We start from the raw sequence: 139,096 nt of genomic DNA, 5'->3' as shown, positions 1-139,096 counted from the left end.
ATCTATCTCCCCACCAGGTCCGAGCAGTCTCCAACCAGATCGTGCGCTTCCCCAGCAAGAGGTTAACCTCCGACCGGGGCCGGTCCCTCATGTTCATGCAGTGGGGCCAGTTCATTGACCACGACTTGGACTTCGTCCCTGAGTCCCCAGCCAGAGTGGCCTTCACTGTGGGCGTCGACTGTGAGAGGACCTGTGCCCAGGTGCCCCCCTGCTTCCCCATCAAGGTACTTACCCCTGACTCCCAGGGCCCTGTTGTGGCCTCCACCTCTGGCCGAGAGCTGGGGCTGGGCATCTGGCACCTAGTGCACCTGCCTTAAGGAGCTGCCTGTGACGCTGGAGTATCAGACAGAGACAAGATGCACAGTCCGGCACAGATGCCTGGTTCTGTGTGTGTTTGGTGGTGGTGGGGCAACCTGCCAGGAGGTCCTGGTGCTGGCCTCACAGAAGGGGAAGAAGTTGAGACTAGCCTTGACCTCTGGGTCCCTTTCCAACAGGGGAAGCCTTCAGGGTCTCTTAGCTCTTGCCCTTCTCTCCCTCCTGGGGTGGTCTGAGGGCCCTGCAGTTCTCACCACTTCCTGGGATCGGGCTGTGAGCACGGTGCTCTCCTTCAGCTGAGAGGCAAGGATGGTGTGGGATGCTAGGGAAGAAAAGACGGGCTCCAGGGAGCACAGCCTTTGCTGGGGACAGAGGGGACCCTCTGCACACACACACACACACACACACACACAGACACACACACACACACACACATTCACTCGCCCCTACTGGGTAGGGCAATGTTCTTGTGACATGACATGCGAGGACCCCTGGCTGGCTCCTTCCTCAAGTTCCTCTGGGGAACTGTCCCCTATCTTCCTATTATACCTTTAGCTCTTGACATTTATTTATTTATTTATTTAATTTTTAACATCTTTATTGGCATATAATTGCTTTACAATGGTGTGTTAGCTTCTGCTGTATAACAAAGTGAATCAGCTATATGTATACATGTATCCCCAGATCTCCTCCCTCTTGCGTCTCCCTCCCACCCTCCCTATCCCACCCCTCTAGGTGGTCACAAAACACCGAGCTGATCTCCCTGTGCTATGCGGCTGCTTCCCACAGGCTATCTGTTTTACATTTGGTAGTGTATATATGTCCCTGCCACTCTCTCACTTCATCCCAGCTTATCCTTCCCCCTTCCTGTGTCCTCAAGTTCATTCTCTATATCTGCATCTTTATTCCTGCCCTGCTGCTAGGTTCCTCAGAACCTTTTTTTTTTTTTTTTTTAGATTCCATATATATGTGTTAGCAGACGGTATTTGTTTTTCTCTTTCTGACTTACTGCACTCTGTATGACAGACTCAGTCCATCCACCTCACTACAAATAACTCAATTTCGTTTCTTTTTATGGCTGAGTAATATTCCATTGTATATATGAGCCACGTCTTCTTTATCCATTCATCTGTTGATGGACACTTAGGTTGCTTCCCTGTCCCGGCTATTGTAAATAGAGCTACAATGAACATTGTGGTACATGACTCCTTTTGAATTATGGTTTTCTCAGGGTATATGCCCCGTAGTGGGATTGTTGGGTTATATGGTAGTTCTGTTTTTAGTTTTTTAAGGAACCTCCATACTGTTCTCCATAGCGGCTGTATCAATTTACATTCCCACCAACAGTGCAAGAGGGTTCCCTTTTCTCCACACCCTCTCCAGTACTTATTGTTTGTAGATTTTTTGATGATGGCCATTTTGACTATTTCCTTACCCATATTAGGGAAGTTTTCAACTGTAATCTCTTCAAATACTTTCTCAGTCCCTTTTTCTTCCTCTTCTTCTTCTGGGACCCCTATAATTCGAATGTTGGTGCGTTTAATGTTGTCCCAGAGCTCTCTGAGACTGTCCTCAATTCTTTTCATTCTTTTTTCTTTATTCTGCTCTGTGGTAGTTATTTCCACTATCTTATCTTCTAAGTCACTTATCCATTCTTCCGCCTCAGTTATTCTGCTATTGATTCCTTCTAGAGGATGTTTAATTTCATTTATCGTGTTGTTCATCATTGTTTGGTTGCTCTTTAGTTCTTCTAGGTCCTTGTTAATTGTTTCTTGTATTTTCTCCATTCTATTTCCAAGATTTTGGATCATCTTTACTATCACTACTCTCAATTCATTTTCAAGTAGACTGCCTATTTCTTCTTCATTTGTTCGGTCTGGTGGGTTTTTACCTTGCTCCTTCATCTGTTGTGTGTTTCTCTGTCTTCTCATTTTGCTTAACTTACAGTGTTTGGGGCCTCCTTTTCGCAGGCTGTAGGTTCGTAGTTCCTGTCGTTTTTGGTGTCTGTCCCCAGTGGCTAAGGTTGGTTCAGTGGGTTGTGTAGGCTTCCTGGTGGAGGGGGCTAGTGCCTGTGTTCTGGTGGATGAGGCTGGATCTTGTCTTTCTGGTGGGCAGGACCACATCCGGTGGTGGGTTTTGGAGTGTCTGTGACCTTATTAAGATTTTAGGTAGACTCTCTGCTAAGGGGTGGGGTTGTGTTCCTGTCTTGCTAGTTGTTTGGCATAGGGTGTGCAGCACTGTAGCTTGCCTATTGTTGAGTGGAGCTGGGTCTTAGCGTTGAGATGAGATCTCTGGAAGAGCTTTCACCATTTGATATTACACGGAGCTGGGAGGTCTCTAGTGGACCAATGTCCTGAACTCGGCTCTCCCACCTCAGAGGCACAGGCCTGACACCCAGTCAGAGCACCAAGACCCTGTCAGCCACATGGCTCAGAAGAAAAGGGAGAAAAAAAGAAAGAAAGAAAAAGAAAGAAAGAAAGAAAGAGAAAGAAAATAAAGTAGGGCTTCCCTGGTGGCACAGTAGTTGAGAGTCTGCCTGCCGATGCGGGGGACACGGGTTCATGCCCCGGTCCGAGAAGATCCCACAGGCCACGGAGCGACTGGGCTCGTAAGCCATGGCCCCTGGGCCTGCATGTCTGGAGCCTGTGCTCCGCAATGGGAGAGGCCACAACAGTGAGAGGCCTGTGTACTGCAAAAAAAAAAAAAAAAGAAAAGAAAAAAAAAGAAAAAGAAAATAAAGTTATTAAAATAAAATTTATTAAAAATTAAAAAGATTCTTAAGTAATAAAAAAAAGAAAGAGGAGAGCAACAAACCAAAAAACAAATCTACCAATGATAACAAGCACTTAAAACTATAGTAAAAACAACAACAAATCAGACAGCACCCTAGGACAAATGGTAAAAGCAAAGCTATACAAACTCACACAAAGAAACATACACATACACACTCACAAATAGAGCAAAAGGAAAAAAAAATATATATATATTTTTAAAAATGGAAGAGAGCAACTAAATCAATAAACAAATCTACCAATGATAATAAACTCTAAATACTAAAGTAAGATAAACATAAAACCAGAAATAAATTAGATGCAAAAAGCAAATCCTCAGTCCACAGTTGTTCCCAAAGTCCACCGCCTCAGTTTTGGGATGATTCGTTGTCTATTCAGGTATTCCACCGATGCAGGGTACATCAGGTTGATTGTGGAGATTTAATCCGCTGCTCCTGAGGCTGCTGGGAGAGATTTCCCTTTCTCTTCTTGGCCCACACAGCTCCTGGGGTTCAGCTTTGGATTTGGCCGCGCCTCTGCGTGTAGGTCGCCTGAGGGCGTCTGTTCTTTGCTCAGACAGAACGGGTTAAAGGAGCAGCTGATTCGGGGGCTCTGGCTCACTCAGGCCGGGGAGAAGGAGGGGCACGGATGTGGGGCGAGCCTGCAGCGGCAGAGGCCGGCGGGACATTGCACCAGCCTGAGGCGCCGTGCGTTCTCCCGGGGAAGTTGTCCCTGGATCACGGGACCCTGGCAGTGGCGGGCTGCACAGGCTCCCGGGAGGGGAGGTGTGGAGAGTGACCTGTGCTCGCACACAGGCTTCTTGGTGGCGGCAGCAGCAGCCTTAGTGTCTCTTGCCCGTCTCTGGAGCTCCTTTAAGTGGCGCTCTTAATCCCCTCTCCTCGCGCCCCAGGAAGCGAAGAGGGAAGAAAAGGTCTCTTGCCTCTTCGGCAGCTCCAGACTTCTCCTGGACTCCCTCCGGGCTAGCTGTGCCGCACCAGCGCCCTTCAGGCTGTGTTCACGCAGCAACCCCAGTCCTCTCCCTGCGATCCGACCTTTGAAGCCCGAGCCTCAGCTCCCAGCCCCCGCCCGCCCCGGCGGGTGAGCAGACAAGCCTCTCGGGCTGGTGAGTGCTGGTCGGCACCGATCCTCTGCGGGAATCTCTCCACTTTGCCCTCCGCACCCCTGTTGCTGCGCTCTCCTCCGTGGCTCTGAAGCTTCCCCCTCGGCCACCCGCAGTCTCTGCCCGCGAAGGGGCTTCTAGTGTGTGGACACCTTTCCTCCTTCACGGCTCCCTCCCACTGGTGCAGGTCCCGTCCCTATTCTTTTTGTCCGTTTCTTCTTTTTTCTTTTGCCCTACCCAGGTACGTGGGGAGTTTCTTGCCTTTTGAAAGGTCTGAGGTCTTCTGCCAGCGTTCAGTAGGTGTTCCGTAGGAGCTGTTCCGCATGTAGGTGCATTTCTGATGTATTTGTGGGGAGGAAGGTGATCTCCACTCTTACTCCTCCGCCATCTTGAAGGTCTCCCTAGCTCTTGACTTTTAAACCAAGCATAGCAAATGCCACCTCAGTTTAGAGTTACATTACTCTATGTGCAGGTCTGCCTTCACTGAATTGCCAGCTTCCTGCAACCTGTCCTGGGTTTCCTTGACCTTCACAGTCTCCGAGGCATCCGGCACAGAAAGGGGCTTAGGAAATGTCTGTTGAATTGAATGGAATGAAAGGAGCACAAGCCTCATGTCAGGAGAACTAGGTTCTAATCCCTCCTCTCTCGCTAACGAGTTGTCACTTCCCCCTCTCTGAGCCTCCGTTTCCCCACCTGTAAAATGAGATCTAAGGCCTCGTCCATTTCTAACCTTTCATGCCTCTACGACACAACGTGCTGAGGATGCTCAGATGACCTGGTGAGCAGCGTGAGTCTGGAGGAGTCAAGGAGGGCTTCCTGGAAAAGGGGGAGTTTTGAGCAAGGTTTGGAAGCGGGTGGGGGAGTGAGCTTGCTCGGGGGGGGGGCCCAGTGTCACTGGCTCCTCTTCCACCTCAGATCCCGCCCAATGACCCCCGCATCACGAACCAGCGTGACTGCATCCCCTTCTTCCGCTCGGCACCCTCGTGCCCCCAAAGCAACAACGAAGCCCGCAACCAGATCAACGCGCTCACCTCCTTCGTGGACGCCAGCATGGTGTACGGCAGCGAGGACTCCTTGGCCATGAAGCTGCGCAACCTGACCAGCCAGCTGGGGCTGCTGGCCGTCAACACCCGCTTCCATGACAACGGCCGGGCCCTGCTGCCCTTTGACAACCTGCACGATGACCCCTGCCTCCTCACCAACCGCACCGCGAGGATCCCCTGCTTCCTGGCAGGTCAGACTGCGGGCACGGAAGGAGGAAACAGCCAGTCCCTGGGTTCCGGGTCGGGAAGGCCCCGCGGGACTCGATGGGGGTGCAGGGCTTCAGACCTCAATATTAGGCACACAGATCTGTCCATAGTCATCCCAGAATCCGTAAAAGCTGGAAGGAGTCGCTTGGTGAACCCGGCGTGTGGCCGGAGGTCACCACTTGACTCTCTTCAGTGACAAGGGGCTCACCCCACCTGCGTTCATCTGGGGCGGCGCTGACTGCAGAAAGCCCCCCACACACACACACACCATTTTGATCCAATGGCCATCTGTTGCTCTTCATCACGCTTCTAGAACCTCGGAGGAAAAGCTCTATCTTTCACACAGTAATAGCCTCTTTAATGACCTGAAAGGAGCTTTCGCTTCCACCGAACATTTTTTTCTTCTCTGGGCTAAATTCCCTTAGGATCTTCAGTTTCCCCCGTGCTCTTGCTAGACACTGTCACCTGGTACCTCCTTCTGGTTGCATAATCTGAACTCTCCTGGGGGTCTTTGCCCCTGACCCCCATGCTGGTTATCATAATGATGGTCATTGCTTCTGGTTATTTAATACATTTAAATGTGCCCTCTCTAATCCTTACAGCAGCCCTGAAAGGAGAGCTTTATTAGCACCCTCGTTTTGCAGATGAGACACTCAGGGAAGATAACGAATGCGCTCCAGAGCAGAATGTCAGATGGCAGAGTCCACAGTGAGGACTTAAGTCAGTGCAGTGGCCAGGTCGGGGCTCTTTGCACTCCGCTCCACCACCTCCCTCGCAGGGAGTCAGCTCCAGCCCCTTTTCTAAGATCGTATGTTTCTTCGCTCCTGGCAAGAGCGGCATGCGCCTTCCCCAGAGGTTTACTTAAGAGTAGATTGAATAAGACCACATACAAGGGCTTAGTTCAAAGCCAGCAAATGACTGTGTGTAAGGCCACCTTCAGGAACGTACTTTCCTTCCCGGCCTCTAGGAGAAGGTCTGGCTACAGGAACTGCTCTGCCCAACCTTCCTTCTTTCTCCTTCCATGGGGCTCCCTGGGGAGAGCAGCATGACGCCAAGCCCAAAGCTGGGGAGAGGTCCAGCCCCTGGAACAAAACGTGCAGAGGGATGCAAACCCACAGGACAGGTTCCTAGAGTCACCCGGGACCCTCCGCCAGCTGTGGATCTGGTGATCCTGCAGAGCAGAATCATTAGGCAAACGGGCTCCTGCCCACGACCAGCAGCTGCCCTGTGCCACCTCACGCAAACTCATTCCAGTAACTTAGGGACCCGAGACTCCACTGTCCCCCCACTCCTGGCCCATTCCGTTTGTCAGTGGAGCCTCACAGCACAGCTGAGGAGACGGAGGTCCGGTGAGGGCCAGGAGTTTGGCCCAGGTCACAAAATCCCACCACCTCTTTCTGGCCCCCAGAGCTCTGTCTGCCTTAGCAGAAAGACACTGCTCTGGGAAGGACTACGGTGACTCTGAACTTGGGATTTTCCAGGTGACACCCGGTCAACTGAAACCCCGAAACTGGCAGCCTTGCACACCCTCTTTGTGCGAGAGCACAACCGGCTGGCAACTGAGCTGAGACGCCTGAATCCTCGGTGGACCAGAGACCAGCTGTACCAGGAGGCTCGGAAGATCGTGGGGGCCATGGTCCAGGTAGGGGGCCCTGGGTCCCAGCAGCCCTTAGAAGGCAATCTGGCGTGAGAAGCCATCCTGGGGGATATGCCTGAAGTCAGCTAGGTCTGGGTGATTGGGAGTGTTCCCTGAGATCTGAGCTGTATCCCCAACACTGCCGCTAACTCTCTCCGTGACCCTGTTCACGTCACCCAGCCTCTCTGGGCCTCAGTATCTCCATCAGACAGTGGGAGATTAACATCGCCGCATTTGACGTACTGCCAATACAGAATATGTCTGAGCAGCCCTTCGAAAAGCAAAAGGTCGGTCCAAAGGCAGGGGAGTGGGGTGGGTGGCCACTAAGGTAACGTTCCTCCTCCATCTTTTCTTCCAGATCATCACCTACCGGGACTTTCTGCCCTTGGTTCTGGGCAAGGCGAGGGCCAGGAAAACCCTGGGGCCCTACAAGGGGTACTGCTCCAAAGTAGACCCCAGGGTGGCCAATGTCTTCACCCTGGCCTTCCGCTTCGGCCACACCATGATCCAGCCTTTCATGTTCCGCCTGGACAGCCAGTACCAGGCCTCAGCACCCCACTCGCAGGTCCCACTCAGCTCCGCCTTCTTCGCCAGCTGGCGAATCGTGCACGAAGGTGACCAGGTTTTCCAGAGGCAGACAGGGTGAGGGGGTGGGGCCCACCTTAGTGCCGGAGGCCAGGCTACTGCTAATCATCTCCCCAAGCGAGTGAAAACAAGGCGGGTGCCGCCAAGACCCTCAGTCACGGGCCTCCCGTCCCCTCCGGGATTAGAGGATTTCTACAAGGGGAGGAGACTGGTGGTTGCGGTCCTGAAAGGAGCTTGCCTTCCACTCCTTCTCAGAGAAGTGGGGGTGATTGCTTTTCTTGCCGGCTCCAGCTCCTTTCACGTCCGCCCAGGCCACTGTTTCCGGATACAAACATTATAGAATGTAAGTGACTGGCTTGTCCAGCTCTGAGCTAGCTTGGCATCATGTGATGACCCTAAGGGCTTCCAAAAGGCTGGTCCAATCTGTGCTGCTAATATTCCCTGCAACCAGGTGGCATCGACCCCATCCTCCGAGGCCTCATGGCCACCCCTGCCAAGCTGAACTGTCAAGATTCCATGTTAGTGGATGAGCTCCGGGACCGGCTGTTTCAGCAAGTGAGAAGGATCGGGCTGGACCTGGCAGCTCTCAACATGCAACGCAGCCGGGACCATGGCCTCCCAGGTGAGGGGGCTGCCTGCCCCTTCCCAGGCTTCCCCAGAGCAGGGATGCTGGTGATGGTTGGTTGGGGGCAGGGTTCAGAGAAGACCCTTGGCGCCTCCTTTCTGACTGGGACCGTCTACAGGATGCGCTGAGGCTGACGCAACAGAGCATCCCTGAGGCCTCCTTGCTGCTGTTCTGCCACATCTTCTCCATCCTCCATAAGGTCTCTAGCTTTAGGGTCACAACAGGACCAGGACTTGGATGCAGGAGCTGAACAAAGGAGATCAGGACTTTCCAAGTAGAGAAAAACAGAGGCTTTAAAAGGCAGCTTGGGCTTCCCTGGTGGCGCAGTGGTTGAGAGTCCGCATGCCGATGCAGGGGACACGGGTTCGTGCCCCGGTCCGGGAAGATCCCACATGCCGCGGAGCGGCTGGGCTCGTGAGCCGTGGCCGCTGAGCCTGCGCGTCCGGAGCCTGTGCTCCGCAACGGGAGAGGCCACAACAGTGAGAGGCCCGCGTACCGCAAAAAAATAGAAAAAGGCAGGGAAGAGCTGCTCCATGCCCCACGACCCTGGCGAGATCCAGGGAGGCAGTTCCAGGGATATAGAAACTGACTCTTGGCTCTAATTGGGCAAAGAGCCTGAGAGGCAGGAAACAGGTGGAGCAAAAGTAAGACTGCCTTGGTTGTTTGGTGAGGCCACAGAAAGACTTTATCCCAGGAAATAAGAAAAATTAGGCACTTTGCTAGGATCTTTAATGGGTATTAGGCACTTTGCTGGGATCTTTAATGGGTATTAACTCTTTTAGTCCTCCCAATGACCTTGAAAAGCAGCCGTGACAGACATTTTTATAAATGAGGAAATAAACTCAGAGACATCTAGTAACTGGCCCAAGCCCACATAACTAGGAAAGAGTAAAATTCGAATCAGTTTCAAAATTTCTCCTTTCGTCCCCCTGTTCAATCCACGATGTTAGGGGAAGGCTTTGGCCACAGCCTCACTCATCTCTCCCTCTCCTCATCTCTCCCTCTCCTCATCTCCTACTTCCCTGTCTAAATACAACCTGAAGCCCCATCTGCCTCTGCTGATTTTCGGCCTTGAATAAGAAAGAGTGGGCAATTTCTACTGCACCTAACACAGCCCCTGGCTGGCACACAGCAGGCACTCAATCAAGAACCTGAGTTTCTTTCCTTCCCTACGCTTGGGCGCTCCTGACAGCTAGTTGTGGGTGCCCCCTGCTGGAGATCTGATATTGCTAGCTGCCCAAGTTGCCACACAGTGAGTTTCTGTACCCTCTAAACTGTCCCAGAAATAGTGTACTGATCCCAGCTCTTGCAGTCTCCTCCAATCCCTTCCCAGATTTGGAATTGGAAGGCCTGGTTCGAACTCCACTTAATGGTGGGGTGACCTTGGAAAAGTCACAGTTGCTCAAGCTCAGCGAATATCCATCAATAACATTACAAAGTACCTCACAAAAATGTGAGGATCCTGAGAGATATCCACACAGCAGTGCTCAGTACTGGTGAAACATTATATGGTTTTCCTTTGTTCAGCTTGGGGCACGGTGTTTGGGAGTTCTGGTTCAATGGGCAACGTTGGGCTGCTGTTTCTTTGAGTCATGGCAAAGCTAGCTTCCTCCTATCTTAATGGTCCCCATCATATCATGGGACTTGTCCTGGTGTGGGATCCTGATGGCTGAGAAATCAGTATGGTCTTTGTTAGTTTCTGAGTAGGTGAAAAAAATTTTTAAATTTTAGTTAAAAATTTTTAATTTTAAATAATATTGAGACATAACATATCACAAAATTTACCAATGTAAAGTATATAATTCAATGATTTTAGTATATTTAGAATTGTGCATCATATCTAATATCAGAACATTTTCATCACTCACAAAAGAAACCTAGTAATAATAGTCACTGCCCATCCCCACTCCAGCCCCTGACAATTACTAATCTTCTATCTCTACATATTTGCCTATTCTGGACCTTTCATATAAATGGAATCATATAGCATGTGGTCCTCTTCTGAGTAGATAAATTTTATCCATGTTCTTCATTTCTTGGTTCATTCACTCATTTATTCATTCGGGCATTCTACCAATCTGAGAGTCTTTTCTGTTCTAGGTAATGTCTTACTTGTGCCCGAGTAATGCCACGATGATATCATTGTGATTGTGTGTTGGGTTACGACAGCTTCTTACATTAGGACACACTCCTCAGTGTGTGCACAGAGCCTGGTTGTCTGCTCGCACTGAAAATTAAGAGGGCAGTGGTTTGGTCTTTGGAAGGTTCAAGGCCTCTTCTGCCAGCAGGGATTTTGTTCTGCGCAATAATGCCTGACCACAGGGCTCCCTCAGGAGAAATGGCGGCGAGCAGAGGTTAATGGGAATCCGCAGGGGTAAGATTAAACTGCTCCTGTCCCCTTTCCCTACAGGGTACAATGCTTGGAGGCGCTTCTGCAGGCTCTCCCAGCCCCGGAATCTGGCACAGCTTAGCCAGGTTCTGAAAAACCAGGGTTTGGCAAGGAAGCTCCTGAATCTCTATGGAACACCTGATAACATTGACATCTGGATTGGGGCCATCGCAGAGCCTCTTTTGCCAGGGGCCCGAGTGGGGCCTCTTCTGGCTTGTCTTTTTGAGAACCAGTTCAGAAGAGCCCGAAGTGGAGACAGGTAAGTGCCCCTGCCCTAAAGGGACCAGCCCCAGAGGCAGGGCAGAAAAGCACGAGAATTTCAAGACTCAGCAATGAGAGAAAGTACTCTTTTTAGCTTCATCTCTTCCAAGTACACAGGATCTGAGACCAGGAGCTCCTGCCTGGAGAGCTTGGTAAGAGGCAGAGAGAGCACTTGGCTGAGTTGGAGGCACCTCTAGCTCAGGAGAGAGACTTCTCAGCCTCACTGTTCCAGGCTTAAGGATCCCAGAAAACATGGGCACAAAAGCTAAATCTGGTTTCCCTCCAATAAGCTTGTGGTTTAAGACTTGACTTTTTATTTGGATTTGGCATTTACCTGGGTTCAGATCCAGTCCTGGCTACTTAAATTACTGTGCAATTAATACCGGGCAATTTACTAGACTGCTGCACTTGTTTCTTCCTTTATAAAATGGGAATCATACCTATTTTGCGGGGATTTGGGAGAATTGAATGAAATAATGTACGTAAAGTACCTCACACACAGCAGGTGCTCATTCCTGTTCATCCCTGCCAAACTTCACCCACATCTCTCCACTGTCTTGGTAGGTTCTGGTGGCAGAAAAAGGGTGTTTTCACCAAGAGACAGCGCACGGCCCTGAGCCACATTTCCTTGTCTCGAATTGTGTGTGACAACACTGGTATCACCACCGTTCCGAGGGACATCTTCAGGGCCAACATCTACCCCCAGGGCTTTGTGCCCTGCATCTGCATCCCCAGCCTGAACCTGTCAGCCTGGAGAGGCAGATGAGGCTTCTGCGGGTAAGGGGGACCTCCCTCCTCCAACAGCCCTGGGCTGGGTCAGGCCCTCACATCCTTCCCTGGACAGGACATCTGAGTCGTCTCAGGCCCCTAAGCAGACACGACAGAACTTGTGTCTAGCAACAGATCACGCTTTCACAGTGGCTTCCCAATATGCTAGCCTCTGGGTTGCTAGTTAATCCCAGGGCCCAGGACTTTGAGGGGCAGTCAGGAAGTCTCCAACTAGCCTCAGCTTGGTCATCAGCACCCTAAGAACAAGCTCAATCTCTGGACATGCAGCAAGTTCCTCACTTGCTCACTTGTGCTGCTTCCGCAGGAGTCCGTCCCAAGCCTCCGACCTTGGAGACCTTGGAGACCAGAAAACCTGGGGAAGACCTCAAGGCTACCCCCTCCCCTGGAGCAACTGCTTCCTGCTGATGCTTTTGCTGGCTATAGCTCAGAGCTGGTTCTCTGGCTGGGAGTGACGGCCAGGGCTCCCAGCAGCAATGAAGCCTCCTGCCGTGCGAGCCTCTTCACGTGTCAGCTCCAGGTGCGAGGGCTCGTGAGCCAAGCAAGGGGGTCCTGAGGCCCAGGCAAGGAGAGTCATCTTCATCTCCAGACACTTTCATCTATTTCCCACCCTGTCCCTGACCCCTGCCTATGACTGGGAGGCCACAGAGTCCCAGCCTCCAGCCACCCCATGGTCTTTCTCTGGAGCCTGCAGGATGCACAGCACACTCTGCTTCTACCAATAAAGCACCCCTGAGGGCAGAAGCTGGTTTCTGTATTGGGCTGGGGCGGGGGGTGCGAGAAGGGCGGGGGCTGGACCTCAGTCCCATGCTTTGCTCCAGACGTTTAAGAGGAGTGCTGCTAAGACACAGCTGGCACTAGCCTTAAAGCCTCTCCTGGGGGCTGAGTTTAGAGCATCGAAAGAAACCCTGTGGAGTAGGAAAAGGCAGGGGAGGGCAGCAGCGTTGGGGGCCCCGACATTAGGAGAACACCTTGGCCATGAAAGCGACCCGAGCAGAAAACCAGCCGACAGAACGTCAGTCAGTATAAAAAGTTTTTATGTACAAAGAACACAATAAAAGATGACAGCTAGCTAGCAGAAAGGACTGGGCACTGCCTTCAGCCTTCATTTACTACAGAAACAAGCCCCCAGCAGGAAGGGGAGGCTACCCTGGGAAGAGGAGGCTGGGTTCCTGGGCCAGGAACGTAAGATCTCTCTTGCCTGCCTTCTTTCTCAGGCCTCCATTGTAAAGCAGGTGTGCAGCAGGAGGTACTGCTGCTCTCTGCCACTGACACCGTGAGACAGGCCGGAAAGGAGGCTGTGTCGAGGACAGAACTAACTTTGGGCTTCCCCCCCAAAACTGGTCTCAAACCCAAAAGCCTGTCTTGTTGCAATGGTCACTTGCGGTGGCTGACATATGAAGACAGGGACCATATGGGGGCCACAGGGTCTTTGGCATTGTTGCCACCCAGCAGCCGAAGACCAGGCAGGGGGGCCAGCCCAGGAGTCTCAGCTCTTCCGGGTCTCAGCAGGTCAGAGAGGTCTCTAATCAGAAAGACGAAGAGGGCCCAGGCCTTGGATATCACTCGTCTTGTCCTCGGGCACGGCAGGCCAGGGCTGCAGCGAGCTAGGAGACCACGGCTCCCGAGGGGCTCACGAGGTCCTGGGGAAGGCTTTCTCGGGCCTCCTGCATGCGGCGCCGGGCTCGACGGAAGGCTTCTGTGAGGGAAGCAGACACAGGAGTCAGCTGCCATGGTGTGGGGGAAATGGGGCCCATGTGGATGCTGGAGGGGGGTGTGGCTGGAATTGGGGAGGGGGGAAGCCTACCCAGCACGTTGTGAATGGAACTTTGCTGGCTGAATCCCTCCAGACGGTCCAACACACACCTCATCCTCTTCCGGAGAGAACTGGACTCCATGAAGGCCCTGCGGGGGAGCCCGCCACATGGCCATGGCCGCTCTTGCAGCCCTCAGGATCAGGAGCCCCAGGGCGGAGGGCCAGGGCCGCTCACCTGGACTGCTGCAGACAGTGCAGGCGGAAGGTGACACTGCCTGTGGTCTCCGTGCGGAGTCCAAAGCGGCTCAGACGCTCCCCCTGCGGCATCCGGTTAACGTCAGGTTTCTGTTGCTTCCTAGACCCCAGGCACCACAGTGGCCTCACTCCCATTCTTACTCCCATTCTTGGGGAGAACGCTTCTGCCGGGGGAACTTCATCCCAGCACCCAGATTCCATCACCTCCCAACTGTAAATCCAGGAACATTCCAACCTCTTTCGAGAATCAGCAGTCTTATAAGCTGCCTGCCAATCCTCTGATTCCTGAGGCTGGAAGGAGGGGCCAGTTATTCCGACAGGGACCAGGGGAAACCTCGAAGTGTACTGTTTTCCAGAGCTCTCCTAGGAGAGCAGTGATGTTCGTGCCTGGTGCAAGACGTGGCCGAGACTTCCCGCTTAAGCCGCAGGAAGGAAGGGACTAAGCAATAATGAAGCAATGAACAATTAAGAGGCCTTAACCCAGATTCCACCTACTCCAGAAGAGATAGGGACGTAAGTTTCCAGCATGAAGTCTCCCCAGAGACAAGAGTCACCTTGAAGGCTCCTGGCATCCGCACGTAGGAGAGGTCCTCCAGTTCCAGAGAGCCACCAATGAAAAACCTCCTCAGCTCAGCCACCGGGCCCAGCTCCAGGGGTCTCCACGTAGAGACTGTCAGGGTGTGTGAGCCTGGGCAGGAAGAGAATGGGGCCGGAAACGGCACGGGGTCCCTTGCTGACTTCCCGGCAATGGCACGGGTCTCGCCACCGCCAAAACACCTGGCCTGGTGACGGCCTGACCTCTGGTGAAGGTCATCAGCGTGGTTTACGGTGCCCACTCGAAAATCAAGCTGATGGAAATTCAGATCTCAGCTCTGCCAGTTATTACCTGGGCACTGGGACAAGTTTCTCAACCTCTCTGAGCCCCATTCTCCTCGCCTCGTAACAACCCCTACGCCTCACAGAGCGGTGGGGAGAATTAAATGAGAGGCACCTAGCACACTGCCTGGCGCACGACAGAAGACAGCGGCTGTTACTTCCAAAGGAACGCTGAGCCACTCAATACACATCCACCGAGAGCCCGTCGTGCCACGTGGCTGCTCCCTCAAGGCCACGAGTCAGATCAGAGGAGCCGGACGCAGAGCCCAGAGCTGCTCAACCTCCCAGTTAGCCATCATTTCACCCAGTTGTCTCTAACAGAGGGGGAAAGTTTCCTCGAAAGGAGCAAGGAATCTTGCAAGGTAAGTGCTTCTAATTCCCAATCATCCCTACTCCTCACAGGAAGTGGTCGAATCTTCTGAAGGGTTAGTCTTGTTTCTAGGAGCGAGGGCACGTGGGCCCCGTGAAGGGCAGGGTTGAGAGGTCACCTGGGGTGGCGGGCAGCACCACGGCCCCGTAGCCTTCCACGCGATACCTCTGCCAGAAGTCCAGCGAGAGGACCTCGCAGTAGAGCACAGGCCACGCCGGGAGAGCGCCTGCAGCAAGGGGGAGAGGCGGCCAGGTCATGGGAGGCCTTCCCCAGGAGAGGGCCTGTCTGAGGAGCCCCAAGGCCGAGCACCTGCCGGGCCACTCACCGGCAGATTCATCCTCGTGCAGGAAGGAGGCCTCAAACGTGAACGGGTAGGAGAAGTAAGCCACACTATCCTAAAAAAGAGGAATGTTATTTTGTACTCAGTGTCATGGGGTGGACAAGGGCTCACTTGGAATTGGCTTTCCCTGTAGCCAATGACAAGGTCACCGTCCCAAGGGAAAAAGAAAAACTGTCACCCCAGGTAGGAAGTAAAAGGCTGAGAGGTGAAGGGACACCCAAACCCGAGCTGCTACCACTCTCAGAAAGGCAGAGAGAACCCTCGGACCAGGCAGCCCTGCACAGCCCACAGCGAGGGGCCGGACCCAGCTCTGGAATCTTCCCCAGGCCGTTAGCCTGATCATCGTCAGATGCCTTCCCCCGAGCAGCCCTGTTCCCTTCTAGGGGCCCCCTCTCATTGCCCTACCATTCCCAGGGACTTGGTGGCACAGGTCTGTGTTATTCCTGAGAGCTGCTGGAATGCTGGGCTTGACCAGCCTGAAAACCAAAGACCACACATAGTAAGTCAACGGGGAGGACGGCAAGCAGTTGAGAAAAAGACAAACTTCCTTTCTCCACTCACTCACTCATTCATGCAATCAGTCATTCACTCCACATTCGCTGTGGGTCTGCTGTGTGCTAGGACCGATCACTGGGGACATCTTGGTGACCAGATAGAAAAGCTTCCTGTCTCTCACGGGGCGGCCATTCTAGTTGGGGGTGGGAGGGGGGAACAGACAACAAAGCAACCAACGAAAGACTATCAAGTAGTAATAAATGCTAAAGTAAAAATAAGACAGGGCGAAGGGACTGAGTGGCTTTTGGAGGCTCATTTAGACGGCGTGGTGAGGGGACACCACGCAGAGGTGACACTGAGGCTGAGACCTAAACTAAAGCAGAACCAGTCGTGCAAAGATAGGACACAAAAGGGCTTCCCTGGTGGCGCAGTGGTTGAGAATCTGCCTGCCAATGCAGGGGACACGGGTTCGTGCCCCGGTCCGGGAAGATCCCACATGCCGTGGAGCAACTAAGCCCGTGAGCCATGGCCGCTGAGCCTGCGCGTCCGGAGCCTGTGCTCCGCAATGGGAGAGGCCACAACAGTGAGAGGCCCGCGTATCACAAAAAAAAAAAAAAAGATAGGACACAAAAACTTTCAGACAAAGGAAATGGCCCTGAAAAAGCCCTAAGGTGGGAATGAACTTGGCCTGTTCAAGAACAGAAATTACAACTGCAATGTTGTAAGGGAGGGATAGGCAGGGGCCAGCTCGTTCAGGGAATGGAGTTTGGATTTTGCTCTAAGTGGGGAGGGAAGCTGTTGGGGCTGTAAGTTCAAAAGAGACACAACTGGTTTACATTTTAAAGGCTCAGTTAGGCTGTGGTGTCCGTGGCAAATGAAACGTAAGAGGGAGTAAGACGGGAAGCGAGAGGATAAATGAGAAACCTAATGCTTTGGCCTAAGCAAGAGATGACGGTGGCCTGGCCCAGGGTCCTCGAGAGAATAGAGGATTCAAGACATCTTTTGAAGACAGAACTGACAAGAACTGCTGATAGAATGGATGGCGGCAGGGAGCTAGAGAAAGAGAGCAATCAAGGATGTCTCTTAGGTTTCTGGAATCAGAAACTAAGTAGATGACACTGCCATTCTGCTAAGATGGGCAAGACCACGAGGGCAGGTTTGAGGCAGGAGGGGGAATCAAGAAGCTTTGGGTCATGTTACACAGGAGCGACAAAGAGATAAGTGGGCATGAGTCTGGAGTTCAGGGCAGAGGCTAAAGCTAGAGAGAGAAATCTGGGAGTCTGAGACATACAAACAGTACTGAAGCCACGGGACGTATGAGGCCATCTAGAAAGACCGTGGAGAGAGAGTAACAGAAGGCCAGGCCCAGCCTTGGATGTACTCTAATAGTTTTAGATCAACAGAAGATGAGGAAACAGCCAAGGAGGCCGCTGAGCTACCAATGAGAGAGAAGAGAGGAGCACAGAGACAGAAGCCAAGAGGAGAGGTTCAGTGAGGAAAGTGAGCTGCGGTGAATGCTTCTGAGAGGCCAAGTAGGGTGAAGGCAGAGATGTCACCACGGGTTTTCACACCTTGGAAGTGATCTATGACCTTGAAAAGAATGGTAACAATTTCAGTGGAGGAGTGCGGAAGGAAGTCTGACCGAATGCCTCTAGAAAACTGTCCGAATGGGTAAAAAGAGAGACTTATGAATATTACTTACTAGTAGTTGGCAATTCCACGAAGAAGTGGACGTAAAGATTGTCAAACTCGTAGCCTTGCGCTGAAACTAAGAAAACAGGAAACTGTTTCAGCTTATCCTCCTATCACCCTTAACGCCCGCCCCAGTCCTAAAGGGCCTACCCACGTGTGGAAGCAAGTCCCTCAAAGGCCAGGAACTCTCTGTGTTTCCAGGAAGGACACATGCCTGAGTCTCCCGAGTGCTGTGGACAACCCGAGGGCTCTACTAGGGCGGGGAGGATTACTCCACAGCTCAATCTGGCACTTGCCAAGCATCAAGGACTTCTGTCCGGTAAGACACTTACCTACCTCTCCATTTACAAAGAGCCGGAGGGCACCTGGTACCGTCTGAGGTAGAGAGAAGTGGGGACAGATCAGGAGGTCTGAGGGAAGCGACACCTCTCCTCCAGCCTGCCCGTAAATCCCCAGAGGACCTGACGCTGGACGTCAGATCCAGGTGTGTGACTAATCCTGCTTCCTCCCCACCTGCCACAAATCTGTTTCCTTCATTTCTAAAAGTGGGCGATGTAAGGGAAAAAGCACCTAATTTAAATGGTGGGGAAGGCAACACAGTGTGGGGAATTTACAAGAATGGCCAAGAGAAGCATCCGCAGCTGCCTGCTGCCGTACAGCAAGAGGCCGGAGACCCCTGCTCCCTCTAGAGGGAGGTCGAGAAACTAGGAATTTTCCTTTTTAAATTATTTGTGTATCTATCTTATCTAACTTTTTTTTTTTTTTTTTTTTTGGGTTTTTTTTTTTTTTTTTTGTGGTACGCGGGCCTCTCACTGTTGTGGCCTCTCCCGTTGCAGAGCACGGGCTCCGGACGCACAGGCTCAGCGGCCACGGCTCACGGGCCCAGCCGCTCCGCGGCATGTGGGATCCTCCCGGACCCCGTGTCCCCTGCATCGGCAGGCGGACTCTCAACCACTGCGCCACCAGGGAAGCCCTTATCTAACTTTTTAACACCGAAAATCTGTTGCTAATACAACACAAAAATCGTGAAAGTTAATTTTTTAGAGAGAGAGAGGGAGACCACCAGGTAACTCTCTCCTTGTTTCCAGATCTAGAAATGGAACTCCTGGAATAAGAGAAGACAAAGAATAGGACCACAGAATTACGGACCTAAACTCTGTTGTTTTAAGAGCCAAACTATTGGACAAACAGAAATGACACCCCTCCCTCTCTATGGGGCATTAGGAAAAATATCTACATGAAGAGTAAGGAAGAAACTTTTCATCTTTATATTTATTTATAAAATTAATTACAAAGTAATACATGAATGCACTCCCACTGATAAAAATTCAAAACCACCTAAGTTGAGAGAATAAAAAGTAAACATTCCTGACGTGTCCCCCTCACCACCCAATAGCCATCTACCATTTCCCAATCCCACCCCCTCCCCAGAGAAAGCCACCCATAGGGTGTGTGCCCTTTGAGACATTTTCCGATACATTAACAGTTCTATAGCAATAGACAATGCTTCTAAAACATTATCAAGGACTATACTCTAAATGTTATTTTTTACTTTTTTCCACCGAAGAGTATGTCTTTGGGACCTTGAGGAGAGAACTGTCAGGCAGCTGCAGTCAGAACGCTCTGGCTACAGAAACCCAGCGGGCAGAGCCGCAGGAAACCCAGCTACTCACCGTCTCAAAGTCAGTGCCCACGAGGCTGCTGAGATACTCCTTGTGCCGGCCATAGAGCTGAGGAAACAAACCACACTGAAACTCAAGGTGCGACCCCAGCCAGACCAGGGCTCAGGTCTGCACGGGAGGGAGAAAAGCAGCAGGAGTGGGAAATGCCACAGAAAGCTGGAGGCCTAAACATCCCAGACACTGACATCTGACAGTGAAGCACAGAGGCTCTGGAGTCCACTGGTCTGGGACCAACCTGGCTCTTGCACTTACGTGACCTTGGGCAGACTGCTTAGCTTCTTTTTTTTTTTTTTTTTTTTTTTTTTTTTTGCAGTACGCGGGCCTCTCACTGTTGTGGCCTCTCCCGTCGCGGAGCACAGGCTCCGGACGCGCAGGCTCAGCGGCCATGGCTCACGGGCCCACTCGCTCCACGGCATGTGGAATCTTCCCAGACCGGGGCACGAACCCGTGTCCCCTGCATCGGCAGGCGGACTCTCAACCACTGCGCCACCAGGGAAGCCCCTGCTTAGCTTCTTGATCTCCATGTCCTCATTTATAAAGTGGTAATAATAAAAATATTCACCTCAAAGGCTTGTGGTACAGTCTAATAAAGTATGTGAAGTGCCTAGCACAGGGCATGGTAAATGCTCAAATAAATGGCCATTATCATTATGATCTTATAATAGGATCGAAACCTCATATCTGATATGTCAGCAGTGCTTCCCAAGTCAGGGGAGGCCACTAAGAGCAAGGCCTTGCCCCTGCTGACCCAACCTCGACCGCGGCCTCAGCTCCCAGCTCTCTGGTTCTTGGAATGAACCAGCACTTACGTCCTTGAACACACGCTGTTCCCGCTCCTCCTCCTCAGGCTGTGCAAGGGAGGACACGTTGTCAATCGTATACTTCCACAGCTCCTGCTTCTCCCCGTCTGTCTCGATTCTGTAAGGTCAAAGCCACAAAGGGACTAACTCAGAAAATAGGAGGTGGGGCCCTCCAGACCCAGCCCAGGGATGAGCCGATTTGCAGCTCTGTTATTCTAAGACGTAAGACGAGGAACAGTCAGCCCGGAGGAGAAGACCTGGCTAGTTCATCTCTCCCAGCTTTGATTAGTCCCTACACGCAGCAGCACAGAGTATTATTTTCACTTAACCACACTGATGAAGGTATCGCTTTCAAATCAGTGGAGGTGCATATTTGCTGAGAACAGGATGCCCAGTGTCCTAAGGGTCTATGACGTGGAACAGAATGTGAACCACTGGTTGGGAATTTAAAAGTTAGAACACGTGAAGGGCTTTCAGAGAATCTCCTCAACTTGGGGCAAGGAGTGAAGCCAAGGAAAGGAATGCCAGTCTCCGCCATCCCTTTCTTCCGCTTCTCACCTGTAGGGTCCTCTGGAGCCAGTGAAGTCAGGTTTTACTGTGATCACACCATTACTGTCCACCTTCAGAGTACAGAGGACATGTTCATACCTCTTATAGCCAAGCCTAGAAACCAGGGAATTAACACCAGGGTTCAAGACTGCTGCCCCACCTCCAGGGAAAGAGGAAGACGTATTCAGGACACATCAGGGGAGAGGACAGAGGCTGGAGTGAGAATCGTCACGGTAAAATACTCTCTTCCAAAGAAAAAGAAGAAGGAAAAAATCCCTCCCTCCCATATACCTGGGAGGACTGTAACAGGAGAGTGACAGGAGAAAAGAATGAAGGTCTGAGCTGGGCAGTAAGAAGCCTCACTCACTTTCCATAGGGCCCCAGGTCTGCCATGATGTACATTGTCTGAAGAGGGGTGTTGATGACATGGTTGTTCCGGATGAACTCTTCTGAGGGTTCCCAGGTGACGATCCGTGACTTAAGGATGCCACCCTCCCTGGGAGACACCACAGGAAGGGTCACTTCCCTGGCACCCCCCCGAACAGCCTGAAGGAGGAGCTCAGCGGAGCACACGAAGGTGGAGGCCCGCTGCAGGGTGGGACGCTCGAGTTGGTGGGCATACCGAGAACACAGGCATGGACGGACCAGAGGCCGCCACGGCCCTGTACACACTTGCACTCACATCCCTCGCCTGTCCTGCCGTCGCCGCCGGACATTTGCCATTCGCTCGACCAAGAAGGAGGGCATTTCGCTGGCTGCGGTGGTCATTTTCTGACAGCGCTGGGACAAGAGAGCAGCCAGTGTAAGCCTGCTCAGGGCCATGCGGGACCAAGGACCTGGAGGGCAGGCTTCCTTCTGAAACTTCACACAGAACCTGAACCTAAGAGCACGGCCACCTCACAATCACACTGACGACAGGCACAGTGGCACAAACAGCCCAGAGAAGAGCCCAACCAAGCCTTGGGTGGCCCGAAGGTTGTAGCAGCACATTACCCTTGAGAAGTGGGTTTATTTATGCTAATCTTACAATGAGCCTGCGACCTCTGAACACAGACCAACAAAAGGCTTGGTGAGTCTGCCCGGTAGGTGTTGACATCACTAGGTGGTTGGAAGATGTGAAGGGTAACACAAATATTCTGTGGAAAACCCTCCCATGGGTAACTGAACACCATCTGTAATTTTCTTTTCTTTACCAAAACAGGCAACCCAAACTCTACATGCTACCAACCCACAGCTTTCCTGATATAAGCATCAACCTTTCAGAAACATTCACTTAACACCTGGCTCCTTGCAGAGGTCTACAAGGTCATAGACAAAAATCAGAAAATATGGGCACTCCCCTCCCTCAAGGAGTTTAAAATCTCACTAAGAAGACAGAATATGCAGAAGCAAATGTAAAGCAAGTCCATGAGGGTATGCTGTCATAGGCAAATTGAGGATATAAGCCATTCCCCATGCAGTACTGAATTCTTCTTCAGACCCATATACTCAGTTTGGGCTGAATCCATGATGAACTTTATCTAGATGGTTCTAGACTCCATCCACCTGTCTGATCTCATGATGCACGGAGGAAGTCAAACCCAGTGGCTGCTTCTCCCAGTTTACAGGCTGCAAGCCTATCATTAGAGACACTGAAGGCTCCCCCAGGCCCTCCAGCAGATGGAGTGGGGAGCAGCAGCCACACCACCTGCAGCTTGTGCCCACCTACTCCAGCGTGGCTGCCAGAAGCTCTGTATCCCCTTAACAGGCTTCTCAGTTAACACACAGAGAGGCCAGAAAGCTAGGGGAGACAAAGGTGAAGGGAGCTACGGTGCTTGAGAAAGAATGCTACCTCCTCCAAATTGGTGTATCTATCAGAGTCAGTGTAGGTAAAGATTCGTCGGTTCTTCCTGCCATCCAAATCCTCCAGCTTCAGAATCTCTTGGCGGTACTGATGATCCAAAGGGCTCTGGCAGGCTGCTTCATTTTGGTACAGATCTACTTCAAACTGAGGTCACAAGGAAACAAAGTTCTACTGAGAATATGTCAAATTTTGTTCCTGTAACAATTTGGTCAAATTAGTTCTATCGCGCTGATGCAATGTGACACGTTCTCATAGCCAACTGTCGTTTATCTAAACTAATGGAGGACAGGAGAGCCAACGAATGTTAGAGCTAAAAGGAACCACAGTGATAGTCTAATTCAATTCTGCTATTACAGAATTGACATACCAAAACAGTAATTCTGCTGTTTTGGTATGTGGCCCAGAGATGAAAAGTGTCTTACCCAGGATTATAAAACTGGGTAGTGGCAGGCACTATATTCCATTGATCCCATAAGCACAACAGTGCAAAGTATAAACCGTTATAAGCTTTCCGGAAATCAGTTTAGCAATATGTATCAATAATCCTTCCCTGTGACTAGTCATGTGGAGGTGGAGCAGGGGGAGGCAGACTGAGCAGATAAGGGGCACTGGCTCACCTGGCTGAAGAGCTTCTCTTGCCACCCAATCACGACCTCCTCCTCTTCATCTGCCTCCGGGCGGTGTCCACCTCCAAAGACACAGAGTGAGTCAAATGTCTGAGCCAAACTAGCACTTCTGGCTCTGTGGTTTGTTATAACCAAAGTCCCTGCCCTTATATTTGCCACAAAACCAGTTGGAGTTCACTGATCTATGAAGCAACTCACTCTAGACTTACTCAATAGAGGCTGTGGATATGTGTAGAAGCGAAGATTAGGACCCAAGAAATCTTAATCCCTACTCTGATTTGAATAAAACGAAGTCATGCCTTCCTGGAATTATTTGACCTAATTCAGTGTCAAGAGCTGAAATTTATTAGACATAGGCTGAATATAGCTCTTCCTCAATCCCAATTGCCTACATTTGCTAGACAGGAACTGTGGCTGCTTTTTTTTTTTTGTGGTACGCGGGCCTCTCATTGCTGTGACCTCTCCCATTGTGGAGCACAGGCTCCGGATGCACAGGCTCAGCGGCCATGGCTCACGGGCCCAGCTGCTCTGTGGCATGTGGGATCTTCCCGGACCGGGAAACGAACCCGTGTCCCCTAGCATTGGCAGGCGGATTCTCAACCACTGCGCCACCAGGGAAGCCCGGAACTGTGGCATTTTTATCTTCACTATTCCTGAGGCCATATATCTAGAATCACAAACAATATAATCTTAAGAGACCAAGTATCAGGAGAGGAAAGGAAAGACATATAACTGATTTTTTTTTAAAGAATCAAGTCTAATACACACACTCCTAGCTGAGTATGCCTTTTTCAAAGACACATGCTTCACAACCTGCCAGCTCACACTCTTGCCCAGGAATATTTTTGAACAGAAACAACAAAAGCAGAGAGACCAGTGAACTAACACAAACACACTGTCCTCTCTTCCTCACTTTTCTGGCTTCCCAGATAAGGAAAACTGCTAGAACACAGATGGTGTTAATATGTACATTTTCCAGACCCCAATTTTTAAGCTGTTTTAAAAAGTGCTTAGTTGTATGTTTCAAGCTTGGAGTGATATTTTCTCTTAGAAAAAAAATGCCACAAATGGTATTTAGGTTGACAGGCAAGTTTATAACATATCTAAAGTATGGTATTTGCTATTTCCCTACATTTGACCACAATTCGGATCAGCATCTTGATGGCAGGAATCAAGTCTTATTCAATTTTACACAACATAATGTAGTAGTTAAAATTGCCTGGGATCAAATCCTGGCTTCAACATTTACCAGCCCTGTGACCTTGGACAATAAACCCAACCTCTCTATACCTTTTCTCAGACTATAGACCTGGGTCTACTCTGTCTTAAGAGGTAACCTCTGCCCTAGGCCCTTCCCCAGATCCCCAAGCGGCCACATCACCATCATTCACCCACTGGTGGATGGGTGAGGCCTAAAAGTGGCCAAGTCTATGAGGTCCTTCCCGGGCTGGGCAGCAGGCTGGTAATGGATGTAGTTGCTTGATGTGATTCTTTGCAGGTGGACTCTGCCAGGAAAAGAGAAGCCCAAAATACTCGTTACAAAACACTCAACCAGGAGATGAACGCAGAGCAAAGATGGGGAAACAAAACTCAGAAGAGCGTATGGCTACCAAGAATGGGGCGGGGTGTAGGCGACAGAGAGGATGTGAGTGGGGCACGGGGCCCTAAGGAGAGTGTACTGGAGACACACGGCCTCGAGAAACTTGGGAGGGGCAGGGTCCTGAAAGGGTGGGTCTGGAAGTTGTGAGTAAGAGGGTGCCGGGTGGTGAGGGAGACGCGGGGAGACGAGGTGACAGCGGTCAGGACTGCAAACGCAAGTGAGGGTCGCAGCAAACAAGAAGTAAAGTTCAGGCTCTAATTATCTGACAGCATAAAAGCACGGGGCTCTGGGGTGATGCGACTACCGGAGGCGGAGGTTGCGCACGGGGTCCCAAGAACGATACACGGCCTCTCCGGTATCAGCGCTCCAGACGGTCTCCGCCATGACAGCTGCGCTGCGCGCGACTGCGCCGGAAAGCGCACCGCCCCAGTTCCCCTGGCAACGGAAACGCTGGGTTAGGGAGGCGGTACGCGGCGAGGCAGAGCTCCACCCGTTGCAGGCGCAGGCCACTTGGTGCCGGCGCAGGCCACTTGGTGCCAGCGCACGCTTCTGTTGGGGCACTTGCAGGGTTGCCGCTGATCCTGAGTGAGAACAAAGGTCACTCACACCCAACGCCAGACTTGATGCACTTTACAAATGAGGAAACTAAAGCAGCGCTATAGGCCCCTTTTATACAGATTCGGACAGAAATGGTGATGGACACCAAACCCAAGCGTCCTGAGTTCTCAACTACTACTTTTTCCACCACACGACACAGCCTTCCACTGAATCCAGGGAAACTTTGGCTTCCTAATCGGTGGACGTGACTCACAGAATGCACCCATTCTTCCCAAAGGAGTCAGGGGAGGTAATGATGGTTACCCAGACATGAAAATATATTCTTGGAAGAAGACAAAAATGTGTCAAGATTTATTAATCCTTGTGTTGGCCTTCGCTGAACCAGAGAAAGAAGAAACAAGGAAGCTAACAAGAAGGAAGGAAAAGATGTCATTATTGCACTGGTTTTTCCCATGCGTGTGTTATTTCCGGATTTTTAAGCCACCTTAGATACCTCACTGGCCTTGGGAAAAGTCAACAAAATGCCATTATGAAGGCGTGCTTCACTGGACTGCCAAAAGGCAGGACACACCATAACCTTGAGTCTAGCTCCCCGACACCTTGGGGATGCCAACAATTTTCAGCCTTTGACATTTGCTGCTTCCTCAACAGCGTAGGCAATTTTCCCCTGAACTCGAGAATCTCATGCCAGTTTCATTATATGGCACTGGGCGCCCTAAGCAACAAAGCTGCTGCTGTGTAACACTAAGGACTCACCGTAACAATAGCCCTATTTATTTAAGATCTGATACAGCCTGGGCGCTTTGTTTGTATTGTCCCTAATCCTCCTAGAAACCCCTTAAGTAGGTATTTGTTATTCTCATTTAATCAATGAAGTTATTGAAGGCCAGAGCTTGAAGGTTGAACTCTAGTAAGTGGTGAAGGAGCTGAGATTCCAGCCCAGGTCTCTCTTTTGAAGCCTGAACACCTTCCACTCTGCTTCACGACCTCTCACCTACCAATTTATTCTATAAAAGCACACATTTGCCAATCTGGGAAATAATTATTTCAACAGGTGAAACCATGGAGGCAGAATATTAGCTTTTAAGAGAAAAGCCACTCTAATTTTTTCTTTCAAAGTTGTGAATAGACAACACTGTGCCACATGAACAACAAATGATAAAGGTGGAGCCTGTACCAACAGTTTAGTTTTATACCAAATCAAACTTATAGCAAAGTCAATCTGACATAATTATAGACAAAGTAGGTACTGTACCACATGGTATGGAAATATAAGTTATTTGTCTAGCCATAGTTGAATTATTTTTATACAGGTAAACTAGATTTTTATTCTCCTTATTTACTGGTATAAGTCAGGATTCTTAAAATTGAGATCCATGAGCAGAGTTCAGGGGGCCTATTGACTCTTTCCTTTACCAGTAGGGGATACCAGTATGAGATTAAGAGATACAAACTACTATGTATAAAATTAATAAGCAGCAGAGATATATTATACAGCACAGGGAAATATTAGTTTGTAATAACTTTAAATGGAGTATCTATAAAAATATTGAATCTCTATGTTGTACACCTGAACTAATATGTTCTAAATCAACTCTATGTCAATAAAAAAAAAACCTCCCTAGATTTCTGTGGGGGCCATTTTCTGGAAAGAATTCATGGCTTTATTAGATTCTGGAAGTTTGCACCCTGATATCAAGAGTAGCCTGATCCCCACTGTATATACTGACATCTTGTTAAACATCAAAAGTTTGGATTATATAGCATAAAGGCCAAAATCCCTTGTACCACCCCCAGCAACCCTTCCTCCCCCATCCCCAGTCAGGAAGGTTCAGAGTTGACATTTAATGTGTTCTCCCTAAAATAGAACCATTATTTGGAGTTTTTTTGTTTTTTTGGCTAGAAAACACACAAACTATCACAAAGGGTAGATATTGCCTCCATTTCACATATTTATAAACCAAGACATTAATTGTATTTCTCAGTCTTATGACCAAGAAGTATAGAGCCTGGACTTATGTTCAGAATGTTTTGACTCAAACCTATGGGCTCTCCTTTGAACTGTGCTGCCTCCTTACATCTACTCCCACCCCCTACCCCAATTTTTTCTTTCTTAAACCAGCCACATCTGAGCTATATCATAACAGTCCAATCGCTCTCTCTTTCCCCTCTCCAGTTGGTACTTTATAACTTACTTGGGCTCTCCCCACTATAAGACTTTAGGAAAGCAGAAGAATATCACTACAGTTCTTCAAAAATTCTTCTGGGTCCCACAGTGTCTATGCTTTATGCCTAATAACTATCCCTTGAACTCACCTTGGTCCAGAGAAGAGATCCTACTGAAATGGAACAATCTTATGAGGAATAATAGACTTGACTCTTGCTTTTCTCTCTCTCTCTCCCTGACTTTGAAGATGGAGGAAGGGGCCATAAACACACCATAAAGCAGAAATTTTCAGATTGGATAAAAAGCAAGATCCAACTATATGCTGTCCACAAGAAGCTCACCTTAAATATAAAGACATTGATACTTTAAAAGTTAAAAAAATGGAATGAAATCTTGCCATTTGTGACAACAGGATGGATATAGAGGGTATTATGCTAAGAGAAAAAAGTCAGAGAAAGACAAATACTTCATGATTTCATTTATATGTGGAATCTAAAAAATAAAACAAGTGAACAAACAACGAAGCAGAGATATAAATACAGAGAACAAATTGGAGGTTGCCAGAGGGGAGGGAGGTGGGGAGAGAAAAGAAATAGATGAGGGAGATTAAGAAGTACAAACTTCTAGTTGCAAAATAAATGTCATGGGTATGAAATGTACTTTGTGGAGAATATAGTAAATAATTTTGTAATATCATCGTATGGTGACAGATCAAAACTAGACTTACCATGGCGATCATTTTGAAATGTATAAAAATATCACATCACTATGTTGTATAACAGAAACTAATGTAATGTTGTAGGTCAGTTATACTCCAAAAACAAACAAACTCAAAGAAAAAAGATCAGATTTGTGGTTACCAGAAGTGGGGGGTGGGGGGAGAGGGAATTGGATGAAGACAGTCAAAAGGTGCAAATTTCCAGTTATAATAAAAATAAGTACTAGGTATGTAAGGTACAACATGATAAATATAATTAACACTGCTGTATGTTAACGTGAAAGTTGTTAAGAAGGTAAATCCTAAGCATTCTCATCGCAAGGAAAAATATTTTTTTCTATTTCTTTAACTTTTTATGTGTATTTTTGTATTCTGTAATTTTGTATGAGATTATGGATGTTCACTAAATTTATTAATCATTTTATGACATATGTAAGTCAAACCATTATGCTATACACTTTAAACTTACACAGTGCTGTATGTCAATTATATCTCAATAAAACTGGAAGAAAACAAAAGTAGAAAAAGAAAAAGCAGGAAAAGAAAAAAAAATGTTTTTAAAAGTTAAAGGATGGAAAAAGATATACCAAACAAACACTAATCAAAAGAAAGCTAGAGTGGCTATATTAATAACAGACAAAATAGACTTCAAAACAAGGGATATTATCAAGAATAAGGAGGTATATTTTGTAATGATAAATGCATCGATTCATCAAGAGGACATAAGAAACCGAAATACTTATGCAGTTAATAACAGAACTTCAAAATACATGAAGCAAAAATTGGTAGAAATGAAAGAAATCCACAATTATAGTTGGAGATATCAACACTTTTTCTTTTTGTTTGTAATACAAGCATTTATTTATTTTCTTTTTAAAAAATAATATTATAATATTATATTAATTTCAGGTGTACAACATAGTGACTCAATATTTTTATAGATTATACACCATACAAAGTTATTACAATATTATTGACCATACTACTTGTGCTGGACATTTATCCCTGTGACTTTTATTTTTTAAGTGGTAGTTTGTACCTCTTAATCCCCTTCACCTATTTTGCCCATCCCTGCACGCTCCTCCCTTCTGTCAGCCACAAGTTTGTTCTCTGTATCTGTGAGTCTGTTTCTGCTTTTTTCTGTTTTATTATACTTTTTTCTTTTTTAGGTCCCACATATAAGTGGAAATGTTCAGTATTTGACTTTCTCTAACTTATTTCACTTAGCGTAATACGCTGTAAGTCCATGCATGCTGTTGCATATGGCAAGATTTCATTCTTTTTATGGCTAATATTCCATTGTGTATAATATGCCACATCTTCTTTATCCATTCATCTATCAATGAACGCTTAGGTTGCTTCCATACCTTGGCTATTGTAAATAATGCTGCAATGAACATTGCAGTGCATATATCTTTTTGAATCAGTGTTTTCATTTTCTTCAGATAAATACCCAGGAGTGGAATTGCTGAATCGTATGGTAGTTCTATATTTAATTTTTTGAGGACCCTCCATATTGTTTTCCACACCTGCTATACCAAATTACATTCCCACCAAAAATGCATTAGGATTCCCTTTTTACCACATCCTCACCAACACTTGTTATTTGTTCTCTTTTTGATAATAGCCATTCTGAAAGGTGTGAGGTGATGTTTCATTGTGGTTTTGATTTGCATTTCCCTGATGATTAGTGATGTTAAGTATCTTTTCATGTGTCTGTTGACCATCTGCATGTTTTCTTTGGAAAACTGCCAATTCAGGTCCTTTGCCCATTTTAAAATCAGATTTTTAAAAATATATTGAGTTGTATGAATTCTTTATATATTTTGGATATTTACTGTTAACCTCTTTTTAGACATATCATTTGCAAATATATTCTCCCATTCAGTATGCTGTCTTTTCATTTTGTTGATGATTTCTTTCACCGTGCAAAAGGTTTTCAGTTTGATGTGGTCTCATTTGTTTATTTTTGCTTTTGTTGCCCTGGCCTGAGAAATCAGATCCAAAAAAATATTGTTAAGACCAATGTCAAAGAATGTACTGCCTACGTTTTCATGGGAGTTTTATGGTTTAAGGTCTTATATTTATGTTTTTAATCCATTTTGAGCTTATTTTTGTATATGGTGTGAGAAAATGGTCTAGTTTCATTCTTTTACATGTAGCTGTTCAGTTTTCCCAACACCACTTATTAGAGAGACTATCTTTTCCCCATTGATTGATTTGTGGATATTGAACCATCCTATTATCCCTGGAATAAATCTCATTTGATCATGATGTATGATTCTTTTAATGTATCATTGAATTTGGTTTGCTAATACTTTGTTGAGAATTTTTGTGACTATGTTCATAAAGGATATTGGCCCATAATTTTTTTTTGGTAGTGTCTTTGGTTTTGATATCAGTGTAATGCTGACTTCATAGAATGCATTTGAAAGCATTCCCTCTTCTTGGAAGATTATATGTTTCCAGAAATGTATCCATTTCTTCTAGGTTGTCCAATTTGTTGGCATATAGTTGTTCATAATATTGTCTTATGATTGTTTGTACTTCTGTGTTATTGATTATAACTTCTTTTTCTTCATTTCTGATTTTACTTGGGCTCTCTATTTTTCTCAATGAGTCTGGCTAAAAGTTTATCAATTTTGCTTATCTTTTCAAAAAAGAGCTCTTAGATTTGCTGAATTTTTCTATTGTTTTGTTTTTTCAGCCTCTTTCATTTATTTCTGCTCTGATCTCTATTACTTCTTTCATTCTACTAACTTTGGGCTTTGTTTGTTCTTTTTCTAATTCCTTTAGGTATAAAGTTGGGTTCTTTATTTGAGATTTTTCTTGTTTCTTGAGGTAGGCCTGAATTGCTATGAACTTCCCTCTTAGAACTGCTTTTGCTGTGTCCCATAGATTTTGGAAAGTTGTGTTTCTATTTTCATTCATCTCACAGAATTTTTTAAATTTCATCTTTAATTTCTTCAGTGATACATTGGCTTTTTAGTAGCATGTGGTTTAGGTTCCATGTGTCTGTATTTTTTCCAGTTTTCTTCCTATAACTGATTTCTAGTTTCATACCATTGTGGTTGGAAAATATGACTGACAGGATTCCAATCTTCTTAAATATATTGAGACTTGTTTTGTGGCCTAGCATGTGATCTATCCTGGAGAATGTTTCATATGCACTTGAAAAGAATGTGTAGTCTGCTGTTTGTGGATGGAATGTTCTATCAATATCTATTAAGTCTATCTGGTTTAATTTATTGTTTAAGGCTAATGTTTCTTATTTATTTTATTTATTTATTTATTATTTATTTATTTATAGCTGTGTTGGGTCTTTGTTGCTGCATGCGGGCTATCTCTTCTTGTGGCAAGTGGGGACTACTCTTCGTGGCAGTGTGCAGGCTTCTCATTGCAGTGGTTTCTCTTGTTGCAGAGCACAGGCTCTAGGCTTGCGGGCTTCAGTAGTTGTGGCACACAGGTTCACTAGTTGTGGCTCCCGGGCTTAGTTGCTCCATGGCATGTGGGATCTTCCTGGACCAGGGATCCAACCCACATCCCTTGCATTGGCAGACAGATTCTTAACGACTGTGCCACCAGGGAAGTCCCAAGGCCAAAATTTCTTTATTGATTTTCTGTCTGCATGATACATCCATTGATGTAAATAGGGCATCAAAGTTCTCTATTATTATTATATTACTGTAATGTCTCCCTTTATACCTGTTAATATTTGCTTAATATATTTAGGTGCCCCTATGTGTATATATGTTTACAAACGTTATATCCTCTTCTTCTGTTGACACCTTATTCAGTATGTAATGCACCTCTTTGTATTTTCTTATAGTCTTTGTTTTAAAGTTTCCAAGTTAAGTGTATTTTTCATTTCAGTTACTGTATTCTTCACCTCTGATTTTGTTCTTTTTTATATTTTCTAATTCTTTGTTGAAGTTCTCACTGTGTTCCTCTGTTCTTTTCCTGAGTTCAGTGAGCATTTTTATGACCATTGCTTTGAACTCTTTATCAGATAAATGACTTACCTCTATTTATTAGGATTTTTTTCCTGGGGTTTTATCTTGTCTTTCCATTTAGAACATATATCTCTGTCTTCTCATTTTGTTTAACTTTCTGTGTTTTTATCTCTATGAATTAGGTGAAACAGTTACCTCTACCAGTCTTGAAGGCATGTCTTTGTGTAGGAGCATCCCTTTGCAGACTGTGTATGACTGGTGGCTTTGGTGGGAGGGCTGGAACTGAAGCAGGTATGGGCAAGGACTTTCTCTGGGGTGTTCTGGAAGCTGCAACCTTGGCAGGGGGCAGAGGGCAGGGGGCTGGGGCCAGAGCCCTGCACAGACTGGGGCTTCTCCTGGTGCATGCCAGGGGCCACTGCCTTGACAGTTGAGGTGGAGATGTTGGAGCTAGAGCCCAGTGCAGGCTGCAGGAGAAGCTGGTGTATTCTTGACAGGCCAGCAGAGAACCAGGTGCTTTTCAATCTGCTGCCTCCATACTGGGACTTGGATTGAGTGAGTTTATATGTGATCCCTTTAAAAGTGGAGTCTTGGTTTCCTACAGCCCTCCAGCTCTCCTGGTCATAAGTTCCACCTGTTTTCAAAACCAGTTAAGGGGGCTCATTTTCCTGGTGCCAGTCCCCATGGCTGGGGTTCCTGAGTGAGGCTCAAACCTTGGGAAGGATCTCTGAGTTTGTGATATCCCCTTCTGCTTTTGGGTCGCCTGGTGTGGGTGTGGGCCTTGATTAGATTGTGTCTCTGTCCCTCTTACCCATTTTGATGTGTTTTTTTTCTCTTTATATCCTTAATTGTAGAAGTGCTGTCCTGTTAGTCTTGAGGTCATTCTCAAAGAGAGTTGTTCTACATGTAGTTGTAGTTTTGGTGTGACTGTGGGAGGAGGTGGGCTCCAGCTCTTCCTACTCTGCCATCTTGATCCCTCTTTCTCTACACTTTTTCTTAATACATGATGAAACACATGGACAGAAAATCAGCAAGTATATAGACCTGAACAACATTATCAACAAATTTTACCAAATTGACATTTGTAGAATATCAACAGACATTCTCTACAACAGAAAGCATATTCTTTTCAAGTGCACAAGGAATACTAAGATAGACCATTTCTGGGCTATAAAACAAATCCTAACAAATTTAAAAGGACTGAAATCCTATGAAACAAATTCCCAGAACACAACAGAATTAAACTAGAAATCAGAAACAGAAAGATACCTGGAAAATTCCTAAGTATTTGGTTTATAACAACATATTTCTAAATAATCCATTTTTTCAAGAAAGAAATTATAACAGAACTTAGGAAATGAGTGAAAATGAAAACACGATATATCAAAATGTTGGGTATGCAGCTAAAGCAGTGCTTGGAGGGAAATTTATAGCATGAAGTGCTTCTGTAAGAAAAAAAGCTCTCAAATCAGTGATCTAAATTTCAATTTTAATAAACTAGGAGGAGAAAATCAAAACTAAGTAAGAAGTAGGGGAAAAATAATAAACATAAGAGCATAAATTTATGAAATACAATTTAAAAACATAATAACTGGGACTTCCCTGGTGGTCCAGTGGTTAGGACTCTGTACTTCCACTGCACAGGGCACAGGTTCGATCTCTGGTTAGGGAACTGGGATTCTGCATGCCGCGTGGCACGGCCAAAAAAACCCCAAATACAAAAACATAAAAACACATTTTTTAAAAAGCCACTTCTGGAGTGGTGAAGGAAGGGTCTTTAAAAATTCACTCTTCCATAAAGCAATGAGAACCCTGGCAAAAATTATCAAACTCAACTTTTTCAAAACTCTACAAATTGACCAAATTCTTGAAACAATTCAAGGAACATCTATCGAAAAAAGAGAGCCAAATTTCAGTAAGAACAGTGAGCTTTGTGGCATTTTAGCTGTCCTATTCCTTCTCTCCTCTCCCCAGCATAAACTCATTGTGACTAGCCTTTTCCCCTGAGGGTAATGTCAAAAGGAATGAGTGGCAATTGTTTAATATTGCAGCTACTTCAGGAGATGATAATACCTGAGATAAACAAGAAACTATCAAAAAAAAAACTTGAAAGGAAAAACTGGGGACTGATAAGCTCATGGGAGTTTTCAAAAGCTCTAATATATTCTTGGGAATCTAGGTCATGCACATGTGTGGGGAGGTGAGTATGCCCAGGAAAGATACGAGATGACTGAATCTCTCATCTCTGGCTGATCTTGAGGCTCTGACAATCATGATGTGAAGACTAAGACAGAGTTATAAACTGTCTGCCAAAAAATTGACAGTGTACCTCAACATGTTCAGAGAGCCTTAGACAAAGGCTGAGAGACTTATTGGTTTAGGGGATTTAAGGAAATCTCTATCCAGTCATTAGCTGACCAACAAGCTAACCAACCAAGCAGACTTCAGTTGGCACACATGACAAAGAATACAGACTTTACAGAATTAGTTCAGAAAAGTCATTTAACAAATAAGCGGCAGCATCACCACCAACAAAGAGCAACAAGAAGCCCTGGAAAGGAAGGAGGGAGTTGCCACTTTATATTATTTTAACTGTCCAGTTTTCAACTAAAACTTACAAGACAAGGAAAGTATTGTCCCTACAGAGGAAGAAAAGCAGTCCATAGAAATAGTCTCTGAGAGAGCACAGATAGTTGGAATATTTATGTGCATCTAGTAATTTTTATATAAATATGTCCAAAGAACTCAAGGAAACTGTATCTAAAGAACTAAAGGAACATATGAGAATGATGTTGCACCAAGTATAGAATATCAGTAAAGAAATATAACTTATTTTTTAACAAGAAACAAATATAAATTCTGGCGTTGGAAAGATTAATAAATGAAATGAAAAATTCACTAGAGAGGCTCAACAGCACATGAACACTGGCAGAAGAAAGAATTAGTAAACTTGAAGACAGGCTGATTTAAATAATTCATTCTGAGGAACAGAGAGACAAATAGAATGAACAAAAATGCACAGAGCCTCACAGACCTATAGGACACAATCAAGTATACCAACAATTAAATAATGGGAGTCCCAAAAGGAGGGGAGAGAAAGGATTAGAAAAAATTTTTGAAGAAATAATGCCTGATATTTTCCCAAATTTTATGTAAAAACTATTAATCTACATTCCCAAAGAGCTTAATGAACTCCAAGTAGTATAAACTCAAATGAGAATCTGGAAAACAGCATGAGAGAAGCAATTTTCATGTACAAGGAATTCTCAATAAGATTAACAGCTGATTTCTCATCAGAAAATATGGAGACTAGAAGGCAGTGGTATGACATATTTCAGGTGCTGAAAGAAAAAGATTGTCAACGAAAAATTCTATACCAGCAAAAACATCCTTTAAAAATGACAGAGAGGGGGTTCCCTGGTGGCGCAGTGGTTGAGAATCTGCCTGCCGATGCAGGGGACATGGGTTCATGCCCCGGTCCGGGAAGATCCCACATGCCACGGAGTGGCTGGGCCCATGAGCCATGGCCGCTGAGCCTGTGTGTCCGGAGCCTGTGCTCCACAACGGGAGAGGCCACAGCAGTGAGAGGCCCGCGTACCACAAAAAAAAAAAAAAAAAAAAAAAAAAAACAACAAAGAAAAAACAGAGAAATTAAGGCATACTCCAAAAAAACACAAAAACTGAGAGAATATGTCACTAGCAAACCTTCCCTAAAAGGGAGACCTTCAGGTTGAAAGAAAAGGACACAAGACTGTAACTCAAAGTCACATGAAAATAAAGAACACCAGTAAAGGTAACTACATAGACAAATATAAGAAAGCGTAATTTTTTGTAAGTCTTTTTTTCTCATATATGATTTAAATGACAATTACTAAAAGTGAGAATTTAAAACTGTGTTAATGATCTTATAATAAATAAAGATGCAATTTGTTTGACTAATAGTATAAAAGAGGGGGCAGAGAAAAGAGCTATATAGGAGCAAGGCTCTTGAAATTAAGCTGGAATTAATATGAATTAGATTAATTTAAGTTGTTAATTGTTAAGATTTTAATAAGTTAATTGTAATCCTTAGGGCAACCACTAAGAAAATAACTCAAAAGAAAAAAAGAAAGAAAGAAAGAGAGAGAGAGAGAGAGAAAGAAAGAAAGAAAGAAAGAAAGAAAGAAAGAAAGAAAGAAAGAAAGAAAGAAAGAAAGAAAGGAAGGAAGGAAGGAAGGAAGGAAGAAAAAGAAAGAAAGAAAGGGAAATGATAAGGGTACACTGGAAAATATCTAACATAAAATCAGGCTGTAATAGAGGAACAGAAAACAAAAAGACAGAATACATATAGAAAACAAATAGCAAAATGGCATATGTACATTCTACCTTGTCTGTAACTATATTAAAAATGAATGGATTAAACACACTGATCAAAGGGCAGAGACCGGCATAATGGGTTGGAAATACATGATCCAATCATATGCTATCAATACTAGACACTTTAGATTCAAAGACGCAAATAGGTTGAAAGTAAATTGATAGGAGAAGATATACCATGCAAGCAGTAACCAAAAGAGAGTGTTTCCTTAATTTCTCTTTCAGATTTTTCATCATTAGTGTATAGGACTGCAAGTGATTTCTGTGTATTAATTTTGTATCCTGCTACTTTACCAAATTCATTGATTAGCTCTAGTAGTTTTCTGGTAGCATCTTTAGGATTCTCTATGTATACCATGTCACCTGCAAACAGTGACAGTTTTCCTTCTTCTTTTCCAATTTGGATTCCTTTTATTCCTTTTTCATCTCTGATTGCTGTGGCTAAAACTTCCAAACCTATGTTGAATAATAGTGGTGAGAGTCGGCGACCTTGTCTTGTTCCTGGTCTTAGTGGACATGGTTTCAATTTTTCACCATTGAGAATGATGTTGGCTGTGGGTTTGCCATGTATGGCCTTTTTTATGTTGAGGTAAGTTCCCTCTATGCTATGCCTACTTTCTGGAGTGGTTTTTTTTTTTTTTTAATCATAAATGGGTGTTGAATTTTGTCGAAAGCTTTTTCTGCATCTATTGAGATGATCATATGGTTTTTCTCCTGCAGTTTGTTAATATGGTGCATCACATTGATTGATTTGCATATATCGAAGAATCCTTGCATTCCTGGGATAAATCCCTTCATCCTTTTAATGCGCTGTTGGATTCTGTTTGCTAGTATTTTGTTGAGGATTCTTGCATCTATGTTCATCAGTGATATTGGCCTGTAGTTTTCTTTCTCTGTGACATCTTTGTCTGGTTTTGGTATCACGGTGATGGTGACCTCGTAGAATGAGTTTGGGAGTGTTCCTCCCTCTGCTATATTTTAGAAGAGTTTGAGAGGGATAGGTGTTAACTCTTTTCTAAAATTTGATAGAATTCACCTGTGAAGCTATCTGGTCCTGGGCTTTTGTTTGTTGGAAGATTTTAAATCAGTTTCAATTTCAGTGCATGTGATTGGTCTGTTTATATTTTCTATTCCTTCCTGGTTCAGTCTCGGAAGGTTGTGCATTTCTAAGAATTTGTCCATTTCTTCCAGGTTGTCCAATTTATTGGCATATAGTTGCTTGTAGTAATCTCTCGTGATCTTTTGTATTTCTGCAGTGTCAGTTGTTACTTCTCCTTTTCCATTTCTAATTCTATTGATGTGAATCTTCTCCCTTTTTTTCCTCAATGAGTCTGGCTAATGGTTTAACAATTTTGTTTATCTTCTCAAATCTTTTAGTTTTATTGATCTTTGCTATCGTTTCCTTCATTTCTTTTTCATTTATTTCTGATCTGATCTTTATGATTTCTTTCCTTCTACTAACTTTGGGGATTTTTTGTTCTTCTTTCTCTAATTGCTTTAGGTGTAAGGTTAGGTTGTTTATATGAGATGTTTCTTGTTTCCTGAGGTAGGATTGTAGTGCTGTAAACTTCCCTCTTAGAACTGTTCTTGCTGCATCCCATAGGTTTTGGGTCATTGTGTTTTAATTGTCACTTGTTTCTAGGTATTTTTTGATTTCCTTTTTGATTTCTTTAGTGATCTCTTGGTTATTTACTAGTGTATTGCTTAGCCTCCATGAGTTTGTATTTTTTTACAGATTATTTTCCTGTAATTGATATCTAGTCTCATAGCGTTGTGGTCGCAAAAGATACTTGATACAATTTCAATTTTCTTAAATTTACCAAGGCTTGACTTGTGACCCAAGATATGATCTATCCTGGAGAATGTTCCATGAGCACTTGAGAAGAAAGTGTAATCTGCTGTTTTTCGATGGAATGTCCTATAAATATCAATTAAGTCCATATTGTTGAATGTATCATTTAAAGCTTGTGTTTCCTTATTTATTTTCATTTTGAATGATCTGTCCATTGGTGAAAGTGGGGTGTTAAAGTCCCCTACTATGATTGTGTTACTGTTGATTTCCCCTTTTATGGCTGTTAGCATTTGCTTTATGTACTGAGGTGCGTCTTTGTTAGGTGCATAAATATTTACAATTGTTATATCTTCTTCTTGGATTGATCCCTTGATCATTATGTAGTGTCCTTCTCTGTCTCTTGTAATAGTCTTTATTTTAAAGTCTATTTTGTCTGATATGAGAATTGCTACTCCAGCTTTCTTTTGATTTCCATTTGCATGGAATACCTTTTTCCATCCCCCCCACTTTCAGTCTGTATGTGTCCCTACATCTGAAGTGGGTCCCTTGTAGACAGCATATATATGGGTTTGCTTTTGTATCCACTCAGCCCGTCTATGTCTTTAGGTTGGAGCATTTAATCCATTTACATTTAAGGTAGTTATCAATATGTATGTTCCTATTACCATTTTCTTAATTGTTTTGGGTTTGTTATTGTAATCTTTTCCTTCTCTATGTTTCCTGCCTAGAGAAGTTCCTTTAGCTCTTTTGGTGTTGCTGAATTCTCTTGGCTTTTGCTTGTCTGTAAAGGTTTTAATTTCTCCATCGAATCTGAATGAGATCCTTGCTGGGCAGAGTAATCTTGGTTGTAGGTTTTTCCCTTTCATCACTTTAAATATGTCCTGCCACTCCCTTCTGGGTTGCAGAGTTTCTGCTGAAAGGTCAGCTGTTAATGTTATGGGGATTCCCTTGTATTTTATTTGTTGCTTTTCCCTTGCTGCTCTTAATATTTTTTCTTTGTGTTTAATTTTTGATAGTTTGATTAGTATGTGTCTTGACATGTTTCTCCTTGGATTTATCCTGTATGGGACTCTGTGCTTCCTGGACTTGATTGACTATTTCCTTACCCATATTAGGGAAGTTTTCAGCCATAATATCTTCAAATACTTTCTCAGTCCCTTTTTTTTCCTCTTCTTCTTCTGGGACCCCTATAATTCGAATGTTGGTTCATTTAATGTTGTCCCAGAGCTTTCTGAGATTGTCCTCAATTCTTTTTTCTTTATTCTGCTCTGTGGTAGTTATTTCCACTATTTATCTTCTAGGTCACTTATCCATTCTTCTGCCTCAGTTATCCTGCTATTGATTCCTTCTAGAGAATTTTAACTTTCATTTATCGTGTTGTTCATCATTGTTTGTTTTCTCTTTAGTCCTTGTTATCTCTTCAATAAATTCTAATAGATGCCAGCACTTTCTGCCAACTACAAGATTCTTTCAAGTTTAATCTCGTTAAAGTCCATTGACTTTCCCCAAATCAGCAATGACCTTTTGAAAGTCTATATCTATATCTACACAATAATTATGAATCAAGTTTTTGGCTATTGCCTCAAAAGAATCATTTGGCTACAGCTATTAGGGTTGAAATTAAGTGGCATAGAAAGTATTTTGAGTAAGGATTCTCAGCAGTCCTGTCTGAGCCCCTACCATACTAAGATATGGTAGTTATGAGTTTGCTCCACAATTTATTAATTATTTTACTTAGTTCAACAAATATTTATTGCTGGTCTTCTTTGTGGGGGCCACTGTGTAAGTCCTGCAGATATGTGATATATACTAAACACTCTCTGACCTCATGAAATTTACATTCTAGGTAGATCGATAGACAGTAAACAAATAAAAAAGTAAAACATGGTACAATATTTGGTGGTCAGTTACATGAAGAAAAATAAAACAAGAAAGGATAATAAGAATTGTGGGAGGAGAAGAGTTTGAATTTTTTTTAAGGGAAATCAGGAAACACTCAATGAGGTTGTGATATTTAAGTAAACACCTGAAGATGATGAGGAAGCAAGGCATGTGGAGATCTGGAGAGTGAGCATTCCAGGCAGAGGATTCAGCCATTACAAAATAGGGTCGTGGGGCATGGGTGTACATTATATTTATTCTCAACTGTATTATAATTTATGTGAATAATTATAGTAATAGATATTGCTAAATTAAAACTAACTCCAAGCTTCCACTCAGCAAAGCTGATGAGATGTCCAGTGTCAGTCATTATTGAGGGTCCTTCCCACTCCCTAGACTCAGGGAAGAGTCCCTGTGCACTGGAAAGGGGCCTCCAGTCCACTGTGGCCATTGCTGGAATGGTCATGGCCTGAGCTCACTGCAGAGTAAGCTGCTCTCTGCTCATCATGTCCATCTTCCTCATGACCAACTTGGCCCTCCAAGACTGTAACCTCAGGGATCAGTCCCCGACATGCATGTGCCACCCCATCAGAGGTCTGCCCCATCTAGGAATGCTACTTGGGAGCTGAAGTTCCCTGCTTCTTGGACCTACATCTCAGAGCAATCCCTCCCTCAACACAGGCTTCAGGAATCAAACTACTAGTCTCCTGTCTTAAGCCCTGGGAACATGTTGTATATGAAATAGTCTCTGACCTCATGAAATTTACTTATTTTTCCGGTGTAAAGATGTTTATTTGTACTAATGCTTAGAATATAAGAACTGAAAAAAGAAAGACACCTCAACTCCAAAGGGACAGTGAATTAGGGCCTGCCTGCAGCCAAGAGGGAGCACACTCCAGGGTGTCCTGGTATGGACTGTCCACCCTACTACTTAGTGTCACCAGGCAGAAAATTGAAGAATCGGGGTGTGAAGATCTTACCAGCTGCTAGCAAGTGTTGAAGGAATGAAAGGGAAGCCAGGATACACAGAGCAGGAGGCAAAGGCTCCCAATTCAGTTCAGGGCAGGAGCTGAATGTCCAGGTCCAAGAAGAACAAAAGGGGATTTTGGAGGTATACTTCCATTCCTCACCCCCCAATAACTCAACGGAGCTCCCCAGCCCCTGTGAGCTAGGTTTGTTTGTCAGTTATGCTGTTGGTGGTGGTGGTGGTAGGCTGGTTGGCTGGTTGGTTGGTTGGTTGGTTGGTTGGTTTATTATTTCTTGGTTGTTTAAAGCAAAGGCTTATTAATTTCCTGGGAGGCAAGGAAAATCCAGCCCTCCAGGACACAAAGCTTTTAACTGCTCTCTTCAGGGAGGGTGGAGGGAAGAGTATTTTTATCCTTTCAACAGAAGAAAATGAGTTAAGATCTCAATCAGGTTAATCTACCACATAAACATCTCTGGAGTCTTCTCCAGGCTCTCCATCTCCAGGACCACCAGTCGCTACCTTGTTCCAGTTTACTGTTATTTCTTACCTAAATGATTGCAACAGGTTCCCTCCTGATCTCTCTGTCTCCAGTCTTGTCCCCTCTAACTGTTCTCCATACTGATACCAAAGTGACCTTTCTAAGGCAATAATCTGATGAGTCTTTAAATTTCTTTGCCAGTTAAGAACTGAGAAAAGATTCACCAGGATTTCTGGGAAAACTCTTCTTTCTCTTCTGCGAGATTCTCTGTCTTCCTACAAAGGTGATTGTGTGCCAACTTGCCTCCAAGGCAGCTTGGAGGAGGCTTGGCGGGGAGAACTACAGGGTAAAGAAATCCAGAACCACTGAATTAAATCAACCCCGAAGTATGCCCTATCTCTGGACTTCTTGTTAGAGTTTTCTTTCTGTTTCTAATATTTCAGATGATCAAAAATATGGAACAGAGATTGCACAACAATGTGAATATACTTAATGCTGAACTGTACACTTAAAATGGTTAAGGTGTTAAATTTTATGTTGTGTATTTTACCACAATTTCTTACAAACATTACAAAACTGACAACAAAAATATGGAGAAATAGTATAACAACCACCTATATTGTATATTTGGATATTTCAGTATCCAACTTGAAAATTTCCCTATTAGTTAAGCCAATTCTAGCTGAGTCCAGCAGCAGAAATCAAAAAAGAAACTTTCCATTACTGCCCCCTCGTCTCCCAGCCTGTGAAATGCAGCCCAGCAAGGAGAACATGGGTCTTAGTTTTAGCTTCTGGCCTCCTCAGTAACTAGAGACTCAGACAAGGCTGAGAGCAGACAGCGTGCTATCTCAAGAACAAGTTCATGCTGAAGTAGCTGCTCACCTCCCATGACTAAGAACTCATCTCCATACTCATCTCTTACCTGTGATTCATGCTTTCCCCCTCTGCATCCAGGACCTCAAGTGGCCCTGACAGAGCCCTGTGATACAGACTGGTGATATTGTTCCCATTGGCCACAAAAGGAAGCCGAGGCTCAGAGACTGAGTGACTGTCTGGGGTCACACAGCTACTGAGCAGGGTTATCCGGACCCAGGGAGATGATCTGACCCCATTCCAAGCTCACTCTCCGCAACTCATGCTGCCCAAGCTGGCTGGACACCTCCCTGCGGCGGGGGGGGGGGGGGGGGGGCAGGAGTAACCCAGAGAACACAGAGCACTGGCTAAACACGGCTCATATTCCTTGGGATGTCCATTTTAGCTTGATGTTAAGTAAATTTAAAATTTTTATTTAGTAAAACACACACAGATGAGTTCTGGAGTAGCACACAAAAGTGTGACTTGTTAACTTAAAATGTGAGATCTCGAACTTTTAGTTGATAATAACGTAACAATATTGGTTCATTAATTGTGACAAACGTACCACAGTGATGTAAGATGGTAACAATAGGGAAAACTGGGGCTGGGTATATGAGAATTCTCTGTACTATCTTAGTAATAATACTGTAAATCTAAAATTGTTCTAAAGGGACTTCCCTGGTGGCTCAGTGTTTATGAATCTGCCTGCCAATGCAGGGGACATGGGTTCGATCCATGGTCTGGGAAGATCCTACACGCCGCGGAGCAACTAAGCCCGTGCACCACAACTACTGAACCTGTGCTCTAGAGCCCGCATGCTGCAACTACTGGAGCCCATGCACCTAGAGCCCGCGCTCCAAAACAAGAGAAGCCACTGCAGTGAGAAGCCTGCGCACTGCAACGAAGACCATCCCCTGCTCACTGCAACTAGAGAAAGCCCGTGCGCAGCAACAAAGACCCAACGCGGTGAAATAAATAAATAAAAATTTTAAAAAATATAGCTGTTCTAACATAAAAATTTTATTTTAAAAAATGTGAGATATCAAAGAAATTGTAGACTCTCAGTCTCCTCCAGGAATACCTGGTCACACTCCCCTTTCATTGAAGGTATATCAGAAGCCATGTTTAAAAAGCATGTAGCCATGTTTAAAAAGCAATAGCCAAGACATGGAAGCAAGCTAAATGGTTATCGACAGATGAATGGATAAAGAAGATGTGGTACACATATACAAAGGAATATTACTCAGTCATTAAAAAGAATGAAATAATGCCATTTGCAGCAACATGGATGGACCTGGAGATTATCATACTAAGTGATGTAAGTCAGACAGACAAATATCATATGATATCGCTTATATGCAGAATCTTATAAAAATGATACAAATTGACTTATTTACAAAACAGAAACAGATCACAGACTTAGAGAACTTATGGTTACCGGAGGGAAGGGTGGGGGGGATAGACTGGGAGTTTGGGATTGGCACATACACACTGCTATATTTAAAATAGATAACCAACAAGGACCCACTGTATACCACAGGGACCTCTGCTGAATACTCTGTAATAACCTAAATGGGAAAAGCATTTGAAAAACAATGGATACATGTACATGTATAACTGAATCACTTTGCTGTACATCTGAAACTAACACAAATTGTTAACCAACTCTATTCCAATGTAAAATAAAAAAATTTTTAATAAAGAGCATTGCCCATGCCCTGTTGTTCGCAGAGTAGAAGGACATTCTACAGCATCTTGAAAACCCCCGCATTTCTTAAGAGAAGAACAAGAAAGCAGGACAATACGGGCTCGTTCACTCTCCTCCCCTGGCCTCTGCCCTCTTCTTAGAGCTATGAGAAGAGAGAGAGGCAAATAATCACTTAGCCCTTCCCAGGTTCCCAGGAGAACAGAAGGGATTCACTTACAGCAAGTCCGCTCCAGCACCTCACCCCATTCCAGCCTCCACCACAATCTTCCAGAGATAATTATGTTTGCACAGCCCCACATTATCTGGGTGGAGCCCCAGGAAGAAGTAGCGAGATCTCAGCCATTTACGGTAAGTCCCAGAGCCTGCACACACTGGCACCTAGTGGGCACCATTCACTAGTTCCAGGGCTAGTCCGCAGGGAAGCAGGGTGCCTTCTCAGGAATGTCCATGCAGAATTCCAGCCTCCATCTGGCAAAGAGACCTAAGGATGGAACTTCACAAGACTAGGGCATGTGGGTTCTGTTGCTTCTGAGAGATTCTTCCACCGTCTGGAAAATAGGCATTGAAGTTCCACCTTCAGGTTGGAAAAGGGGCTCTAGCTGCTGTCTTCACCCAACTGTAAAAGGACCAAGATCCAGACGTTCCTCACAATCTCCTGGCTCTCTCTGCTTCTGTGCAGCTTAAGATGGGCAGTTGGGCTCTAAGTTGGGGAAAACGAAAGAGAAGAGAAAAATTCAGAAATTATACCCTCTAGTTACACTTTGAATAGCCACCGAGTTTTAGTTAAGCCAGAAGAGATTTCCAGAAACAGCTTTAGGACCAGTAGCCAAGACCTTGGACTTGAATGACTGAGTTAAGGCAAGGTCATTTTTACAGCGATATCATCATCTTTATCAACCAAACGAATATCATTGATTGCCCAATACAATCTGGAACTCTTAAGGAATTGATGATCTAATTTGGGTATCAGGAAAGATGCAGAAAGAGATAATAAATAGGAAAAGCAAAGGAGAGAAAAAGAGAAGCAATATCTGATGCTCCCTGGAGGTTGGCAGATAGGGCATTCTCCATGGACAAGAGAGGGCTTGAGATACTGGTCAGACAAGAAGGGAGAGAGCCAGCCAGACATGGAGGACAGCAGTGGGAAAGGCACAGAAGCAGGACAGTGCCTGGCATGTTAGGGAAAAAAGAGTAGGTTAGTTTGACTGGAATAAAGAGATTGGGTAGAGGAGCGAAGTCTGAGGGGGCTGGGAGAGATGGGAGGGTAGGCAGGTTAGAACTTTGGCTACAACTTGAGACTTTGTCCTCTGGGTAGTAGGGAGCTCAGGAGTGAAAACCCTTGGTATAGAGGAGGAAGGCGTGGAGAGGATTGGTGGCAGGGAGACCAATGAGAAGGATGTGATCTTGGAGCAAAACTGAGGTGAGTCAGAGGAGAACCAGAATGTGGGGAAGGCAAGGAAGTGACCAATGCAAGTGACTGATGAAGAACAAATGGGTAGAAATCAGTGACTGAGATGTGGGAGATGGGAGGAAGGCAGAGGAAGAGAAAAGAAGAGAAAAAAGAAGAGCGAGTGACCGAGGGAATGATCACATTCCCAGCAGAATTTTTCTTCCCGTTTCTCAAGAAGATTCCTCTCATTCTTTTATTCTGGTTGTCCCTCAGAACTAAAGGAAACTCCATCCCAGCTGGTCCTAACAGAGAATAACATAGGCTTCTGATGCCCTTTTTGTATAAAGAGAACCTGAGGATACGTAACTCGTACAAGCTTGAACAGGTGGGACAGAAGCAGACAGGTACTAGGACCTCCTAGATCTGATGATTCACAGGAGACTCCTAAACACCAGAGCCTCGGGGAACCACCACGATTATCTAGTGGACCCACTTCTCTTTACAGACAAATTGAGGCCTGCAAATGAAGAATGACTTCCCCAAGGTCACACAGCCAGTAGATAGCAAGGTAAGCCTAGAACCTGGCTTCCTGAATCTTAATCCAGAGTTCCTCGCATTTCCACTTGTTGCTTAGTGTTTTATCTCTGTGTGTGTCTGTGTGTCTGTCTGTCTGTGGTGTGCACGTGCTTGCTGAGTGACAGGGGGTATTTGATTGGAATGATATTTTCTGCATGGATTGACCACAGAACACACCTCACCTGACTTCTCACGTAATAACAGTAATAATTCAAGATTGGCTTTTGTTGTTGAAAATCCTGAGTTTGTGACTTATAAGAGAGTTGGTTTCTCTTCCCGTCTCTACCCCAACCATCTCTGGATCTATTTTAGGTCAAATGGTCTCAGCTGAGCTCCAAGATCTGTCTGTCACCTTTCCCAGTTCTGTCCCTACACAATTCTGCCAGGGCATGGAACAGATATGACATCTTTTTCATTTGAAGCCAACTCTATCAAAATGCATCATTTGTAAGCAAATTGGGAAGAAGGAGGATTGGGGGCAAGAAAAGGAAAAAACAAGAACACATAATACCAGGTGCTCACTGAATATCTAAGAGGGAGATAAAAGAAAGGAAGGAGAGATGGAACACTGATGGAAAATAGGAGAATGGCCTTGACCAAAAAGGATTTTAGATTAATGGAGAGAAGGAAGAACATTCTGCCCACTCCAGCAGAGAGGTTCTCGGTAATTCCCTCCACCTGCCCCACCAGAGTGGTTCCTGGAGGAACCCTGAACAAGACCCAGACCTTCCGCTCCCAACATTCTGTGGCTAATTGGAAAAGCTCATTGATACTTGGTTTACCAGTCAGAACCCTGATGTTATGCCAATCTCAGAAGCCACCAAATACCCAATGAATCCTCCCACTAAAAAATACTTACAGGAGACAGAAGGCCTCTTCTTGCCTGCTGAGGAAGACACACAAACCATATCAGAAACTTTTCTCTTCCTCCTGAACGGGGCGGCCTGGCAATGTTCCCATCCCTCCCAAGGCCCTGTGCTGCCAGAAACACCGTTCAGATAAACTGTTATCTCCACACCTGTCCCAAGTCCAGGATGGCTGACGCCAGAGCACCAGTTCCTTCCTTCTCTGGGGTGAACATTGGATGTGTCCCAAAGAGGTTAAACATTGACTTGTGGGGCCATACTGGGGACAAGAAGTCCGTTTGTCTGGTGTTCTGAGAACCAACAAGAGGAAATGCATTTTAGCCAGGAAAGAAAAAAATTAACGTGTCCAGCTGTGAAGGACAGCCAAGCCAGCGGAAGGTGGGCGAAAACAGACAGCTGAGAAAGGGGCTGGCTGGGCTTCCAAGAAGATATCACCTGAAACGGTGGAGATGGCTGGAAGGCCAGGGCCCAGTGCGAGAGCTACGGTCACCTCATACACAGTGGTCACTTTGTCACTCACTGACCATGAATGTCCCTTGATCAGCATGCAGAATTGTACTTCCAGAAGTAAAGGAGGAAAGCCAACCATGTCTGAGGTCAGCCTTGCTTATAAACTGTGAATTCTTGGAAAGCGTATGTCTGTGTGCGTGTGTGCGCGCGTGCGTGTGCGCGTGCGTGCACTGCCATGTGCCAGTGGCAGACTTCATCTTCATTGGGTATTTCCTGCTGCCGCTATTACGAAAATATCTTGGACTCTCTGTGCTGATATATGAGAAGCTGTTGGCCTTCTTAGCTTTCTACTGGGCTACCTGTCTTCCAGTCTCCATTTCTCAGGCCAGTTCCCTCATCTAACTGTGCTAAACAGATTTAACTAAACTGAGATTAAGTCCATGAATACATGTCATCGCACATCAGCAAAGCTCTGAAAATACAAGTATTCAGAACCAACTAGGTCAAGATCCACCTAAAGACACAGCTTCATTAACTTGTAAAGCACAAAACCCAGAGGTGAGAGCCTTGAGAAGCGTGCTCCAAAGTTCAAGGAGTGGTCAGACAAAGAAAACCTTGGCTGACAATTGGAAATGTCTTTCAAAGAAAACAAGAAGAGCCTATCTTTCACTTACCTCTCCTGGACAGCTGCCTTCTTTTGAGATGCCCAGCCCATTTGCCTGGATTCATCACAAGAGAAGCAAGTTAGAATCACAAGATTCTAACTACCTTCCATCAGCCAGAGAAAAGGAGTATTACATTTTGGAAGGTAAATTCAGGGGGCTGGTTTGGGGATGATGAAGTTCTGACAGTCCCCCAGAGTATTTTCAACCCAAAGTATAATTTTATAAAGAGGCTTATGTTTTAATTTGCCTGTCTGTAAAATACACTCTCATGAAATTTCATTTTCTTTAAACCTTCCTATTTCCTTCCTGTATGGATAACCCCTTGACAACAAGTCCAGGGCTCTTCTCACTTCTCTGGTGGCCAGAAAGGGCCAGTATTTTGAAATTTTGACTCCCCCAAAAGGGAACATTTGAAAACTCTTGCAAATCCCAAAGATGAATCTAGTGGCTTCCACAATGATTGGGTGAAAAGTCAGGGAGGGATCAAAGGGCACTGAATAAACGAATGGGGAAGAAAGCCCTTTAATTGTTCCTATTTTTTTTTATTTTATTTTTTATTTTATTTTTTACATCTTTATTGGAGTATAATTGTTTTACAATAGTGTGTTAGTTTTTCCTTTACAACAAACTGAATCAGTTATACATATGTTCCCATATCTCTTCCCTCTTGCATCACCCTCTCTCCCACCCTCCCTATCCCACCCCTCTAGGTGGTCACAAAGCACAGAGGTGATCTCCCTGTGCTATGCAGCAGCTTCCCACTAGCTATCTAATTTACATTTGATAGTGTATATATGTCCCTGCCACTCTCTCACTTCGTCTCAGCCCACCCTTCCCCCTCCCCATATCCTCAAGTCCATGCTCTAGTAAGTCTGTGTTTTATTCCTGTCCTACCACTAATCTCTTCATGACATTTTTTTCCCTTAGAGTCCATATATATGTGTTAGCATACGGTATTTGTTTTTCTTCTTCTGACTTACTTCACTCTGTATGACAGACTCCAGGTCCATCCACCTCATTATAAATAACTCAGTTTCATTTCTTTTTACGGCTGAGTAATATTCCATTGTATATATGTGCCACATCTTCTTTATCCATTCATCTGTTGATGGACACTTAGGTTGCTTCCATGTCCTGGCTATAGTAAATAGAGCTGCAATGAACATTTTGGTACATGAGTCTTTCTGAATTATGGTTTTCTCAGGGTATATGCCCAGTAGTGGGATTGCTGGGTCGTATGGTAGTTCTATTTGTAGTTTTTTAAGGAATTGTTCCTATTTTTAAGAGCTATTCAGATCCCATTAAGGGCATAAAAGGGACAAGCCCGCTCAAAGATTGGAGTTTTGCCTTCCACGACTGCAGCAGGACCACGCAGTTCACCTGAAAACTATTATGAGGAGGGTTTGCTTCATCCGGGATCAGTGATAGTGTATCAACCAATCCCTGCCATTTGCCCGTTTCCTCATACATCTGCCCAGAGCCACAGGGTATTTCCCACTGAACCTGAGATCCTCCTCCAAGCCACATCATCCCTTCATAATCTTTCTTTATGGGCCTTTCCCTGAAATTAATTCCTGGTAGATGGTATAAAAGACCAGTTCCTCCAAGGAGAGCAACTCCCCGGCTGTCACAGGAGGCCAAGGCACTTGACAGGTAAGACTCATTAACTGGAATCTGCAAAGTTGATGATGAAATTTCCTAAAGGCTTTTTAGAAAGCTTGGTACTGCTTTTGGACTTGTCTTCATCAGACGTTTTCTGGTGCCAGATGTGGCTGCCAACCTGGCAGGTCATCCCTGTTTGGGAGAATGTGATTGAATCCATAAGGGACAATGTGATTGAATCCATAAGGGAGAATGTGATTGAATCCATAAGGGAGAATGTGATTGAATCCATAAGGGAGAATGTGATTGAATCCATAAGGGAGAATGTAATTGAGTTCACTGTGGGGCAAAGAGGCTCTTCTGAGTCTGAACACCGAGCCATAGAATCATAAACTCTTAGGGCTGGAAGGTACCAGCTCACACAGAAAGTTGGGGGAAAATAGTAACAGAATGATGCTCCATGTGGTGTTCTTGAGACTGATGCAGTTGTGATATGAACGCTAATGAAAATTCACTCCAGTGAAAATTTTGCAGTGTTTAAGGGGATCCCTAAGCCAGGGCTCTCAGATCTTCAACCTGCTTCTAGTGTCTCATGCTATGTACAGCAGACCTGAACATCTAGTTAGCCCTGAATGTCTAGTCCCAGGTGTCTCCAATGTCCTGTGAACACTATGTTCTCAATCAGATTGATGAATTGCATCAATATATATATTTTTTTTTTTTTTTTTTTTTTTTTTTTTTTTTGCGGTATGCGGGCCTCTCACTGCTGCGGCCTCTCCCGCTGCGGAGCACAGGCTCCGGACGCGCAGGCCCAGCGGCCATGGCTCACGGGCTTAGTTGCTCCGCGGCATGTGGGATCCTCCCGGACCAGGGCACGAACCCGTGCCCCCTGCATCGGCAGGCGGACCCTCAACCACTGCGCCACCAGGGAAGCCCTGCATCAATATTTAAATGGGTTTCATCGTGGGAAAATTGAGTGATTGAATCATATATATATTTTTATGAAATTGCATATCCCAAACCCTGTGGCTAAGGGGATTTTTTTCTGCTGTAGAGAGCCTGATAAGAGCTTGTCTCTTCTCTATTTTCCTCTTGATACTGGAACTACTCAAAAGATCAAATAGAACATTCTTGGGGGTGATGGTGAGTTCATTGGTTTCCTTTCTGGCTTATCCCATTACCCTCAACAGAGCGTTCACCATTCATGGAAAAGTATCCCACTGATGCCTTCCCTTCTCAGGCGTTCCTGCAGCTCCCTTGGTGACTTCTCAGCAAGTCTGAGAGCCGGACTCTGGGAAATCGTGGTACTCAGAGCGGTCTGTAGACCTGCAGCATCGGCGTCACCTGGAACTTGTTGGAAGTGCAGTCTCTCAGGCCCCTTCTATAACCTTCTGAGTTAGAATCTGCATTTAACAAGGTCCCCCAGTGATTAGTAGCCACATTAAGGTGGGAGAAGCCTGTTAAGGGACCATCACCACCCTCTCCCTATGCACCATCTGGATGCTGAACTTCCCGACTGTGGGAGTTTCATTCATTCAGCATGTACTCAACACCTTTTATGTACCAACACTAGCCTTGGGCAGTGGAAAAAACAAAAATAGGATGTAGCTCTTGAGAAGCTTATGATCTGACGGGGAAACAGACATGAAAACAGTGATACGAGATGTGAGTAAAGTACTGTGGGAAGAGAGAAAAAAGAATGACCTAAATTTGCCTAGATCTGGTACACTTCACAGAGAAGGTGGCATTTGGCCTGGGTTTTAAAGAATGAATAGGAGTTCACTGGGCCAAGAGGGCATTGCATAGGAGAGTGTAAGAGGCAGGGGATTGTGGACCAGACTGGCATTTGAGAGGCAGAGGCTGTGGTTCTGTCTCCAGATACTGCTTCATGTCTCAAGGAAGGCTCCAAGCTTTGATGCAAACCAAAGCGCTTGGGAAAGGGTTTCTGCACTGAGCGTGATGATAAGAATGTGGGTAAATATCCAAACATCCCAGAGCCAAGGGACTTCTGGGATGTTTGGATATTTACCCACACTCTTATCATCACGCTCAGAGATGATAAGATAAGTGTTCCTCCAGGATCTCTCTGAACACCCCTTTCCCAGCATCATGACCCCATGTTTGCTTTTCTCTCCTTTCTGTCCCACATGCTTCCTTCACACCCACCAGGAAAGATGGCCGAGACAAGGAAAGTAATTTACCTTTTGCCTTGATGTTCCCTCCCACTGCTTTTCAGTGATGGGGAGTATTGAGGAGGTTCCAAGGAAAGGAGAGGAGAAATGAGTATCTAAGGACTTTTTCCTGTTCAGATTTCTCAGCTTTTAATTCTTCTGCTGTGATATTTTTCTTCCTCAATCTATTTCAGATGATGCCTATTTTCATAGACTAACATTTCACTTGTTGTTTTTGATTTATCATGAAACACACTAGTCATTGAAAGAAAAATATAATGAATACTTGTGTGCCCATCAGCTCTCTTAAAAATCAATGATATGGTGGTTGTCAGGGGCTGGGAGGAGGGAGGAAGGGGGAGTTGGTGTTTAGTGGGTAGAGAGTTTCAGTCTTGCAAGATGAAATAGTTCTAAAGATCTGTTGTACATCCATGTGAATGTACTTATCACTACTGTACTGTCTGGTTAAAGTGGTTAAGGTAGTAAATTTTATCCTGTGTGTTTTTACCACAACTTAAAATAATATCAGTGATGCTTTTTACTCCAAGACCATCGTATTTGTTTGCTTAGAAGGGCAGATTTCTGCTGGCTCCGTGGTCTCCTCGAAGCACAAAGAGGAGGACTACTTGAGGCCATAGAGGTGTAAGGACAGGAGCCCACTGAGGGGTCAAGCTGTTTTCCTTTTGGGGAAAAAAAAAAGTGCCAGGGATAATCTTGTCCAGAGCGGTATTTATTCACACTTTGCTTTTTTTTTGTTTCTACAGTTAGCTTACAAGAAGTACGTTCAACACGATAAAAATTATTAGGGGGATCATCAAAGGTCAGAGGAAAAGATTGGGGGAGTGCAAGGGAAGCTGAAATTACCTGTCCAGATACACAGTTCTCCTTTTCTGGAGATTATCTGGAGAGTATCTGGAAGACCTCCTGGGTGGTCTCTTGGGCAAAACTCTAGAACCACGATTTCTCTTAGGGAGCTTTGAGTAGACGCAGAGCGGGCAGCCAATCTGAGGACGTTTCTGGGGTCCAACCAGTGAATGCGCGCTATGGGGAGAACCTGTGCCCTCTTGTGAAGAACGTGGTGTAGACACATGATCGTTCCATCTGTACAGCATGGGTGCCTCCTGGGCTGGAACTAGAATCTCCTCAAAAGACATCTTGGGTCTATTCCACCAATCCTAATGAACACTCTGAGCCCCAAAGCCCCTTGTCAGCAAACAAAGCTGCACAATTTTAATCTGATGGTTCAGGTTCAGAGTTAAAGCTCATGATGAAGGCATTGATCTAAGAGCAGGAATCTCTTCGGGCAAGCTGGAACACAGCTGTGAGCTCTGGAGAGCTCTGAGCTTTGCCACGATGTTCATTCATGTTTTCCTATCGTGTCGACTCTTTGAGGGAGGGTGGAGTTCCTTGCCAGTTCCCATAGGAGGAACTAACTGAGTGTCTGCTTCTCAAGCACACTCCCCTGGTGCTGGGCCAGAGGAGGACGGCTTTCAGGGAGCAATACATCCTGAGGGGAAAAAGGAAGAGGAACTCCAAAGTTGTGTTTTGGGTTTGGTAAGAGCATTTGTCACCGGTGACAAGACAGTTACAGGAACTTGGGTCACAGGGTGTCAGCAGAATCAGACATCCTGGATCACTTGGTCCAGCTCTCTCACTCAATCAGGCCAGGGGCCCAGAGGTGTCAAGTAACCTGCTCAATGTCACAGAGCTAGTTAGAGCAAATGCATAACTACAACTCAGGACCTTCTGACCACAAAGCCTGGGTTCTTTCCCTTCCACCACTGCCTCTTTCCATCTCCCAGGACCTACCATGGGCCTGCACGGATGGTAGATGCTTAGTTAGTTACTGTGGTTTCCCCTCCTCTGTTCTAATGTTAGGGTGTCTCGTGTTCTCTGGGCTTTCTCTGCTTTACCACCCCCTTTCTGTGATTCAGTCCTACCCATGGGGCCTCTACAAGGCTCACATACTGATCCTGGTCTCATTTCAGTGATGAGGGTCCTTTTCCATCTCCCAGTGCTTTGGGCTTCCCTGAGCTTGTTCCAGGTTGCAGAATCTGACACAAATGGTAAGTACCACCTTGTATTGGTTTACTGGGGCTGCTGTAACAAAGGACCACAAACTGGGTGGCTTAAGACAACAGAAATTTGTTCTCCTACAGTTCAGGAGGCTGGAAGTCCAAAATCAAGGTGTTGGCTGGGTCATGCTCCTCTGAAGGCTCTAGGGGAGAATCATTCCTTGCCCCTTCCAGCCTCTGGTAGCTCCCAGCAATCCTTGGCTTATATGTGCGTCACTCCAATCTCTACCTCCATCTTCACATGGCCTTCTTGTCTGTGGTGTCCTCTGTGTGTCCTCTCCTCTTGTTATAAGACCACAAGTCATTGGATTTAGAGCCCACCCTAATCCTGTACCTGTATGACTTCTTCCTAATTAGCTACATCTGCAAAGACCCTATTTCCAAATCAGGTCACACTCTCAGGTGCTAGTTGGATAAGTATTTTAGAGGGACACGATTTAAGCCACTACACTCCCCTTGTTCAAAGACTGCATCCTGGTCCCCCCACCATTCCAGACCCCAATTCGAGTAAAACAAGGAACCCCACCTCTACTCTACACCATCCCCTTCCCTACCTCAGGGTCCTTGTGATCAGCTAAGCCCTTTGAGGAACTTGTTTTCAGGTCCACCTCACCAAGAACCAAAAATAATCCCCACAGCCCAGAGCCAAGAGCCAACCTGAGTGGTCACACACCTTCTTAATCCCATCACTGGGTCCAGTCAGGCCTCTGTATCCACAGGTTCTGCATCAGTAGATTCAACAAGCAGTGGATTGAAAATATTTTTTTTAAAGATTCCAGAAAGCTCCCCCCCAACAAAAAAAACCCCACTCTGGCAACTATTTACATGACATTTACATTGCATTAAGTATTATAAGTAATCTGGAGGCGATTCAAAGTATACAGGAAGATGTGCATAGGTTATATACAAATACTATGCCCTTTTACATAGGGGACTTGAGCATCCTGGGGGGTCCTGGAACCAATCCCCTGTGGATACTGAGGGACAAATGTATTCTACTGGACTCCTAAAGAGTGACACTGACACCTTATCGAGGATCAGAGAGTATTCTTCCCATTCTTGGCTTTTCCTCCTGTCAAATGTTTCCTAATCTTGATCTTCTGCCTGCTCAGGTTTGAGTGGTGGGGATAACGGTGGAGAAAGAGGGAGATAGAGCAAAGGGCTTCTCCAAAGAGTGGTGTCTGATACCCTGCTCCTTGCTTCTCCCCCTCCAAGAGCAGGCCACCCACACCTTCACCATCTTTGATGCTGTGAGTCAGGTCAAGATCCGGGTCAACAAGGCCTTCCTGGATTCCCGGACCAGGTAGGTGAGACACACATACCACATGCTTCTCTTCCTAGGCTGACGAGTGCATCTAGGCCAGTCCGGACAAGCCAATGAGCCAAAGCAATTTTACATCCTGCCCTTTTGCCCCCAGCCCCTGCCCACCTGCAAGTATGGGGCAAGTATGAGTAAAAGCCAACTACTCCCCAAATCCTCAGCCTCTAAGTTACCTTGAAGGGGATGTCTCATCTGATCCTATAAGCACTTTCTTCCACATGGCTGAGTCATTCCTTAGGTCATGCATTGCAGAGTTGCAGAAAGCCTGTTGCAAGAAATTCTCCATTCATTCAACATGTCTTAGGTCAGGTCCCCTTGAGGCAGAACCTGAGACCTGGATTCAGACGCGGGTGGCTTACTGGGGAGCGCTCTCAGGAAAGCTGTAGCAGAGTGAGGGAGTGAGGCCAGATAGGTAAAAAGAAGGGGTTAAGCAGGGATGTGGTTTACGGTCTAGCCCCAGCTGACCCCACAGGGATATCCGGAGTATGGGCTGCACCTTAGAGCCTGTCCTACCCCAAGCAAGGGAGCAGAGCTTTCACCTGCCAAAGGGGTCCTTGATGTCAGCCAGACGTGCTGCAAGCTTCGCACTGGGGGGTGGGGGGCGCGGTGTAGCACACTGTGTGACTCCCAGGCACCTCCAGCCAGGAAGCCACCCTGACTCAGAAGCAATTGCCCAAGAAAGTTACGGCGGTGAGCCATCAGCGGCTAGGGGAGGGGCCACGCCAAAGCTATAAATGGGCCCAAAGGAACTTGAGAAACGTGTAGGACACCAGCAGAATCAGCCAGCTCCCGACCACGTGTAGGGCCTGGGTTTCCTGAAATAAGCAATGCAGACTGGGTCCCTTCCCTCAGGAAGCCCATGCTGGAGCTAGAGAGGCAAAAAACAAGAGTAACCACTTCACTGAGCAGAAAATAACGTTGCTCGTTCCTCTTGCTGCCCCTTTACTGGACTTGGGGTTTCATTCCTCCCTGGCCCTTGCATAAACTCTCAAGAGGTTCCCATAACTTTTTTGCTGACTTTTAGATGACAAGATGTGCTCTGATCACTTCTAGTCCTTTCAGGAACTCAAATGTCAGCAGAAGAAGACAAAGCCCAGAGCCTCTCACTTTCCTCCACTCGGAGCTGCTTTAGGCTTTCATAGTGAGAGAACGGTGCGTGGTCCGCACGTCCCTCTTTCCCGAGCTTCTCCTCATCCCCCAGCCCAGGAATGTCACTCTTAGGGGTCAAGCTGGGGGAGGTAGGAGAGATACAGGATGGCAAAGTCTAAGTCACCTGGACAGCTTAGTGCCTGGGTGTCGGGGGTTGGGTCAGAAGCTCCTTCCCTCCTTGGGCGCTTTTCGGCTCTCAGAGATTCTGCTGCCAACTCTGTGACCCAGAAAAGTTTCTGACCACAGCTCCACCCCTCAGCCCTGGAGCTTGCGGCTCCCTCCCTCACCGCCCCCCGCCCCACACCATCTTGAGCCAGGTCCCCTTTAAAGACGCTCCAGAAGACTAAAAGCTTTGCCCTGCTGCTGGAGGATGTGCCGATTTGGGGCGGAGGGCTGCCCTGTCTGGTTTACTCTACTGAGGTGCACAGCACAAGCCACCTCTTCTTTTCTGGTTTTCTTTGGGCTCTTTGGGCAGGGGTCAACCAGCAGCCATAGCTCCAGGACACACAGCAGGGCCCCCCTCTCAAGGCCCTTGTCACTAGACTGAGTGCGAAGAAGAAGCCCCACGGTGGCAGGAGGGAAATGCCTGATATTTCAGCAACTACCTCCAGATGAACATTCTCTCTCCCTCCTTAACATCCATCCTTTTATAGCCCAGGGTCAGGGTGGAATAAAAGCCACACAATCGGTTTTCGTCACCTCCTTCGCAAGTCCTGCTGCACAGGATGACCCAGCCCTGCCTTGGAGCTCATCCCCACGGATTAGTTCTTGGATTTAGGGGTCACATCTTGTTCACAAGCACACAAACAATCCAGCGACTCACAATCGGTGATAAGGACAGTGAAGGAAATAAACAGGGCAGTGGCTGCTACTCTAGGTGCAGGGAGCAGGAGAGGCCTGATGGAGGATGAGAAGGAACCAGCCATGTAGAGAGCCAGGGCGATGGCATTCCAGGGTCTGGGAGCAGCAAAGGCAAAGGTCCTGAGGCAGGAAAGAGCTTAGGGTGCTCAGGAAACAGAAAGAAGGCCCACGCTGGTGGCGGCAGTAGGAAAAGAGGACACACAGGTGGCGCCCGAGGGCCAAAGAGTCAGAGGCACAGCTGTGGCTGACAGGGGCTGGGGGAGAAGGGGATGGGTTGGGCCGGCTGTTCATGGGTGTGGGGTCTCCTTTGAGGGTGATGAAAATGTTTGGGAACTAGATAGAGGCCAAGCTCCCACAACGTCACGAGCACGTACACGGTAAGCCCGTGGATTCATGCATATCACAGGGAGAGCCAAGAAAGTGCTTCAGTCAGAGTGGCCTGGTCTGCTTTTCATTCCAAAAAGCGCCTTCCTGCAGCTGGATGGAGAGCGGATGGGAGAAGGACAGGAGAGGAGGCATGAGTCCCATTCGGGGTCTGCTGTGGCCATCCAGATGGGAGAGGATGGGGCTAGGACAAGGGGGGTAGGCCCGGAGATGGAAAAAGAGTTCCTCCAAGGCCCTGCTTGCTCCCCTGGAGCCCGGCCCTGAGGCAGAGCAGGAGGTTAAGTCCCTGGTGAGTCAAGGTCAGGCAGGAGACCGCGCAGAACTCTAGCCAGGGGAGAAAGGCAGGAACAGGTAGGGCCTTGCATGGGACCTTTGGGTGGAGCCCTGGGAGGTCCAGCAACACACCTTCTCTGTTGGGTGGTTGGGTGGGGGTGCCCTTTGGGACCCATGATGATGGTGATGGTGCTGATGCTGCCACGTGTGGGTGTTTACTCTGTGCCAGAGACAGCTCTCAGCACTTCACATGCCTTCCTCCCCCAAATCCTAGAGAGTGCTAAATGCAACTAGGTGAAATAGCTGTTTTTGAAGTCAAAATGATCAACTAACGTGACTGCGATCATTATCCTCATTTTGTGGGTAAGGAAATTGGGTACAGAGATGTTGAGTAACCTGCTCAAAGGCACACAGCTACTAGGTGGCGGCAGGAGTCAAAGCCAGCCAGCGTGTTCCGAAGGCCCTGATGTGAGTCACACAGTGAGTCCTAGCTCACTCAGAGGCCCACGTCTGTAAACCAGTCCTGGGGGATCCCGGGTTCAAACTCTAGGTCAGTGCTGTCCAATACAGGAGCCACTGACTACATGTGGCTACAGAGCCCTTGAAATGTGGCTCGTGACACTGAGGGACTGAATTTTTAATTGTATTTAATTTTAATGAAATTCCATTTAAACAGCCACACGTGGCTAGCGGTTACCATATGGGACACGCCATGCAGCAATCTGGGCCACTGGGCCATGATGTCTCTTGTAACAGCAACAAAAGGCGGTCTGGCTTATCTTCTCGGGTCCTTTCTGACCGAGGTTGGAGGGAGGTTGGAAGGGGTCAGGCCTGGTGATTACAGCTCAGTCATCGCCCATTGTGGCCCCTCAGGCCAAGCACCAGGTCCCCTCATGCTTGAAGTAGAATCGATAACCTGATCCACAGGGACAGGCCGGGAGTTACAAGCCTGTGACGCATATCCCCAAAGGAGGGTTGCCTTTGTGAGAATTTGAGCTACTTCCAAAATTTCAGTCTTAGAGCCGTAAAGATCATCTCATAGGACCCCTCATCTCACACACACAAGAAACTGAGGCACGGGAAGGGGGAGAGGGTTCTCATGCAGGGACTTTTCTGACACCACCTTGCCCTTGGTCACCCACTTCTTAGTAGTAGAAAGGTTTTTGGCTTCTCTTTTTATAGATAGGTAACTAAGAAAAAGCCCGAACATCTGGCCCAAGAAATGGTCTACAAGGGGCTAGATGCTACAGCCGCAGCTAAACAAACTCCACACTAACTCTAGGGCCAGATGGGGTGAAGGATGCTTTCATGGGCAGAACTGGGGCCCATAGGCATGTTATTTCCAGAATTCTCGGTGCACGAGGCCAGCTCCATGGTCAGGGGTTCCTCGGTCTGAATTGGTACATCCTGGGACTTAGGTGTTTTTTAGGGTTCCCCAACTGATTCGGAAGCAGCCAGCACAGCTGCAACCCTCTGACTCTAATTCAGGAAGGGCTCACGTCCATCTGTCTGCCTTCCTTCAGAACCAGACTTAAAGAAGCTTGTAGACACACTGTAGCTTCCCCCTCCCAGAGATTTCCCAGAGGCATCAGAGGAGAGCTAAGAAAAGATCCCGAGAGCACAGAAGTGGGGGTCTCCTGTGTGCTGCCCACACCCCCATGGCTCCGTTGTACACACACAGCACCTCACACCTCTGCTACAGGGTCGGAGCCGAGGGCCCGGTCATGACTCCCCCGTTGCTCTCCGTTGTAGGCTGAAGACGGCCATGAGCTCTGAGGCGCCCACCACCCGACAGCTCTCCAAATACCTCAAGCACGCCAAGGGCTGGACCCGCATGGCCATCCGCCACGGGCAGGTGTGGGAGGAGTCCTTAAAGAGACTGAGGTGGAAAGCGACCCCGACCAACGTCACAGGTACAGAAAACCCGCCAGCCCTCTGATGGCAGGAAGCGGTCATCTCCCCGCAGGAGAGAACACAAGCCACCAAAAGCCACAGTTCCTACTGGGAGCCATCTCCTCTCTCTCTGTCAGAATCATGGACCTCAGAGCAAGGAGGGGCTGGGAGGACAGCCAGGCCAATGCTCCTTTTGCAGAGAAAGGAACTCGGGCCCAGCGAGGTCACATTGCCAACTCCAAATGAGGGCACATTTGTGCCTTTTGTTATAACACCATCTGTAAGGTCTCTGTCCAGAGGAAGGACTAAAGTTAATAAACACGGGTTCCCTGTCCCTAGACCACAGTGTCACCACTTCCGCCTGTGGAGGGGACATTTCCGCCACCTGTGTCAGGGGGGATTTACTGGGATTATGTCACAGGTGATGAGCTGTCTCTCCTGTTCTGGGTACCGTGGAGCTGAAACAAGGAGCCGATGGATTGATCATGACCTCCTCAACCCCTCCACCCCACCCCCTACCAAATGTCACTGTTCACGGTGGGTCACGGAGGAAGGGGATGGGTCTTGACGGGAGGAAGAGGCTGCAGGTTCTCCCTGGGAAAACATCAAGCGGGGAAGATACCTGGCCTAGGACTTGGGCAAATCCCAAAGTTCCAAAAGGAGGAAACCAGGACAAGGTAGGGAGAAGTAGGGAGCACTTTGGACTCTGAGACTCAAAACGTGCTGGGGCTTGAACCTCGGCCCCTGCCAACTTCTGCACATGAGCCCCCGAAGAAGGCCCCCAGAGCCAGATTCCCTTCAGGCTGCATTAGGATGTTGGCGGCTCTTTCCATTCTGTGCCCACGTGGAGGTCTCTGATGCCTAAAGCTCCCCCACTCTGTTACTCCGGCCGAGACCACGGCACCCCTCACGTAAAAATGCCCTGTTCCTTCCCAACATCTTTCCTATCTAGATTCCTGCGTGCTTGGGACCTTAGACGTCAGTGGAGCTTTAGAAGAAAAGCAATCTTCTCAAACGAACTCATACTAACATGTACCTAACCTCTCAGGGGTATTGTTCTAAAAGAAAGATCTGTTGATTCAAAGGGTCTGATAGACAAAGAACTACTAACAATTCTGGAGACTGTTACTATCTGTGTGGCCTTGGGCAAGTCTCTCTCTCTGTAAAATGAGAATTTAAATTCTTACCTTAATGAGTTGTCAGGATTCAAGGAGAAACCCCCTGAGAAATGCTTACTTAGAACGTAAAATGTATTCCCCAAAAAATCAAGCTCAAAAAATGAACCTTGGGCTTCCCTGGTGGCGCAGTGGTTGAGAGTCCGCCTGCCAGTGCAACGGGAGAGGCCACAACAGTGAATGGCCCGTGTACCGCAAAAAAAAAAAAAAAAGAACCTCCCCTCAGGGCCTCAGAATGGAGAAAGAACTCAGCCCTTTTGGTGTCCCTTCTCTTTCAGATCCTAGCCTGAACTTGACTGTACTCTCTCAGGAGGTGGGCTGTGGTCGCCCAGCTCCTATGGTGAAATGTGATGACAACAGCCCTTACCGCACCATCACGGGAGACTGTAATAACAGGTGAGTGGCCAGTAGGCGGGTTTAGGAGGCAGGTTCTCCCAATCACCACAGCCAGCCCACCTGCCCTGCTCAGCCCAGCCAGGGGCTTTGCCACTTGCGCATTACAGGCTTAACTCCCACCGCCTTACCCTCCTGGACTAGCTCCCCACTGGAATCTGTTCTGTTGGAACCCCGCTAACTCCCCCAACCTTCTAAAGAGACCACTGTATCCCGCTGGAAGGAGCACCTTTCCCCAGGGCAGAGGAGCCCCGCGCCTTCGGAGGTGGCAGTAGTTCCCACACCCCACATTTGAGAGGCCCCTCCTCCGCGCCCCCTTTCCCATGGGCAGAGGCTCCGGGTCCTTGCCCAGGGGATCCCCGTGGGGGTTGCGGAGAAGCGGACCCCGGAGCGAGCCCGCCGCCTAGGCTGAGGGCCGGTCTTGCTGTTCCAGGAGGAACCCCGCCCTGGGCGCGTCCAACAGGGCGCTGGCGCGCTGGCTGCCGGCAGAGTACGAGGACGGGCTCTCCCTGCCCTTCGGCTGGACGCCGGGGAAGACGCGGAACGGCTTCCCTCTCCCGCTGGTGAGGGCGGACACGGGATGGGGGCTAGCCCCGAGCAGGCGGGTGAAAGCTGGGAGTCAGAGGGGAAGGGATGCCCTCCCACAAACACACAAGGAAAGGAAGAAGAAATAGGTGGGAGGACAGACGCGCGCTAGAACCGCATCCGGAGAGAGATGGAGATTTGGACTTCCTCCCTGGTGATGTTCCGGAAAATGCCACTAGAGGGCAGCAGAGCCCAGCCACGTGCTGGACACGTCCCAGCTGCCTTCAGGCCAAGTACCCTGGGGCCTCCCAGGCAGATGGCTTCCCTGCCCCATCCTGCTCGCGCTTGCCCTGCCCCAGCCCCTGGAGTGCATCAGCTGGTGCTTGCCGGGACGTCCTATCTGTTGGCCTCATTTGAGTTGGCGGGCCCTCCCCAGAGGCCCTCTTCTATTCCCAGACACCTGGCACCTCCGTGGCACTTACTTCAGGGACGGCCCTGTCTTTGTCTTCCCTCTTTGAGTGGAAAGAGCACTGGCCTTGAAGCCAGCAAGGCATACAGACCTGGCCCTTTGTAGCTGCAGGACCTTGGTGAGTTGACCTCACCTGTCTAGTCCTCAGTCTCCTCATCTACAAAATGGGGGTAATGCCACCTACCTCACAAGCTTGTCATGAGGATGAAGTATACCTGTTGCATCATAGGTACTCTATAAACTGCAGTTGAATCTGAATCCTCAAAGCGCCTTTTCCTCCCTGTCCTTCTCTCTCCACCTGTAGGCCCGTGAGGTATCCAACAAGATTGTAGGCTACCTAAATGAAGAGGGTGTTCTGGACCAAAACAGGTCCCTGCTCTTCATGCAGTGGGGTCAAGTTGTGGACCACGACCTGGATTTTGCCCCCGACACGGAAATGGAGAGCAGCGAGTACTCCAAAGTACAATGTGATGAGCACTGTGTCCAGGGAGGCAACTGTTTCCCCATCATGGTAGGCCCTGCAGCTGCGGGTCCCTGGCAAACCCCCTGCCTCCCTGATGGGGCAGACATTCCCAGCCTGTCAGCCAGGACCTCCTGGAGATCTTGAATGTTGATTTGGCAGCTTCCCAAGCCTCGCACATCTATTCACTCACTCACCCATTTATTTAGCAAACAGACATTAATCATCTCCTCTGTGGCAGGCCGTACACTAAGCACTTAGAATTCAGAGGTGAACAAGACACCGTCCCTTCCCTCAAGGACAAAGGACCTGTGTGGGAAATGGACAAGTACTCACTAATGGCAACATTGGGAAGCTCTGGGGAGTGTTGTCTTCAACCCTGGCCCAGCAGCACTGATGCCACCTGGGGTCTTATTAGAAACGTAAAATCTCAAACCTCATCCCAGACATTGGGAAGCAGAATCTACATTTTTTTTTTTCGGAATCCCCAGGAGATTCATTTTATAGACGGTGAAATTTGTGGAATGCTACCGTAAGTCATCTCAGCGTCGGGAAGGCTGCTCCCAGAATGGATGAGTGGGAATTTCCAGCAGGAAGGGAAAGGAACTTGCAGTGGTGCACCTTTCTTCTTACTCATGATTTTACAGTTAGAGAATGATTTATTCACTCAAACGAATCGGGGCTATGTGTTGTGGTGTAAAGAACATAAGCTGTGAAGTAAGGTCAGCCTAGATCTGAATCCCACATCTTTCCCTTTCAGTTTGTAAGCTCTTGGGCAAATTACTTACCCTTTCTGAGCCTCCATTTTCTCACGTGTAAAATGCGACAGAATTGTCTACCTTACAGGGTTTTATGAGGACCAAAGTGAGATAAAGTCTGCATAATACCAAGCACATGGTAGGTCCAGAGTAAATAAATGGTAGCTGTTGTTAGTAGTAATTATTAACAAACCCTTTCCTGCCTCATGTCCTGCTTCCTTGTACCGGGATCTCAGGACTCCCTCTCAACAAAAAATGTGGAGCTTTTGCTATGAAAGATTGAATGATTCCCCCTCAGCCCTTTTACCCAGCGAATGTAGTGGCCTTCAGGGCATTGGGGGCCCAGGATTTATCGCATCAGCAGGAGGTATCTGGAGCCATTGTCTGGTCCCAGGGTCCCAGGAGGGCACCATCAGCATCTTTGCCAGCTGCATCCAGACCTACCCTGGGGAGAGGTTGCCAGCTGTACCACCTCTGACCAGTCACCCACCCCGATCTCTCTGCAGTTCCCGTGCAACGACTCCAAGGTGAAGACTCAAGGGAAATGCATGCCTTTCTTCCGAGCCGGGTTTGTCTGCCCCACTGCACCTTACCAGTCATTGGCCCGAGAGCAGATCAATGCTCTGACCTCCTTCCTGGACGCCAGTTTAGTGTACAGCCCTGAGCCCAGCATGGCCAGCCGCCTCCGGAATCTCAGCAGCCCACTGGGCCTCATGGCCATCAACCAGGAGGCCCAGGACCACGGACTGGCCTACCCGCCCTTTGACAACAAGAAGCCGAGCCCCTGTGAGTTCATCAACACCACTGCCCGCGTGCCCTGCTTCCTGACAGGTGAGTCTAGGCTGGCAACAGAGGGGCCAAAGGACAAGGGGATTATCCTGGGGCCTGAGAGCAGAGGAAGGCCAGAAAAACACAAAGAAAATAAGAAAATCCGCAAAATCCCACAGCTCACAGATAATCATTGTTAGCATTTTAATGCCTATGTTTCCAGTTTTCTTCTATCATAGATCTAGTTCTACCTTGTTTTACACGGTTGGGGTCATACTAGAAGTAATTCTCTGTAACCTGATGTCTTCTCTTAATGTATCACATCTTTAAATATTCTTCTACATCATGATCTTTAATGGCTGCCTGGTATTCCATGACATATATTTATCATAATTTATTTTATCAATCTTACTTGGAGACATTTGTGTCATTTCAAGTTTTTCTGTGATTTTTTGTTTGTTCGTTTTTGTTAAGGTCCTGAGCATCCTTGTTGATGAATTCTTGTGCTCATTTTTAATAATTTTACTAAGATAACTTCCTAGAGGAGGACATTGTAGATTAAGAGGAATTTTTTTTTTTTTTTTTTTTTTTTTTTTTTTTTTTTGCGGTACGTGGGCCTCTCACTGTTGTGGCCTCTCCCATTGCGGAGCACAGGCTCCGGACGCGCAGGCTCAGCGGCCATGGCTCACGGGCCCAGCCGCTCTGTGGCATGTGGGATCCTCCCGGACCGGGGCACGAACCCGCATCCCCTGCATCGGCAGGCAGACTCTCAACCACTGCTCCACCAGGGAAGCCTGAGGAATGTATATTTTTAAGGCTTTCTATAAACTTGGCGCAAAGTCCCCTACTCTATGTAGCCTGTATGCAGCCAAAGCCCTCCAATTCTCCTCATTCCCTCCTGGTCTTCTCTGACTTTGGCTTCTGGAGACCTTCTCTCTTCCAAAAATCCACTCTCCCAGGACAAACCCCCAGCCCACCCAGACATGGCAGGAGACCCAGATCTCCTGGTAGAGCTCTTGGATTCTGTATCCATACACAGCTCACATCGGTCCAGACACAAAACTAAGCCCTTCCTGTTTTCCATTAAAATATCCAGTAAGACCATGCATTCATGAATTTCATAGACTTTCCTGAAGATTAGAGGACACAAGGAGAAGTCCCCTTATGAAACAGCTGGTCTTTTACCATCTATAGGACCCTCTCCTCCCAATAGCCCCCATCTCTAGATTCTTCTCCCTTATTACACAGAGGAATTCAACCCTACCCAAGCTCTTACCCTCAAACTTGCATTCCTAAAACCATCCAAATTGCTCCGCACAATAAAAAGCCCCTCGTTTGTTTGTAGGTCCCGTCTTAGAAGGTAGTTGGGATTTAATTAGCAAAATTTTACTTTTTAATGTCACCTATATGTAGTCTTTCTTTACCACAGTCTTGTGGGTTCGAACTTATTATCCCCATTTTCACAGATATGAAGACTGAGGCTTAGAAATGTTAAGTAACTTGTGCAAAGTCACAGAACTAAAAAGTGTGTGTGGAGAGCTGGGATTCAAATCTATGAATCGCAACCCTGATCTCTTTCCACCTTAAACTAACTGGAAGGAGGGGCTTAGGAGAGCATCCCTCTGGGACGCCACATTTATTCTTTGTGCAGCTTACTGGGTTCTGGGGCTGCTCAGGGGGGACCAACCCTTCTGCCTTCTGGGCTTTCAGGAGATTCCCGAGCCTCAGAGCAGAGCCTGCTGGCCATTGCCCACACCCTCCTTCTCCGAGAGCACAACCGGCTAGCCAGAGAACTAAAGAAACTCAACCCTCATTGGGATGGAGAGAAGCTCTACCAGGAAGCCCGGAAAATCCTAGGAGCCTTCATACAGGTAAGAGGCTCAGGAGAACTGCCTCACGTGTCAGCCTGGCTTCTGCTTCTGGTTCTGCCTTCTGCCCGCGGCCACGCGGCCAGTGACCTCCTCGGCCTTCCACGCCTCCATTTCCCCCTTCCTCTCCTCTGCTGCTTCTTTCCCACTGTCTCATTCTTTTAAACCCTCCCTTTTGTTTCTTCAGCTTCTCGGCCCCCAAATGAACCCCTGGATTCAGGGTGTTGGAGAGTCATTCATATGTCAGTCACTCAGTATGCCTGCCCAGGGGCCATCACTGGGACCACAGGCTCCATCACTCCTGGGACTGTCACATCACAGTTATTTTGATTGTTTTGATTGGATTATCTTCTAAAATTTTCCACACCTAAGCCACATGTCACAGGCAGAGTCAATTGCTATTGTTGATTGACTAACTAGAAGAGACTTAGAAAAGTTGATATGTTGATATTAACCATACACTTTGTGTGTGTGTGTGTGTGTGTGTGTGTGTGTGTGTGTGTGTGTGTGTGTGTGTGTGTGCGGTATGCGGGCCTCTCACTGTTGTGGCCTCTCCCGTTGCGGAGCACAGGCCCCGGACGCGCAGGCTCAGCAGCCATGGCTCACGGGCCCAGCTGCTCCACGGCACGTGGGATCCTCCCAGACCGGGGCACGAACCCGCGTCCCCTGCATCGGCAGGCGGACTCTCAACCAATGCACCACCAGGGAAGCCCCATACACATATTTTTTAAACATTTTATTTTAAAATAATGCTCAGGAAGTTGTATTTAAAAAAAAAAAACACATGCACCTAGTCTCCCCCAGTGCTAACAGTTTGCATAACTATGGTACATTATCAAAAGCCAGAAGTTAACATAGATACGAACCATAAAGTTTATTCAGATTTCACCAGTTATAAGTGCAGTCAATTCATGTGGGGTGTGTGTAGCTCCTTGTAAGTGTTATCACATATGTAGTTTCATGTAACCACCACCACAATAACGACACTTACCTCTACCATCACCACAGACTCCCTTGCGCTACCTTTTTATAGCCGCATCCACCCTCCCCCCTTCCCACATCCCTAACCCCCGGCAACCACTAATCTGTTCTCCATCTGTACAGTTATGTTATTTCATGAGTATTATATAAATGAAGTCATGTAGTATGTATTCTTTTGAGACTGGCTTTTTACTTTCAGCATAATTTCCTTGAGGTTCATCCAATTTGTTACATACATCAATTGTTCATTTCTTTTTGTTGTTTAGTAGCATTCCACGTTTTGTTTAACCATTCACCTATTGAATGACATTTGCATAGCTTCCAATTTGGGGCTATTATGAATAAAGCTGCTATGAACATTCGTGGATAAGTTTCTGCATGAAAATAGGTTTTTATTTCTCTGGGATATATGCCCAAGAGCGCAATTGCTGGGTTATATGCTAAGTCCATTTTTAGTTTTAAAAGGAACTGCCAAAGTATTTTTCAGAGTGGCTGTACTGTTATTTACATTCCCACCAGCAATGTATGAATGATCCAGTTTCTCTGCATTCTGGTCATTATTTGGTGTCATCACTCATTTTTTTTTTTTACCCTTTCTGATAGGTATGTAGTGATATTGCATTGTGGTTTTACTTTGCATTTATCTGATAGCTGATCATATTGAACTTCTTTTCGTGTGCTTTTTTGCCATCTGGATATCCTCTTCAATAAAACATCTGTTCATATATTTTGCCCATTTTCAAAATGGATTTTGTCTTTTTGTTGAGTTTTGAGAGTTCTTTATATATTCTAGATATGAATCCTTTGTCAGATATGTGACTGTAAATATTTTCTCCCAGTCTGTACTTTGTCTTTTCATTTTCTTAATAAGGTCTTTTGCAGAGTAAGAGTTTTTAATTTTGATGAGGCCAAATTTATCAGTTTTTTCCTTTCATAGATTGTGTTTTGGTGTCAAGTTTCAATTATTTCCCTAGTCTTAGGTGCCAGAGATTTTTCCCCTGGTTTTATTTTCCTAGACATTTTATAGTTTTATCTTTTACATTTAAGTCCATGATCTATTTGAGGTTAATTTTTGTATAAAGCATAAGGTTTAGGTCAGGGTTCATTTGGGGTGGGGGGTATGGTTGTCTAATTGCTCCAGCACCACTTATTGAAAGGCTATCTTTCTCCTTTTGAATTGCTTTTGCTCTATTGTCAAAAATTATTTGGGCATTATGTGGCAGCCTGGATGGGAGGGAAGTCTGGGGGAGAATGGATACATGTATATGTATGGCTGAGTTGCTTTGCTGTGCACCTGAAACAATCACAACACTGTTAATCAGCTATACTCCAATATAAAATAAAAAGTTTTAAAAAAACTATTTGGGCATATTTATGTCAATCTATTTCTAGGTTGTCCATTCTATTCCACTAATCTATGTGTCTATTCCTACATCAGTACCACAGTGTTTAATAACTGTAGCTCTACAATAAGACAACATTAGGAAGAATCACTCCTCACTTTATTCTATTTCAAAATTATTTTGGCTATTGTAGGGTCTTTACCTTTCCATATATATTTTAAAACATGCTTATCTATGTCTACAAAGAAATTTTGCTGAGATTTTGATAAGAATTGTATTAAAACAATAGATCAATTTAGGGACAATTGACATCTTTACAATGTTGAGTTTTCCACTATATAAACATAGTATGTCTCTCCAAGTATTTAGATTTTCTTTGATTTATTTCATCAGCATTTTATAATTTTAATCATACAGATCCTATACATGCTTAGTACATTTATACCTGAGTATTTCATTTCCTTTAGAGGAATTGTAAGTGGTATTACATCTCTTATTTCAGTTTCCACTTATTCATTATCAGTGTATAAAAATATAATTGATCTTTATATGTTGATTCTGTATCCTATGACCTTGTTGAATGCAATTAGTTCCAGGAGTTCTGTAGATTCCTTGGGATTCTCTACATAGTCATGCCATCTACAAATAATGACAGTTATATTCCTTCTTTTCTAATTTGTATGTTTTTCATTTCTTTTCTTGCCTTATTACAGTGGCTACAACTTCCAGTACTATACTGAATAAGAGTGATGAGAGCAGACATTCTTGTCTTCCCAATAGTAAAAGAAAGGCATTCAAGTTTTCACCATTAAGTATAGTTAGTTGTGATTTTTTTTGTAAATGCTCTATATGAAGTTGAGGACGTTCTGCTCTATTCCTAGCGTACTGAGAGTTTTTTTATCATGAATAGATGTGGAATTTTGTCAAATGGCTTTTCTTCATTGATTTAGATAATCATATGACTTTTCTTCTTTAGTTTATTCTGCTTGATTTAGGTTTACTTTGCTCTTCCTGCTAGGTTATTGAGGTAGGAGCTTAGATTATTAATTTGAGAGCTTTCTTCTTTTCTAACATAAGTATTACAAGTGATATAAATTTCCCTCTTAGCACAGTTAGTTGTATCCCACAAATATTGATAGGTTGTATTTTCATTTTAATTCACTGTGTATGTTTGGTTGTTGTTGTTTCTTCTTTTCAGCCTTTCTCTTTGACCTATGGGTTATTGAGAAGTATATTGTCTTATATCCAAGTGTTTAGAGATTTTTCTGCTGCCTTTTTGTTACTGATTTCTAATTTGATTCCATCATGGTCAGAGAATATACTCTTATGATCTCAATTCTTTCAAATTTGTTAAGGTTTATTTTATAACCCTGGTATGGTTATCTTGTTGAATGTTCCATAGGTCCTTAGAAAGTATTTGTATTCTGCTGTTGATGGGTGTAGCGTTACCCAGTACATCATTCTTCTTTCCTTTCTGGAGGTCACACGTCTTTCTCCTGTGCGTGCATCTCTCTCATCTTATCAGGACACTAGTCTTTTTGGATTAAGGCTCCACCCTTATGACATCATTTAACCTTAATTACCTCTTTACAAGCCCTATCTTCAAATACAGTCAAATGAGAGGGTTAGAGCTTCAACATATGGATTTTCATCCATAATAAGGCGTCTTGGACTACAAGGAAAAGAAACCCACACAAGCTAGTTCAGATGTTCAGTACTGGTTCACCCTATACATGTATCAACAGGAAGCTAGTAAGGGTTTCTCCTGGAACCCCCAGGCAGGGAGTGTAGTTGGGTCTCAACTAGGGTGAGAGCCAGAGACTGGAAACCATCTGGAATTAGGGTAGCTACTCTCACTCTGTCTCTCCCTCCTCTCTGCTCCTCTCTTCACTTCTCCACTCTCTTTCTCTGCAGATGGGTTTTTTCTGCTTTTCTGCACATGATAGAAAATGACAACGCATATCACCCCATCTGTCCCCTCAGATAGACTGCCGCCAGAAACAGTCTTGAATAGCTGCATCTGAAATCTAAGTTCCTGAGAGAGAGGATCTGACTAACCAGCTTAGTCTGGTGCCACAGCTGGGCCCGTCCACTGTGGCCAGAGGTAGGGCTTCTCACACCCTTTTCTCATGACTTGTTTCTCCTTCCAGATTATCACCTTTAGGGACTACCTACCCACTGTGCTAGGTGATGAGATGCAAACGTGGATCCCTCCATACCAAGGCTATAACGAATCCGTGGATCCCCGAATTTCCAACGTCTTCACCTTCGCCTTCCGCTTTGGCCACTTGGAGGTCCCCTCCACTGTCTTCCGCCTGGATGAGAATTATCAGCCATGGGGTCTGGAAGCAGAGCTCCCCCTGCATACCCTTTTCTTCAACACCTGGAGGATAGTCAAAGATGGTATGTCCTTTCAGGGAAGCACTGTCACTAGGCTGTCTCACTCTGTAGCCTGCTTCTAGGGAAACCTGGCTTGGAAGTCAGACTCCAGGCACTTCCTGTGTGACCTTGGGCAAGTGAGTTCACCTCACTGAGCCTCAGTTTATTCATCTGTAAAATGGGGACAGTAATAATACCTGTCTCATAGGATATAAAAAAAATAGAAATATATGTATGAAGCGCCCTACAGTGGTTCCTGACACACAGGAGGTGGTCACTAAATATTAGCTGTTATTCTTTCTTTCTTCCGCTGGCCTTTAAGATGCCGAGTTTTCCCCATTTCCTTTCCCTGCCTCAGGCTTCTCTGATCCCTGCAGAAATAATTCCTGGGTCTGGTAAAAAAAAAAAAAAAAAATTGCTCTTTTCTGCTCTCCTCTACGGCTTTCCACCTACATTAAGTGCCAAAGGTTGAACCCAGCTCCCGTTTATCCCGAGGTGGGCTGTGTTGAAACTGGCTTTACTTAAGGCCTGACAAGTCAGGGCATTTTCCAGAGATCTCTGACATCTCCCCCAGCCGCACAGTTCATTGGGGGAACATATGGAGGAGAAGGAGCCAACTCTCTGAACTGGAGTTTGAAGGAAACCCTAAGCTTATGCTCATGCTGTCACCCCAGGATGGCAGGTGGTCCGGACTGACCCCCAGCCCCCAGCATACCCTGCGGGCTGCACTGTGCTCTTCTCTCCCCACTTCCAGCCCGAGAGGTGAATTTGGCCCTTCTTTCATCTGAGAAAGAGAAAATGTCTAGTGGAGGGAGGAGCCATCGGTGGAAGATGTCCCCAGCTGCCCCCATCCCCAACATGGCCTCTGGGTCTCCCCTGCAGGTGGAATTGACCCTCTGGTGCGGGGCCTGCTGGCCAAGAAGTCCAAATCGATGAATCAGAATAAAATGATGACGGGCGAGCTGCGCAACAAGCTTTTCCAACCCACTCACACGATCCACGGCTTTGACCTGGCTGCCATCAACATACAGCGTTGCCGGGACCATGGGATGCCTGGTGAGTGGGCCTAGGGTCCTGCCAGGCCTGGGGAACTTTTAGCTACCTTCTGGGGTTCCAAGGGACTCTGTCTGTAGCCCTGAGGAGCTGATCACTTCTAAAACAGAAGGCAGAGATGCCTTTTTTTTTTTTTTTTTTTTGACCACACCACACAGCATGTGGGATCTTAGTTCCCCGACCAGGGATAGAACCCGTGCCCCCTGAAGTGGAAGCACAGAGTCTTAGCCACTGGACCGCCATGGAAGTCCAGAGATGCCCATTTTTAAAACTCACTTTGCTCATCTGTGAAATGGAATCTTCCATTCTCCTTAATGCAGAGACCAGAGAACACATCTGGTGTTTTCTTTGAGCTCCTCAAATGAAAGAAATCAACAACTGACTTGTAAAACCAGTTTAAAAGTCCAGAACATATTAAGAAAAGGATAATAGAGGAAAAACAACGACTATAGGATCTTCCTAAATGTAGTACTTAAGAGCCAGACTGCCTGGGTTCAAATTCCAGCTACGCCCTTTCTACTTATGTGACCTTGGGCAAGTTACGTGACATCTCTGTTCTTCAACTTACGTTTGTGTGCGGTGCTTAGAATAGTTCCTGGACCTATAGTAAGCACCATATAACCTACTAGCCCCCTCGAAGCTTAAGTGCCACAGTATAATACAATGGCTCACTGACTCCCCTATCCCAAGTCTGTGAACACAGACTTTCTGGGGCTGATGGAGCTGGAGTGGGCACGTCTGCAAGGGGGATGAGACAGCTCCAGCCTCTCTGCCCTAGGGTACAACTCCTGGAGAGGCTTCTGTGGCCTCTCACAGCCCCAAACGCTGAAGGAGCTGCACGCCGTGCTGAAGAACAAGGTGCTGGCTGAGAAGTTACTGGGTCTCTACGGGACCCCTGACAACATTGACATCTGGATAGGGGCCATCGCTGAGCCCCTGGTAGAGAGGGGCCAGGTGGGGCATCTCCTGGCCTGCCTCCTGGGAAGGCAGTTCCAGAAGATCCGTGACGGAGACAGGCGAGTGAGACCTCAGCGGGGAGGGCGCGGAGGGGCATCCCTTCTCGGAGGTGGGCCGTGGGCGTCCTATAGGAGGACTGACGCCAGACCTTGGCATGTTCCGGTGACCTCCTTCCTTCCCCTCTGGTGGACTGGGGAGGGTCCAACAGCTGGGCTGTATGGAGAGACCCTGCTTCTGTCTCTGCAGGTTCTGGTGGGAGAACCCTGGGGTCTTCACTGAGGAACAGCGGAACTCTCTACAGAAAATGTCCTTGTCACGCCTTGTCTGTGACAACACCCACATCACCAAGGTCCCGCTGCATCCCCTCCAAGCCAACAGCTACCCACGAGGCTTCGTGGACTGCTCAGCCATCGATAAGCTGGACCTCTTACCGTGGGCCTCGAAGAGAATTAGGGGCCTGGGCTCCACGGCCTCCCAAACTGTGCAGTAAAGCTCCCCTTGGTCCACGATGCCATTTCAAGCAAGCTCAGTGACCCGGTCCCTTAGAGCTCCATACCCAGTCCCAGCCCTTCTTTCCAGCCGGGTCTCTCTACACTCCCTGGATGCATGCCTCGCTCATGCCCGAGGCCAGCCCCCTCGGCCTCTCCAGCCCTTCCTCTCGAATCCATCCTCTCTGCCTGCGGAAACCCTCCTTTCTGTCAAGACTCCGAGATACCCTCTGAGATACCTTCCAGTCTAGCTTGCCAGATGTCAGCCATCCTCTCCCCTGAACAAGTCAAGGCCCTTACACCCTTCTCTCTCCTCCCCATGAACGAGATTGTAAACTCCTTGAGCCAGGGACTTCAGCCCACTTCCAAGTGTGTCCCGTGGCCCCCAGCATGGCGCTCGGCACACAGTAAGTGCTCAGTAAACATTTGGTGATTGACTACAGAGGTGCTGGCAATGACCTTGTTCCCCTCCCAAGCCAGGCCTTGGAATCACTGCCAAATGAGTAACTGGATGTTTACAGTTCAGACATGTCTCACCACCAACAGGTCGTGTGCATGAGTCTATGGGGTGAGAGGGCATGGTCTGGTGGGATTTCAAAGTGCTCTCAAAGAAAAAAGAGGAGGCAAGTGGCTCCTGGGAAAAGAAGCCATGGCCGTGGGGTGGCAAGAAAGCACTCAGTGCCACGGGGTCAAAGAGGGAGGAAATCCAAGCCTGGATTCCCCTAGAGCTAAAGTTAATTTCCCTTCGAGGGGCCCTTCAGGGAAATACCCTCTTCTTCTAGGCCAGTCCTTGAAGCCTGCGAGGCCTTTGATGGGCAGCTCCAGAACATTGCTAATGCTGCCGCCCAATACACATTCATGAGTTGTTTTAAAATGACCTTCCTGGGTAAGGTCAGCCCAGCCGGGGCCTCCAGATCCCTTGACTGGTGGGGCAGGGGTGGGAGGCACTTAGCCATCCTGTGGGAAAAGCCCAGGAGCCAGGAGGCCTGGGCTGCAGCCCTGACTCTGGCACCCTCTTCTCTGAGGCCTCAGATGAGGCCCTTCACCTCACTGAACACCCCTCTCGTCATCAGTGAAATGGAGCTGAGCAGTATTTATCCTGCTAGGGTGAAGTGCCGGGGGCTCCTATGGGCATGGGAGCCCCAGCATCCTGCATACTTTCAGCCTCCAGCTGTGGGTGCCCCTCCCCAAATGCGGGAAGAAGGGAGGGAATCCACCAGTCAGAGGGATTAAGGTCCAGGCAAGTTTATTAGGGAGTATGCTCCTTCCCCTCCTTCAGCCCCGCCTGCTGTCCCAGTCTGGGAACCCGGCCCCATGAAGGCAGGAGTGAGAAGGAGTCTACTGTCCTAGGGCCTCCGAACCACTGTGCCAGCTGCAGGGATGCAGGACCAGAGGTGCCTTGTTATCTGGGGAGGGAACTACCTTCTCATCACCCCTCCGCTCTTCCTCTCCTGCAGGAAAAGTGTGTCCCCTCTATTTCCGGGCCTGACACAGAGTGAGCACATAGCAAATACTTCCCAGAGCAATGCACGAACAGAAGGGCTTGGTGACCACAATTCCTGTTCCCTGGGGAAGGTGAGGGAAGAGGGTCTGCTTGGTTTGGCCTGGCCCCTAGGCTTCTAAGAACTGACTGCCTTCCATGTATGAATCAGCCAAAGGAGGACTCCTGGATGTCCTGAGCCCCAGTTCAGAAAGGACCCTGAAGCACTGACTACCCTGGTTCAAGTTCAGAGCCCAGAGCAAGCCTCATGCTGAGGGTCCAGCCCCACTGCAGACAGAGCAAAGATCCCCATCAGTGATGTTTTATTATCATAATCATCAGGTACAAACAAATGGTACAAAAGAGCCAATGGGCCCCAGTCCCTCTCCAGGCAGGCTCCTGTGAAAAAGCAAGAGAAGAGAGTAAGGAAGAAAAAGGGCAGCCAGGGACTGAGCCTGGCTCGCACGGGCCCATAACTCAACCACCACCCACAGCCCAACTGCTACTAGCCACTCCTCTGGGGTCACTGGTTCACCTCTGCTACCTGGACACTCTCGAGGTATAAGCTCCGTGAGAGCAGAAGCGGTGTCTGACTTTTTCTGTATGTTTCCTATGCCTAGCACAGTGCCTGGCAGGTAGTAAGTGCTCAATAAACCGAGTATTAGAGAATGCAAGTGGACCTTCTAAGGAGCCCTGATAGCTGTTATTTACAGAGAAGAAAATTCAGGCTTAGCAAGGTTGAGGAACTTGTTCAAGGTCACATAGCTGGTGAGCTGCAGAGGCAGGGTTTGAACCCAAGCGGTCTAGCTCCTGAGCTCGTGTTCCTCGCCAACCCACTCTGCTGCCTTCCATACTTAGTACATAAACAGCAAACACACATACACAGCACACAAAATACTACCCACGTTCACACACAACACACACACACAATGCAATTTATATTCACTGCGCACGTACGTACACACACACACACACACACACACACACACACACACGAATGAATGTCGAGTCATTGGTTTTTCTGGCTGGCACCCAGAACAGGGATGAGCTCACCTAGGGAAGGGAGATCTCTGTGGTTCCAACTGGCCAGCCCAGGTATGCCCAACCTTCACCTCACCACTGCACCCCCTTACCCAGTCTCTAGTCCCTGTCCCTCCAGGAAGCCAAGTCCAACACAGGGAGTGCACTGCAGTTGACAAAGTCCCGAGGGAACGTGTTGGACATGAAGATGTTGTTCTTGGACACGACGGTGATGCCTGTGTTGTCGCAGATGATGCGAGGCAAGGAGATGCTGGCCAGGGCCTGCTGTTGCTGCGGGCTGAACACGCCCTTGTTCTGCCACCAAAACCTGCACGGGAACACCCCTGGCCACTGTACCAGAGGCCCTCCTGGGCCGGGAGGGCGTCCACTGGCTGGAGCTGCTCCCGGATGACACAGGACCACGGCAGACACCGGCCCCCCAGCACGGGGGAGCTCCAGCCCTTCAGGCAGCCCAGGGGGGTTCAAACAAATAGAGCGCCACTCACAGCTGCCCAGCTGCCTCCCCCCGCCCACGCCCCAGCAGCCTCCGGGCACCGCTGACGACAGACGGGGAGCCAGGCCCACACTCATTCACAACGTAGCCAGGGCTACATCCACGTGGGGGGAAAGGCTCTTGGGGGTGGTTTATAATTTGTCCACCCTGAGTGGGACACCTTTTAAAAATGATCCCAAAGGCGCGATTCAGGCTAGGGTAGAACTGGGTGTGATAGATGTCACCCCAGGGAAATGACAGCAGGAGCAGCCGTGGGAAAGCAAGGATGGGACCTTTCAACGGAGACTGGTGGTGCCGTGGCGGCAGCCCGGGACCCGGAGAAGAAGTGACTACGGGTGGCGTTTTCTCTCTTCCCTCCTTCACAACCAAGGGTCCAGGTCCCTCCTTGCTGCGCCCCCAGCAGATTCAGGGCACGTGAGAGGTGACCCTGAGGCTCCCCACAACGCACTCCTTCTAGCACGAGGAGGCTGGGGCCCCCGAGGGTCAGGGACGGGCCCACCGCCACGCAGCGGGCCTGAGCCCCTCGGCCTCTGTCCTCACCGATCGCCATCGCGGAGCTTCCTGAACTGGGTCCCGATGAGGCAGGCAAGGAGCAGGCCCACGCGGCCTTTGCTGTTCAAGGGCTCGGCCACAGCACCCATCCAGATGTCGATGTTGTTGGGCGTGCCGTACTGGGCCATCAGCTTCCTCGCCAGGTCCAGGTTCTTCAGGACCGTGCCCAGCTCGCCCACCGTGCTGGGCTCCGGAAGCCCGCAGAAGCGCCTCCAGGCATTGTACCCTGTATGGGGGGAGGGGAGAGAGGCCCGTGGGTGGGTCCCAGAAAGGCCACCTTCCCAACACAGCGAGGCCACGTACCGAGGTACCTGAGGGAGGGGAGGACACGGAGGGGCTGCTACCAGGCTCTAAACCCCACAGGGAACCCTCCGGCCTCTCCAGGGGCCTGGGGACAGCTGGGTCTCTCCAGGAGCCTCTCTGTCTTCTCCTTGCCTTCCCACCCTAAGGTAAATCCTAAATTGCCATAACTGCTGCTTGGCTCCAAGAATAGGAGCATCTCCCAGCCCCCTGTGGAGATCTCAGACCCGTGATGGGCGCAGTGTGTCTAGAAGAATCAGCCACACCAGCTGTCCTATAACACAGGCACGGGCGTGGCATGAGGCTGATCTGGGCTCCAATTCCAGCTGTCATGGACTTGGCTGGAGAACCTGAGCAGATTCTGAATTTCTCCAAGCCTCAGTTTCCTCATTAGTAAAACGGAGGTGATAATAATCTCTTACCCTCAGAATTCATGTAAAATGAAGCAAAGTGAAGTGAGATGGAGACGGATTTTCAGACTGTGGGCGGGGGCTGTGGTTATTACGGTGATGCTCTAACTTGGAGGGTTACCGCAACACCAAGGAGGCGGGAGGTGCTGGAAATGGGGCAGATGGGCCCAGGGAGAGGTAGGGGCCTGACCTCAGACCGCATCCTAAGAGCAACGTTCTGGGGGTTCGGGGGAGCCCTGGGCAGCTGGGGGCACTGGGGAGGGCGGGCCCTGGAGTGGGAGGTGGGGAGGGGCGGGGCCGGGGAGACTCCTCCAGCCCCTCACCTGGGAGGCCGTGGTCCCGGCTGCGCTGCATGTTTAGAGCGGGCAGGTCCAGCCCGATCCTCATGACCTGTTCAAACAACCGCTCCCGGATCTCATCCACCGCGATTTGGTTCTGGCGATTCAGCTTGGCAGGGGTGGCCATGAGGCCCCGGAGGATGGGGTCGATGCCACCTGGGACAAGAGGAGCAAGGCTGGGGGAAGGATCTGGCTCAGTATCAGAGCTCAGACCGGAGTCAGGTAGAACCGGGGGAACTGCAGAAGAGGGCTGGGCACATGCGGCTTCTGGTGTCAAGGTGCCCCCAGCGGGCAGGTCCTCACTGAGGCTTTGAGGTCTCCGGGGGTAATGCCATTCAGACAGGCAAGGCTCAGGTGCTCCCAGCCCCTGACCTCCTGGGTCACTGAGAATTATTCAGTACAACACCCAGGAAGGAGCCAGCTCCTTGCAAGCCATCTCCCCCCAACTCTTTGTTATCAGATGTGCAAGGAGAGTCAGGTGAACTGAGGCTGGAAAGTCAGATCAGATGCCCAAAGATGGAAGGAAAGAGGATTTGTTCCACCCTAGCTCCCTGTGACCAAGCCCACCCCCATCCCACCCTCGGCTGCCAGCTAACTCACTCCTGGCCTAGGTCCTGCTCACCTTCCAGCACAACCCTCCAGCTGGCAAAAAAGACCTTGCTGAGCGGAACACGAGGGTTGGGCTGCATAGGCTGGTACTGATTGTTCAGGCGGAACATGAAGGGTTGGATGAGGGTGTGGCCATAGCGGAAGGCGTTGGTGAAGACGTTGGCGATGCGCGGGTCCACCGAGTCATTGTAGGAGCGGTACTGGGGCAGGTACTTCATCATGGCCACCGGCCCCAGCACCAGGGGCAAGTAATCCCGGTAAGTGATGATCTAAAGAAAAGTCACGTAGAGAAATGCAAATCAAAACTACAATGAGATATCATCTCACACCGGTCAGATTGGCCATCATCAAAAACTCTAGAAACAATAAATGCTGGAGAGGGTGTAGAGAAAAGGGAACCCTCTTGCACTGCTGGTGGGAATGTAAATTGATACAGCCACTATAGAGAACAGTATGGAGGTTCCTTAAAAAACTACAAATAGAACTACCATATGACCCCGCAATCCCACTACTGGGCATATACCCTGAGAAAACCATAATTCAAAAAGCGTCATGTACCAAAATGTTTATTGCAGCTCTATTTACGATAGCCAGGACATGGAAGCAACCTAAGTGTCCACCAACAGATGAACGGATAAAGAAGATGTGGCACATATATACAATGGAATATTACTCAACCATAAAAAGAAATGAAATTATTTGTAATGAGGTGGATAGACCTGAAGTCTGTCATACAGAGTGAAGTAAGTCAGAAGGAGAAAAACAAATACCGTATGCTAACACATATATATGGAATCTAAGAAAAAAAAATGTCATGAAGAGATTAGTGGTAGGACGGGAATAAAATACAGACTTACTAGAGCATGGACTTGAGGATATGGGGAGGGGGAAGGGTAGGCTGTGACGAAGTGAGAGAGTGGCAGGGACATAAACACACTACCAAATGTAAATTAGATAGCTAGTGGGAAGCTGCCGCATAGCACAGGGAGTTCAACTCTGTGCTTTGTGACCACCTAGAGGGGTGGGATAGGGAGGGTGGGAGGGAGGGTGACACAAGAGGGAAGAGATATAGGAACATATGTATATGTATAACTGATTCACTTTGTTGTAAAGGAGAAACTAACACACTATTGTAAAACAGTTATACTCAAATAAAGATGTTAAAAAAAAAAAAAGGAAAAAAAGAGAAAAGTCACGCAGAGCAGCCTCTCCACTCACCCCGCCCAGCAGATTCTTCGCCTGCTCCCGAATACGGCCAGGGATTTGCCTCTCACAGCACTGGAGCTGAGTCTCACAGAGTGGCATCGAGTGGCATAAACAGAGCTCTAGTGCTTGCCTGCTGTGTGCCCTTGGGCCAGTTATTAACCTCTCTGAGCCCCAGTTCCTCAAATGTAAATTACAGGTAATTATGCTGCTCTCTGCCCTAAAGTATTACATTTAAAAAGGGCTTTGTTAGTCCTTGCAATAACTCCCTTGCCCTTGTTACCCATGGTCCCATTTCTCCTACAAACTTATTAGCTCCTTGAGGGCAAGGGTTGTATCTCATTGCTCTTGAAATTACTCAGTGCCCAGCAAGTGCCTGGCTCACAGTAGGGTTCAATATATTGCCTGTAGGAGGAGGAGAAGCAAAATGGAAAAGGGCCACCCTAGATGCTTTCTCCCAGTGAAAAGAGAAAAGATGGAACAGTCCCACTCTAGATTCTAGACTCTGGAATTTCCTCTGAGGTTTAAATGAATCTCACTTACTTTCTTAGTGCAAATTGAAAACTCACCCTCAGCACCAGCAACTCTCTCCCCTCCAGGGTCAAGGAGTATTAACAACGAGTGTGCATGTGCATGCGTGTGCGTGTGCGTGCGTGGGTGCGTGTGCGTGCGTGGGTGCGTGTGTGTGTTTATGTCTTGGAGAGACAATGGGGATGCTGGAGAACCAAAAGTTGGGAGAAGGAGGGACTTCCCTGGTGGCGCAGTGGTTGGGAGTCTGCCTGCCGATGCAGGGGACACGGGTTCGTGCCCTGGTCTCGGAAGATCCCACATGCCGCGGAGTGGCTGGGCCCGTGAGCCATGGCCGCTGAGCCTGCGCGTCCGGAGCCTGTGCTCCGCAACGGGAGAGGCCACAACAGTGAGAGGCCCGCGTACCGCAAAAAAAAAAAAAAAAAGAAGAGGGAGTGTGCAAAGGAGCCATGGGTGATGATGAGATGAAGGAAAGGAGAAGCATTTACTGAACAGCCTCTGTGCGCCAGGCACTTTAGAACCACCTGTTTAAACCTCCCAATACCATTCCCGGTGGACAGGAAAGTATCAGTAGAAAGGTCAGCAAGCCTGGGAAAGAGGGGATGGAAGGCAAGTGACCCTTGTCAGGCACTTAGTATGTGCCAGGTGTTTTCATATGTGTCCTTTAATCCTTACAGTATCACGGATGAAGAAACTGAAGCTCATGAGGGTGAATTTGCACTGCTAAGATGTGGCAGAGGCATGTCTGGATCCCGTCTGCCGACCCCTGGCATCACTGATGCGCAGGACTGCCTACCTGGACCATGGCTCCCACGATCTTTCGGGCTTCCTGATAGAGCTTCTCTCCATCCCAGCAGGGGTTCAGGCGCTTGAGCTCTGTGGCCAGCCGGTTGTGCTCCCGCAGCAAGAGTGTGTGCATGGAGGTGAGCTCAGGCATCTCACTTGAGCGGCTGTCCCCTTGGGGAAGCAAAAGCTATGGTCATTCCTAAGACCTCCCTCCCAGAAAGGACTTGCTCCACTGAAACCCTCTCCCAAGCCAAGGCCTCAAATGCCCCTTACCCAGCCCTCCCCTCCACCCATCTTTCCATGCCATGCTCAGTTTACACCTCCTCCAGAAAGCCTGCCTTGATGCCCTGGTGCCCCATAATAGCTCTCCCTCTCTTTAGTGGCACTGCTGGTCAGAGACACTCATTCACTAAGCACCAGATCTGACACAAGACTTGCCACCTTCCCACACCTGAGACTGGTAGCACCTTGAGGACAAGGACCGGGCTTGTGCCTTTTTGTATCTGACCCTCCCATCCAATGTATACATAGACACATGGGGTTTAACACAGTGCCTGGTACAAAATAGGAGATCCATGAATACAGCTTGATTGACTTATTCTCTTGATTCAGGGAAGGCCAAAAAGTAGCACGCACGTTGGCTCTCCCTATTTTCCTGTCCGTGTGAGACACAGTGAATGATCACAGCCCTCTCTCCTGCTAAAATTGGATGCAACCTCAGAATCCTTCTTAACACAGGACTCTAGAAAGCCAGTACCATCTGCTCAGAACTGCCATCCACACCTTACTGCATGCTGATTGGGCAGCCTGCTCAGTGCAGGGAGCCAGGGCACAGGATGTTTGAAGTCCACCCCTGAGACTGTGCAAAGGAACAAAGTGTGACCCTCTGATCCCTCTAGTCTTCCCCTAAACCTGCTCTGGAAGTATCAGAGGGTTAGGGCCAGGCCCATTTCTGCAGGACGCTGGGTTCAGTCCTCCACAGCGCTAAAGTTTGTTGAGGAGGATATCCTCTGAGAGCAGCTTTCCCTTCCCACAACCTGACAGAGGTCATGACCATCCGGGCTGGGAACATGTGGCTCAACACCATGTGGAGGCCAAGGAGTGCTGCTCTTCCCCCACTAGCCCAGAAAAGCCCACACTGGTGCTGACCTTGATTCTCCTCCCCAGGGCCCAGCCATCAGGAGCCACCAGGAGGTGAGGTTGGGAGGCCAGAGAGAAAGGCCTCAGACCCACTGTTGGGTTTAAAGGTAAAAGCGTAAAATTTCTGGGCACTACCACCATCATTGTCCCAACCACATCCCCAGGAATGCCAGTCGTTTAAATCGAAAATCCCACCCTCTCTTATTACAGGGAATCGAGGTGGATAGGTGGTGATGTTCTTGAGCAGCTCTGTCCAATAGAACATGAAGATGGAAGTGTTCTACATTTGAGCTGTCCTATATGGAAGCCACTAGCCTACGCGGCTGTTGAGCACTTGAAATGTAGCTAGTGCAGTGGAGGAATCTTGTTTTAAATTTAAGTTAATTTAAATTAACTTACACGTAAATGAAAATAGCCACATGTGGCAAGTGACTACCATATTGGATACTGTGATTCTAGAGGGTGAGGGTGCCATGCTGCTCTCTGTCCCTTCAGTTCCCTGTTCCTGGAGGACTCAACTTTCCTCTCTCCCAGAGTCCAGAGGGAAAGAGAGCGACAGAGAAAGGGTTGACCAGATGGACAGAGGTTCGCTCCTTTGCCATCCCTGAGTCTCCTTCTTAGGTTTGGGGTTTTGTTTTTGTTTCGCCTCTCTGGCTCCATCCAACTTGTTACCAAGGCAACTGGATTAATATCATGAAGTTGATGAGGACAGTCTCTCAAAATGCAAACCCACAAGGGGCTCTCAAACAGGCCCGCTGTGGCTCCGGTAGGGGGCACCCCTGAGTCAGCCCAGGTCCCTGCCCTGGACCGACCTGCCAGGAAGCAGGGGATCATCGCGGTGCGGTTGGTGAGGAGGCAGGGGTCATCGTGCAGGTTGTCAAAGGGCAGCAGGGCCCGGCCGTTGTCATGGAAGCGGGTGTTGACGGCCAGCAGCCCCAGCTGGTTGGTCAGGTTGCGCAGCTTCATGGCCAAGGGGTCCTCGCTGCCGTACACCATGCTGGCGTCCACGAAGGAGGTGAGCGCGTTGATCTGGTTGCGGAAGGTGATGTTGCTCCCTTTGCAGGCTGGGCTGGAGCGGAAGAAAGGGATGCAGTCACGTTGGTTCTTGATGCGGGGGTCATCGGGCGGGATCTGCGGCACAGAGAGAGGCCCGGCGGGCTCGCTGAGGGCAGGGATAGAGATCAGGAGTGGCTTTCCCCTGTCCACCCTCCTGAAGGCCTTAATTCCCACCTCGGAAGCAGCCTAGAGCCCAGGACCAGAGGGGGCAACCCAGACACTAAAACGGAGCTCCTCGGTCCCCTTGGCTGGCCGGAAGGTGTCTCAAGGCCCCCAGGGGATCAGCCTGAGGTTCCACCAGCGGAGCGCCTCCGAGCTGGAGGGGTGACGAGTAGGACGCTGGCGTGGGGGATGTGGGGCCCCCTGGAGGGGGTGTGGCCAGTCCTCTGACCCCCTCCCCCCCAAACCTCCTTTCTCTCCTCTTTTCTGTCTCTGCTCCTCCCTCCTCTGTTCCCTAGATCTGGTCTCTACACTCTCCGGGGGCCTCCTCTTCCTTTCCCCTTCCTCTCCCGTCTCTGTCTCTTCCCTGTCCCTTTCCTCTCTCTCCCTCTGGCCCCTGTCTCTCCCTCCCTCTCTCTCGGATGCTCCTTCCTTCTTTCTCCCCTCGTCTACCTACTCTGCACGTGTCTCGACCAAGCAGCCCACTCTCAGTCCTGCTCCAACCCCAAAACCCAGCCTCTGTGTGATGTGGGCTTGGGGAGAGGGAGCCCGGGAGTGGGGAGGGAGGAGGACTGAGTCCCCGGCACCTGCGCACAGAGGTTTGAGGGACGGTGGGAAGGTCCCTAGCCCAGAGCGGTGGGGGATGGGGGCTCAGGGCCAGCCTTGCTGGGAGCCAGGGAAGGAAGGCTGGGCACGGAGGGAGGTGTTCCCTTCCGGGAACGCTGCCCCTCCCGCGAGCCGGCAGGCTGGCCGGTGGGGCAGGGAGGGATTACCTTGAGCTGGAAGCAGGGAGGCTGCTGCACGCAGCTGGTCTCGCAGTTGACGCCAGTGAGGAAGGAGACGCGGGCGGCTGGCTCGGGGGTGAAGTCGAGGTCGTGGTCGAGCAGCTGCCCCCACTGCATGAACATGAGCGAGCGCTCCTGGTCCGGGGTCAGGTTCTCCGTGGGGAAGCGCACGATGGCGTTGGAGACGGCGCGAGCCTGCGGGACACGGGGAGTCAGGGGCCCTGGCCCCGGCCGGACCTCTCCCACTCCGCGGGCCAGGGCTCACCAGGGGCACCGGGAAGCCGTTGCGCTTGACCCCGGGCGTCCAGCCGAAGGGCAGGGAGAAGCCATCCTCGTACTCCGCCGGCAGCCAGCGCGCAAAGGCGCGGTTGGAGGCCCCTAGCGTGGGGTTGCGCCTGCAGGGGTGGGGGAACAGGGCGCTGACGCCATGTGGCCGGGACCACCCCCCTCTAGCCACTGCCCGCCCGCCGAGGGGCGGTCCCCAGCGGCCGCACTTGTTGTTGCACTTCCCGGTGATGGTTCGGTACTTGTCCTCCTCTGGGCACCTCACCCCCAGGTCCTGGTAGGCGCAGCCGCTAGTCTTGGACAGCAGATCCAGCTGGGCCGGTGTCAGCACGTCTGCGGGGCCGGGAAAGTAGGGGGCGAGTGGGAGCTGAGACCCTGTTTTCTATCCTCTGCTGGGGAGCCTCGGTTGGGTGGTGTGGTCCGAGGACATGGAGGGGACGCTGGGATGCCCGCTGAGACTCCCTGGAAAGAGGGTTCGGGGGAACCACCGGGATTGAGCGAGGGTCTGGGATGTAGAGGGCATGGCACCTGTGACATTGAAGCGGCCTGGCCACAGGGGCCGCAGCTTCCGCTCCAGCAGGCCTAGGGCCACGTGCAGGTAGTCAGCAGCCCTCACAGCTGTCCTGGTGGCTGCCACTGGCTGCTTGAAGTAGGACAGGAGTTCCATGGGGCTGGCCGAGCCACTGTGAAGCCGCTGCTTGATGCTGCTTGGGGAAGGGAGGAGGGAGGGCCAGAGAAGGGAGGCAGAGAGGCTCAGCAGAGCCCCAGCCCAGGGTTCTGGACACAGAGGACAGTGTAGACAGACCCACAGTTAGGAAGCAGGTTTCTCTTTTTAAACAGGGTTTGGACCTGGGTGCCCAGAGGCCAGGCCATGGGAAGCATGGTTTGGAAGATGTTCTCACACCCAGAGATGAAGAGACTGACAGACAGAGGGCCCCAGCCCCAGCCACGAATTCCCCACTGCCTGTTCCTTCTCTGAAAGGCCTGGGACAGCCTTGCCCAGAGCCAGGCCGTACCCCGATGCCCCACCTTTCCCGCCGCTCCTTGTAGGCTTTGTCCACTAGCCGCTTGGCCTCCTCCATGCAGGTCAGCACCACCGAGGTCTCCACTTCCCCCAGGACAGCTGCCCAGAACAGGGGTCACGAGGTCAGGACTGGACCCAAAGCCTCCATCAGGCCCTAGAGCCCAGGTGGCTTACACTGAGGGGAGGCATCCCGGGGACTTAGAACCTCCCCCAACACAGCAGCTTCTCCCTTCCTTCTGAACCGTTACCTGGAAAAGCACCCTCAGAAGGCTGGGGCGTTGCTAGAATGACCAGGAGTCCTGCTAGGCCCAGGGGCAGCTTCATCTCTGCAGCAAGACCCCAAGCCCAGTAAGTGTCCAAAGCCCGCAGGGCATTTAGGGAGAAGAGAGCCCCACGCCCCTCTCCTCCCAGGCCCCTCACTTCCACCGTCACCCCCCAGTGCCCCCCTCAGCGGGCTCTGCCAGCAGACGGAGTCCAGGACCCCACCTGCAAAGTTCCAGTGCTCCAACTGGCACTGACATCACCTCTTAGCTAAATCTGGGCTTTTATGTCCTCCAAGCTGGGGGAGGGGCAGGGCAGATGAGGCCCGCCCCCCGGAGACTGAACCCTCTCTCCTCCCCACCTGGGCCTGGGGTGCCTAGAAAGAGTTCTCTGAGATGGATGAGACAGGAAGGAGAAGAGGGGACCAGAACTGCCTCCAGCCTTTGAACTTAGCACCCCCAGAGTTTCTCAGCTCCCCATCGTGTGCCTAGACCAGTGCTGTCCCCACGGGGCGCAGACCACTAACCACCCCACCCCCCCTCCAAAATTCTGGTTCAACTGAGTATCCAAGGTTCCTTTGAAAGGGACAAAAGTTAGGAACTGGCACCCTAAGGAATTATGGGAAACAGAAGGTGAAGGGGAGACCTGAAGTGACGATGGCCCCGTCTGCCGTGCCCCACCCCCAACAGCAACCTGACCCCTGTGGCCAACCTTGACGGGCAGCCCTGCATTCTTGGAGAAGGTTAAAGGGACAGGAAATCTGGCTGGGGACGGTTGGGCTTCACAGGAAAGAAGACCCTGGGGGCCGTGGGCTGAGGACCAAGGTTAACTTCCTCTATCCCTCTCTTCATCCCCTTCCCTCTTGGCTTTGGGTAGGGGGCTGTCTCCAACATCCCCACCATCTGCCCCCAGATTTCAGGAACCAGGAGAGAAGCGAGCTGGTTGTGGTTAGTGGTCAGTTGGGTGACACAGCCCAGTGCCTCCCAGGGACAAGATCGGTGTCGTTAGGATTTGCATTAAACTTTTGAAATAGAAGAGGGAGAAGCCCTGGGGAAGAAGGGCCAAAGGACTGCCATTCCGCAGCAGGAAAGGTACCCTACGACCAATGACTGTGTCTGTCCACCTCCCTGTACCCTCGTCAGGCTGGGCACGTGCCAACCGTGGCCCCCATGTCCTATTTGGTCTACCCACACCTCCTACCTTCAGATACCCTCCTGCACGCACTCTCGCCTTCTATGCCCAGACCACATCTTGGCCAAGGAACAAGGGACAGAGACATCTTCCCGATGTACCCAGTGATCCTGTCATCTGCCAGGAAGCAGAGTCCAGGGGCCCATGAGAGAGGAGGCCGTTCTTCCAGCCTTGTTCTGCCAGGGACGTGCTATGGGTGAACTTGGACGAATGGCTCTTTGTGAATCACGTTCTAGAATTTTATAGGCTTTTGAAAATACTTTTTTTTTCATCCTGTAAGTAACATATATTTCCATACATGAAATGTTATAGAATAAGTAAATAAAATATTTACAATCAGGTGAGGTTATGGGTAATTCTTTTTCTTTCCAGGTTTGCCATCTTTCACATAAATAAGAAGCAGGAAGGAAAATAATTTCCCAGAATCCCACCACTCACCAATAACCCCATTTCATAATTCGATATCCTATATGTAGATATACTAGGTATTTTAAACAGTGGTAAGAACATACTTTAGGGGAGTTCCCTGGCAGTCCAATGGTTAGGACTTGGCGCTTTCATGCCATGGCCCGGGTTCAATCCCTCGTCGGAGAACTAAGATCCCACAAGCCACGTGGTGACGCCAAAAAAATATATTATTTTTAATATTTAATATTACTTTAAATATTATTTTACAATCTAATTTTTTTTAATTTTATTTATTTATTTTTGGCCGTGTTGGGTCTTCGTTGCTGCGCACAGGCTTTCTCTAGTTGCGGCAAGCGGGGGCTACTCTCCGTTGCGGAGCATGGGCTCTAGGCATGTAGGCTTCGGTAGTTGTGGCTCGCGGGCTCTAGAGCACAGGCTCAATAGTTGTGACACAAGGACTTAGTTGCTCCGCAGAATATGGGATCTTCCCAGACCAGGGCTCAAACCCACGTCCCCTGCATTGGCAGCCGGACTCTTAATCACTGTGCCCCCAGGGAAGCCCCTACAATCTACTTTTAATACTTAATTTAGCCTGGATATCTCTCTGTCAATAAAAAGAGATTTATTTCATTTCTATGTCTGCATAATATTTGGTATGAAATACTATGTTTTATTCACTAATCCTCTCTTGTTAGATACTTGGGTCATTTCCTATTTTCACTGTTATAAGCAGTACTAGGGTCATTATCCATAGAGTTAAATCTCTAGTCGCATCTTCAGTTATTTCCTTAGGCAGAAAGTCCTAGAAGTAAAATTGCTGCATATTTGGGTATCCACGTTTTTAAGGCTTTCACCCTCCCATCAGCTACATGCGTGGGAGCAACGAGGAAGAGTTGCCCTCATCAACCCTGACAATTAGGGTTCCTTTACTCTTTTAAGGGAATTGTCAGAGCCCAAGAGGTAAGAGACATTTAATGCAAGTTCCTCATAGCACAGATGAGAAAGATGGAGGTCTGGGAAGGTAATAACTTTGCCTAGGGCAGCAGTGTGGCACAGCTCAGAAAAATCTAGTTGTCAGGTCTCTTGACTTACAAATGAGTGCTCTTTACCCAGTGGCCTCTGCAGGTTTATTCCTGACCTTTCACTCAGGCATTTATTCAATGAGTAGGTACCGAGCCCCCGCACAGGACAGGTACTCTGCTGGCCATTGGGTGCCCTCCATTGAGCAAAGACCTTTTCCTCCGTGAGCACAGGGGGATGCAGGCCGATGGCAGCTCAACAACCTTGTGCAGGGTTCTTTGGGGGCATCAGAGAAGGCTTTTTTGAGGAATTGGTGCTTGAGACTGTCTTGAAGAATGTTTATAAGTTGGACACAGGGAGGAAGAGCATTCTGGACCCAGAGGATGACACAGCAAAATCCTTGACACAGGTGGCCTTCGCCCAGACAGTTCCAACGTGGGGGACAGGGTGGGGCAGGATGAGGCTGGTAAGGCAGGCAAAGGCCCAGGACACAACGCTCTTGCTGACCTCCTGAGAAGTTCTTGTCCTGAAGGCTCCAGGGAGCCATGAAGGCCCCGAAGTGCATGGTCAGAGTTCATTTTAGAAAGCTCACTTGGTCTGCCAAGTGGAAGGTGCACTGAGGGGACAGGCCCAGAGGCCAAGTGCCAGGCAGGAGGCGTTGCAGTGATTCATGGGCGTCCAGAGACCTGCCCCGATTTCTCACGGGCGGTGTGGAGGCCGTGAATGAAAAACTAAAGCCTTTTCAAAGGATGACGTCAAAATGCCCTTCACTCTCTATCCGTGTGGAGGGGGTAGAATTCTCAAGATTTATAATCCCCAAACCACCTGCCTTTGGCTCAGGGCAGGGGCTGTGGGTCTCCATTTGTGTGCAGAGGTTTGAGATGCTCTGTGATGATGTGAGATGCTCTTTATGATGTTTCCAACCAATTAATAATGGCCCGGGTGGGATCACTGTAAGCTTGCCCAATCTGTATCTCTGCTGATCCCTCATCTAGGCCCTATTTGTCTGGCTCAGGTGTGATTGAGGCTCAGAGGGCTTCTCTGCGTGCCGAATAACCAGAAGGAGAGTATGTCTGCCAGAGGAGATATTTCAGACAAGCCTTGTCCCACAACTTACCCCCTAGCTCCCTATCCTGGGCGTGGCCTCTGGAGGGCACTGCTGAGACTGCTACATCTCATGACTATAGTCCTGTGAGGGAGCCCCTCCACCCACCCACACCTACTTGCCCTCCTTCTCTCCATTCGCCTTCCCAAACATCCCCACTCCTAGGGTGAAGTCCAACTGTCTATGGGGTAACGGGCTCTCTCTGCTACTGCTTGCAAAACAGCTTGTTCTTTCTTAATGCTGTTTAGGAAACAGTTCAGTTGGGATTGCAGCCAGATTTCCTGTGTGTGTGTTTGGTTGGAGTGAAGGGGGCTTATGGAAGCTGGGGAGGGGACGGGGGCAGTGACTCCTCAAACACGCCCATTGCACCCAGTCCGAAGTCCTTGTTTTCTCTCTCTTTAAAGTTTTAAAAGTGAATTTAGAATTAGGCAGGTAAGTAATACCTGGATATCTTTTGAATAAAATTAAGATATCACCGGTCAGTTTCAAGCTCCCTCTAGATTAGGTTATTACACCATTTCTAATTACAGTCCCTTTCCCCCAATCCTGAGACATAAACACTTTTGTCATTTTTGTGTTTGTCCTTCCAAACCTTTTTACTTTACATTCATTTATACATATGGATCTGTGGGAAATAGTCTTCTTTATTTTTCCATAAATGATAGCACATTATACACATTGCTCAGCGCGTGCTTCTCTCACTCAATAATACCTCTCGCAGATCTGTTATCATGTGCTACTTAGAGAACTAGCTCACTTTTTTAACTGTTACCCAGTATTCTTCAGATGAGGTATACACCTCCACTACGCCACCCTCCCTCTATTGATGGAAGCTGACATTTTTCCATTTTTCACTATTAAAAACAAAGCAGCAGGGCTTCCCTGGTGGCGCAGTGGTTGAGAATCCGCCTGCCGATGCAGGGGACACGGGTTCGTGCCCCAGTCCGGGAAGATCCCACATGCCGCGGAGCGGCTGGGCCCGTTGAGCCGTGGCCTCTGAGCCTGCGCGTCCGGAGCGTGTGCTCCGCAACGGGAGAGGCCACAACAGTGAGAGGCCCGCGTATCACAAAAAAAAAAAAAAAAAAAAAAGCAGCAAGAGCTTCTTTGTGCACACACATGTGTTCTCCTGGGTAAAGATTGAGAAGTCAGTCATAGGTTTTGTGCATTTTAAATTTTTAATAGATATTACCAAACTGTCCTCCAAATGGTAAAATTCTCGTAGGCAAAGATTAGAATCACGTTATTGGTTCAATTTTTATTTATTTGATTAAGAGTGAGATTGTGCATCATTGTATGCATATTATCTCCTCTGTAAATTTCCTGTGCTTGGTTTTGTCCAGTTTCCTATTGATTATCACTCTTTTTATTGAAGTGCAAAAGTTATTATATGTTCTGGATGAACAGTCATCTGTCAGCTGTCATGTACGTTGCTAATATTTTTTTCCAGTCTTGTTACTTTTCATTTATGTTTTTTATAGGGTCTTAATTTTAAGGTGGACAAATTTATCAATCTTTTCCTCTATGGATCTTCCTTTTCAGATTTGTTTAAGAGGATCTTCCCTTTTTCAAAAATCATATGTATATTCTTCTAAAACCTTAATACTTTGATTTTTCACATTTAGATCACTAAACCATCTGGAATGTGTATGTGTGAACAGTGTAAGAAACCAAGCTACCTTCATTTCTTTCCAAATGGAAAACCAGTTGTCCCAGTACCTTTAACTGAATAACCTGTCATTTCTCCACTGAGCTGAGATGCTACTTTTATCACTCACCATAAATGTGTGTGTGTTTCTAGATTATTCTATTCTACTGATCTACTAGTCTAGCTGTCAGTTCCGATGTCGATACCTAATCGTTGCAGTTGCCACAACTTTTTAATATGTTTTGTTTTCTCGTGAGATAAATTCTCCTTCCTCATTCTTCTTTTCCAAAAGAATCTTCAACATTCTAACATATTTTCTCTCTCCTGTGAATTTTTGAGCATCTAGTTCCATGAGAAAACCAGTTGAGATTTTTATTGATATTGTATTCAATTTATACACAAATTTGGTGACAATTGGCATCTTATGATATTAAATCTTCCTATCCATGCACTTTCATCCATTCAACATGTATTTACTGAGCACCTCTGTGCCAGCACTGTTCTTGGCACTGGGGATATAGCAATTAACAAATTCCTTGGTCTCACGGAGCTTACATTCTTGAGTAATACAACATACCATTTTATTTGTCTACTTTTATAGTCTTCATTGAAGTGTTATTGTTTTACCCTCTTGTTAGGTTTATTCCTAAGTACTCTCTTTTTGAAAAATGCATATACATTTAGCCTTTGAGTTTCTCCACAGAACTTGTAAAATCTTTTAAATATTCTCTTTCCCTCAAAAGCTTTCAAGGTAAGGATTTTTTTAAATTAATTATTTGTTTGTTTTTGGCTGTGTTGGGGTGTTTGTTGCTCCGCGCAGCTTTCTCTAGTTGTGGTGAGCAGGGGCTACTCTTCGTTGAGATGCGCGGGCTTCTCATTGTGGTGGCTTCTCTTGTTGCGGAGCACGGGCTCTAGGCATGCAGGCTTCAGTAGTTGTGGCACTTGGGCTCAGTAGTTGTGGCTCGTGGGCTCTAGAGTGCAGGCTCAGTAGTTATGGTGCATGGGCTTAGTTGCTCCACGGCACGTGGGATCTTCCCGGACCAGGGCTTGAACACGTGTCCCCTGCATTGGCAGGCGGATTCTTAACCACTGCGCCACCAGGGAAGTCCCAAGGTAAGTATTTTTATTTTTTATTTATTTATTTTTATTTTATTTATTTATTTTTTTTTTTGCAGTACGCAGGCCTCTCACTGTTGTGGCCTCTCCCGTTGCGGAGCACACGCTCTGGACGCGCAGGCTCAGCAGCCATGGCTCACGGGCCCAGCCGCTCCGCGGCTTGTGGGATCTTCCCAGACCGGGGCACGAACCCGTGTCCCCTGCATCAGCAGGCGGATTCTCAACCACTGCGCCACCAGGGAAGCCCAAGGTAAGTATTTTTAAAGAAAAAAATTTAGTATGCTTCTTTTGGTTCTCTTTAGAAGGTAAATTCATAGAGCAGAAAAGCTTTGTACATTTTTAACCCTCCATTCTACAGAGGTTGCACTTCCTATTTACTGAACAAGATTAAAACATTTTAAAGAGTGAACATTCAAGCTTTTGTTATTTTCAAATAATGGTTCTCAAATTTGTTTAGGGTAGTATCGTAAAGGTAAAGACAGTTAAGTTACATGACTATGCAAATGTTTAATGGTTATTCAGTTAACCCCCTTTATACTTGTGGTTATTGGTGGTGGGGGTGGGGTGGGTGGTAAGCTTCTATGAGTCAAAGTTCTACAAAATAACACTAAAAATAAGAAGCAGTGAAACTCAAAGTAAAAGAATTCAACAGCGTCTTTATCCATCGGACAGACTAGTTAAAACTTAAAAGGGCTGAAAAAGCCATTGCCAGTCAGCATGTGAAAAGATACGTGTAGATTGGCTCCATGCCATGGGATGGCAATTTGGCAATGTCAGTTAAAATCCAAAATGTACACTTGCTCTGACTCAGCAATTCTACTTCCAGGAAGGAATTTATCCTTCAGATGCATTCTTAGGAAAACAGAAAGCACAAGGGTCTTCATTTCAGCCTCATTTGCAACAACCAAAAGAGTAGAAACAAGCCAAATGTCCATCAAAAAATTTTTACCATACTGTGGTACATCCACATAATGGTGTTTTATGCAGGCTTTAAGACTAAGGAGGGAGGTCTATATGTAGCAATAGAGAAAAATACGTAGCTGAAGGAAAAGGGCTAGTTACAAAACATTATATACAGCATAATGTAATTCGCGCAAAGCACACATACACACACACACCACGCACACCCGCATTTTAAATATACATAGAACATTCTAGAAGCAGATGCAGAAGCCTATTAACAGTGGTTACCTTTGGGGAATGGAACGGAAAAGGCTGAGGAGGTGGAGGCTTTACTTTAAAATCAATGCCCTTCTGTTTGTGAGTTTTACCAGGAAAATATAATAATTTTTTCACAAAAGAATTAATAATCTCTCCCTCCACCTCAACCCCCCTCCCCCCACAAACTTTCATTTGTTTTACATAATCCGTGGTTTTGGATTACTTTTACTTCGATTTCTTAATATGAGGTCAAACATCACCAAAGATTGAAATGGTGACCTTGACCCACCTGGCATTCAGGATTAAGTGCTTCCCCTATGGGAGACTTCAGTAGTGTGACCCCTAATTTGGCTAAATGTAGAATTCAAGTCCACATTTCTTTCTTTTCGGCACTTGGAAGATACTGCTCTATTATTTTTATGCCTCTAGTATTACATTTAAATTCTCTGTTACAGGTAGACTTCCAGCTCCTGTAATACGACGTTAATCCTGGTTTCAGGCAAAGCAGAGTTAACATGGGCTACGGGATCCATCGGCCAAACTGGACGGTGAAGATGTCACAGAAGTGAGACATAGAAGTGGAGTTGTTGAAGAGCAGAAAATAACAAGAGTTGTGGGAAACCCCAGGGGGACAGAGGAGCCTGGGACCTGGTGACAGAAAGACAGACTAAGAGGGGATGAGGGCCAGGCAGCTCCAGCAGGGGGAGGGGCTAGGGAGAACTTTCTAGTTATGCTGTCCTCTCTGCAGGGACTGCAGGCAGGAAAACAGCCCCTCGAGGCCAACAGAAGTTTGCGAGAGTGGTGCTGGACCCTGGCCAGGTTCGGGAGTGGAAACAACAGGTTCTTTCCCCTGCCCTGAGGACCAGAGTACTGTGACCTAAGGGGAAGTTCTTGCCTTGACAGAGGAAGATGGAGACTCCTTAATGGGTAAGGACCCAAGGTTGAGGGTAGGTAGGAAACAGAGAATGGATGAGTCCAGATTTGGTATGAGTCTCCCACCATCCCCACCGCCCCCTTATCTTTGCCCTGTACACACTCCTTAACTCAACAAAAGTGGCACATCCTGGGGAATAGGCTTTCTTCCTCCTCCCAGGTCATGACCAAGTAGAATTTATCCCAGGAAAGTAAAGTTGGTTTAATACTCCAAAATCAATCAATGAAATTTGCCATAACTAAGAAAAATGGTATGATCTCTCATTACATGCAGAAAGATCATCTGACAAAATCCAACCTCCATTACTGATTTTATTTTTTTTTAATGTGGAGAAAAGGGAACCCTCCAACACTGTTGGGGGTGGGAGGGGGATCTAAACTGGTGCAGCCACTATGGAAAACAGTATGGAGGGTCCTTGAAAAACGAAAAATAGGGAATTCCCTGGCAGTCCAGTGGTTAGGACTCGGCGCTTTCACTGCCGGAGCCCAGTTCAATCCTGGGTCGGGGAACTAAGATCCCACAAGCGTCGAAGTGCAGCCAGAAACAACGACACCAGCAACTAAAAATAGAGTTACTATAGGATCCAGCAATCCCACTCCTGGGCATACATCCAGAGAAAACCATAATTCAAAAAGATGCATGCACCCCAATGTTCACTGCAGCACTGTTTACAGTAGCCAAGACATGGAAGCAACCTAAATGTCCATCGACAGATGAATGGATAAAGAAGATGTGGTATATATACACCATGGAATATTAGTCATAAAAAAGAATGAAATAATGCCATTTGCAGCAACATGGATACACCTAGGGATTATCATACTAAGCCTGAAGTAAGTCAGACAGAGAAAGACAAATATCATATGATATCACTTATATGCTGAACCTAAAATCTGATACAAATGAATTTATTTGCAAAACAGAAACAGACCCACAGACATAGAAAACAAACTTATGGTTACCAAAGAGGAAAGGGAAGAGAGGGATAAATTAGGAGTTTGGGATTAACCTATACACACTACTATATATAAAATAGATAACCAACAAGGTCTTACTGTATATCACAGGGAACTATATTCAATATCTTGTAATAAACCATAATGGAAAAGAATCCAGAAAAAGATATATATATGTGTATATATATATGTAACTGAATCACTTTGCTATACACCAGAAACTATTACAACATTGTAAATCGACTATACTTCAATTAAAAATAAATTAATGCTGATTCTTTTTTAAAATTTATCTATTTTTATTGAAGTATAGTCGATTTACAGTGTTGTGTTAGTTTCAGGTATACAGCAAAGTGATTCGGTTATACGTACATATATATCGATTTTTTTCAGATTCTTTTCCCTTATAGGTTATTGCAAAATATTGAGTAGAGTTCCCTGTGCTATACAGTAGGTCGTAGTTGACTATCTATTTTACGTATAAGTTAATCCCAAACTCCTAATTTATCCCTCCCTCCCCTTTCCCCTTTGGTAACCATAAGTATGTTTTCTTTCTTTCTTTTTTTTAAAAAATATATTTATTTATTTTTGGCTGCGTTGGGTCTTTGTTGCTGCGCGCGGGCTTTTCTCTAGCTGCGAGGAGAGAGGGCTACTCTTCATTGCGGTGCGCAGGCTTCTCATTGCAGTGGCTTCTCTTGTCGCGGAGCGCAGGCTCTAGGCATGCGGGCTTCAGTAGTTGTAGCTCGTGGGCTCTAGAGCGCAGGCTCACTAGTTGTGGTGCATGGGTTTAGTTGCTCCTTGGCATGTGGGATCTTCCCAGACCAGGGCTCGAACCCATGTCCCCCGCATTGGCAGGCGGATTCTTAACCACTGAGCCACCAGGGAAGTCCCCGTAAGTTTGTTTTCTACGTCTGTGAGTCTATTTCTGTTTTGCAAATAAAGTCATTTGTGTCAGATTTTAGATTCGGCATGTAAGTGATATCATATGATATTTGTCTTTGTCTGACTTACTTCAGGCTTAGTATAATAATCTCTAGGTGTATCCATGTTGCTGCAAATGGCATTATTTCATTCTTTTTTAATGACTAATATTCCATTGTGTATGTATACCACATCTTCTTTATTCATTCATCTGTCGATGGACATTTAGGTTGCTTCCATGTCTTGGCTACTGTAAACAGTGCTGCTGTGAACATAGGGGTGCATGCATCTTTTTGAATTATGGTTTTCTCTGGATGTATGCCCAGGAGTGGGATTGCTGGATCATATGGTAACTCTATTTTGTTGTTGTTTTTTTTAGTTTATTTAGTTATTTTTAGTCTTTTTACTGTTCTCTATAGTGGCTGCACCATTTACATTCCCACCAACAGTGTAGGAAGCTTCCCTTTTCTCCACACCTTCTGCAGCATTTATTATTTGCAGACTTTTTGATACTTCATTGTAGTTTTGATTTAATGCTGATTCTCTTTAAAACAAACAAACAAAAAACACCTCTCTGCAAACGAGGGTTAGAAGAGAAATTCCTCAAACCCAGCAAAGGGCCTCTACAAAAAAAACTCTATCACTGACATCATAAGAGTGAAAGACTGAATGCTTTCTCCCTAAGACCAGGAACAAAGCAAGTGTGTCCTTTCCTGTTATTTCTATTAAGCATTGTACTGGAAGTTCTATCGGTGCAGTGAGGCAAGAAAAAGAAATTAAAGGCATCAAAATTTGAAAGGAAGAAGTAAAACTGTCTTTGTTCACATACAATATGATCACATACGTAGAGAATTCTAAGGAATCCATTAAAAAGCTACTAGAACTAATAAGTGAGTTTAGTAAGGTTGCAGCATACAAGGCCAAAATACAAAAAAACAGTTGTGTTTCTGGGGCTTCCCTGGTGGCGCAGTAGTTAAGAATCCACCTGCCAATGCAGAGGACACGGGTTCGAGCCCTGGTCCGGGAAGATCCCACATGCTCTGATCCAAGCTGCTACTCCCACTGTTCTCATCTAAGGGCAGCCATCCTCACCTTTGCCCCCTGGCCCATGGAGAAAAGGAGAATGTGCAACCACCAACCTGGTGGTTCCCCACACAGAACCCCAACTAATCACACTGTCACAGCCCCTGCGGGCCTTCTGCTGTCTGTGCCACCTCTAGGCGTGGAGCTCTGTGCAGAATTCTCCCACAGGTGCCCTGCTTTGAGGTTTCTGAGTGTGATCTCCCACCTGTTTTCAGTCCTTTCTGAAATCCTGCTGTTTCTAGCCTATTGGGTTGTCCCCCTTCTTCAAATGGAACTATGTATCTTGTTTATTTGCATGTCTGGCTGGGTTTCTTTACCTCTATTATTCCTATGAATTTGGTCCAGGAGAATCAAGATTGCAGTATGTAATCGGTTCAGTCCACCACCTTGAAACAGGTGCCTGCTCTCTTCCTGTCTCCCCACCCCCCTTCCCAGGTCACTTTCTTCCTCCAGGACCCTGACCCAACTCCGAACACCTGGCCCTGCAACCAGGAACTCAGGAAGCTGCCAAACCTTCCTAGGAAGAGAATTCCAGAGCTGCTGGGTCTTCTTGGTGTTCATCAGTTTTACCCCAGTTGCCGTCAGATGTTAACTTCTGGGTTCTAAAGTGGAGTCCAAAGCCCACCAGGACCCGCCCCTCAGGAGTCCTACATCCCAGATAGAGCCCAGCATGGGTTTTGTGAAAATAGACTTTATTATAATAAAATGTCTCTTTAAACAAATGCCCCCACCATTCCACACCCCTGGAGAGCAAGGTGGGCTGGGGTGGGGGGGCATCCAGTCGAACAATCAATCTCCCACCACAGCAAAGGAAACATGCAGAGACACTCACCCAGCCGGAGGGGGAGGGGGAGGGAGAGGGAGGTGGCTAGGGTAAGGGGGGAGAGCCCCCCCCCATCTCAACAGGAAATGTATGAAAATAGCTGCATAAATCTGTCCTCTTCCCCAGGCCCCCGACTCCAACAGGGGCCAGAGGGAAACGATGCAAAAGAGAAGCTGAATCTGATGAGCAAAATAAGGCAAACCCAACTCCTGCTTTCTGCCCGCTGGCCTGGATCTCAGGCCAGAAGGGTGGCTGGCAGGAGGGGAGCGCTATGGGGCGGGGTCAGGCCCGCTTTGGCTTGGCCTTTCTCCTTCCCGGGCCTGTGCAGTGGAAGGGAGATGGAAGAAGCCGGGCTGAGGCACTGAGTATGTACATATATACACGGCTCCAGCCCCCTGCCCGCCCCGGGTTGGGGGGGGGGGCGCTCTGCAGAATCCAGTGTAAAGTCTCCTTCAGGGAGGGAAGACTTGATGAGGATGGCCAGCGCCGTCGGAGGGAACGGGGTCCCCGGGCCAGGTGTGTGGAGGCCAAGGAGGGACTAGCATCGCATGCTGGACACCAGGCGGAGGTGGGAGAACCAGGAGTCGCGAGTCCACATCCAGGCCTGGCTCTGTGACCCAGGCGCGCGGCCCCTGTGGCCGACTCGCTTCCACGCCGCGGCTCAGGCAGCCCTCCCGTCAGAGGGAGATGCCCATCCAGAGGACTCATCCGCAAGGGCTCATCTAGCTCTGACCTTCACCGAGTGTAATTCCCATCCGCGTGCCAGAGCGCTGGCTCGGGAGACGGAGAGGCCAGGGCCTTCCCCAAGCAGCCAGGACAGTGCGCCGGGGCCTCGGGCCTGCAGGATGGGCTGCAGCGTCACTCCTTCTTCCCGGAGCCCAGTTTCCTGAGGAGCTGCTTCCCCTTGGAGAGGAGACCCCACACCTTCTTGCTCGGGCCCTGCGGCACCCCCCATTCAATCCCGGCGAAGCGGCCAGGGCCAGGAGCACAGGGCCAGCCTGGGGGCGCTGGGGGCCCTTGTGTTGAGCTGGCCCAGTGCTAGAATGGGAGAGAAAAGGGGCAAGGTCAGGGCCTGACCCCCCAACCCAACCCGCCTCCGTTCCGCCAAAACCTCAGGGGCCTGCAGACCCCAGGTCATGGAAGCACAGTCGCGAACCAAAACCCACCGCCTGGCTACTGCCCCACACAGAGCATGGAGAGGCAAACGGGCGCCATGATGCAGAGGGAGCACTGAGCTGGGAGTCGGAAGGGACAGACGTGGAGTCTCATTTCTGCTCTGTTCACCTGGACCTGGGCAAGCCCCTCCCCTTCTCTGGGTTTCTCTGTAGGAGGCTGGGCTCAAGAGTCCTTGGACTTGACCCTCGGGTTGGGTGCTCCAAATCCCCCACGTCATCCCCTCCCAACCGAAGGGACGCTGGAGGGAGCCATACACCCCAGGAACGATGGCTCCTGCACCAGCGCACAGACGGAAGGAGCAGGCCCGCACAGGCCAGCAGACACAGTGTCCGAGAGCCTTCAGGGAGTGGAGGAGCGCCTACCCCATGGGGAGGAGATGGAGACCCTTCCTTGAATGGCCCCTGAGAGGGCTGCAGGGAGCCCGGGGCCAGAGGGGACTCACGGTCGGGCGGCGCTCAGCACCCACCGCAGCTCTGGAGGCTGCTGCCCCGCCCTTAGCACGTCTCCCTTGCAGAATCTCCTCCTCGCTCCGTTTGCCACCGTGAGTGTCTCCCCCTCTGCCACAGGCCCACCCAGACTGTGCTGCTAGTGGCCTAATAACAGCGGCTGGACGAGCAAGAGCGCCACGAGCAAGCCTCTCTGCTTCCCGCCAAATTCCCACATCCACTCTGCGGCCTCCTGTGCCTGGTACAGCCCCGTCCGCTCCTGCCAGCCTGTGTGTTCTCCATCCCCTGCCCCCCAGAGCCTGGCAGTCTGCTGGCAGGTGCTGGGTGCCCAGCCTGGGGCCCGCCCTCACCTAAGACCCTGGTGACGTGGCAGGGCCGCCCACAAAGAGCTCTGCTAGCACCCAGAGGTCAAAGAGTCTCTGGCCAACTAGCCGGGGCTGATGGCTGGCCGGGGTGGGGCGGAGGGGGGGGTAGGCCCTTCCCACCCCTCCCAGGGCTCCCAGGAGCGAGGGGTTGCTGGGGAAACAAATGGAGGGAGACTCTGAGCCCCAGAGATGAATGGTCTGGGGTTATCTGCGGACTCCAACTGTTTAAGCCTCCCCTTTTATGCCCCCCAGCGGAGAAAATGGAAAGTTGGACATAAAATCATGCATCTGATTCCCTAACAGGTTCTGATACAGAGGAGACCGTGGTGGGGGAGACTGTTATTACTGGTGGCGTTAGTGTCATCCTTCTGTCACCAATAATAATCACAATATTATAATACCATAGTCATATAGTATCATAATATACCAATGAGCCATATGAATGTCACATAATATTCTATAAGCCCCGTGTGCTATAGAATGTGAGGACTCAGCTAACACGGGACATTATATCCTAGGATGACATGTATTCCTGTGGCGGCTGGCATCACCCAGAGTAAGGCAAGGGGAGGGGCTGATCCTCGGCCCAAATCTGGCTCACGGCAAGAGCCCCGTCCCCTGTTCCCTGGAAGAAGGGGGAAAAGCCAGTTCAGCTCCGGTGCCTGAGACAAAGGAGCACCGTCTGATTAAGGTGACACGAGGAGTAGGGTGACGTGGACATAGGGGTCAGTCCCCACTTACATGTCGCTTTCTCTACATATATCTATCTCCATCTAGCACTGGACTCTTCTCCTCCTCGTTCTCTGAAGCACAGGGACCAAAGAGAGGAGACGGGTTACGGCCAGACCATACACTCTCCACCCGGTCACCAGGTCGCCCAGGTCACCAGGCCTTACGGGCAGGTGCAGCTTTGCATTTGCATCGCCCCTGCCTTTGGAACGATTGCACATGGAGACCCAGGGCTTTCCGGTTGGCGCCTGGCCTCCTCACCCTCTCCCTGCCCCGTGAACCTGGAGCTTAATTGTACTCCACCCACCCAGGAAGCCGGGCCTTGCTGGGCATCTGGGTTTAAAAGGCACCTGGGAGACAGAGAGACGCAGTAGCGGGGTGAGGAGGGTCCCTGTACCAGGGGCTATGGCGGCTAGAGGTGTGGGAGGCTTGAGGGTCCTTTTCCACGGGGCCCCTCACCTGCACTGGCCGGGGGTGTGGGCAGCTGGGGATCAAGGTCTCGGCCTCACCCCACTGCACAGAGCGGCACACACCGGGAGAAAGCCACCCCGGCTGGGCTCCCTCTGGCGGAAGTTCGCAGCCCCGCACTGGGCGCAGTGCGCACCCGGACCACCGCCCGGCTGCACTCCTCGCAGGACGCCGTCCCGCCCCCCCCCGCCCCCCTCCAACCACACCAGCAGCACAGAGACCCAACTGCTGAGCAGGGAGCCCAGGTCCTCACTGACCTGCTCCTCGGCCTGGGGTGTCCCGGGCTCCCTGTCTGAGCCGCCTGCCTCAGGCCCAGGGCCCTCCAAGAAGTTGGATGGAACCAGGCCCCGCTGTCCATTCAGTTCCCCCTGGGGAGGAGAGGCTGAGACTAAGACTAGGAGAGGCCTCACCCCCACCCCCTTGACCCCGAAGCCCCCGGGGCACGGCCTGGGGTCAACGTCGCTATCATGGGAGGCCACCTGGTCCATTCCTCCGGGCTTCCGTCAGGAACCCTTGCTCATCCCCTCCCCGGCTCTGGGAGAGCCCTCTTGGGCACATCCCCCCCACCCCCATGTTCTCACATAGTAGAAACCATCATCGTCCATGCCCCCGAACACAGTGATGACGTCCCCTGCCCGGAAGGGCAGCTCTGCCTATGGAGAGACCAAGAGGCACGTGTCAGGCCCGGGGAGGCCCTGCCACCGCCGAGCTCGGCTGGGCTCTATCTGAGGGTCCTCACCTCCACATCCATGTTGGGGGAGCTCTCTCGGGGGTTGTAGTCAAATGCGGCCACCATGGAGCGGGAAGCTTTCAGGCCAGTAGAGGAGACCTGCTGGGGGGCGCCTGGAGGGGGAGGGGGAGAAGACTCAGGACTCTCTCTAGACCCTCCCCCACCCCCCTACTATCCTTGGCACTGGAGGCCCGCTGACCCCGATTCACCACCTCCCCGCTAGTCGTAGCCCCCGGGGAGAGGTCGGAGGGGCTGCCCCGCCCCATCTCTCTCCCCAGTCTCCACTGCACAGGGATGGCCCCTCACCTGCACAGGGCTGGGCAGGGCCTTCCGACTCAGCTGTGGAGAGAATATACGACTGTGAGCCCCGCGCCTCACATCCCTCTTCTTTGGGGGCGGGGGAGGCGGGGTGCTGGTGCAGGGCAGGCAGGATGCTCAGCCTCACACAAGGGATGCAGGAGAAGGACGCTCGGAGAGCACATCAGCCCAGCCCTTTGGTTTTTGTAGTGAACTAAGGCCCAGAAAGGGTAAGTGACTCGCTCCAGCTGGCAGAGAATTTATAGTCGGGTGCTTTCTGGAACAGAGGTCCCAGCAAACCACTCCCCATCTCCATTGGAATGAAGCTGCCCACTGGAGGGGTGGCTGGGGATGAAGGTCTGGCCCGATTCCCTGAACCTGCTCAAGACCTCCCACGTCTCTCCCCAGGGAGCCAAGTAGTGTCCCCACCCTCCCATCCTCACAGGCCCCCGAGGGAGAAGGGGGTCTCACCCACCTTTCTTGGAGCGGCGGGGCTTGGGGGGAGGCCCAGCCGTGCGAGCTGTGGAGTAGACAAAGGGGCCGTTCCCTGGTCCAGGAAGGCAAGCAGATGTCAGAGAGAAACGGAGGCGAGGGAGGGAGATGGACAGTGACTCCAGTCTTCTCTCGGGGCTGCACCAGGGCTGCTGCGCTAGAGCGTCTAAGGGCATTCCTCTCTCATCCCCCACCTCCCGGATCCAAAACACAGGGCCCGTCCCCTCGGCAGTGAACCCCCATGCCAGGCGGCAAGCTCACTGCTGAGGCCACACTGGCCTCAGTCTCTGAGGGCCCCAGTGGCTCTGCCAGACTCTGGACCAAGCAGGCCCCTCGGCCCCTCCAGACATACGAACTGCTCTGGGCGGGGGCAGTGTCGGAGTTGGCACTGTGGTGGCAGGAAGTGGGTGGGGGACAGGAGCAGGTCATACCTGAACCCTCGACGAGAACATCCGGGGACAAATAGCCCCGCTGGAGCAGCTGCTGTCTCCCTGCAGGACTGTCCGCAGTCACCTCGGACACCATGTTGCAGGGGATGTAGCCCATCCGGCCCCCGCCTTCACCCCGATAGAAGCCATCGGCATCCTTGTCCCCAAACACCTGGACGCGAAGAAGACCCGTTGTGTCAGGAGGCCAGTTCAGCTTGCTCCCTGCACCTGAGGCCCCGAGCTCACAGCAGCACCACACTTGGGACTGCGGAAGAATGCTCTACCTTTTGTGGAACAGGAGATCGTAGGGGGAAAGAGCCAAGAATACGGATCCGAGGGATGACAGAAAATGGCCCTTTCCGTGGGGTCGTCACCCACTATCTGCACATCCATCCCCCGGGTCCGGCCCTGACCTCAGAGCAATAGCCGGGAAGCCTTCAATAAATACTTGGAGGCACCATAAAAGTTACAATGCTAACAGCAGCAGCAGTCATCACGTGTTGTCGGCCAGGCAGGCTCAGGGCCCTGTGGGTACCGAATCATTTCACCCTCAAACAACCCTGTGGGGGACACTTAACATTATCCCCATTTTACCAACGAGGCCCAGAGGAGTTAGCTAATCTCCGCAACGTTTCACAGCTAGATGTGGCAGAATCAGGACCCCACCCCACATCAGCTGGCTCTAGACGCTGTGTTCTCAGCCACGCGTGGCTATCATACCCCCAGCGCAGGAAAGCAGGGGGAGGAAGCAGGACCAGACAGTGAGTCAGTCACCTTCAGGATCTGGCCCTCCTGGAAGGGGAGCTCCTCTTCCCCGGCATCAGGGTTGGGAGACATCGACACGGGGTCATAGTCAAACAGAGCCACAAAGACCCTGACAGGTAGGTCCCGGTAAGCCAGTGCTTCTTCTGGAGGGCTCCTCGGAGGGGCTGTTGGGGAGAGCAGTGCCAATAAGCTCTGGCCAAGGGGGGCAGGAAAGCCCCCTCAGCCTGGCCCAACCCCCCACAGCTGCTCACCCAGCTCCGCGGAGCCTGGCCTGGGGGCCCGGGCCCCTCTCCGCTGGGGGCCCCTCCGCCCAGAGCCGTCCTGCCCTCTGGGCTCCCCGGTCTCTGTTGCCTGCAAAGAGAGGGCAACAGACGGCAGAAGTGACGCACCGCCCCTCTGGCGGGCACCTCAGCAGGGGCAGGACCCCGCAAGCGCTCCCCGCCCGGGCTCTGCCCCGTCAGCGAAAGCGGCGCAGCAGAGCAGGGACACCAGCAGGGGAGGCCCAGCTCCGGCCACCTTAGCAGCTGAGTGGAGTAGAGGGACTAAGGTTAGATCTGAGAGCGGGCCGAGGAGCGTGGGAGAGGAGTGCCTCTTCTCGGTGTCAGGGCCGGGTGATGCCGGATACCACAGTCAGTGTCCTGAAGACGTAACTAGCTAAGCAGAGGAAAGGACCCCCCGGCCCGAAGGCAGGGGGCTGGCTGGCGGCAACTGGCGACTCGTGGCCACAGAACACCGTGCAGCGCAGTTCCGGCTGACAGAAGCAGCAAAGCAGTGGAATGTGTGTGGGAAGAGACAGGTGAGGGAGCCCGGAGGCCCAGCCCCACCTCTGCTGATGGAGACGCAGCGTGGAATGGGAGCAGCCGGTGAGCAGCAAGCGGGGCCACCCGGCGGCAGCAGGCAGGGGGCTGCCCGGGGCGGGGAGAGGGCACGGACCCGGGAGGGTGACTCCTTGGCTCTGCCAGTTGCACTGCGGCCTCTCCGCTCTGGCTCCCCTTTCTCCCAGGCCGGGAGGCGTGGGTAGGGGTTGGGGCCTGAATTGGCTTTCGGAGGCCCCCTGGGCCTTCCCGTGGGTGCTGCACCCCACGCCTCCCCATCTCCGAGGTAGCAGGAGCTGGTGACGCTGATGATCCCGCCGCCCGTCTCTTGCTCATCTTCAGAATCATATTCGATGCTGATTTCCAAGCACTTGGGGGAGAGGCAGCTGGCCAGGCCCGATTCTGGGGCTGGGCCACGGGGGCACCTCCTCGAAGGGGCCGGCCGCCCTCTCCCACCAGCCTCTGGTCCAGCCCTGGTGCCCTCGCCCACGGCGGGGCCGCCCCTCTCCCGGGCGGGGCCTGGTCGCCCAGAGGCCTGGGGCCCGCCGTTGCTGAGAAGTCGGCTGCAGTGTTCACGAGGATCTGGGGACCGCCTGCGGTTGCGGGGCTTCTCGGGGGAGCCACTTCCTTTTCTCCAGCTGCTTCCACCAACTAGTCCAGGCATGTCCTCCAGGCGGTCCCCAGCCCTGGAGGGCTCGGGAGACAGAGGACACAGGCCAGGTCCTCGGGGCCAACCGCTGTCACAGCCCAGCCCCAGGAATGCAGGCTCGGGTGGGTCAGGGTCTCGGGAAGAAGAGCCTGCCCCCGGCCCCTCCTCGTCCTCTTCCTCCTCCTCCTCGGGGATGCTAAAGAGCTTCTTGCTGCAGAACTGCTGGAGAGGCAGCTCCAGGATCTGCTCCAAGATCTCCTCGTCGCTGTCAGTCTCACAGAAGGGGTCGGGCTGGGGCTGGGGGGAGGGGGGGGAGGGCGGCAGGGAAGAGAGGTCCGTGGAAAAAGGACAGAGCTGTGACCTTTGCCCTCAGATGAGGGCAGGGGTTTCAGGTAACCCATAGCTCTCTCTCCGCTTCCTCCAAGAGGAAAGACCAGAGAGAGAGGCTGGCCCAAAGCCACACAGCGTGTCCGGGGCAGAGCCAGAGGAAGAATTAGGGAGCACACCCAAGAACGGGCTGCCCAGATGCTGGGATCCCGGGGGGGGGGGGTGGGCAGAAGCGTCAGGGAACAGGCCATGCCTGTAACAGCAGGGAGGCCTCCCACCCCCTCCTTGGAAGTTCCCAGCACGAGCTCTCAGATGGCCAGGGCACTGCATCTGGTGGGTTTGATGGGGAGAAGTTACAGAAAAGAGCGCCTCATTCTCCCCTTTCTTTCCAGGAGGGCAGAGGCCAAGCCTGAGCCACTTCCTCTCTGCTGCTCAGGACAGGGCCCAGGCCACACACCTAGAATGTTGCTGGCACTCGGTGGCACTGGAGCAGCTCCTGACACGTGGGGCAGAGGCCCCCAGAACCCGAGGTCTAGGGCCCACCAGTCCCTCCTCACCCCGTTACCTTGGTCCCATTGTCCCTGAGGCTGTTGCCAGCAACCTGCTTCTGGAAAGAGCAAGTCCTGACACCCAGCTCCTCTTCCTCCTCCTCCTCCTCCTCTTGGATGTCTGACAGATCTGAGTTGCGGCCATGGTCCGCAAGGGAGCTCCCCAGACGGACCGCAAGCTCGGCCGTGTCCTCTCTCTGCAAGAGGCCAGACAAGGGAGGAGAACAGGGAGGTGAGGGAGGGGAGGGCGCTTTGAAAGGGTCAGCCCCAGCCAGAATGAACGGGGTCCCTTGACAGAGGGAGACAGGGTCATGCCTCAAACAGGGGGTATGCATGGTAGGGGCTGGGGAAGAAGAAGGATGGCAGGCAAAAAGGAAAGAAACCTGGAAGACAAAGTGACAAAGAGCTGGCCAGACATACAGCACAGACCAGAGCAGAGAACAAGCAGAGGGGACAGCCAGATCTGGGCCGGCAGAGGGCAGGGAGGGGGGCCTCCATTCCTTGAGGTGGCCCCGTACCTCAGCCCTGGGCCTCAGCCCAGGCCCTGTGTCTCCTCCACGGCAGGCCTCAGCACAGGGGAGCCTCTGGGCCAGAGCTCCCTGCGGGGAGCCAGGGGCCGGGCGGGCCTCTCCCGCGGTCCACCCCGCCTCCTCCTCGGCCAGGGAGGAAGCTGCAGGGCCAGGAACTCGCTCTCCCGAGGTCGGCTCACTGGCCTTCCTGTCCCCTGGGGCACCCAGCGCAGCTGCCCCAGCCTCCTCCTGGAATGGCAGGCACTGAGGAAAGGCCCAAGTGCCAGACCCTTCTCCCAGTCTCCACCTGCTCCCCTTCCCCCCAGCAGGGTACCTGAGAGCCAGGCACTGGGGGCTCCTCTGAGGATCCTTTCGGTGTCTCTGCGGGAGAGCTTGCTGGGGAGCCCCCGGGGGGCTCTCGAGTTCCATGGGGGTTGGGGCACCGGAGGGGAGAGCTGGGGTCTCCAGGCCCCGGGGAGGCTGGAGCAAGGGGCGGCCTGGTCTCCGAGCCCAGCCGTGGGGAGGGGCAGGAGGCCCTGGCTGGCGAGGAGGCCTCAGCCAGGGCGGGGGCGACGGGGGCCGCGACGGAATCGGCCGACTCGCCGTGGGGCGACATGGTGCGCACGGCCACCGCGCGGCACGCCTGCAGCAGCTGCAGCTGCGACAGCTCCACCAGCACGCTGCCTGCCGTGGGGGAGGCCACCTCCATGATCTGCAGCGTGGAAGGAGCACAGCACAGGAAAGGGAGGCTGAGGCGGCCAGGTGTGAGGACTCCGCGACCACCACAGTGACTAGCATCACGCCAGGCACGGCACCCTTGGCGCGCCACGCCTCTTCTAAGCCTCCTGGCCACGTGGTTCCAGTGGTGGAATCCCGGTCACCTGCTACTAGAGCCCATGCTCTTAACCAATCTGCTACTTAGTGCCCAAATGCCAGGGCCAGGCAGCCTCCGTGCCAGGTTGGGGAGCCCAGGCCTCTGAGCATGGCGAGGAGAGACCCACATCTCGATCCCAGGGTACAGGTGGGCAGTCCTCAGGCCATACCTTCTGACCATCAGCATAAATGGCATAGCCTGTGACCCGGACGCCGTTGGAGGTGCCAGCAGCATCAATTGTTACCGGGAGCCAGCTGATGATCCAGATGCCAGGGGAGGGCCCTGGCTCAATCTGCACATCCAGGGGGGCATCGGGTGGGCCTAGGGGGAGGGGGACACACAAGACCCAATAATGCAGCACACACACTGCCAGACGTAACAGCCCACTTTGCCATTTCTCTAAAAACGCAAGTAGCAACAGTCTCCCCTTAGGCCACCGTCCGTGGCCTGACCTCCCAGGTGTTAAAGACACCAGGTGCCCAAGCCCACCTACCTGCTGGGAGTGTGGTGAACTGCAGGGTGGCAGCCCGTTGCTCTGGCCTCTCCGAGCCTGGTTCCCAGGACCCTCGAGGTGGGAGCTGAGCCTCCACTCGGGCCTGATAGAGTGTACCAGGCCGCAGGTGGCAGAAGGTGGCCCAGTAGGTGCTAGGGCAGGCGGAGGGGCACTCTTCCCCATTGAGGTAGATGGCATGGGCCAAGTTGCTATTGCCGGGCGCCCAGGTGATCTCAGCGGACGTGGCTGTCAGTCGATGGACCCGCAGCTGGCTAGGTGCCACCCCGGCCCGGGCCCCTAGCACCAAGCAACAGCGCAGAGGGTCAGAGCCGCCCCAGCTGGTCAGGGCCTGAACAGAGACACGGAGGGGCCCAGTGTGCAGGTCCAGATCCTCAAGCACAGCCGTGGGGGGCGCCCCGGGCCCCAGGGCCTGCCGCAGCTCCCCATTCACACAGACGTGGTAGCCACGCAGCTCCACGCATTCAGGAGGCGGCTCCCAGGCCAGCACCACGCTGTGGGCCAGCTGCTTGAGGACAGCCAGACAGCGGGGGTGAGGCACGGCAGGGGGCTCACCCAGGCCCTCGGGCGAGGGGCTCAGCCTGAGCTCGTCCCCTGCAGCCTCCTCCTCTGTTCTGGGCTGGCTGCGTCCCCCGCTGCTCTGGCCCCCGCTACTGCTGCCGCCCGCGCCTCCGCTCAGGAAACTGAGTTCAGGGCCTGAACTGTGGGACAGATCAGCCAGCTCTGGAGGCAGGGAGGTCAGGAGGTCGTCGTCGGACACACGCTCTACAAAATTGGAAGGGACCAGGCCCCTTCGGCCATCCATGAGCTCCCCTGGTGGAGGGAGGGCAGGGGAGGGGAAGACAGAGAGGAGGTAGAGAAAAAGCAGTCCAATAAATGCATTTTAGCAATGGTTAGTGGGTGATCTTAAGCATCTGATTCCGATCGACATTTACCTGTCACCGATTTTTAAAAGACAGGAGCAGTCAAGATCTGGATTAGGGAGTTACTGTTAATTCTCATTGGTGTGATAACAGTACTGTAGTTATATAGGACAGGCATCTTAAATTTTAATGTGCATATGAATCACCTGGCGATTTGTTAAAATACAGATTCTAACTCAGCTAGGTCTGGGTGGGGCTGAGATTTTGCATTTCTAACGAGCTCCCAGGTGAGGCTGCAAGGATGCAGGAGAATGTCCTTAGAAGGAGATGCATGTTGAAGTATGTCTGGGTAAAATACCATCTGTCTACAACTGGCTTTTCAATCATCTTTTTAACCTACATACAGAAAAGGCAGTTATGGCAAAATGTTAACAAACTGTTGAATCTAGGTGGTGAGTACATAGGTATTCATTGTACTATTTCATTTTTCCGTATGTTTGAAAACTGTCATTTTACACAGGCCTGAGGAGTGAGGGAGGGGGTGCCCCTCAACTTCCCTGTGTGGAAAACAGACATCCTCAAAGGGAGAGGGACGCCCATCTGGTCAGAGTAAGGGAAGGAATCTTTAGACACAAAAGACATACCTGCCAGAGAAAAGAATCCCCTGTGGGTTCTAGAAGGGGTTGAGACCCACAGCAGGCCTGGGTCCAGAAGCATGACTGGTAGTCAGGTCAGACAGCGACTGAAGGTAAGTTCTGTTACCCTGTGCCAGTTCCCCTGAACACTTGGCAACAGAGTATTATTGTACAGCGTTTGTTTTTTGTTTGTGAGACGTCAGAAAAACAAGGAATTGGACACACAGTCTGTCACGTCACAGCTAATTTGGGAAAAGGAGAAAGATTCCTGGGGAACAGATGAGCTGGTGGCTGGTGTGCCTCATTGGGAGGAAGGAGGAGCAAAGGCCAGGGTTTAGGGGGGTGTAGGCAGGCCTGAGCTGCAGGAAGGCATGTAAGTTTCCCCAACACCCTCTCTCTCTACTTATGCTAGGACAGAAAAACAAAAAGTCAGGAAACTTGAAGAAGAGACAAAAGGGACTTTCAATAAATTAGATAACATGAGCACCGTACTGGGTTGAAAGGTGGCCTCCCCAAAAATATGTCCACATCCTAAACCCTGGATCCTATGAATATGACCATATTTGAGAAAAGTGTCTTTGCAAATGCAATTAAGTTCAGGAGCTTGAGATGAGATCATCCCAGACTATCTGGGTGGGTCCTAAATCCAATGACAAGTGTCCTTATAAGAGACACACAGGGGGAGACACTGAGAGAAGAGGAGGAAATGTGACCACAGATGCAGAGACTGGAGTGATGTGGCCACAAGCAAGGAACACCTGGACCCACCAGAAACTGAAAGACACAAGGAACAGACTCTCCCCTAGAGCCTCCAGGGGGAGTGTGGCCCTGCCAACAACTTGATTTCAGACTGCTGGCCTCCAGAACTGTGAGAGAACACATTTCCGTTGTTTCAAGCCACCCAGTTGGTGGAAATTTGTTACAAAAGCCCTAGGAAATTAATACAAGCACTAACACTATGGGGTGTGAGGTTAACGGTAGGAATCATCACATAAGCAGATCCACAGCCCTGAAAGGCTGGTGCTGGAGCCTGGGCCAGAGTCAGTCTCGTGCTCCTGAAGCTTGAGCCACTGAGAGCAGCCCAGGTGGGACCAGACACAGATGAAGCCGTCACTTAGCTGAAGTATGAGGAGGAGGAATAGGGCATCCTACACCCACTTGTCTACATGCCTTTCAATCTATCCCAAATTGCATAGTTCAAATTCTAGTAACCTGTGGTTAGTTAATATTTATGTTTTAGCTGCCCCCCCTCCAAAAAAAGGTGTTGGTGTTTTTTATTATTTTTTTTTTTAATTAAAAAAAGCGTTTTGGGCTTCCCTGGTGGCGCAGTGGTTGAGAGTCCGCCTGCCGATGCGGGGGACGCGGGTTCGTGCCCCGGTCCGGGAAGATCCCACATGCCGCGGAGCGGCTGGGCCCGTGAGCCATGGCCGCTGAGCCTGCGCGTCCGGAGCCTGTGCTCCGCAACGGGAGAGGCCACAACAGTGAGAGGCCCGCACACCGGGAAAAAAAAAAAAAAAAAGCGTTTTCCCGGGAGCTATTTAATCCTGCTCTCCATTATCCATCCTTATAGAGAATTTAGCTGTTTACCAGCATTCCCAGCACCTACTCAAAGAGCAGGCGTGGGACCCGAGGAGGAGAGGCTGAGTAGGCTCCGAAAGCTTTGCGTGTTCCAGGCCCAGACCTAACGGCTTTCCTAAATCCCCACACACGGCTGCTGCAGCTCTCACCCTGCCCTGTCCAACCCACATCCCAGTCTCCGTACAGTGCCATCCTCCCTACTGCGGAAGGATGCAGCCTGGTGCCTGGCCAGGGCCACCGTGCGGAGTCTCCCAGGCCATTTCTTCTGCAGGCCCCGCCCTGTTGCCCAGTCTCAGTAATGGGGCATCTGCCGCCGTTGCCCCATCCCACGGGCACCGTACAACTGCCCTGAAGCTCACGCCCTGCCTGGGCCCTGACAACTGCTAACCACTTGTTAACACCCTTTCCTGGGCTCTGGACCCTGATTCCTCCTCCCCACACTGACTGGGGTCCAGCATCAGATCTATGCCACGTGCCTGACCTCGAGGTCACTAGTGCTAAGCGCTGCCATGCCCTGTCTGCCAGCACAAGAGTGAACTTAGCCGAAGTTCCCTGTGGCATTCTGTCCGCCACCTGGACCGTCGCAGGCCCTGTCTTGCTCTGGGCAGGTGTGGAGTCAGACCGGCTGCTCCCACAGCCCTCCCTTTCCCTTTCCCTTTCCCCGCGGGCTGCCGGGTCTCTGGATGCCTTTCGGCTGAGTCTGAGAAGTTACAGTGGGCTGAGAGGATACAGATGGGTGGAGGTCTTCGGGAAGAGGAGCTTAAAAGCAGGCGCATGGACAGAATGACTCCCACTACCTTCCTACCTTCAAAGAAGCCATCCTCGTCCATGTTGCCATAGATGTAGATGTACTCGCCAGCGGTAAGCGGAAGCTCTGCCTCTGGGTTCTCATTGGGACCCTCAAAGGGGTTGTAGCTGTTGGGGGAGGTGCGGAGGAGGAGGAGGAGGAGGAGGAGGAGGAGGAAGACAGCGACTGATGTTCTGTCTCCGTGTCCTGTGTCCTCTCCCCCAGTGCACTCGGCCTCTACGGAGACTTGGTTGTCCCCCTTTAACCACGTGGAACACCCACTGCGCCCACCCCAGCCCAACGAGGCTAAGAGGACATGTCCCGCTGGGGTCCCTGCCCCACCCCCACCGTCTCCAGAGGCCGCGCTCTTCACCGGCCCCCCCTCCCTTACAGCCCAAGTGCTGGGGAAATGGGGAGCAGGGGTGAGGGCCCACCTGTAGCGAGCGAGGAAGACCTGGATCCTGGCTCCTCCTCGGCTGCCCTCCGGTGCTGCTGGCGGCAGGGAGATGCTGTCTGCCTCCAGCTCCTCCACCTCACTGGCTGTGTCCACCTGCGGACACGCAGAAAGGGCCAGTCCCCTCCAGGACCCAGGGGCCAAAGGCAGAGGAGGACCCACCGTTTTGAGAAGAGAAACTGAGCAGGTGCTGGGCAAGGCCGGCAGCGATGGGCCCCGATGTTTTCTGACTCAGCACCTGAGCCGGCAGGGCCTGGTGGAGCCCAGATGCCCCGGCTCAAGGGCCGGGGTTGGGGGGCGGGGTAAACTGGATCCCTCCCTGAGCCCCGGCCTCTTTTCTGCACCAGCCCAGTAAACAAGTCCACTTTCCCCATCGGAGAGGGGGCCAGCCACACCGGTGGGGGAGGGGCTGGGGAGGGTGTCCCACGACAGTCCGTCTCCTTAAGGTAAAAACGCCGCCAAGCACTCCAATGGTGCAGAGTTGGAGGCCAGGAGGCAGAAGGGGTTGAGAAGTCCCCGTGAGGCGGGTTCTGGGAGCGGAAACCGGGGCATCCAAAGCCAGCACCACCGCTCCATCCCACAAGGGGGCAGTAGAGGCCGCGGCCAGGTTCTACCCCTTGAAACCACCCGGGACGGCAGGGCTGCGCCTGGCCACCCACACACTTTCTGGGGTTTGGAAGGTAGGAGAGATGGATGAGGTGATCAGAGGGGTTGTGAGTGATGCCAGAGAATTTGGTAATGACAACAGCTGCCACACGTTAAGCGTCTACGGTGTGCCCGGCACTGAGGGAAGCACCACCCTTGTATTTTTTCCACGTAATCCTCACAACAGCCTCACGAGGCAGGGTTATTAGTTCCAAACCCGGCCAAGGAAACCGAAGCCCAGAAAGAGGCAGCGACTTGCCTAAGACAAAGCTGGGACCTGAATCCCGGAACCTGTGCTCCTCCTCAAAGGACCGCCTGCTTCTGCCACAGACACTCAGGACCAGCCTCATTAGGTGGATGCTGACACCACAGTGTCTCCCTCCATCCAGCCCAGGACTCTAGGGCCTCTCTGGGTCCCAGAGGGGTGGGCGCTGCGCGGCCCCAAGGGAGGGCTTGCAGGAGGGTGGGATGGGCCCCACCTGAGCTGCCCGCCCACCGGGAGGAATCCTCCCTCCCGGGGCCTGGCTCCACTTGGGACCCCACACGGGCCGGCGGCCACCCAACTCCTGGTCACCTCCCCACCCACCTGCCCCAAGGCAGAGCCAGAGCCCAGGCCCCGCCCCAGCACTGACCTCGGGCGTAGGGCATGACTTGGGGCTGTTGTGGATGGACTCGGAGCGAGAGGAGTTGGAGAGAGACTCTGCCTTCTTGGCCGTCCTTCGGGGGCCCCCAGCAAGGGTGGCAGGGGCAGGCTCGGAAGACTTTGGGGTGCAGCGCCCTGGGGAGCCTGGCGGGAGGTCAAGGTCTAAAGAAAAGATGACATGTAGCCTTGGGCGTCTGTGGCCTGAGGAGCCACCAGGGACCAAGGGTCCTCTTGGATCTAGGGATCAGGCTCTCCACGGCCAAGTTTCCTTACAAGAAGGGAAATACTGGGTGGGGGGAACTTACTAAGTGGAGGTGGAGGTGATTGACATATATTATTTCACAGGCTCCTCAGAGCAGCTTGATGAGGTGCATGGGATGCTCCTGTCTTACAGCTCGGAACACACGGCCCACAGAGCATTAGCAGCATCGTGAACTGTTAAGTGGAGCTGGGACCACGAGATCTGACTGAAGCCCAGCTGGCTCTTCACCAGCCCATCCTGCCTGCTACGGCCTCTTAGCGCCCACCTCCCAGCCATGGCCATGAAGGGGAAGGAGCAGCAGGCCGAGATGCTCCCACGGGCCTGTTTTTTCCCCACTGGAGCCTGGTCCAGGCCAGACCTGGCTCTAACTTGCTGTGTGATTTGGGGGTGAGTTCCTAGCCTTCTCTGAACCTGAGTTCTGCTCTATACAAAAAACCCGAGACCTGGGGATTCCAGGCTAATGTCACTGGGGTCTACCTCACCTTTGGGGCCAGATCCCCGGCAGGGCTGGGGGGTGGAACAGCAGCAGGGGGGTGGCGGGCGTTCCCCAAGGGTACTGTAGCCCAGGGCGGAGGTGAGCAGATCCAAGGGGCCCGGGTGCAGGCGGAAGGCCTGGAGCTCCTGCGCCAGGAGGCTGAAGCGCTCGGTCTGGCTGCGGCACTGCTCCTCCAGCTCTCGAACCCGGACCTGGGCCAAGACCCACGATAAGCTACAAGACCCACCAAAGCTGCCAGATCCAAACTGTGCCGTCTCCGCACAGCCCCGCACTAGGCTTCAGATCACATCTGCCCAGCCCCTAGGCCTGGCCACCAACCCTCAGCCTGGCTGCCCCACTGCCCCGAATAGTGTGCCGCTGAGGGAAAAGACCCGGAGCTGTGGGCCAGCCTCACTCCCAGCCCTGCCTCTTGCAGCAAGGCCTCGTTCCCCAGGCAGCGGCACTTCCTGCTGTGGCTGCTTTCTAGGCCAAAAGGGGTCGCCCTACCCCAGTCACCACCACAGTATCACTTCAGGAGTTTTCTCAGCTCCATGGCTTGTCACCCTGCCACAGTCAGTGACCCAAATCCCTGCCCTCAGAGAAGTCCCCGGAGAGATCCCACATGGGAGCCAGGGACATCTTTGTGACAGGAATGAACCAATTCCCAGGAATTTTTCTCAGGGATCAGGAGAGTACCCGTCAAGGGGATCATGGGTTAGACTGGTGAGGAACTTCCTCAAGGTCTCAGTGGCTAGGTTTTCGCGGAGGGCAGGGCCTATGTCTGCCATGCACAGAGGCAGATCTGGGACGAGGGGGTGGCCCACGTGTCCTGTGAGATCCCAGCCCATCTGCGGAGTCTCAGGTCTGCTACCAGTCCCACCCCCGTCGTTGGACATGAGGGTCGGAAGCACTTAGACCCAAGGGAGGAGACGCAGCTCGGCCAGCCTGGAGAGGTGTTGGGCAGGCCCCCCCGCAGGGAGGTGGGGAATCAGGAGGACGTACCTGCATGGAATCCAGGGTAGACTGTAGCAGGAGAGGAAAGCACAAGAGGAAGGGTTAGAACCCTTACCCTGTAGGTCATTTTGCCCAGAGAGGGAGGGAAGGAATGAGGGAGCCAAGCGGACCCCGCCCAGTCAGCTCCCTAGACAGACTGAGCAATTGCTAAAGGGGAGGATATTGCAGGGCCAAAGGGGGAGGGGATCCCCCCAGGCCCCAGAGCACTTAGGGGCCCTTCCTGGGAGCCCACTCCCCACACACCCACGCCACCCATTCCAGGGCTCTCTGAACCTCTCCCACCTCCCCGAAGCGGGCAGAGCTAATGGCCACCCCCCAGGGCCCCACCTCCAGCAGCTGCACGGCCCCTTCGTGTTCCCTCTGGGCTTCTGCCTGGGCCTGCAGGTGGGAGGAGGCAAAATGCTAGAGGAGAAGGATGAGCTATGGGCGTGGGATAGAGTGTGATGGAAGGGAGGAGGGTTGGAAGGGAGGAGGGAGAGAAGGAAGGGGAGGAGGGGAGAGGACGGGGGAGAAGGGGGGAAGGGGCTGGGAAGGGGCTGAGGGTTCCTCCCTGACCCCCACCCGGAACGGAGTCACGAGGCAACAGGGTCGAGGAGCGGGGCCTCCTGCCTCGGGGTTTCCTTCCCCTCTCTCTTGACGCTCTTTCTCAGCCTCTTCTGCTGGCTCATCTTCTACCCCTCCGGAGGATTAGGGCGCGACAGGGCACACTGCTGGGCCTGCTTTTACTCTCTCCCAAAGGGTCCCCTCTGGTCACCCGACTAGACACACTGAATACTCCAAAACCTGTCTCCAAGACCAGCGTCCCCAGGACTCGAGACTCATGAAACCAGCTGTCTATGGACATCTCCACTTGAGGGTTGAACACACAACCCAAACTTGGCCAAAAACAGAACTCAGCATTCCCTGCCTCTCAAATCTGAGGCCCTTCATCCCTCACTCCTGGAGAGTGAAAAGCCTCGCCCTCCATTTAGTCGGCGAACGGGTGAGAGAAGGGGCACTCAACTGGAATCCCATGGTGAATCCTGTCCGTTCTAGGCCCAAAACACTACTTCAAATCTATCCACTTCTTTCCCTCTGTGTTGCCCACACCCTAATACAGACAGCCATCGTCTCCCGCCTGGACCCCTGCAGCCACCCGACACCTGACTTCCCTGCTTCCGTGCCCACTCACCCGTCCATCCTCTGCCGTGTTGCCAGCGCGATCCTCTAAAATGATGGAGCCACTGGCCTGCTCAGGACCTTGCAACAGCTTCTAACCACTCAGAGAGCAAAATATCCAAACTCCTCCCATGACCTCTGAGGCCTGATGTGATCTGGCCCTTGCCCACTCCGGCTGTTCTGTCCATCCTACCACATTCCAGCCGCACTGGTCTGCACCCCCGAGCTCCTTCCTGCCGCAGGGCATAGGCACTTCTGTGCCCCTTCCCCGAAGTGCTCAGCAGCTGGCTCCTTCTGGCCCCTGAGGTATTAGAGGCCTTCCTTGCCGAGCTCGCCCCATCCCAGACACTCTGTGTCACATCCCCCAGGTCACTTCCTCCACTGCACTTGTCCATGACTGGTATCATCTCGCTCCTGGATCTGTTTACTTGCTGATCGGGTCAGGGACCTGACCTTTGCCCCCTCCCGGTCCCTCCAGGGCCCGGCACAGTGCCTGGCTCACAGTGGGTTCTCAGTAAATACCCACCGGAGGAGTGACGGTAACGCTGCTGGGGTCCGGCAACCTACCACCCTTCCCCCGCTCCGCGCCCCCCAACCCTGCCCCCACCTGCTGCAGCCTCCGGACCTCCTCCTGCTTCTCCTGCAGGCTAAGCCGGGCCTGCTCATGGTCTAGCTCCAGCTGCTGCCTCCGCTGGGCCACCTCCCGCATGTGCTGGAACGAAAGAGCCCGCGTCAAGGCCCAAGCCCTGCTCTACCAGTCCTACAGAAGATCTAACGTGAGGCTGCCTCAGACACCGTGTGTTCCAGATACTCTCTGTCGAAAAGGAAACTGAGGCTAGAGAAGGGAAGGGCCAGCGGCACCGGGACTCGGCCTGCACTCCAGTGCCCCACAGAGTGCCACTGTCCCGCTTTCTCCCTGTGCCAGGGACCGATGCCCCACCCCCACAGGCCCCTCACCTTCAGCACCTGCTCCAGGCTCTCCAGCTTGCTCTGCAGGCCCCGGCTCTTGAGAAGGGCCGAGTCCCTCTCCTGCGTCACTCCCAGGAGCCGGCCCCTCAGCTCCACATTCTCCCATTCCACCTGGAGAGCGGGCAGCGCCACGGGGTTCAGGGTGTGAGCCTCCACCCCCAGCATCCTCACCAGGGGTAAGAGTATGCTTCATACTGTAGCCCAGTCCGGGCTGCTGGGTGGAGGAGACAGCCCTGTGCCTGGAGACCAGGGGCCTGGCAGGACCTGGGCAGAGCTGCTACCTGCTCCTTCTCCGTGGCTCTCGCACTGAGCTGAGACTTCTCCTCCACGAGGCGGGCATTCTCACTCTGGGCTTCCCTCAGCTGCAGTTCCTGCGAGACCAGAGGACCTCTGGGGAGGGTCCCAGAGCCCACCTTCCTCCTCTCCCCCCACAGAGGACACTGCCCTCCCCGACCTGGAACCTGCATCAGCCAGGAAAGGAGAGCCCCGCAGAACGGGAGGAAAAAGCACACTCTCTGGGCAGGAGGGAAGGAAGCAGAGCTGAGGGGAGCCCACCACCTGGCTGGCCTGAGGGAAGGGCGGAGCTGCCCCCCAGCCACCCACCCACCCAGGCCTTCCCGGCTGGGCGCTCACCAGCTCCTCACATCGCCTCTGCTTTTTCCGGGCTTCCTGCTCCAGGCTCTCGCATTTCTTCCGCTTCTTGCTGAGCTCTGATTCCTGTGAGGTCAGAAATGGAGCTCCTCATGTGGGAAGACAGATCCACCCACGATGGGTCTCCTCCAGCCCTCGACCTGGGACTTACCAGCTGCTGCACCCTCTGCTGTTTCTCTGGCTCCCCTAGGACCACGGGTGGGTTTTCCACATCCTCCTGGGGCGTGGCCTGGAAATGGCCAGGGGCAGAGGGCTGGCACCTGAGAAGAGGGCCTCGGGGCAGCCTACCCCCAGCCCCCGCCTGTCTGAGGGAGGTTCCCAGCCCATCTCACGGTCAGCAAAGAGATCCCTGCCCGGGAAGTAGGGGTGTTGTCTGCCCCCCACCGCATCCCCTCATCTCCAGCTGATGTGGAAGAGCAGAGGCTGCACCCCTGTGTCCTCCAGACGTAGTGCTTTGAGATCCTGAGACCCATGCGTGCCCTGGGAGATGGGTCCCTTATCCAGGCCAAAGCTTTCCCTTTTTAGCTTCCAGCCCTGCTCTGCACTCAATAACTGTCCTGGGTGTCCTTCAGCGGCTGGCAGAAAAGTAGGAGGCTGCCTAGGCCCCCAGGGATGTGGTGTCCCCAGAGCTAAGGGTTATGGATCCATAGAATCTGGGCCCGGCCCAGAGCCTGCAGACCTGGCCAGACCCTCCTCCCAGCTTCCACCAAGCCCACCCTATTGCACGTCCCAGTTATCCGTGCAAACTCCGGAGGAGGACAGGTCTTGAGGGGTGATGCATCTCCCTCTCTGGGGCAGGCAGAGGGGCAAAATCTGAGCAAGAAGCATCCCACACCCTGAGGCCTCGGTCGCCAGGAGGTCCCTTCTCCCTCCCCTCTTCCCGGAAGGAGGTGGACCTAAGTGCTGCCCAGTACAGAAGATGGAGAGGAGCCAGACCTCCAAGTTCTGGGGGTCCGGAGCGGGGTCCCTAGCCCTCGGACCAGGGGCCACCTCAGCCCGGCGCCCAGTGAGGGTCGCCCGTACCTGGAGCTGGGAGCGGACACACTGCCGCCCCCGAGTATCCGGGCCGGGCCTGACGGACCAGGCGGACGCTGAAGGGGGCGTCCCCGCGCTGCGGCGGCTGAGGCGGGAGGCGGAGGCGCGGGCTGGGCCCCGGGTGGCTGCCAGGGCAACCGGGGATTTGCAGCCGGGCCGTACCACTGGCGGCACGGCAGGGGCGGCGGGGCGGGTCGCGGGCCTCAGGCCTGCGGAGGGCGGACCCCGAGCCGCCGGGGGCGGGCGCGGCGCAGGTACGAGCCCCGGGAGGCCGGGCAGAGGACCCTGCTCCCAGCTGGGGACAGTCCCCCAAGCCCTTGCAGTGCGCACGCCACCACCGCGTCGTCGGGGCCCTGAGCGCGGTGCAGGGGGAGATCGCCCGAGCCGCTCCCACCCCCATCTCCGCACACCCACACACCTGCCCATGCGCCGGCGCTCACCTCTCCCGGGGCCCCGGGGGCGGGCGCCCCTGCTCTGGCCGGGGCGGCCCGGCCTGGGGGCCGAGGCGGCGGGGGCGGCTCCCTCTGGTTGCGCAGGGCGATCTGCCTCTGCAGCCGCAGTACCTCCCGCTGGGACTCCCGCAGCAGCCGGTCGAAGTCCCGCACGTGGAGCCACTGGGGGCCCTCCTGGAGTCGCGGGACAAGGAGGGGAGTCGGGCCTAACCCCTGCCCGCCCTACGCCATGCCCAGCAGAGCCCGCCCTCCGCCTGACTGGAGGGGCTCCGGGGCGGAGGAAGGTACACATCCTCCCATGCATACATGCCTGGTCATAGATGCATGCTTACAGAGCCACATGCTCCCGCTAGCCCGTGTGCAAATATTCCCGGGAACTCGTTTACTGGGCACTCACGGCGTACCCGGCACTGTGCTAAATGCCTTGAGAACATCTCTTCACACCAGTGTGAGGTATGTGTGGATTCATACAGTCAGACCCACTGGCATGCAGCCTGAAGCCTGGAGCACAGAAATTCCCAGGTCTGGGACTCATGGCTCCACCCCCTTCGGTTCAGGCTCCTTCTCCCCGCTGCCACCTGGGCCGTTGCCAGGGGAACCTACTCCCCAGCAGCCTCCACCTTCTCGCTTTATTTGCATCTCATTAACATCTCAGTCCACATCCCATGCTCCCGGGCAGGCTGGAAGGGGTGACCAGGGCCTCCTCGCACCTTGCCAGCCAGGGTGAGCCTGGCCTGCAGCTCCCTGCACTCCCGCTGCAAGGCAGCAATCTGCTTGTCCTTGGCCAGCAGGGCACTGGCTGTCTCACTGAGGTCCCGGGCTCGCTGGCGGGCCAGGGCCTTCCGGCACAACTCCAAGCTGGCCCCTGGACTGGGCATGGGAGCGCTCACCTGGCCGGAGGAGGGGTAAGGCCAACGGTCATCTGAGGACTGGGGCACTCCTCCCAATCCTCAGCTCCTCTCACAGGAGGGGTTAGGATGAAAACCTAGAAGTGTGGCCTCCTGCTTCTACCCTGGGTCTGGGTCTACCCTCAGGAGACCAACAGCCTCCCTTTGACCCAATCCCTGCAATCCTCAAGCAGGAGTGAAAGGGTTAACTGCACATCCTAGTTTAGGCCCAAAGGATGCTGCTAATTGAGGGCTGCCACTGTGATGGGTTTTCATCCCTGCCCCCACCAGATCTGCACCCAGAGATGAGCTCAGCTGGAGGCTGCAGCCAGCACCAGCACGTGGTGATCCAGAATCCTGCTCCCTGCCCTGCTCAGGAACTCCCCGCCCAGCCCTTCCCTCCCTCTTGTAGCTCCAGAAACCCTCAGCCTCCTACAGCCTGGCTGGCATTTGCCCTTCCTACACCTCAGCCCCTGGGTTCCTGCTTTCCTAGGTGCTGAGTCCATGACTCCCAAGCCTCACCCCCTCCGGCCCGGCCCTGGCGCCCCCCTTCCCTGGTCGCCCAGCCTCCATCCAGTGGCCTCCCAGCCTCACCACCTGCAGGTTAGTCTCCTGCAGCTTCCGGGCTCTCTCCTCCAGGCGCTTGGCAATGACCGCCAGCTCTGCGTTCTTCCGCTTCAGTCTCCGCACCTTCTCCTCCGTCTCGGGGAAGCTGCTCTTCCTCTGACAAGGGGTCAGCCAGAATTGGGGCATGTGGGGAGCAGCCCCCAGACCCAATCCTAAACAGCCCGGGCCTTGGACTAGAGTCCTGGGCTCACAGTGGGGTCCTTGGCAACTCTAGGTAGGGGTTCACCCTGTCCGGGCCTTGGGGTCATGTCAGCTCCATGGAGCTCCCACTTGGAGCGATGCTTATGGGATGAGAAGGATGCTGAGGCAGAGGCCCGGGGTGTCTGAGTCCACCTCCCCCCCAGCACCAACCAGGACCCAGGACTCGCTTTCCAAGCCTCACCAGCATCTGGTTCTCCTCCTTAAGGATGGCACAGCGCTGCTGCAGCTCCCCCACGGCCCTCAGCAGCTCCAGATTGGGCCTGTCCCCAAAGCCCATTTTCCGCTTGCCCTGGCATGGGAAAGGACAGGGCACAGCGACTCAGGAACCCACCCTACCTGTGGAAATCAGAGCCCTCCATAGGGAAGCATTCCCCCTCCACAGTCCAAGGAGACATGGAGACGAGAAGGTTCTCCCACACAGTTCAGGCCTTCGGGGGGAGCACAGGAGACCCAGGAGAAGGGGTTCTTTAGTCCCGCCTGCCGACACTAGCATCCCCCAACCCTAGGACCCTGCCTGCTAGTCCTCAATTCTTTCCACCCCTGCCCATCTTCCCCTCTTGGGAAATGCCAGCTCGAGCTCCCATCCCCACTGCTCCAGGCTCCTCAGGGCCCCTGAGTCCCCCAAAGTCCCGGTCCCTGCATCTTCTACAGGAGACTGCTCGTACCGACCCCCAAACGTGTCCTCCCTGCCTCAGCCCAGCACTGAGCCCCCTCCCCTAATCTGCTTCCTCTGGACTCTGATTCCATCACACACCTCCACATGCCCCCAGTATTCTCCAGCCCCCAAGGACAGAGACTTGCAGAGGAGACAGACAGACATAGACAGACAGTCAGAGAGAGACTCACAGAGGGAGGGGGAAGGGGGAGGGCCAGAGGTAGACAGAGAAGGCAGAGTCAGAAGAACAGACAGATGGCAGAAAATGGAGCCAGTGAGATTCCTGACCAAAGGAGGGAGGACAGACAGTCACAGAGACGAGCCCACAGACACAGAGATGGGCCCAGAGAAGAGAGGTGGGCAGTGGAGTTGCGTGTCATGCCCAGGCTGGAGGGCATGGTGAGATCCCCGACCTCGCAGACCCCAACCGTCCACAACGCCCTTACCTTAGAGAAAGCCTCCACCTCCTCGTCCTCCAGCGTCTGGCAGCCGAGTCCAGAGCTCGATGCTCCCGGCCCGGGGCTGGGCAGCCCAGTTTCTGTTCTTTCAGGCTGGATGCCCCCCACAGGCCCGGGGCTTCGGGCTCCCTCGGGCTCGGAGCTCTCCTCAGGCCTCAGTTCTCCAACACGCAGAGCTGCCGGAGTATCGGCAATGCTTGGAGATGCACCTCCAGGTTCGCCCCCCTGGCCTGGAGTCCAGCTCTGCCAGGCGGGCAGTGCCCATGGCTCCATGTTTCCGGGGTCCCCCGGCCGGGGGAGGGGTGTCAGTTGCTCCATGGTTCTGCCAAGGGTCCCCAGGACCCGGGCGCGGGGACATCACCCAGCCAGGTGGAGGGGCTGGTGAGGGTCACGCCAGGCCAGACCCTTTCCTCTCTGAGCTCTTGGCTTCACCGAAGCTCCATCCAACGTTGACTGAGTTCTTCCTCACCCACGAAGGAGGCTGCAGGAGTCGGGGCTGCCAGAGCTGAGCTGGGGGTACGCGAGCTGCGTTTGTTCGTGGCTGTGTGTGCGCGCAAGTGTGTGGAGGAGCAAGGGTGTCCCCGTGGGGGTGGGGAGGATGTGCAGAGGCCACCGACAGCCGTGCCCGGGTGAGGGTGTGCGTGTGTCTCCAGGTCTGCCTGTGCTGGTCAGCGCTGCTGTGTGTGTTTGGAGGATGGGTGCCCCCACTTGTGCGTGCTGGGGGTAGTGGTTCTGTGTGTCACTGTCTGTGCCTGTTTCAGAGTTACCAGTTGTTTCTGTGTGTGTGGCTGTCTGTATTGCAGGGCTGTGGCAGCGTGTGCTGCTGTCACCGGTTGTATCTGAGCGTCTCAGTGCCGCGCTGCTGTCATGGTGTGTCCGTCAGCGTCTGTGAGTCTGACCATCCATCACGATCCCTCAGCCTGGCTAGGGCCCACAGGAGCTGCCGGGGTGACCCCCAAAGGTCTGCTGTGGCCCTTTATCTCCTGCTTCTCTCTCCGCTGCTGCTCGCCAGCTTGCTAGGTGGCTGGGCTGGTCTTAAGGAGGCCTGGGTCGGTGGGCTGCTTGCCTCATAGTCTCTGTCCCTGCTGGCCTCGGCTCTGGGGACTGGAAGGGTCCCCTACAGTCCCGGAGCCCCGAAATGGTGGGCGCCGAGGAGGGCTGAGCCTCAGAATAAGGGGGTGAGCGAGGGAGAGCCAGCTCTCCCCTCCCCCCTCCCCTCCTGCCCACCAATAGGAAGTCGGCTGCTGGTTTCCATGGTGATGGCGCTGGACTGGTGGGCTGGACCGGCAGGCAGTGTCGGGACAGAGGGAAGAGCAGGTTCCTTACAGGAGGATCTCGGCCCAGTGCCCCCAACATGTGACCTCCCACCCCTCCCCCCCACACACCCACACCCACATTTTCCAGGGAACAGAGACAGGGGGGCTGCAGACAGTTCTCCCCACATCAGTCCCAGCCCAAGCCAGGTAGAGACAGAGACAGGAGTTGGTATGACAGATAGACAAGGGATCCAGCCATGGAGAATGGCAGGAATAGAAAAGATGGGATTTCAGATGAAACAAAGAGAGAGACAGGGAAATCAAGGTGACGACAACCAGAAGATAGAAGCAAAGAGACAGAGGTGGAAATAGGCTGAGGGAATTGCTTTCGCTTCCTCCTGGCAGGTTGCATTTTGGGGGCAACCTGGCCATCTCGGGCCAGCACGGAAGGCCACACGGCCTGTTGGGCTGGCTTAGCCCCAGACTGTCAGGAAGCTCATCTTCTGTCTAGACTTGGGCCTTTTTGCTATGGGAAAATGGCATCTGGGGACAAGGATGTGGAACTCCCAGACCTGTAAGCCAGCCGCTATATGGGGGCAGAGGCCTAGGTGGAGTCCCCAGAGACACGGATGTTGGCAAGGGCCTCAGCGAGGCCTCTGAACCTGCGACTCAGTCCGCCTGAACCTGAGCCTCAAGCCAGTCTTGCCTAAGGTCGGGGGCCCCCGTGTGGTGCCCCTGTGGAATAGCACCAGCCGCACTGAGCCACAGAGCCGCTGACGGTGGGCTCCACCCAGGCCAGAGCTGATGGAACTGTTGGGGGACAGGGGGCGGGGCATGAGAAAGAGTTGACCTCCTCACTTCCCTAAATCAGTGTACAGATCAATATGTACACCACTGCATGATGTGTGTCGCCGATGTTTATGTCAGGGTGCATGTGTGTGTATAGTACACATATACAGGATAGATATAAATTTTTCTCTATATATGTGATGCGACACTATTATTTTATATACATACTCACACAGATATATGTATGTATGCATGTGTGCTATTATGTGTCTATGGTCTCCTTGGGTATATAGGTATGCATGTTTCTGTGTATGTGCCATTGTGTATATATCTCCTTGCCACAGTGTCAGGCACTGAGATGTATATGTGAGGCTATGATTGTGTGAGTGCATAAATTACAACACGTATGTCATGATAAATGTATATGGATGACATTACACAATATATAATGACATACTCATACAGTCATGAGAATATGTAATGACATAAATGACATGGTTTTATTGATATCTATACATCTAGATATATATATAACCATGTCTCTATTGTCTATTTATCGTGTATGAACATGTCACTATATGCGTATGTGTACGCAACCAATGTGTTTATTATGTGAATGGCACCATGCGTGTATTCGTATGCTCTTTTATCTGTGACACACGTCATATGTGTTTATATCACTGCATGTGTGTGTACTATTGAAGATGTATGTGTCCTGAGTGTGGGTATATCCTGGGTGTCATTGTGTGACATGCCGGCCATGTCACATGTGTATATACCACTGTAAATGTGTGTGTGTGTGTGTGTGTGTGTGTGTGTGTTTTCTCTTGGCTGCACCACGCAGCCTGTGGGATCTAAGTTCTCCGACTGGGGATCGAACCTGGGCCCCCGGCAGTGGAAGCGCAGAGTCCTAACCAATGGACCGCCAGGGAATTCCCTATACATGTGTTGATAGCTTATGTGTATGGGCCCTCTGTGTAAATGCACTCGTGTGCTGGTGTATGCTTTGCGTATTAGCATCTGTGCCCTTGTCTACATGTAAGATGCTTTTTGTGCGAGCCACGGTGAGTTTGTGCCCAATTCTTATACTAACAGGACCCCCTAGGGATAGGGAGGGTGGGCGGGAGATGTGGGGATGTATGTATATGTAGAGCTGATTCACTTTGTTACACAGCAGAAACCAACACACCGTTGTAAAGCAATTACGCTCCAATAAAGATGTTTTAAAAACAAAAACAGGACCCCCTAGACTTTCTAAGATTAGAACTTAGAGGTAGGCAGCCTTCAGTTGGGGGTGTGAAAAGCAGGGGGAGGGCAGGGCAGGGCCAGAGCTAGGCTAAAAGGCGGGAGGGCCCCCCACAGCCCTGCCCCTCGAAGTCCTGCCCACTTTCCTCGGTTTGCAGGGAGGTCCTCGGGGCCAGGCCTGCCCTTCCTCCTCAGGGTGAGGCCCGACCAGGCCCAGAGCCCTCGTCTGGTCTCATAGGCAGAGCCAAACCCATTTCTCTCAGGAGAGAGAGTGGTTTCCCCCACGAGCCCTTCTGTGTGCCCGCCGCATCCATGTGCCTGCTAAGCCCGTTCACCTCACCCCCAACTCCAGCAACAGAGTCTCAGACAAAACAGCAGCAGAGTCCATGCTTTATTAGTGTCGGGGTCCCAGGCACGCCCTCCCCTCCCCTCCCCCTCCCCTCCCTTCCCGCCTCTTCCTCATCCTGGCATCTGTCCTCTTGTGGCTGGGCCTGCACTGGGGCCTCTCCCCAGCTGCATCAGGTCCAGACGTCCACCCTGCCAGCCCTCGGGGCAGCCGAGGAGCTGACGCGGCATTTCCCGGGTTGGCCGGAACCAGGAGGGGCAGGCCGTGGGGGGCAGTGGCGAACTTTCAGGGGTCTGGGCGGGGTGGGGAGGGCACCTGAGGGGCTCACCTGTCACACGCGGTCCCGAACGCGGAGGAATTCGGTGGCGGGCGGCGGCGGCGTGGTCTCTGAAGCCCACAGTACACTCATCCATAAAGTAGGAAACACTACACCCTCCAGTGCTGTTAGTAGTGCTTTCTACTTTATGGGTGACTGCACTGTCTGTCTGTCCGTCGGCAGGTACTCTTCAGGCCGCCCGCTCCTCCTCCTGACTCCTGTTTCGAGGGCCCCCAGCCCTCCCCGTGGCTCCCTGAGACCCCGCCGCCCAGCCCGTGGCCCCGAGGGCCCGCCCTGGGCCCTGTGGGCGGTGACTCAGCACGTCGCCAGACCCGGCCTCCTCTACCTCCCTCCCCCCACTTCCTCTTTGGTTCCCTCTTCCCTCCCCCCCCCCCCGGGCTCCACCCCATCCCCCCACTTTCGGGGACGATCAGGTAGAGACCACGGCTATTCTGGAGGCCTCACCCTAGTGCCCAGTTCTGACCCCCTGGGTGACCCCTTCCAGCCATACCCGCCCTGCCCTCCAGAGTCAGACCCCAGGCCTGGGGCCCCAGCCTCCTCCACAGTCCAGGGCCCGACTCCCTCACCACCCACCCCGGTCGCTCCCCAGCCAGGAGCCCAAGGCTCTCCCGACAGAGATGGAGACCACGTTGTAGAGGGAGGCGCTTAGCACCTCTCACTGACAGCAAGTCCCACTTTTCAGCCTCTGCCCCCTCTCTGCCAGCCCCACCCTACTCTCTGGCCCTTGTCCCTGGAAACCTTGGACCCCTCTTTCTTCACTGGGGGCCAGGAGCCCTTTTACCCTCCTTGTCTAGAGGGAAGTCAAGGCCTGGCATCCCGAGGGGCTGGCCCACCACAGAAGCCATAGAGGTCAGGGCTCCTGCACCTCTTTGCCTAGAGCTCTTCTAAGTAAGCCTTGGCACCCAAGCTTCCGAAGCCCCTCCCGAGCACGTCTCCACCCAGGACCTGCGGCCCCAGCCCCTCATAGGCCCTTGAGGCCCAGAGTCAAGGAGCCCCGGCTGGGGCTGAAGTGAAGGTTCGTATCCTTACCTGATGCTGCCGGGCTGAAGGGAGCAAGCCCTGTGCTGTAGGCTCCCAAGTGGGGTTCCCTTCAGGGCGGGCAGGGCTTATAACCCCGAGGCCACGTGGGTCAGATCTCAGGGCGCCCAACGGTCCTGGAGCCCGCCTCCACACCATGGTGCCGATTAGCTGCCCCTCCCCTCCCTGGGGAGGACAGACCGACAGGAAACCAGAGACGAGGCTGGGTATTGGCGGGAGGGGGGCTGAAGAGACGTCGCACACACCCTGGGCAGGTGGCTTCCGGGACCCCAGGCCTGCCCTTCCCCCATGACACCAGCTCCAGGGATAGTTTAGGAGTCTGGGACTGCCACAGGGGTGATCCCAGGATGTAAGGGCTCCCTGCCAGGCCCTTCGATGAGGACCCAAGACAGAGGCCTGAATTCCAGCACAAGAAAAGAACCCTCTCTCGGAGCCCTACCCCCCCGACCCCAGCCCAGAAGACTCCCTTCCCTTTGGGACAGCAGTGGCCTTCAGACCGCGCCGTGGCTCCTCTAAATGTGCTGCCCGGAGAGGCCACAGAGGTGCAGATGTTTGACGGGGCTCTGGGCCAGCACATCACAGTACCCTGCAGTCAGTCAGTTGTCCTCACCGCCCCGCAAAGCCACCCCTCTGCCCAGCACCACCCGCAGGAGACCACGCCTGAGCTCTCAGCACAGTCAGGGGGTCACACTTGGGTCCGGTGGGCCTGTTGGCACTAGACTCAGTGCTCATGCTTCCCTCAGGGCCTGTAGGGATAAGGGGGCAGGGCAGGGCAGTGGTGAGATCTAGGGTCTCGGGCAGGGCCTGGGTGCCATGGGGCTTGGAGGACTGGAGGGAAGGAGGCTCAGAGGAGGGGTTCTAAGCAGCTACCGGATGTGGGCATGGGGCCCGCCCACCTGCATGCCACCCCCGCTTTCCCCATGGGGAAGGCAGGAAGCTGCCCATCCCGGGGCCCCTGGCTGGGGGGGCGGGAAACAGGGTGTGGGGCTGGGTGGGGGGGCTGGGGTGAACTGGGTCCGGGTCACACAATTTCCCCAAGGCTCTCCAAGCCCCTCAGTGGGCTTGGCTCTGGAATCAAGACGAATGGATTGAGCCAGGGGTAAGGAGGTGGGGAAGCGGCGAGGAGTGGACGAGAATCACCCAGTGACGCCTTCCCAGAAGGCCACGGGCATCTTCTCTGGGTCCCCCATTCCAGGTCAGGCCCACAGAAAATGTGGGACCTCTCAGATTCAGAGGTCCAGAAGAGGATTGGCATCCGGGGGAAAGCAGCAGGGAGGAAAATTGCCCTGCATCAGTTCCTTCACGACCAGCAACCCTCAACCTGGAAAATTGTTATCCATCTCCCGGCCCCTAAATGGAACAGAGAACGGGGAACAGGGTCCTTCACCTGCAGGGTCTGAAGAGACAGTGGTGAGGAAGGCGAGGTGGCCAGAAATGGGACAGTGCTCCTTTAACAGACCACTGCTCCAGACCCTGGGTGCAGGGGAAGTGGCTGCCCTAGGCGATAAGAGGATAAGGATATCAAAGTCGTGCAGTAACCTGGGTTCCTGGACCCTCACCCTTCAGGGCCCCTCCCCCGTGAGCATCTTGCGCGTCCTCCCCACCCCAACCTTCTGTCTAAAGCACCCTTAGAGCCATCAACACAGATGTGTTTTGTCCCAGCAAACAGGAGTCACAGGCTGGGAGCCAGGGGGCCTGGCTTTGGGGCCCAGCTCTGCCACAGGCTCCCTCAGCATGTGACCTGCGGCAAGTCAGACCTGAGCTTCCTTCCAAGAGACACACTTGTCCCTCAACGGTCCCCAGCCCCAACCGGGCCCCTCTCCTGTCCTGAGCACGGTGGGGCCATCCATGAGGCCTACTCCTCTGTGACATCAGAGGCTGCTTTTCCTCTGTTTGCCCTCAATGCCCTAGGCCAAGACCGACACTGATTTTTCTTTTTTTCCCCTAGGAGAGAGATTGAGGCCCAGCCTCCCCATCCACAGAGCTTCCAGCGTCAGGCGGTTTCTGGAAGGGCTGGGGCTTTCACTCGTTCCACCCTGACGCTGGGGTTGAGGAAGGGTGGAACTGGGGCGGGGACCGGGACCGGGGACCCGGGCGGGGGGGGGTTGGGTCAGGGCCTCTGTACCCTGGACTTCTCCCCCAGCCCTCCTGGGCCTCAAACCAAGAGAACAGGGACACCAGAAACAAAATCAAGGATGAAGAAGGGGCAGGGTCTGAGATAAGGACACAGAGACAGTAAGAACCACCAGGTGAGTGGAACAGGGGCACTGGACTAGAAGCCCTGCTCAGGGCTGCATGAGCCATAGGTGTGGCCTGAATGACTGAGCAACAGGAACCGGAGGGACGAGCAGTGGGTGGCTGTGCGCGGGCATGGCCCCCCCCACATATGCGTACACACACACACGTGTGTGTACACACACAGACATGTGCATACACATACATATATACATGCATACACACACATACATACACGCAGATACACAGACACACGTGCACACACACACACACACACACACACACATACACACACAGACATGCAGCTTGAGGAGCCCAGAGGACCCACAGTCCCCATTCTAGAGAGGCTCAGCAGGCCCAGAACCACACACACACACTGGGGGTGACACCCCAGCTCAGGCCTACAGATGCGCTTTGAGCGAGGCCCCCTGCACGCTCCTGGACACCCCTGCCTCTTCCCCGGAAACGCCCAGGAAGGCTCACTTGCGAATCTGAGGCCCATGCTTGGGAGGGTGACTGGGGGGACATGGGAGTGGCTTCGGAACACAGGCGCCTCTGAGAGAGACACGGCTCCCACTCCTGCTTCCAGAGTTCCCCAGGATGAGAGAAACTAAACCTTGATGATGGCCGGTCACTGAGCGAGCAGGTGCCTGAGACAGGAGGCCTCTCTTTGTGGAGGAAAGAGGAGTTCAAGTCTATTCTTCAAACTCTGCCCCTGGGTGGCAGGTCTGGGCTCAGCCAGGCACTCGGTGGGCAGCCTGGGATCACTCGGACTCTGCTAGAAAAGTGTCCTCCGTGGTCTTTTCCAGTTCTGACGCTCCCCGTACCTGCTCAGGGATAGCCAAAGGGGAGGAGGGGTAGGGGCCACGCTAAGAAGGAGTAGCGGTGGGGCAGCTGGCATCAGAAACAAAGTGGGACCAGAGCAGGGGCCTGAGGCTTCTGGGCCTGGGCTTGGCCTCCGGGAGGGCTCCAGGCTCCTGATCCCCAGCCCCACCCCACCTCGCTGACCTAGGGGACAGCCACCTTTGTGTGCCAAGCTGGGGCTGTGGGCAGGTAAAGGTGAACCTGAGGAGAAAAGGACACGGCCCCATCTTCAGGGCCCCCCAGTCTGATAGGCAAGACACGATACATGTGCAGGGCATGGGATGCTTGGTTGGTTGGTGTGAGTGAGCAGTGAGTACCTAAAGCGAGTGCAGGGCTTCAGGCCTAATGGGGGTGGGGGTTCTTACTTGAGCGAGCCCTGAATCAGACAGGTGATGCAGAACACATGCCTACGCCTCCACGCATACTGACAGCTCACAAAACTGTAGCAATGAGAGCACAGTAGGCCCGGGGTGGGGTTGAGGGGCCTATGAGGCTAGACTAACAGATGCTGCAGTGGCGACCTCAGAGTCACAGGGGCCCATCAGAGAGGGCTTCCTGGAGTACGGATGGAAGAGGGTTTGGAAGGAGAGGAGATAAAGAGGGCAAAAGCTGCCTGGGCAAGGAGGAGAAACGGGGAGCAAATGGTCTTTTGAAGGCTTAACACCTGCAAGGGAGAGCAGGCCCAGAGGGTGGGAGAAAGGCGAGGGTCTCGTCTGCACAGGAAAGTGGAGAAGAAAACGAAGTCTCCCCTCCAGCTGCACAGGCCTGGGGCACATACTCGGCAGGCAGGTGAAGATGGCAGCCCAGATAACCTGTGGGGTGTGGAGACAACAAGAGAGAAGCCGCAGGGCCCACGGCGCACAAACAGGAAGTCAGAGGCAGAGCGGCCCGCCCTGAAGCGAGCAGGGCTGGGGGACGGGCCTGGCCACAAAGGAGGGAAATTGAGTCCCCAGCACTGCACAACGGGGCTAAGGACAATGCGAGTCGATAGCCCCAAACATTAGGACCTTTGGCCGCCCTCCCTGGGAGGGGGGCCCACCGAGGGAAGCAGGTGCTGAGAAATGGAAGTGCCTCAAGCACCTAAGACAGCCCGTATCCCTGGCAGAGGGCGTGTTGGCACCGAGGAAGGCCCCTGCCTCATCCCAGAGCCTGGGGCTGGTTGTGGGGTGGGCCCCAGGAGTGCTGAGAGGCTTCCAGACAAGGAGGGTGGGCACGCTCTGCCCTCAGTCCTGCCTGCACTGCCCAGACATGCTCCAAGTTGAACCTCATGGTCTCCTGTGCTACCCCGGCAAGAGGCAGCTGCAGCGCACCCTGGGAGGCCAGCTCTGCTCTGGGACGGGGTCTGGCTCAGCAATCTGGACCATAGTATCCAAGGCCTTTTAAGCAGCAAGATCAGGCAGCAAATTGACCTGAGTCAGGAAGCTGAGCTGCAAGACCAGAGAGAGGCAGAAGACAGCCTGAGGTCACAGAGCAAGTTAGGGCCGGGTTCAGGGTGTTGTCCACAGCATCTAGAAAGAGGCAGGGTGGGCTGGGTAGGAAAGGGGGTGTGGGTGTGAGGAAGAAGACCACCCCGACCACTGCTGTGGGAGTGGCCATGAAACCAGAGGCATCCTCCACTGGGATCTCCTAGGGACACAGGAAGGAAATGAGAGAAAACTCCCTTTTGGCTCCTTCCACACAAAGGTACAAATTTGCCTGGTTTAAGTTGCACAGCTGCACCTGCTCCAGTTTTAACTGCTACAAATAAACTCCGTGTGTGTGTGTGTGTGTGTGCGTGTGTGTCCCAAGAGTGGGGCCAGGTCAGGTCATCCCTGCCTGGAACCCACTATGATCTCTCATCAGCCTAACCACCTACCCCCAACATCAGGACCACGAAACGAGGGCAAAACTAGGAGGTAGGAGACTAGGAGTCCAGTCCCCACCCTATGGCTATTTACAGTGTAACTTTGGATCTGCTCCCCCAGCCCCCAGCCCTTACTTCTTCATCTATAAAACTGAAGAGGAGTTTGACCAAAGGACCTGTTTGTAGTCAGGAAGTCCCCAAGAGCAAGGGGCCCCGAGGACCTTGGAGGAGGAAGCAGCAAGGCCTATGTTCCAAGACCTTTCCATGGATTTCCCCAGCGGGCTCAGGGACAGACCTCCCATAGCTCAGAGAAGGCAGGGAAGAAGATCTCGAGTAGAATCTGCCCCTCATCTTGGCTGGGAACAGGGACAAAGGGCTGGGGACCGCCTCTGTCTATCTGCCAGCATCCTGCTGCATTGCATCTTGCCTTCCAACAGCAGTCCTCACATCCCAGGGGCAGCTGGAAAAGCAGAAGGTGAGGGGTGGAAAGGACAGAGAGCACCGTGAGGACTGCTCCGTGAGCTGTTTCTTTATTCACCTCCACGATCTACATGCTGAGCTGGGGTGGGGTGGGGTGGGGAAGGACAAGAAGCCAAGGCGTCTAGAGGACTTTATAAAACCTTATTTGATCATCATGCTGACCCAGTGATGTAAATGATGGTATCCCCATCTCAGAGATGAGGAAACGGAAACTCAGTGAGGTTAAGTTTCACCCTCCTGAAAATCAGCCAACAGCCTGCAACCCATTTCTGTTTCCCTAAGGGACTCAGTCCAAAGTCTCCCAGAGGACCAGGCCTGGCAGACCTCATTGTGGATACTCAACAGACAGTGGAGGTGCAGCCTTGTCTGCTCACAAGCCCAGTTGGAGAAGGGGCTTGGAAAAAGCAGCGGGGGGAGCTCAGGGCAGACTTCCCAGGCCCCAGGCTTGTGGGTGGGGGCGGCAGAGGGGTCTAAATGGGTAACCAAGTGGTCTGCAGAACCCAGCAGTGAAGGGCCACCCCAGCTCCTTCCCTCGGAGCCCTTTAAGGCAGTCAGGTGGGGGAGGTGGCCACGAAGGCTGGGGCCACGAAGGCTGGGGCCACGAAGGCTGGGGGCCACGAAGGCTGGGGGCCACGAAGGCTGGGGGCTACGAAGGCTGAGGGCCACTTGTGCAGCAGCAGCCGCAGCAGCTCCCAGCAGTGGAGCCGTTAAAAAGTGACTCAACCAGAAAGTGCGTTTGAAGTGACACCAGCCAGGGCCCCATAGCCAAACCTCAAAAAGACGAAGTGAGAGAGACAAGCCTGCTGGGGTTGGGCTGGGGGTGGAGGCGGCCTGGAGCGGCCTGGCCAAATAAGGGCAAATGCTCCCGGGCCGGCCAATGGGGCGCGGGCAGCTGCGTCCTGGGGCTGCGGCTGGGGGGTTGGTGCTGGTGAGAGTTCGGGGGCAAAATGGGAGAGGGGACGGGGCCAGAGGCCCAGGTCCTCCAGGAAGGGTCCAGGCTGAGTGAGCACGAGGAGCTGCTGAGGCCCTTCATCCCCAAAGACCATAGCGCTGCACATGGCACACCCGGCCCCCAAGAGCCCCACCTGCAGGCGGGGCTCAAGGGGGCCAAAGGAAGAACTAGCCCTCACCCCTGCCCCAGTTATGGGCCCTGGATCCCCAGCTGCCACAGCGGAACTGAAGCGACGCCATAAGGGACGGCTGGGCCGAAACACCAGTCCAGACTTTCCTGGCCGCTGACCTTGGGCAAATGATGTAACTGAAACTCAGCTTTCTCGTCTGTGAAAGGGAAATAACGCCCCACAGGATGGCACTGAGGATCAAATGCAATAATGGAGGTGGCCAGTTTTTGAACCTGGTAACTGTCATACTGATATAACAACTTATTATTGTGGAAGCACTAGCCCAAGGGCTGCTTCTCGCTCTACTCTTGCCTCCCAGTGGCTGTGAAAGATCCCTTTGCAGGGACACCACGTGGTTCCCAGTTCTGGCCTCTGGTAGGGGGAGGAGCGGTGCGGAAGCCAGAGGGGTCCTTCCAGTCTACGCTTAGTCCCTTCTGCTGCAGAAGCAACAGACACGCTTTCCTCACACTCAGTCATGGAAATGTGACGCAAAGCACCCACCTCGACCTCCCCCATCTCCTCATCTTCCCGCCTGGCTCCACGGAGCTCCAGAGCCCGCCCCATCTCCCTGCTCCCCAGAGGTGCAGGGCTGAGGAAGTGAGTCTACTCGGCTGCCCAGAGAAAGTGCCAGTGCCCCGACGGCAGCTGCCTGCACGGGGCGGGGGGGACAGCTGCTGGCTTCTCCCAGGGCCTGTGATCACTCCCTTGCCTCAGGCCTCCCCAGAGCCTGCTGGGCCCACAAGCCCCAGAGGAAGGCTGGGCCTTGGCTGCCGCCCTCTTCCTCTCCGTGCAGTTCTTCTCTCTCCCAAGCATGCATTTGCATTTTCCCCTCTGCCCTCCGCCACTCAAGCCCCCAGGGACCAGGTGACAGTTAAACCCCCCTCTTCCGGCTAGTGGCCCAGAGCACTCACTTCCTTCCAGGTATTTTCCGGGCTTGGGGGAGGGGTTGAAAGGGTGGCAGTTGCTGGGTTTGGGGAAGAAGGAAATGAGGGCTCCATTTTGGATGGAAGCTGGGGTCTCCCCACCCTGGCATCTGAAGCTGTTCCTTATCTTCCCCCAAGTTCTCTCTGGAGCACGAGACTCAGTGTGGAGGAAGGAGAGAGCACAGGCAGGAAGCAGCACAGGGTCTTGAAACGGGGCCTTCTGGCTCCTTGACTTCTAAGAGGCACAAGCCTCCCTCTGCTGTGGGACAGACCCCTGAGCCTCAAGTCCTCTGTCCATAACCCCAGGCGTTAGCCTGCCCTCCACTTCGGGGGGAGTGTTGAGACTAGGAATGCCGAGGTCTAGACGGGAGATGGTTTCTATCATATTCTCAGAGGATCTGGCATCTAGGAGCCAGCAGCCCAGGGCAGACTTTTCTCTGCACTCAGTTCCTGCTTCCTGGGGTCTAAAAGCGAAGAGAAACACAGCATCTGTAGGCAAAGGGTGCTGAGCCAGGCAGTGGAGGACATACAAAGTAGCAGTGACCCCCTTTTGAGGGCAGGCTGACCCTTGACTCTGGGGCTCAGTTTTCTCACCCATCAAGTGTGGGGCTGGCCGAAATCCTGACTCTCCCAGCCCTTGCATTCTCTGCAGGGTCTGCCTTCACTCTCTCCTCTGCCTCAACACTCCAGGCCTCCCCCTCCCAATGGTGAAGGCCTCTGAGCCCCAAGGCCCAGGCAGATAGCCATGTGCTTTCTTCCTCAGTCCAAGACTTACTGGCTCACCCAACAGCAGTTTTTACCAGCATGGCTAATCTCCTGGTTCAGACAAGACTGGAGGGGGGACAGCCACACATGAGCAGCAGATGTGACAGCTGACAGGCTGACATGAATCTAAGAGGTAGAGAAATAATTAGTCCCAGAACCATTTCACCACATGATACAAAAATGGAGGTGGGGCTTCCCTGGTGGCGCAGTGGTTGAGAGTCCACATGCCAATGCAGGAGACACGGGTTCGTGCCCCGGTCCGGGAAGATCCCACATGCCACAGAGCAGCTAGGCCCGTGAGCCATGGCCGCTGAGCCTGCGCGTCCGGAGCCTGTGCTCTGCAACGGGAGAGGCCACAACAGTGAGAGGCCTGCGTACTGAAAAAAAAAAAAAAAAAAAAGGAGGTTTTTTTATAACAATGACTTTAAGCCAAGTAGAGGTTAAATCACATTCACAATCTCATAGCCAAATAGAAAGGAAGTATATATTAAAAAAATAAACAAAACTTAGGTCATAACAATGAAAGAACAGAAGGAGAGATTAAGATAAAAAGCCATGGTGCTTGAAGAAAAATGTATCAGTTTTGATATATTTGCGAATGATAGATACATTTGAACATCTATTGTCCAAGAAGGCTAGGGTGATGACGTTCTTGCCTAGAACTTATCTAGAGGGGGACAACTTTGAATGACAATATCTTAGACAGACTTAGTCGTTTACAGCTCTCAAATTGCTTTTACCTAAATGACTGTATTTGATTCTCAAAACTATCCTAAGACAAGAACTGCCAACTGCATTTTTAAGCGAACTTTTTATTTCAGGTATAATGGACAAACAGAAAAGGGAACGAATCATGAGTGTATAACTCAGTAAATCTCCAGAAAGTGAATCGACCTATGTAACTAGCATCCAGATCAAAAGCAGACCATAACCAGGGGCCCCTCATGCACTTCTACACCCCACCTTTCACAAGTAACCACTATCCCGTCAACTAACACCAGAGTTTTGTTAACTGCATTTTTTTGAAGAGGAAACTTCTTTTAGAGAAGTAAAGTGACTTAGAAAAGTCAGGGCCAGTGGGTGGTGGAAGCAGCAGGGCTGAGAGGCCCCTAGTTCCAGTGGAGTGTGAAGGGGTCATAACTAGGCTGCAGGTGGAGGAAGGTGGCGAGTAGAAAAAAAGCAGGAGAGGTTGGAGAGACCTGGCACAGGCCAGCAGATACCCAAGAACTGATGGAATGGAACAGAAGATGCAGCCAGGAAGGAATTGGAACACTGGACCAGTTTCCCGATGCTCTGCACAGGGATCCTTGAGTAAATCCCGAGTATCTCCTCTCTGGTCATTTCCCCACACTGCCTCCCCCTCTCTGGCTAGTTTTGGACTTGAGACCTAGCGATTGTAGGTGGTGGGAGTAGGGGGGTTAGGGCAGCTCAGTGTGCAGGCACATGCAGCTTGCTGGTTCTGTGGAAAAATCATGAAGGAAGCAAAGCTGCTGCATTTGGGGAGAACTATGTCAGAACGCAGCCCTAAACCGGGGGTGGGCAAGACATTTCTTGAGCTAAGCCTCCACTACTTGATCATGGCCAAGTCGCTTTAACTCTTTGAGCCTCAGCCTCTGCATCATTACCTAAGGATGTTAACTTTGGCACAGGGGTTTTGGGGGATCAAATAAGATAATGGATGTGAAATCCCCCTTGTTGACTTGTAAAATGCTATTGAAATGAAAGGCTTTAGGGATACCAAGCATGAACCGGACTTCCAGACAAAGTGAGATGTTGTTAGTCTGTTCTTAAACTTTCTACCTGTCTCGCTTTTTTTTTTTTTTTTTTTTTGCGGTACGCGGGTCTCTCACTGCTGTGGCCTCTCCCGTTGCGGAGCACAGGCTCCGGACGCGCAGGCCCAGGGGCCATGGCTCACGGGCCCAGCTGCTCCGCGGCCTGCGGGATCTTCCCGGACCGGGGCACGAACCCGTGTCCCCTGCATCGGCAGGCGGACTCTCAACCACTGCGCCACCAGGGAAGGTAATGGCCATGCCAGAGGAGCGAGGCCTCAGTCCGTAAACCTGAAGAGCCCAGCCTGAGTTTAGGCCCTCACCAGCCTGTCCCATTACTCTTGGGAAAGCCGCTCCCTCCAAGACCAGAATGTTCTGACCCTTGTTCTATCAGCCACCAACCCCTGCTTTGGGCTGGAGGCTGCAAGCACTGCCGGTTGGCCCCTCCATTTGGGGGAGACCCTAACCCCACGGCCTGTCGTGGGTAGCGGGTGAAGAATAAGGAACAGGCAGGCAAGGGGAAGGCAGCCGGGCCCCTACTGTTTCTGACTTGAGTCCGTCCTTGTTGAACTGCGGAGGAGCCCTGCCTTGCTCAAGGAGAGAAGCCAGACTACTAAGCAGGAGACTGAGAGCTTCGGGCAGATGTGGGACCTCAGCAGTCAGAATGGGGCAGAGACGTCGACGGGCTCCCAGGCGGGGCGCAGCCCTCACGCACGGGGACGCCGGCGCCCGAAACCTCCCCTCGCCCACAGCACTGCTCACTCGCGGGGAGTGAGCCAACGGTCCGTGCTTCAGCTTCTTTGGGTTCCCAACAGGGGACAGGACTCCGGCACGTCGGCGCCCGTCTGGACCGCCGAGAGAAAGCACGAGAGCGAAGTCAGACGCAGCCCCCGGCAGAAGCGGCGGGGCGCACGGAGCCTGAGATCCGGGCACTGCGGACGGCCGCCCTCCCCCACAGCCGCCAGAGCCTGTCTTTCGCTTCCGGCGAGGCTGACAGTTGGGGCGCCGCTGGGCGTGGGGCCGAGGCGGCGTGAGTGTGGTTATCTGCGCACAGCTCCTCTTGGCCCCGCCCCGCCACCCGCAACTGTTTCCATTCTCGCCGAGCAGCCACGTCCGGGTCAGACACGCAGGACGGCGGCTGGGCTGGGGATTTCCAAGGGACTTTCTGAGAAAGCCAGTGAAAGTTGGGTGTCGGCTGCGTGTACCCGGCATCCTTGCTAACACCCACGTCTTCCCTCCAGGCCGTAAACTCTAGCCTGGTGGGGTTGTTTCCCAAGGGTTCTTTCAGATTGAAAGTGAAGGACACAAACCGCCACCCCTGGAGCTCAGCGTGCTTGGCTGGGAAATTC

General features: G+C 51.2%; 5 protein-coding genes across 22 annotated transcripts in view; 2 read left to right on the top strand and 3 right to left on the bottom strand.

The window, feature by feature from the left end:
- EPX (eosinophil peroxidase) overlaps positions 1-12,480 on the top strand; it is a 14,633-nt gene extending 2,153 nt beyond the window's left edge. The window contains exons 6-13 of the mRNA XM_059047717.2: positions 18-224; positions 5,122-5,440; positions 6,938-7,098; positions 7,451-7,706; positions 8,129-8,299; positions 10,713-10,950; positions 11,517-11,729; positions 12,046-12,480. Of these exons, the coding sequence (XP_058903700.1) occupies positions 18-224; positions 5,122-5,440; positions 6,938-7,098; positions 7,451-7,706; positions 8,129-8,299; positions 10,713-10,950; positions 11,517-11,718 (1,554 nt within the window). The 3' untranslated portion in view covers positions 11,719-11,729; positions 12,046-12,480. The remainder of the gene's footprint in view (positions 1-17; positions 225-5,121; positions 5,441-6,937; positions 7,099-7,450; positions 7,707-8,128; positions 8,300-10,712; positions 10,951-11,516; positions 11,730-12,045) is intronic.
- A 277-nt stretch (positions 12,481-12,757) lies between these two features.
- Positions 12,758-25,036, bottom strand: MKS1 (MKS transition zone complex subunit 1). Of its 6 annotated transcripts, none has more exons than XM_059047726.2 (18): positions 24,927-25,036; positions 24,418-24,527; positions 23,014-23,084; positions 22,385-22,540; positions 21,236-21,333; positions 20,921-21,049; positions 20,563-20,667; positions 20,014-20,122; positions 19,196-19,252; positions 17,855-17,897; positions 17,533-17,598; positions 15,741-15,811; positions 15,321-15,390; positions 15,114-15,221; positions 14,304-14,437; positions 13,730-13,812; positions 13,546-13,643; positions 12,758-13,437 (listed from the first exon to the last, which is right to left on the bottom strand). In XM_059047726.2, exons 1-18 carry the CDS (start codon positions 25,004-25,006, stop codon positions 13,346-13,348), a joined length of 1,680 nt encoding a protein of 559 aa, XP_058903709.1. In that variant the 5' UTR covers positions 25,007-25,036; the 3' UTR covers positions 12,758-13,345. The 6 variants fall into 6 exon arrangements, with proteins under 6 accessions (XP_058903709.1, XP_066876950.1, XP_066876947.1 ...); XM_067020849.1 differs by having other exon boundaries at positions 24,414-24,527; positions 24,927-25,028; XM_067020846.1 differs by having other exon boundaries at positions 12,758-13,434; positions 24,927-25,028.
- Positions 25,037-53,710: 28,674 nt separating this feature from the next.
- On the top strand, positions 53,711-73,786 carry LPO (lactoperoxidase). The gene is made up of 12 exons (XM_059047716.2): positions 53,711-53,838; positions 55,063-55,150; positions 59,588-59,748; positions 61,182-61,299; positions 61,730-61,859; positions 62,595-62,801; positions 64,015-64,339; positions 65,987-66,147; positions 70,619-70,871; positions 71,730-71,903; positions 72,679-72,916; positions 73,104-73,786. The coding sequence occupies exons 1-12, from the start codon at positions 53,715-53,717 to the stop codon at positions 73,345-73,347; spliced, it is 2,223 nt and encodes a 740-aa protein (XP_058903699.2). The 5' UTR covers positions 53,711-53,714; the 3' UTR covers positions 73,348-73,786.
- Positions 73,787-75,965: 2,179 nt separating this feature from the next.
- MPO (myeloperoxidase) lies at positions 75,966-85,876 on the bottom strand. Its single transcript, XM_067021529.1, has 12 exons — positions 85,783-85,876; positions 85,540-85,633; positions 85,039-85,214; positions 84,720-84,843; positions 84,491-84,620; positions 84,214-84,420; positions 83,038-83,356; positions 81,096-81,256; positions 78,582-78,837; positions 77,945-78,115; positions 76,900-77,137; positions 75,966-76,173 (listed from the first exon to the last, which is right to left on the bottom strand). Exons 1-12 carry the CDS (start codon positions 85,856-85,858, stop codon positions 75,966-75,968), a joined length of 2,160 nt encoding a protein of 719 aa, XP_066877630.1. The 5' UTR covers positions 85,859-85,876.
- Positions 85,877-98,010: 12,134 nt separating this feature from the next.
- TSPOAP1 (TSPO associated protein 1) lies at positions 98,011-123,930 on the bottom strand. 13 transcript variants are annotated; one of them, XM_067020662.1, is made up of 32 exons: positions 122,725-123,930; positions 121,805-121,912; positions 121,390-121,518; positions 120,619-120,798; positions 119,897-120,082; positions 118,573-118,650; positions 118,404-118,487; positions 118,052-118,141; positions 117,759-117,881; positions 117,409-117,513; positions 115,971-116,021; positions 115,632-115,652; positions 114,637-114,841; positions 113,882-114,054; positions 112,585-112,700; positions 112,169-112,278; positions 108,270-109,100; positions 107,946-108,097; positions 107,237-107,614; positions 106,912-107,166; positions 106,411-106,590; positions 104,988-105,815; positions 104,306-104,405; positions 104,064-104,218; positions 103,293-103,461; positions 102,845-102,916; positions 102,379-102,411; positions 102,082-102,185; positions 101,924-101,995; positions 101,600-101,710; positions 100,887-100,948; positions 98,011-99,196 (listed from the first exon to the last, which is right to left on the bottom strand). In XM_067020662.1, the coding sequence occupies exons 1-31, from the start codon at positions 123,052-123,054 to the stop codon at positions 100,919-100,921; spliced, it is 5,559 nt and encodes a 1,852-aa protein (XP_066876763.1). In that variant the 5' UTR covers positions 123,055-123,930; the 3' UTR covers positions 98,011-99,196; positions 100,887-100,918. The 13 variants fall into 13 exon arrangements, with proteins under 13 accessions (XP_066876763.1, XP_058903648.1, XP_058903650.1 ...); XM_059047665.2 differs by having other exon boundaries at positions 106,912-107,151; XM_059047667.2 differs by having other exon boundaries at positions 102,845-102,889; positions 106,912-107,151.
- Positions 123,931-139,096: the final 15,166 nt, after the last annotated feature.

This window comes from Kogia breviceps, chromosome 19 (genome assembly GCF_026419965.1).
Source record: "Kogia breviceps isolate mKogBre1 chromosome 19, mKogBre1 haplotype 1, whole genome shotgun sequence".
NCBI lineage: Eukaryota > Metazoa > Chordata > Mammalia > Artiodactyla > Physeteridae > Kogia > Kogia breviceps.
The sequence above is the reverse complement of the archived record's forward strand: the minus strand, read 5'-3'. Positions and strand labels throughout refer to the sequence as shown.

Excerpts from the sequence above, each read along its gene's own strand:
- MKS1 (XM_059047728.2), bottom strand. The coding sequence starts at position 25,006 with ATGGCGGAGACCGTCTGGAGCGCTGATACCGGAGAGGCCGTGTATCGT. Across the intron at positions 23,085-24,417 it reads TAGGCCTCACCCATCCACCA|GTGGACACCGCCCGGAGGCA; the intron begins GTGGGTGAATGA and ends GTGTCTTTGGAG. Across the intron at positions 15,222-15,320 it reads GCACGAGGATGAATCTGCCG|GCGCTCTCCCGGCGTGGCCT; the intron begins GTGAGTGGCCCG and ends CCCTTGCTGCAG.
- LPO (XM_059047716.2), top strand. The coding sequence starts at position 53,715 with ATGGGGCCTCTACAAGGCTCACATACTGATCCTGGTCTCATTTCAGTG. Across the intron at positions 61,300-61,729 it reads ACGGGAGACTGTAATAACAG|GAGGAACCCCGCCCTGGGCG; the intron begins GTGAGTGGCCAG and ends TTGCTGTTCCAG. Across the intron at positions 66,148-70,618 it reads TCCTAGGAGCCTTCATACAG|ATTATCACCTTTAGGGACTA; the intron begins GTAAGAGGCTCA and ends TTCTCCTTCCAG.
- MPO (XM_067021529.1), bottom strand. The coding sequence starts at position 85,858 with ATGAAGCTGCCCCTGGGCCTAGCAGGACTCCTGGTCATTCTAGCAACG. Across the intron at positions 84,421-84,490 it reads ACGGCTTCCCGGTGCCCCTG|GCTCGCGCCGTCTCCAACGC; the intron begins GTGAGCCCTGGC and ends CGTGTCCCGCAG. Across the intron at positions 83,357-84,213 it reads CTCCCTGCTTCCAGCTCAAG|ATCCCGCCCGATGACCCCCG; the intron begins GTAATCCCTCCC and ends TCTGTGCCGCAG.
- TSPOAP1 (XM_067020658.1), bottom strand. The coding sequence starts at position 123,054 with ATGGAGCAACTGACACCCCTCCCCCGGCCGGGGGACCCCGGAAACATG. Across the intron at positions 104,406-104,987 it reads CCAAGGAGTCACCCTCCCGG|GCAACAGAGACCGGGGAGCC; the intron begins GTCCGTGCCCTC and ends CTCTCTTTGCAG. Across the intron at positions 102,186-102,378 it reads CCCTGCCCAGCCCTGTGCAG|GCGCCCCCCAGCAGGTCTCC; the intron begins GTGAGGGGCCAT and ends CTCCCCCTCCAG.